The sequence below is a fragment of the Macrotis lagotis genome, chromosome X (assembly GCF_037893015.1).
Source record: "Macrotis lagotis isolate mMagLag1 chromosome X, bilby.v1.9.chrom.fasta, whole genome shotgun sequence".
Lineage (NCBI taxonomy): Eukaryota > Metazoa > Chordata > Mammalia > Peramelemorphia > Peramelidae > Macrotis > Macrotis lagotis.
In genome coordinates, this window is record NC_133666.1 from 600,080,982 (window position 1) to 600,225,160 (window position 144,179).

General features: G+C 39.0%; 1 protein-coding gene across 7 annotated transcripts; it reads right to left on the reverse strand.

The window, feature by feature from the left end:
• Positions 1–850: 850 nt before the first annotated feature.
• On the reverse strand, positions 851–77,448 carry NDRG1 (N-myc downstream regulated 1). 7 transcript variants are annotated; one of them, XM_074202486.1, is made up of 17 exons: positions 77,351–77,448; positions 55,765–55,843; positions 53,336–53,371; positions 49,739–49,906; positions 34,635–34,740; positions 30,178–30,298; positions 24,901–24,963; positions 23,700–23,760; positions 22,256–22,342; positions 20,587–20,643; positions 18,126–18,229; positions 16,760–16,816; positions 15,626–15,677; positions 12,230–12,277; positions 9,626–9,661; positions 7,719–7,770; positions 851–3,188 (listed from the first exon to the last, which is right to left on the reverse strand). In XM_074202486.1, exons 2-17 carry the CDS (start codon positions 55,825–55,827, stop codon positions 2,953–2,955), a joined length of 1,347 nt encoding a protein of 448 aa, XP_074058587.1. In that variant the 5' UTR covers positions 55,828–55,843; positions 77,351–77,448; the 3' UTR covers positions 851–2,952. The 7 variants fall into 7 exon arrangements, with proteins under 7 accessions (XP_074058587.1, XP_074058588.1, XP_074058585.1 ...); XM_074202487.1 differs by lacking the exon at positions 77,351–77,448 and adding an exon at positions 77,151–77,280; XM_074202484.1 differs by lacking the exon at positions 77,351–77,448 and adding an exon at positions 76,500–76,604.
• Between the last annotated feature and the right edge of the window lie 66,731 nt (positions 77,449–144,179).

Sequence of the window (144,179 nt, forward strand, 5' to 3'; positions counted from 1 at the left end):
TTTTGAACCCCCAAATCTGATTCCTTATTCCCTACTTTTCTTCATGGTTTTCCTTTCAAGCATCCAGAGTTGTTTTCCCCTAATTGTAACAAAAGACTTATACCATATTGATTCTATTCCTCAACCCAATCTGATTTTATAATCTGGGGAAAATTTATTTTTTCAATCTAATATATAAATTGTTCTGGTTTTATATGCATATTCACATCTATGCATGTGGTTCTTTTATATTCATACATATATAAGCATACATACATACACACACACACACACATGTCTGCCCTTCATTCTCGAAGACCACCACATCAAGGAGATGATGCTATGACAAGCAGTGAACAGAGTGAGGGGGTGCTGTGCTAAGTCACCAGTCTCACTTTCTCCCCCCCCCCCCCCCAGTAGCCAGATATGAATCAGGACTGGAGTTGGCCCTGCATACAGGGTAATGAGGGTTAAGTGATTGCCCAAGGTCACACAGCTAGTAAAGCAAGTGTCTGTGGTCATATTTGAACTCAGGTCCTCCTGATTTCAGGACTGGCTCTGTCCATTGCACCACCTAACTTATGTCTAAGGAGAGGGATGGGGAAAAGTAAGGAAATATTTTATTCAAGAACAGTAAATATGATCTGGGGCTGCCTGGAGAACCTCACTAAGCCCCACTTTCCTCATCCAATAAGTAGAAACAAACCACCACCTTTACTTCTGTAATTCCAAAAAGAAGTTATTTTTGCGGATCAAAAAAAAGTGTTAACTCTAAACTGTCAATTACTATAAAATATACACTATTATTAATAGCCCAGCACCTGTGGTCTATGTATAAAGTCGATGTATAAAGCAAAGATAAAGACACAAGGAACTGCAAAGTTACAAATTTATTGGTCTGGAAATAAATACAAATATCTCATTAGGAAACCTTTTTTGGCAAGACTTGATAGCACACTGTCCACCTCTGCTTCTCAGCCACTTCTGCCTCCCTCACCAACTCTTCTGACACAAGAACTGGGAGAAGCCTCTGACCATGGAGACTCCCAGGAAGTCAAGTGACATCACCCCAAGCCTGCTATCCTCCCTAAAAAAACATACTTTCTACCAACTCTGAAAGCGTCTGGTGTCATCAGGCCCCAAAAGCTGATTTGCAATTAACATCCTTTCAATAGGAAAATTCATTAATTAGCCAAAGCACAGATCCAAAAGCCAGCAGTCCATGAAAAACCATTATAATTGGTTGCTTTGACAATGCTTTCTTCAAAATGGTGAGTTCATTGAAAAAATGCAAGAATTCCAGAATCCTTACATCTTAACAGCCCCCACCATTTCCACCCCCAACCCCCTCCCAAGAATTCTCTCTCTACTGATCACAACCAAAACCCTTCTTTTCAGAAAATAGTTCTAAGCAAATAACATTATGCCAAAGTCAAAATTTACAGCTGTCTTTTTAAAAGTCATGGATATCATTCTAAGATGTATTCTTTACAAGAGAATTGAGAGGCAAATTAATTTCAGGACACAAGATTCCAGTTATTTTTTGGAGGGGGGGAGAACAAGGTATGAGAATGGGGGTACTATTTTCTTTAGTCAAGCTGATGTTAGAATACATACTCCCTTCAAAGAACTACAAAGGTTTGCCTTCTGTTTGATATAGAAAACACAAGTCATCCTCCTCCTCCACTTTTTAAATAATCTATACCCCAACTTTTGGTTATGATTAGAAAACAAGCCCCTCTGCCCCAGACAGATTGATACTACTGCAACTCTCTTCCTCAATATTCACATAAATGAAATTATAATCTTAGAATCAGTGATATTCAAGACGTAAGGGCTGTTAGATGGGAAGGCATGGAACAGACCATCAAGAGAGTTAGAAAATGTCTTAAAATATAGTTTTAAGCTGGAAGGGGCAGAGAGAAGCATGGGACATTGAGCATCAGAGTTGGAAGGAAATTTAGAGATCATTTTAAGGATGAGCAAACTAGGACCAGGGAGGAGAAATAGAGCTTTCAGGTTATGTCATGAAACTGTTCCTTGTGAAATCAATAAAGAATGAAAATTCCTTTTAAAAAAGATAGGAATCAAAGGGAAAAAAAAGTTCCTCACCACATTTTAAGGAGAGGTACAGCCAAGCTTGAAATCTCTCCAACATGAAGTACCAGAAGCCTGTCAATCACTTTTGTTATGTTTAAAGCCTTATGCTTACTTACCCTGGCTATTTTAATTGAATGTTAATGCTCTAGAAGAAAATGGGTTTTTATGCTTCAAAATTAAAAGGCTTATAAATGTACAATGTAATTTTAAAGTAACTACAATTATGATAGCTTGAGTTTGAAAAAAAAACCCAACCCCCAAAATCCACCAGCATAAATGTGAGCTTCACGGTTTTCCCTCATTAAAAAAAAAAAAAAGCCACCCACAGTATGCACTGGACTCTCCCTTCTTACAACCAAATAGTGTTGCTTGTATTTCAAACTAGGTCAGTTTTTCCTTTTGCTGCAAAGAAAAAAGTTAGCAGATAGGCTGTACCTATCTGACTTTCCTTTAGCAGGCCAGCCTAAGTTTGACTTTTTTTTAAATCAGGTTTTTCTTTTTTTTGGAGGGGGGGGCAAAATGCTTCTTTCAAGTCTGATGTGGGTGAGAGAAGACAGCAGCAACCAGAATTTTGTGAACAATTTAATCAAGAAGAGACCCATCTCTGGATGCTTGCTTTAGATTGGTCCCCGTATCTTTCCACACTCCATCCCCACCAACATCAAAGTAACTCTCCCTCAATCCACCTCACTTTGTTCTCACCAGAGCTCACTCTTAAAAAATAAGCTTTGGATTAATATTGAGTTATGTGCAGTGTGATATAGGAGGGGTGGGATGTGGGGCTGGGGGAGGAGGGAAAGGAGGCAGCTACTTAAAATAGAGTTCAAATCAGAGCCAGGAAGGAGCTACTGGGCTCCGAAGAGCGTCCTTGTCTTAACAGGAGACTTCCATGGACTTGAGGCCGCTATTGTCCCCGGTGCTCCCAGAATTGGGAGTGATATCGAGGCGGGTGTCTGTGTGGGAGCGGCTACGGGTGCCCTCACTGGTGTGGGAGCGGCTGCGGGTGCCCTCGCTGGTGTGCGAGCGGCTGCGATTGCCTTCCAAGGAGGTGACGCTGGAGCCAGAGGCTGTACGGGACCTCATGAGGCGAGTCATGCTGGCGGAAGGCACTGCAAGAAGCAAGAAGGGGATGGGAGACAGTCATGAGTCCTCTCTAGCCCAACTCTCCCATCATCCAAAGGGCATTTAAAAAACTTACCTGCCCAAGGGGACATAGCTATTTAACTATATAGCCAGACTACTGACCCTCTCAGATTTGTTGTCATCTTTCCTTTAAGCCAATCTAGGTTTGAAAAGTTATCCCAATTACAAAGAATCCTAAGACCATAGAACTGAAACTCAACCATAGCTCAGAAACCATGGAACTCATGATCTTCATTTTATAGATGGGATATCTGAGGCTCAGAGAAAGCTAAATAACTTTCCTACTATTCTCAATTACTGGTTAAATCTCTCGGGAGTCATCTTTTTTTTTTTTTGCAAGGCAAATGGGGTTAAGTGGCTTGCCCAAGGCCACACAGCTAGGTAATTATTAAGTGTCTGAGACTGGATTTGAACCCAGGTACTTCTGGGAGTCATCTTAATCCATCTACTCTTCCCTTCCACTCCCCTCCATTTTACTCCTAACATTCTGTGTTCCCAGGTCCTTTATGTTATTTTTTTTTTAAAAAAAGAAAAGAATTCCACATTGTAAAGCCATGCTATAAATTCTTTGGTGTGCAAAATTTGAAAGTTGGAAAGGTCTTCCTGTGGGCAAGAGCCATTTTGAAATGAAATCTCCACAATAAAATAAGATATTCAGTGTCTGCTTGAAAACCTCTAAGGAAGAGAACCAACATCTTATAAGACAGACTATTCACTTTTGGACAACTCTAAAGGTTAACAAGATTTTTTTCAACATTGTTTCTATGCAGCTTCCACTGTTCTCCACCCTTCACCCCGCCCCCATTTCTGGTTCTGACAAACAAAACAAGTCTAAATCCCACCTCCTGTTCAATATTTGAACAAAGTTCTCACAGTCCTCCTGAACTTTTCTTCACCAAAGCCAACCATAACCTAGTTCTTTTCAATGAACTCATAGAAAATGAATTCAAATGACTTTCCACCATCTTCAACATTTTCCCACTTATGGATGTTTTTCTGAAAACCATGGCTCCCAGAAACCTGATGATCTCATCAACTCTCATGGATTTAATTATCTCTAATCTTCTCATCCAGTTCTTCTCTGATGATCTCCAGCTTCCCATCTGTACATGACTACAAGCCGTCTTGAGTGGAATGTTTTTAGATTAAGCAGGTCCAAACTTTTCCCCATCAAAGGTTCTCTTTTCCTCAAACTCAACATGTAGGTGTCATACTCACTTTCTCCTGCCCCATATCCAAGACCCATTGAGTTTACTTTTGGGACATCTCTCATCTCATGCCCTAAACTACTTTAATAGCCTGCAAGTACCTGCCAAGTGTCTATCCACTACAATCCATCCATTCAGTCATTTAAAAGGGATTTTCCTAAAGAACAAGTATGTTCCGGTCACCTACCTACTCAATAAAGTTCAATGGCTCCTTATTGCTTCCAAAATTAATTATAAAAACCTGTTTAGTGTGTAAAGCCCTTCATAACCCACCTCCACTATTTCCTCCAACTTTTCCAATCTTTTAAAATCACATCCTCCCCCTACCTTCCCCCCGCCCAAGCATACTCTGATTTTTTGCAATTTCCCAAACAAGACACAGAATATTTCTTGTCTCTGGACAGTTTCTCTGGCTATCTCAAATGCTCTTCTTCCTCGCTTCCTTCAAGTCCCAGGTAAAATTTCACCTTCTACAGGAAGCCTTTCTCATTGCTCTTACTTCTAATATCTTTTCTGTTATTTCCTATTTACACTGTGCATAGCTTATTTGTAGATATTTGTTTACATATCTTCTCCTTTAGATTGTAAGCTCCTAGTATTTTCTGCCTATTTCAACCACACATAGTAGGCTCTTAACCCAGACTTTTTTGCATCTTTCCTATTCTACTGGTAATTTTACCTCACTGTGACTAACAGTCAAACAGTCTGAGCACATGATGGGTAAGTGGTGTTTGTTGAAAAATAGACAAATCAATGTGATTACAGGCATCTGACAGCATCATCCATTGGGCCACCTGCAGCCATACTTGTGTGCAAACCATCGTGATTCACCAGTGCTGGGGTTTGTGCCCTGGCCCCACACTCTCTTCCCTCTCTTAGGAATAAAAAAATGTCTGAGTAAGTAGTTTCCAGGGGTCCTGTCTTTCCTCTCCTTCCACAAATTGGACTCCTGAGAAAAAGCACAGGTGCTTTCTGAGGAAAATAAGTGTCTGCTTTCCCTACTGCTCCCCCAACCAAGAGCATACATTTGGAGGGCAGAGGGGGAAGGAAAGCCTACACACAGTCCAGTTCCAAGACAAATCAGTCCCAACTCACACCTTGCCAGTAAACATATGTGAAAGGCTCTGTGGGTCTCCCTGGTTTCCTCATTTGCCACCAGGTGTTAGTTGGAGTTTCCACTCTTAGCTCATCAGGTTGGGGGGGGGGGGGGTGACAGGAGAGCAGAGAGACATGCACTACCAGAAGATGACAAAGAGCCTGGGTCACACAGAGCAGAACAAATGATACCCGGGCAAGCTTTAGGGGATGGGGGGGAGACCCATTACATAATGGAGATATTCATTTTGTGGGTCATGTTCTCTAGAATCTTTTCATGAAAAAGACTCTATAGGTCAACTTGTCTAGCCCCCTGAGAGATAGTACCTTCGCATTTTGTGATTCATTTAGGATATAAAGTTGAAATAAGGGAATCTGTTCTAAGTGCCCAAATATCTTCTAGTCACACACAAAATTTAAAGAAAAAAAAAATCACACCTTGCCTTAATTCTCTTACTCTGCTCAACAAGTTTTCTTCTCTTTCCCAACAAAATCCAACAGGAAGAGTCCCAGAGTGTCAGAAAGTTTGTGGCAATGAACCACAAAATGAAAGGTACTATCTTCTCATCTCAGAGAAGGTAGGGGACCGGATGAAGTTGACCTATGGAGTCCCTCTCATGAAAAGATTCTAGAGAATGTGGCCCATGACCAGCTACCATTGCCACGGCCCTCAACAGAGAGCACAGGAAATCACAGCATCTGTCTTGGGCACAAGCCCACATTTCAGAACTGGGCCATATGTGTGTTTGTACTGGCTGAAGAACAAACTTTAGACTCAGGGAGGACGACAGAGGGGGCAAACTCATGCATTGTGCTTCTGCTTAAATTTTTCCTTTAAAATGAAATAGTTCAACTAAGGCCTTCTGCCTGATTATAGGTCAGAAATAAGTAATCAGAGATGCTAATTGTACAGGGCTTGACAGCTTTCAAAGCCCTTTTATGTTCTTTCCGGCATTTTACACCAGAAAGCTAAACATTTTTGTGAAGCCAGGGCTTGAAGCCAGGCAGTCAATCTGAAACACTTATCCCCAAGAGGAGAAACATAAGCCAACATATAATTCATGAGTCTGACACTTCCCTCCTGGAGAGGTCAGCCAGTGTTTTAAGGCTTTTGTTGTTTGAAGGAGTTGGTCATTTCCTTCTCCAGTTCATTTTACAGATGGGGAAACTGAGGCAAACAGGGATAAGGATTTGCTCAGGTCACACAACTAGCAAATGTCTGAGACCAGATTTAAACTCAAGAAAGTGAGTCTCTTCTTGACTCTAGAGCAACTATGGACCACCATGGACCACAGGATGCTAAATAGGCACTGTATGGCAATGAGATGTGTTAGAATGGGCAACTGGAAGCAGAAACAGGAGAAGTAGATTCAAGGCCTGGCTCTCAGATCACAGACAAATTCCTATCATGTCCTCAACCTCCAAGAGATAATATTTGTATTATTTACCTCATAAGATTGTTGGGAAAACCAACTTTTTTTCACAAACAGTAAAAAATGCTATAGAAACGTGAGTTATCCAGGTATAATCTATACCAAAACTGCCTCCCTTCTCAAGGAGGGGAAGGAAGGATGGAGAGAATTTTGAACTCGGCATTTTAAAAATGAAATGCTCAAAATTATACACATTAATTAAAAAAATTAAGTATTTAAAAATAGAAAAGATGAGTTGTCACTGAAAGTAAATTGATGGATTGATTCACTTAGAAAAGGAAAAAACAAACCAGACCAGTCTTTGCCCCTGTTATCTGTGTAACCTTGGATGTCTGTCAAGTAGATCTCATCAGTTAGATGGAGACAATATTTGTTCTACATACTACACAAGACTGTTGGAAACTATAATATGCTCTATATAAGTGTAAGCTACTAATATTCACTTAATTGTGCTCCATCTGCTCCCCAGTGACTGAGTGGGTCCTATGGGACCCATAAATGGTATATATGGGCACTTGAAGTGAGCATATCAAGTCCATCTATTTGGGGGCATTTTGGACTTTGACTCCCCCAATCCTGGATAAGGCCTACAGGGACTGGGGGCCTTCATTCTCATCAGAAATGTCTCAGAGAGGAAACAGCATGCACACTCAATAGGGTATAGACATCTAGATGAAAAAGGAGAGAAGGGGGACAGGGGGAGGAAGGGGGGATATGGGACCCCCCTGTGTGTTGGGAGACAAGCATAGCATATACTTACTGTATCCCATTCCTTGGACAAAATATTTGAAAGCCTCTGCAAGTTTGGCAGGCTACAAGAGAAAGAAAAAAAGGGAAAGTTTTGTTCAATCAAGGTCATCTCTCCCCTGAATATCCTGTGGCCTCTACTGAGAACTTGGGTTCACATTCAAGTGCCCAGAGCTTGGCAGTATAGGACATAGAAATGGGACAAATGAAAGGAAATGGGTCTTATAGCCTCTGAAAACTCTCTTCTCAATCCCAAGGAATGAGATCTTATCAGAGGTTATGTGCCTGGAAAGTTTATGCTCCAGGGTTTGGTTAGTCTAGGTTAAACAGAAAACTAAGAAGAATCTGAGAAGCAGATGGACATGGTGAATAAGGAAATGGACCTGGATTTTGGAAGATCTGTGTTCAAATTCTGCCTGAATCACAGACTAGTTGGGCAAAGCATATAATATAAACTGCCTCAGCCTTAGATTCCTCTTGGGTAGAAGCTGGACTGCCTCTAAGATTCTTCTACAACACTATATACTCTATGTTTAGGGCTCTTACTAATTCAATCACTGGCTTTGTGGTCTTGGCTACATCATTTCCCAGTTTCTCCAAATGGGCAGATCTATTCAAGCAAGATAGGGATCATCTAAGGGCTGTTCCAGCTCTGAGATCTCTCTGGGAACTCTGTCCCCAGTTACTCTAAACATTTCAACACAAGGATTTCAAGAGGGTGAGGCAAATGTGATTTCTGGAGCAAATCCATTCCCTTATACCCCGCCCCCCCCCACTCTCTGGCCTTCATTGCCTCCAAAACACTAGTACAGCTATTTAGGGAAATTACACCATAAGTAATTGTTTCTTACAAAATAAAATGCTATGAAGAAATATTGGTTAGAGACTATATAATAAAATATTGACTTAAATCGCTTTAATAGCAGGTCTGGTTATACTAGGCCAATGAGAGCTTATGTCCGGTCAACTCTTCGGCAGAGAGGGCAGGCTGCATTAGAAACTTGCCAACATGTCTAACTAGCAGGTATTAACATGTCTGGCTGCTTAGGACTAAGCGGGTTTATGTTTACAAAGGCCATCTGTTCCTGCTGGGGCTTGGCAAGAAAAACGTCTTCTAGGTACTACCAAAGCCCAAAATGAGAAGATGAATTATATAAAGGGTTTGACAGTTGGTTGTTTTGGGGTGGGTTTTTTGGGGCAGTGACAAACCAAACTAATAATGGGATAGAGGATATAGGAAATGCAGAACACGGGTTAGAAGGGACCTCAATTTTTATGGGGCTGTTTCCTTATCTTTGGAATGAGAGTATCAAAATAGATTTCTGAAGGGAAAGAAGGGAGCTTCATCTGGTCAACAAGCATTAAAACAACAAAAAACTAAAACAAAAAGAAAAAAATGAATAAAAAGAGGAGGGGAAGGATGGGGATCGAAAGAAATTAAAGAAGAGATGAAAGCAGATGGGGAGGAAATAAGAGGAGGATGGAAAAAGGAGAAAGCGGGGAAAGGAGAGAAGGAGGAGGATAAGGGGAAAAGAAAAGGAATGTTGAAACGGGATGGACTTATTGAAAAAAAGATTGACTAAATGAGTTAAAAAAAGATATTTCTGCCAGTGGGAATCCTTGTGTATTGTGTGGGAGCATTTATCATGGTCAGGGTTTGGTTTTATGTATGTCATCCAAGTGCTGGACAACAAACTGTGAGAGATGATGAGGTGGGGAACAGTTAGAAAGGAGAGGGGAAAATGTGGGTTGAACGGTTGTTGCAAAACTATTCTGCAGAAAAGGGTCTGATGATTTCCTAAAGCCAGAGCTGTGAGCTTTTGTCTCTGTTTTGAGGAGTAAAAACCCACTTCCTAGTTTTGCAATATTCATTAAAGATATTAAGTACTGTTTGGAAAGTCAACTGTAATCAAATGTTACCTGCGAAATTTGTGGCAGGCCTCCACAGTCTGCCATCTAAAAGGAAAAGAAAAATCAGGTTATGAGGGAAAACAGCATGAAAACATACACCTATGCCACATGTGGGTGTGCTTGCTTAATTTTTTCAGGTAGCAAGGACCATCATGAATGTCCCGGTTTTTAAATTAGGTGGCTTCCAATCATATCACTGGAGTTTATCTCCATATTCTCTCTTCATTGACTTGACTGTCCAGCCAAACCAGCCTTCTATGCTTTTTATATGCACAGTATTCCAATTATATACATGTTAGCTCTGGGTCTTTGCAACCTTTGCAACCTGAAATAGTTTTTTCTTCAAATCTGTCTTCAAATCTAATTTTCTCTCAAAAACCTTCTCCTTTCTAAGGTTTTTCCTGATTTCTCTCAATTTTATTGGTTTCTTCTTTACTGCTTGAAAATTTCCTCATAATGATTAACATGCAAGCTATTTTTCTGGTTTCTTTTCCACCTCCTGGAAATTACCTTATAATTATTTGCATGATTATTAATATGTATGTTATTTTTCTGGTTTCTTCTCTCCTCATGGAAATTATCTTATAATTACTTTGTATATACTTATTAACATGTATGTTATTTTTCTGGTTTCTTTTTGCTGTTTTCTTTCCCACCTCCTGGAAATTATACCTTATAATTACTTTGCGTATAATCATTAATATGAATTGACAGTAGGTTTTAAATTGTTTCCTTAGTGCCCAACACAGTAGATACTTATTAATAACTGCTTATTAATCTGGATAGTGAGGCAGCAAAGTAGACTTGGAAGGATCTTGTCATTTGGGGTTAAAACCATTTTGGGGAAGTAGCTGCATTTTAAAAGTATAGGAGGCCTTGGCCCTTCCCTCCTTGCTCAAACTCAAAGGCTTCTTGGAAGGGGAAGGTGACCTGTAGTGACTCCTTTTCCTTCCTCCCATGGAGCTGCTAGCCCCTTCCCATGTTCAGGCAAGGAAGAGTTTGGTGACTTCCTCTGTCCCCCAGCAAGGGACCCACCAGAAATTCCAAGCACATGGGCTATTTTTTACCAATTTATTATGTCACATCTGTTGTAAAGTAATAGCAACATAAATCCACAAACCAGTAGCTTACTGGACTCCCCTTCAGGCTAGCTTTAAAAATCCATTTTAGAATACATTCCCAAACAGACAGTCAGCAGAGCCCTTGGCTAGACTCCAGTGCCTCGGTCTGCCCTTCAATAGCCTTGAGAGCCAAGGTCTCCGTTTCTATCTCTCTCCTCTCTCTCTCTCTCTCTTTTGCTGGGCTAGCAGCTGTCCTCCTTTATGGAAAGGGCACTGAATAAAAAGCAGCCTTCTCTGAAATCTGCTGCACTGTTAGGGACAAGTCATGGACCCTCTGTGAGCATCCCTCTCATCTGAAAATGGAGATAAACATCATAGGGCTATTTTGAGGAGATATCTAGTAAGCCTTAAGGAACTTACAGGGGCAAATATTTTCTCTCCTATCATCAAAGATATGTGGGCTTGAAAAAAGGTTATGCATCCAGACTGAAGGCTGAGATGATCTATTATCCAAAAAAGGATAACAAATGGAAAATTACATTTTTATTGGGCAGCTAAATGTGTCTAGCACTATACTAAACCCTGGAGATAAGGTCTATAAGTGATCAAGGTAGTCCTTGCCCTCTGAGAGCTTATATTCTAATTTGAAACAGTTAGGATGGAGCACTGGGTCTAGAGCCAAGAAAAGCTTGGTTCTAATCCAGTCTCAGACACTAGCTTTGTGAACCTGGGCAAGCCCGTGAACCCATTTGCTTCAGTTTTACCATCTGGATCCAAAGTTGAGGATCAAATGAATTAATAATTGTAAAGCATCTTCTTAGCATAGTGTCTGGCAGAGAGTAGGTGCTATCAAAATGTTGGCTATTCTATAAACATGCCATCATAAAATGTTCTTTATATGGAAATTTTATGGAAGAACACGAGACACAGTAGTGATCAGTACTAGTATATTAATGAACACTCGTGCTGACAGGTTCCTTCAAAATAAAAAATGTTTGAGATTTATCTTTCTAACCTCATTACTTAGTATAGTATTTGGCATAATGTTTATGGGCTGAGGAACCTTCCCCCTCCTATTATTCTTTGATCTAGACTTGGGCTCAGTTGCCTTTGGATTCCCCGAGAGGTTGTACTTATCCAATAAATAAACCCAGTACCTTTCTCACACTCCTCTGCAAGTCCCTGACCCCGACCCAGACTCCACAGGCATTACCAGCATGATTAGAAATTCTCCATTTTCACCCTGAAACATTCATCCACCATGTTGGTCCTCTTCCTTCCGGTAAGTTCCTTCCAGCAGCCTCCATTTTGGAGGCAGTCCAAGCTGACCAAGTTTCATCCTCTTGTGTGTTTCTGATTCTGTCTAGCCCTGTTTTCCCACCCCTTCACCCCCACTTTATCAACTCCCTTTTATATGTGATCTTTCATTAGAATGAAGCTCCTTATATAGGTACAATATAAGTAGTTAATCAGTAAATGTTTCTTACTTGTCTTTCCCTCTCTTCCCCTACCTTCCCCTCATCCAACAGTGCCCATTCATTTGCTATTTTACCTTTAGGAGTGTGGTCTTGGTTGGATCCAGTTTAGAGTTGCACTCCACCTATGTAAGAGAAAGATTTGCACATTTTATCTTTGCTTTCAAAATCCCCTAACTACAACTAGGGTTAAAAAAAAAAACCTTCCTAATTTATGGCCTCAGTTTCTTTCTAAAATTATTGGGCAACCATTACCATCTTCAGGACCTCAGTCCATGCATAAAATGGAGGGAATTACCTTTAGAGGCCCTTCTATTTCTAAAATTCTACAGATTAACAGGCTTAAAGAGATGGAAAAGAACTCCCACCCCAACTCAGTGCTGGGACCCTTCCTATGAGAGCCCCTACAAATAGTTATTCAGTCTCTATATAAACAGAATCACTACCTCTCCTAAGCAGCCCACTCTATTCCTGGTCCTAATTATGATGAAACTCTTCCATCCACTGAAGCAAAATCTGTCTCCTTCCAACACCCACCCACTGGTCTTGGTTTGGGCTCAGGAACCACACAGAAACAAACCTAGTCTGTTTTCTTTTTCTACATGATAACTCTACACCATTTCACAAATTTTCAGAATTGAAAGAGACCTAAAAAGCTATTTCCCTTTTGACATCCTCATTAAGTGGTTGGCCAGGACTCATTTCCCATCTACTCTTTGCCTTTTCTCCTCTCGGTTCAACATCCCCAGGCCTTTAACTGTTCCAAATGGTACCACCCTGTGGATAACACATAGTTTGTCAGTCTTTTCCTAAAATGTGTGGGACCCAGAACTCAAAATTATGCTTCCCCATTATCTGAGCAGCAAAAAGACTTATCACATCTCTCATTGTAGTACTAAGTGAGGCCACACTAGCTTCTGGAGTAGTTGCATGATAATCAAAAAGCACTTATGTGGCTTCTTTCCCTCCCTATTCCACGCCCCCCCCCCCCAGAAGCCTAGTAAAAACCCAAAAGGTTGAACCCACCTGTTGAGCATTGAGCATAATCATTGTTTCCTTGGGTTTCCCCTCAACTGCCCTGACAAGAGGGTCAAGCACCCCTAGCTTTGGCTGTGGGACCCAAAAGCTCAGCAAACCACCTGGAAGCCCAAGAATGAAGTAACAAAAATGCCCATTAAAAAACCAACTGATGAATAGCATCCAGGAAGATGTAGAGAAAGATGATGTGGGGTCCTGTTGCCAGGCAACAGAAGCCTCAAGAGGATGGGTTTCCCAGCAGCAGACAAAAATGCCAGCTGGTTTTCTGAGTTAAGACTGAGACTAGTGGGGAGAGGTCAAGGGAAGAGTGGATGAGCAGCCCCAGATGGATAGTTGAAAGAAGTTAAATACTTTAATAGCCAATTTCAAGATCTTGACTCTTTCTCCATTCTGAATAGGAGGTGGCTGGCAGTCCTGCCACTGTGACTTCTGCCATAAGATGATACACTGTGTGGACCCACCTTGGAGTCATTAAAAAACAACCAAACTCCCAAATAACCTTAGAAAGGAACAGAGGACCTGGGCACAGTTGCCTAGAAGAGGGTCAAGAATTGGCTCTTTCCTAGAGAATGGCCAAAACCCTGATAGACAACAAATATTCATCAAATGCTGTCTAAGATTAAGGTGCCAGGCAAGAAAGAGCCAATATTTCAATTCAGAGAAGCTGTGTTTCAAATCTCAGTTCTGCTACCTCATATAATTCTAGAATCTAAGAAATAGGATAAGTGGGCATCCTAAGCTTTAACCTCCAAAGTGTGTGTTGGGGGGGGGGGGGAAGGCGGGGAGAACCCTGGCCTGAGACAGCACCAGTTCATTTTTTCCTGGTTGTCCCCTAATATTTGGAATGTTCACCCCTCCTCTCATCTCTTCTGCTGGTTTCAAGTCCAGTTAAATTCCCACCTTCCACAGAAGAGCTTTCCTTGGATTGATTATCTCCTTTTAACTAGTTTATATCATATTGGCATGCTGTTCTATGCATAATGTTTCCCCCATTGCAAAATAAGACCCCTCCTTTGACTCTGAATCCACAATATTTAGCAAGTGCTGACCCATAGAATTTACTAAATAAATTGTAGTTGATACACTGGCACAAAATAGATGCTTTACAAATATTTATTTACTGCATTCCTTCAACCATCTTTCATATGGGGTCCATTGAAGAGGCATTTCTTACAAGGACTAAGCAAGATAATCTCATTGTTTATATTCTGACTCTAGGCCTCAAATTTCCTCATCTATAAAAATAGGAAGATAAACTCAAACTTCTCAAAGAATTCCTCCAACTTTAGAATCTATGATCTTGCAAAAGAGACACAAAGCCAGGGGGAAAGATGATCTTTAGAATTCTTTATCATAAAGGGAAGAAAGAGGAAGGACTTCTATACTTCCCAGGGCTTAGGTAAGCAATAGTGAGTTGTATGTGTTATTCAAAGTATCTAAAGGATTGTCAAGGGCCAGAGACCAGCCATCTGATATACCATCCCTTACACACCTTTCTTAACAGTTGGCTACCCAGCCTGCCCCTACTTAAAGCACTTTCAGTGACACACAAATTCTCCCAGAGCCAGCCAATTTTATTTGGAGTTGTTTCAGTCACTAGAAAGTACTGCTTCAAGCTGAGTCCAAATCTGCCTACCTGAAACTTCCAACCCCAATGCAGAGCAAAATAAACATCACCAGGAGAACAATTTACATAATAATCACAATTATATAAAGAAAAACAAGATTGAGAGACCTCAATGCAATGATCTAGGGTGATTTGGGAGGATGGCTGGCTGTTTGCTGCCTCTTGGCAGGGGTATAATGAAGCATAGTTTATCATTCATGGACAAGTGTTGATTTGTTTTCTTATTCCCTTATTACAAAGGAGAGTAATGGCTTTATGGAGGAAAGAGGGGGGAGATTATCAATGGGAAGTGACAAGGGTTATTTTTTTTAAATCAATAAAATATTTTTAAAATTCTATCCAATAATCTAGTTTGCCTTCAGAAATTAAGATTATTCTCTCTTCTACCCAACCCTTCTTCAAATACAAGAAGGGTGAAGATCACATTCCTTCTAGGTATTATTTTTCTCCTCTAGGTTAAGCAGCCTTTGTTTCTTATACTTCTCATCACTAAGTATAATTTCTAATTCCTTCACTTTCCTGATGACCCTCCTCTTATCCATGCCCTCCCTAAAAACTGGTACCCAGAAATCACAGTGCACCAGGTGTGGTCTAATGAGAGCAGACTGCCATCAAATTCTCACCTCCCTGTGAGAGACTGAAACAGAAAAAATACTTCAGACAGTAACTTGAGGTAAGGGGATTACTTTGTAAATTAGCTGGCATAATTGCACCTACTTTTCACATTCTGGGCCTTTTCAACACACCAGATGACAAAGTTCTTACTTTATAATAAAGCTATAATTATGAAAAACTGAATGGTACATACCACAGCATCCACTGCAGGTGAATTGTCTCCAACCACTAACAAAGCAGGGCATCTAGTCATGGTCAGAGAAAGGAAACATGTCAATACTAAATAAACACCTCATCATCTCTTTCTATTTCTTCAAATATTGTTTGTCCTATCTTTCTCCTCACCCTCTTCTGCTCATCAAAATCCATGAACATGTTAGCATCTTAGTATGAATATAAATTAGATGGACCTTACCAAGGACCCCTTCATTTTGAGTTTTCTAATAATTGAATACAAAGTTCTGCCTTAATATGAAGTGGATTTCAATCATAGATGGATTTAATGTTTCTGAGTCTAGAGTTGGGCTTCTGGTCAACCTACCAAGTGGGCAACTATATATAAGAATAGACCAATATCTCTGAGTGCATAAAGAATTAATACTACCTTGGTAAAAACTGTACTTAATTAGGAAAAATTCCAGAAAAAACAATTAGCTTTATTCTAGAAGGTTGGAACTTGGGGGGAATATGTGAACTATAGCTCATTCTCCATCTATCTGATATGGTTTGCAGGGAGGCACCACCGTCTCCAGTACTAGTCCCAAGAAAACCAAATGGCAATTATAGCAAAAAAAAAGGACCCAAGATATTCATTAAAGAGAAAACTGCTTATGACTTCCATGATATTTGGCTAATCCTTTACATCTCCACATTGGGAAGAAAACTGGACTACAAATCTGAAAACCTAATAATAGCATTAACCCTTAGCCTATCTATCCATCATTCTATTTCTTTCCATTCATCCTCCATCCATCCATCCATCCATCCATCCTATTTTACTTTAAGGTTTTTAATCTTCATAACAATCCTATGGAATTGATGCTATTGTTACCCCCCAATTAATAGATGGGGAAACCACAACCCAGGTCACAGTGTATTGAGGCATAATCTCTTCCTCTTCACCACCTAGAGTTGATTCAGCTCCATTACTAATTTGACCATAAGGGGTGATTTCTCTCCTCTGGGCTAGTTTTGGAATGGAGAGAACATCAACCTCATAGAATGGTAAGAGCTAAATGAGATAATTTAAAAGTCACTTTGGAAGGAATCATGGGAATTCTAAGCAAGACTCAGTCTGCAGAGAGATATATGGAAGATAATCACTTACTGTAGGGTGACAGCATTGGTTCCTGGGAGGGGACGCTCGATTTCTAGATCCCGGCGACTGGGGAAATAAGCCAAAATAATTAGCAGATGCTGCCTCCCCAGAGGCAGTACAGAAAGATCAATAACAGATTGAGAGCAGACCTCCTCCTCCCTCACCCTTTGGGATGACCCCCTCCCCTGACTCAACTCAATGTCCCACAAAACCAATCACTATCAGTTAAGGTGCTAGGCTACTGAGCCTTCTTGGTTCCACTGAGTCATGAGGAAACATTTCTGATGGAAGCCTGGCTCTGCCAAATTGTGGTCACTTCTTAGGAAACAAGTAGAATTAATAGCTATTTCACATATAGACTTTCTCATGGTCCTTAGAACAACCTCTCACAAAGAGCAAATACCTCCCCCTCATTCTTAAAGTTGTGACAGTCCTGAGTGGGGGAATGATTGAACATGGTGAAGTTCTATACATGAGGAAGAGGAGGGTGCTGCCCATGATGCTCTTTCCCTTCCTATTGCAAGCAGCAAAGCCACTGGAGATCAAAAGGATGAGGAGAGGGAAGTAATAAATATTTGGAAGATTTGCCAAGCAAATTTTAGATCAGTTTCCTCAACTTAAGATGACCTCTAAAGATACTTTAACAAATCTCAAATTCATATTTTTTAAGGTCCCTTCTGGCTCTGACATTATTATTATTTTTTAAGGTTTTTGCAAGGCAAATGGGGTTAAGTGGCTTGCCCAAGGCCACACAGCTAGGTAATTATTAAGTGTCTGAGGCTGGATTTGAACTCAGGTACTCCTGACTCCAGGGCTGGTGCTCTATCCACTGCACCGCCTAGCCACCCTCTGACATCATTTTCAAAACATTCTAAGGTTCATACTATCTCTAATATTCTATGTCCCATTAAGTCTCTTAAAAGCACTAATATTCTAGGTTCTATCATTCTAGGTCCTATTAGGTCTCTTTCTAGCTAAGTTTTCAGATATCTTCCAGCTCCAACACTGTAATATTCCAACATCCACAGTTCTCCTCTAGTTCTAACATTCTAGGTTCTAACATTTCAATGTTCCACAGACCCTTCTATCTATTATCACTCCATGGTTCAAAAATTCACTAATAAATCTATTTTTCACATAGGGGTATGAAGAGTTTACCTTCAAAGTCTTTTGTATCCTGAACTCTGCCCTGAGAGCATTAAAAGTATTGAATGACTAACCTACAAACAAGAGACCAATATAGACATGACAGATAAGCCTACACACCTCTAGTTGTTGGGAACCCTGGAGCATATCTAGCCCTGCCTCCTCATTTTCTAATAATAGAAGGTTAGTGAGAGGAAGTGACTTGATCCAGGGTCATGAAGACAGTTACCTGTTGTAGGCATTAATGAAGAGATGGAGATTGCTTGGGTTCATGTCATTGATGATATGATGGCGGTAGGTATGCACCACCTCTATGTTGTTCTGCATTTCTTCCTGTAATTAAAAAAAAGGAGTGAGGAGGGAAGAAAATTATCAATGACCAACAGACCATACCAGGAGGAAAAAGGAATGGAAAGTCACTGTCAAGTTGTCCAATGAGGAAAAGTATCAGGGAAGGGTTTACCTGGCTTATAAAATGGTAGTCACAGCAGAATGGGCTCTAGATTTGAAGTCAGGAGTCCTGAATTCAAAGTCTAGCTCTGATATTTACTAACAAACCAGTTGACCTTAGACAATTATTATCTCTCTGAGCCTCAGTTTCCTCATCTGTAAAATGGGTATAATACTCATAGCACTGGCCAGTCCAGGGGACTATGGTAAAGAAAGAATTCTGTAAACATTAAAGGCATTATAAATATGTGACCTTTAGGGAAGGAAGGGACCTTAGCAATCATCCAATCCAAATTCCAGGCCCAGAAAGGGAAAGTGATGCAATTACAGACAGACTCAGGGGTAGCCTTCAGAATTCTTGGCTCCAGGCTCAGTCCTCTCTCCACTCTACCATCTACCCTTGAAGTTTACAGTACCATGACATTTTTAAGTCACAAAGCAGGAGGTGGGGGAGGAGCATTTCAATCTACAAGAAGCTTCACCCCAAGTTGGCCGAAACCCAGTTTCTTTTTCCTTTCTTGATTTTCGGGAAGGGCCAATTGTTGGCCAAACAACAGTTCAAAACAAGAATCCCCTTTTGGCTTGGGAGGCCTAGGGATGGGAATGGTCTTGGAAGTGTTGCCTAATCAGTAACATCCTGGGCTAGAGAAGGAGGAGGCGGAGACCCTAGTCATGTTGTGCTGTTGTCAAAACAGAGTCTGGGATTATTTAAGGAGGAAAAAGGTCAAACAGCTACAAACACCACTAGAAGAATTAGCCTATGAGTAACCCTGCTGTTATTTCAGATTAAAACCAAGTGGCAGAAATTGGCGGCCAAGAAGCAAGCTGTCCTGCCACATGAATGCTCCTGCAGAGACAAAAAGGCTCAATATCATAACTATGGGCAAAGCAAGGGGTTCCTAGTCTGAGAAAATTCTAAGGGGTTTGTGAATGCAAATTTTCATTAGCCTCTCACTGAAACCGAAATTTACCCTTTTCATCAATAAGAATATAGACTGTTACTCTTCTGAGAAGGGGTTCATAGGCTTCACCAGATTGCTAATGGGACCCAAGACCCACAAAATGGGACCCAGAACCCAATTGTACCTTGGACTTAAATGAGACCTGCCTGAAAAATATTTAGCCCTGAAAAGATGTAAAGGGGCTGAGGAATGATGACTTCTGTAAGGGCTCTTGTGAGGGAATGGGATGTGAGACTCCAGAAGGAAAAATCCAGAAGCTTTGGATGAAGTTACAGGGAGACAGATTTGAGCTCAGTATATGTTAAATCCACCCAAAAATCACAAGGGCCCCAAAAGAGAATGGGTTGCTTCATAAAGAAGTGAGTTGCCTGTCAGTGAAGGATCTCGATGACCACTAAGTGATACAGGATGTTAAACCTGAAGATATGCAGAAGATCACATGTGATGGTCAAGGAATGAATGCTTGGGGCAAAGATGACTCTTCCAAATGAAATCTTATAATTCTATTTCAGATGAAATTTCTAAGATTTTATAGAACCTAAAAAAATGTTTCAGCTCTGCAAGGGTCAGAGATGAGTTGCTGCCAATGAGCTATTACTACAGCCACCAGTGTTAGGACTGAAGAAAGGAGATGGAGAGGGTTATGGGGGAGAAAGCTCCTTTTCCTCCTCTTCCCCAACGGCCAAATTAAACTTGAGTAAGGTCTCAACAACAACTAAAAGTCAAAATGTAAAAATGCAACTGTCACTTACTAACAGTACTTTGAAGCATCTGTATTAAAAAATGAGTGAGGAGGCAGGGGTCTACAGGAGTGGAATGGTATGTATAATGTCAAGTTTTTCATGCTATTTGCTTTGAAGGAATCTTGTCTTAAAAAAAAATCTTCATTATGTAAGAGATAGTTTCACTAAGAGAATCAAAGAAGAAAGATATAAGGGCAAAATTTAGGTGATTAAAGAGTAATAAAAACAAATAAAAATGGGTATGAGAAGGCTTCAGTATAGGACACATACCATGGATAAGGTCATACTGATGGAGCCAGCTTCCACAAGTGTTAACTTGTGGTATACAAAGGTGTTACTTATAAAACTAGATACAGGGGAATGATCAACATTCTCCTTAGATACCACATTGCATGGGCTGATGCCATGATTTCTTTGTATGGAGCTGATGGGTACTGAGAGGTGTGGTCTGACATGTGGTAGAGCTGAATCTAGTGGGTTAGGGTTAATTGGGGGGCTGGGTCCTACGATTGTAGGATTTTACCAAATGACTCACCTTCCCAAACAGATGAGACACCACCATATCAGGAAGAGCTTGGGTCCACCCGGAGATCTAAACCAGATAAAACAAAAACATTAACAACAAAATGAAATAGAGCCAAGTGACTGAACTGTCTGTCCCCTTGGAATCGGGGTTCCTACTTTTGAGCATATGACCTCAAGGAGGTCTGTGACAGAAAGAAAAGTTATTCTCAGCAAAATATTCAGAGCAATACTCCCTATGGCAGTAAAAAAGAGAAAAATAAAGGGAGGACCTGAACAAACAGTGGAATGTGAATGTAATAAAATACTTTTATTCTGTTAAAAAAAAAAAACAAATGACTAAATGGAATTCCGGGAAGCACAGATGCTCTGATACAGAACGACAGAGATCAAGAGAACTGTAAACAATGATAATACAAACAAAAACCACACTAAAAGACAGCCAAACTCAGATCAATTGCAATAAACAATCTTGGTCTCCTCTCTTGGATCTATAAGTGTCATAGATGTTATTTAACTTTTCACACATGGCCACTGTCAGTTGGGTTTTGCCTAACTTTTCTTTATTACAAAAGCAGAATGACTCCAAAGGGAAGGGAGTGGGAGATTGGGAAATGATCTTGTGTAAAAAGAAGTCAAAATATAACTTTTTAAAGCCCCCACCCCCCAGCAAACAAAATGGGGAGAAGTGATTATTGAAAAACAGAGAAAAGATTAGGGGAAAAATTGTGAAATTCAAAATAAATAAAATCTTTCACAAAAAAGAGAAAAATGTGACAAGATCACTCTCAGTATAATACTCTGAACTAAGACCCCTGGTTTTTCTCTCAAACCTCCTGAGAGAGTGGGGTCCCAATCTTACCTGATTTTAGGCACTATTTTGTCCAACCCCATGAGGGAGGAAATGGGCCCTGAGGTCCTATGAAGCTTGGTAGGGCTCTTTCCACTACACCTACTGTTGAACTGGGATTTATAGAAGTCTGAGCCATTGAAAGGTCTTAGGCTGATACAGAGCTCAAGGCTGTAATACAATCACAATTCTAGAGACCACATAATCCAAGCCCTTCCTGAACACTAAACCTCTCCATAATATCTCCAGTCACACTGATGACCTCCAGTGAAGGAGGGGTACAGGGAACCCCCCCTACCCCCCACCCATGCTAGAAGAGGGAAAGAGCATAGATGAACTCAATGTACCAGTAGTATTAAACCTTCAGCTGTGAGATGACTTCACTGTCTCCATGTCACTTGATAGCCACCCCAAGTTTGGCAAAAACACATTTTCAAAATGAAAAGTCAGAACTGCTCCCAGACTGAAAGGTTATGTATCTCATTTCATCTGGAACAATTTATTCTCTCCTTGGCAAAGATGTGAGATCCTTCGAAAAAAATTATTATTTTTTTAAAAACCAATCAATATGTGGCTAAGAATTGCATGGCTGCAAGGGACCCTTGCTGCCTCAGGAAGACGCAAGCTTCAGAGACCAGTGCTGTTTGAAGCTATTTCCACCCACATTTACAGAGAGCTCCCAGCTGAGGGGTGGCACAAGCCAAGGAAAATGCTTTTTTGCAGAATAAGACAGAGCTCAAGGTACTGCTTCCTATCTGGGCAGATTGTGGCTCCCTGCCTGCAGATCTCCTTACAGAAAATAATGCATGTTTCCAAAGCAGCGATTCTTTACCTTGGTCGCTGCCCAGTCCATCCACCCTTCAGCACAAGGGTTCACATTGATGAGGACAAGTCCCTCCACCATCTCAGGGTGATTCAGCTGCAAAGAAAGACAATTAAGTCAGAGAGAGATAGATAGAGAGAGAGAGAGAGAGAGAGAGAGAGAGAGAGAGAGAGGAGAGAGAGAGAGAGAGAGAGAGAGAGAGAGAGAGAGAGGAGAGAGAGAGAGAGAAGAGAGATTGTATGTGTGCATGTACGTACACACACACACATATATATTTATATAGATATAGATATATAGACTATAGAGATAGCTATGTATATCTCTATAGAGATTAGATATAGATATATAGATTATAGATATACAGATATAACTCTCTCTATGGAAAGAGATAGAGATAGATATAACAGGCAAGTAGAAATATCAAATTGCAGCTGGGAAGGATCACTGGAAGCTAAAAGAGGGTCAAGGACCTTATTCAAATCCTTGCTTTGCTAGCTAATAATTACTTGTGTGACCTTGAAGTTACCTCTCAGGGACTATTTCCTCATCTGAAAAATCTGGATAGATCATCTCTGATGCTCCTTCTAGTTATAAAGTCAATGATCCAATTTACCATAAGCTACCAAGTGTCAGAGCTGGTATATGGACCCAAGAGTAGGCATTATTTTCTCCTCACTATAGGTGGAAGTTGGAGGACGATTTCAGTGGCCATCTGAACCAACCCATACCAAAAGCAACCCTCATTCCAACACAGCTAGTCAGCTTTTGCAGGCTTTAAGGAACTGTTAGGGAAGCTTCATATGGACACTTGGCAGGTTCCTCCTATTACTGTTCTTGAGCAACTAGGACTGCAAGGGAGAGGTTCTATTATTGTGGTTTAGGGCTTTTCAGTTGTGTTCTATTCTTCATGACCTTATTTGGGGTATTCTTGGCAAAGATACTGGAGGGTTTTCCATTTCCTTCTCCAGTTCATTTTATGGATTAGGAAACTGAGGCAAACAGGGTGAACATGATTCGCCCAAGGTCAAACAACTAGTATCTGAGACTGGATTTGAACTTGGGAAGACACTCAGGATTGGCACTCTATCCACCAAATCCTCAGGAGAGGTCCTAGATACAGGATCTTCTCTTTCATCTTCTCTACTTCAGCCTGCATTCCCAATTCATACAAAAGGGTCATTTAGCTCAAGTTGAGACTTATTAGACTTAGATTCTTTTTAAAAAATTCTGGAAATTGAGCAGAAAATGCAGCTACCTTGCTTGCCAATGCCAAGAGGAATGTGTTTCCCTTTATGGATGTATTTCATCTTTAAACAAGATCCATTTGTTACAGAAAAAAGCCACCCCCAACCACCCACTGGAAGTGGGGCATGACAGGATAACGGTCTATCTGGTTGGAGTCTTGTGTCTACTGAAATGAGCTCAAATGTTTCAGAGAGGCTAGGAGACTTACAGCAAATCGAGTCAGGATGTAGGCACCAGCTCCGGTTCCCATTCCAATCACGCTTTTCAGTCTGTAGGAAGAAAAGAAGGGCCCCCCAAAGAGAGCAAGAGGACCTCCTGTTAAATGAGACTGAAAAACCCACAAATAACAAAAGCCCAGTTTCTGCTCTAGTTACCTGCCCCCTTCTGATGAGGTCAGATTTATTTTGAGTTGACAGTTAGCTCAACAGTCACAATAGTGTGCTATCAAAGTAGCAAAACACTCTCCTCTCCCCAAAACAAATCACTGCTTTGTAACTAGACAAGAGACCATGACCTCTCCACTGCTATGGTTCCAAGCCCGCCCTTCCTTCCCTGCCTCCCGAGTATCTGAAAGTAGATTCTGTGACATTTCCTGGAATGACTATTACAACACAGCATCTTCCTGCTCAGGAAGCACTTGATGGCTATTGTCAGTGGGTAAAAGGAACATGGCCCTATGATCTGGAAGGTCTGGAGACAGGCAAATGGATGAAAGGAGGAGACAAACATCAAGGGACCATTTCTACTCAAAAGGGTGAAGGTTGGAGGTAAGGGATCTACTCAAAAGGCAAGACGCTGATGGATCCAAGGTGAAGGATGGAAGTAAGGGAGGCTACCCTACTAGCTGCTGCCCTTTAAGCCCTCCGTGTTCTTCCACACTTATCAGTCCTGTAATAACATCCCAATTTCCTTCCATTCTGGGTCTTAAATCTCTATAGTCAGATTTTCAATAAATGCCATCTCTTCTACACTAGGCTCCTCTGCCCACTTCCCCTTCTATCTCTGCTACCCTGGTATGTCTCAGTGGTGAACATTTCAGAAGCTAAATCTTAATTTTGGTTTATTGATTAAACACCTCCTACCATCTACAAACTATCCTACACTCCCCATGATTGGACACGATGGAAGAAAATTAAGGTGACTGAAATATAAGGAAACAACTTTTTTTTGTGGTAGCATTTGCCAGTCCTTTTTAATTTATGGAATAAACCAAGCATTTCCAAAACATAGTACAATAAAGATTACTGCACATGAAACTAAAGAGGTACACTTTTCAAAAAGTCTTACAAACACACATATGCACACCAGTTCTTCAAACAGACCAAATCCTAGCTCTACTTTCATGTGCATTTAGCCAAAAAAGAGACACCCTTTAAAAAGACAAGAACTAATACATTTGATTTTCTTACCCAAACTGGTGGAGAATTCCAGGAATCATTTCAGCCAGTTGATCCATAGAAGGATACATGTACCTATGGAAAGTAAGAGTTAGTGTCATCTAACAAATGTTCAGTCTCCCAGAGCAAGTCACATTAACCCTAATTCGACTCAGTTTCTTATCTGTAAAATAAGCAGGTTATTCTGGATGCTTTCTCTGGTCCCCTCTATACCAAAGTCTGTGTTGCTGATCTTTCTCTTTGTAGCAGAGCAGGAAATAAGAAATTGAAGCCTTTCCTAGCAAGCTAGAGGTAGAGTTAGCAAGGACCTCGACCATATGGGTCCAGAATACAAGGCCTAGTTAGCTATGATGATGATGATGATGGATAGTGGTGGTGATGTTTGCTTAGGGCACCATATTTTCAAAAGAACACTGACAAAAATGGAACACATTCAGAGCTGGGAAACTAGGATGATGAGAAGCCAGAAGACCAAGCATCCAAGAAATAGTTAAAGGAGCTGGCAGTTTTTTCACATATTTGAAGAGGGAGTAGTCTTTTTGTATTTGGCCATGGTAGGCAGAATTAGTATGAAGCTGCAGAGAGGTAAATTTTAGCCTAATAGAAAGGAAAAACCTAAATAACAGGAGGACTCAGTACAGTACAGTAAGCCAGCCTTCAGCATCAGAGACCTCCTTCCTGGAGGTTTTAAAAAGCAGAGGTTTGGATGATCATTCTTGAGACTCTTGAAGTCAGCATCTGGTTGGCACAGTGGATAGATCACAGGGCTAGGAGTTGGAAAGGTCAAATCTGACTTCAGATACTATTGAATCTGGGCAAGTCACTTATCTGCCTCAGTTTCCTCAACTGTAAAATAAGAATAATATTAGTAATATTCATAGGGTTGTTGTGAGGATCAAATAAGATATTTATGAAATGCTCGGTTAGTATTATACTTGGCAAATAATTGGCAATTAATGTTTGTTTCTTCTCTCCCTCTATATCATATGCCTCAGTTTCCTCAAGTATAAAATGGAAATGTTACTACTAATCTCACAGGACCATTCTAAGAACCAAGTGAAATAATGGGCATAAAGTGCTTACTTAGCATAATGTATGACAAACAGTTGGTACTTAATATCTCCCTCCTTAATTTCTATTTGCCTAAGTTTCTGTAAAAAGCAGATATTACTACTATCTCATAAGATTGTTAGGAGAATCAAATGAAATAATAGTTATAATAAAGTGCTTACTTAGCATGTCTGGAAAACAGTTGGTGCTTAATAGTTTCCTTCCCTAATGTCTATCTACTTCAGTTTCCTGAACTGTATAAAAGAAATATTATTACTACTATTTCACAGGGCTGCTGTAAGAAACAAGTGAGATAATATTTATAAAGTGCTTGCTTAGTTGGCATAATGCCTTGCAAATAGTTGGCTGTCTGTTCCCTTACTCCCTTCCTTCCTAAACAAACCACAACTAGAAGCAGCCTGGAACCTTCCAGCAGACTGCAGCCTCTTAAATAGGAGGTTGTCTCATACACATACATACACATACACACACACACATACATACACACACACAAACACACATGCAAAAACATGCAAATACTAGTCCTAATGCAACCTTCTTCCCCTTTAAACCTAACCCTAAAATAAATGGAAACTTTCTCCATTTGTGAGAAATGGCCGTTCTCCATTCTGTAGGTGATTTGGTCTGTCTTTCACTAGCTCTAGGACATGATGGTCTGAGAGTATAAGGTTCAAATCCCAACTCTGATTCTTCTCCCACTTCCAAACTATTTGACAAAAGTTACCTCACTTCACTAGCCTCAAGTTTCTTGTTCTGAACAACAGAATAATGTTTACACTACCTAGCTCTGAGAGGTGCTGCTATAAACCACAAGGTAAATAAAAGTTATTATGGATAATCACTTTGTGAAAAGGAGCTTTCTTCCTAGACTTGGAGATGGAGCCATCACTATACTCACATAGTATCCAGTGAAAATTAAGTATTTCCTCAAGTCCTCAACAAGATAAAAACAAGAGGCTGAAGATGAGAGGAAATTTAGTAGGAATTCCTGTGAAGATTTGCACATGGGTTCAAAAAAATCAATTATCTAAGTATGATGGCAGAATAGAAACAAAGCTAGATAAGAGTTTTTTGGATAGGATGGAAATGAGGGTTTTTATTATATGACATTTCATTCAAGTCACCAGGATGATGTGACTATCAAAAAGATCATCTTTGGCTGTTGAATCCCTAGAAGAGTAGTTCTCAAATTTTTTGCTCTTGGGTTGCATTTACACACTTAAAAATTGAGGACCCCTCCAAAGACGTTCTAAATGATGTTAGAAATCAAAATCTCTTAGTATTATCATGATAAGTGTTGACCTTCTGAAAGACTTTCATAAATTCCCAGGGATCCAAAGTTCACATTTGAAGAACCACTGGTCTAAAGAAAGGGAGAGGATAGTCTTGTTTAGTCACCTTGGTCATGGATATTGGTCTTGGGTACTTACTATGTTTTGGCAGGACAGAAAAATGAATCAATTTAGAACAACATAGAATTATCAGTTGAAAGAATTAAGGGAATTAAACTATATCTTAATATTTTAAATACCCTCATTTGGTAAGAGGGATTAAATTTGTTCCTTTGTTGTTGTTCAATTGTTTCAGTCATGTCTGACTCTTCATGAACCCCTTTGGGGTTTTCTTGGCAAAGACACTTGGAGTGGTTTGCCATTTCCTTCTGCAGTTTATTAGAGATGAGAAAACTAAGATAAATGGAAGTTAATTGACTTGACTGAAGAGTCACACAATTAAGTCTCTGAAGGCACATTTGAACTCAGGAAGATGAGTCTTCCTGATTTCAGTCCCAGCACTCTATCCACTGTGTCACCCGGCTGTCATAACCTTGATAGGCAGTGCAAATAGTGTCACCCCCATTTTCTAGCTAGATATAACTAGAGACCATACAAGTCAAGTTGATCTGCTCCACTATTACAGTCAGTACATAGATGTACTGAGATTGAAACCAAATTCTTCTGTCTCATATATTCTTATATGATATACTTAGGTATATTACACACACACACACACACACACACACACACACACACACACACACATACTTATTATCTCATACAGATGAAGATAAATGATTTATCCAAGAAATGAAGTCAGGTCTCAATATTCCTGGACCTCAGACCATGAAAAAAATAAAAAATGTGTTCTTTAAAGTAGTCCAAGTAGGGCAGCTAGATGGCACAGTGGATAGAGCACTGGCCTTGGAGTCAGGAGTACCTGAGTTCAAATCTGACCTCAGACACTTAATAATTACCTAGCCGTGTGGCCTTGGACAAGCCACTTAACCCCATTGCCTTGAAAAATCTAAAAAATAAATAAATAAACAGACAAATAGATAGACAGATAGATAGATGGATAGATAGATAAATGAGTAGGCCAAGGAAATGAATGCCTGAATTCCATGAAACAGTAGAGTATAGCCCCCAAATTTTCATTAAAAGGCTTTTTAAGTCAAACCCACTGTCCAAGGTGGTTCTAATCTCCCTAACCCACTGTCCAAGGTGGTTCTAATCTCCCTAAGGCAAATTTAGTGACCACTCATTTCTTTAACTGGTTGATAATTCACCAAGTCAATAGGCTTTTCATTTCAATTACTTGGCCAGTGTGGGTCCATCTATTTATGTCCATTTCTAATAATATCACAAACTCATTCTAAATCTCTTAGGCACTTATCTGCTCCTCTCCACCCCAGCACTGTCTCATTATTTGATCATATATAATCAGAAGGGGGCTAAGAAAAGAGTTGCCCTCCAAAAGTGGGCACAGCCTCCAACAATGCAAATCCCCCAAGTACATTTTCCATTTGCCTAAAAAATTGAAAGGGTAATACAATACTGTAATGGAGAAAGATCATGTTGTTTTAAGTCCCAAGGACTCTAATAATAATTAAACACACAGGCATGGCCCATTCAGTGTTTCCACTGAAAAGAATCTCATTCTACTGAAAGGGTCAGGAAGTTGGCATTAGGTAAGTCACCTTCCTTCTTTGGGCTTTAATTTCCTCATTCAAATTCAAAGAGCTTTCACTAAGCATTAAGGTCCTAGGTTGAGATACAGTCCTGGCCCTCCAGAAGCTTATATTCTATTCCAGAAGAAGATAAGACAACAGATCAGGAAGTACAAAATATATTCAAAAGGCAAAAGAAATCTCAGGGAAATAGAAAAATAAAAATAGGAAAAGTCCCAAGTTGTGGAGGACCTAAGGTAGAAGGGACTTCAGGAATCTTTAAGATGACTTCTTGAGGGGAACGGTCTAGGGGACAGGTACAGTAGTCAATAAATTATGTTAAAACGAGACCCCTGGCTTAGAGCAGCTGCCAGGATCCTTTCTTACCACATCCTCCTGATCCAACCCACATTTCACACAATCACCAACTGCTGGAACTGAAACCTGAGAAATAGCTGTAAAATAGTCACTTTTCCTTACTAGAAAAGCAGTTCCAACTCATTATCAACAAATTTTGTATCTTGGACAAGTCACTGCTCTATTTGAGTCTCAGTTTTTTTCCAAGTATCCATGGGGAAAAGGAAAGATGAACTTCAAGGACTCCTCCAATCTAAACTTATAAAAGCTACCTCTTGCATTTTACAAATTATGGAAATAATGGATAATATTTATAATATAGTGCCTTTTATGTAAAGGTACTGTGTGAAGTTCTATGCAATTATTAACTTGATCTTCCTAGCAACCCTGGAGGTTAAGAAAGCTATTATTATTATTCACATTTTATGAAAAAAAAAACAAGGCAGTGATATACCCAGGGTCATACAGTTAACAAATGTCTGAGGCCACACATCTTTCTGACTCCAGCTCTCTATCCACTGTACCATCAAGATGGCCCAAATGAAAAGCTAACCCAAAGAGGACTTGCAGACATTCACTCTCCTTCCATCTGTCCTCCTTTCCTCACATCTTCAGACAAGTTTCTTTTATTTCTCTCTTGTGTCTTTGTCCTGTCTAACACAGTGCATAAGAAAGGACCTCTTCATTCATGAGTCACTTTGACCAGGTTCCTTCATTAGTCTTGCATCATTTTCCCCATTAGGCAAGTGGAGGGCAGAGGGAATGTGTGAACTGGAGGGTCAGATGTCTACTGATGTCCTTTCTAAGATATAAATTTATGACTCAAGATTCTATAAGATCCCCATCCTCATCAGACCATTCTCCCAAAACTCTAACATTAGCTAAAGATAAAGGACATCCATCCTTCAAATGCTTACCCCACAGGAAAGGATGCTGCTCCATCCTGCTGACCAGGAGCATCCACATGGCAGACGGCAAAATGCTGGGTGATCTCCTGCATATCCTCTGAATTGAAGAGAGGATTGTAGCAGGTTTTGTCTGTAGAAAGGAAAGGGATTGGGGGGGAGATAAATTAATTTTATGTGATCTGATCCAAGGGCTGCTTCTCTTCTTACTCACACCAAGCAGGAGGAGTCTAGGATACAAACTTTTCTCCACCTACAATCACTGAATCATGGATTTGAAGCTTGGAAATCATCTGACCCAGCCCCTCTACCCGAAGAAGTATGAATCCCTGACTGTGCAGGTCCTCCTCGAACATAGTAGTGATTGCTATTTTTATATATTCTTCGAATGCCTCTATCTGGAAAACAACCCATTCAAATGCTGGACAGCTCCAATTTTTAGGAAACACTTCCTTGGATTAAGTCCAAACCTCCTATAGCTTCCACTAGTCCTAGGTCTGCCCTCAGGGTCAATGCTTAATCACCTTCAAAAATGCACTACTCAGATATATATAACAGCAAATGATAATAATAATAATTATAGAGCATCAGCCCTGGAGTCAGGAGGACCTGAGTTCAAATCTGGCCTCCAATATTTGTTGCTATCTGTGTGACCTTGGGCAAATCACTTTAACCCCCTTGCCTTCCAAAAAAATTTAATAAATAATAATAATGTCTCTCTTTGTTCACATACATGTATACACTCACACTATGTATAAACAAAGTCTATCTCATTTAATCCTCACAATAACCCTGGAAAATAGATACTATTTTATAGGAGATTGAAGCTGAGAAAAGTTTTAAGTGACTAGTCTAGGGTCACACAGCTAGTATCTGAAATGGGATTCAGAGTCAGGTCCCCCAAATCTAGTGTTTGATCTACTGCCTCGTTTAGATGCTTCATACCAGAAGGTCAGGTCCCTGTGTTTCCCTGTCTTTGAGCTCACCATGCAACAGAGTACAGTCAGAACATAAGATTTGGAAACAAGGTTCAAATTCCACTTCTGTCACTTATACAAAGGACCACTGTCCTTAGACACTCATTGTAATGCGCCCTATAGTGGGGAAGTTCAAGGCTCTCATTGCAAAGGGTGCTGGCTCTCAGGTCCTGAGTCTAACTATCACTTCTAATGTCAACCACACACCTGACCTTTACCACCACCCAAGGCCTCAGTTTCTTCATCTGAGGGGGCTGACCCAATTACCTCCCAGGTCCCTCTCAGTCCTGCCTCTCTGCTAACATCCTAGGATAAAGTTAACCCTCTTCCTACTCAAGGTCTCTATAGATGTCTCCTGACTCCTCCAGGCAAGATGGCAATGAATCATTTAAAAAGGCATGTTAGAGAGGAGCAAACAAAGAGATGGAAAGGTTTTGAAAAGGGTCCCAACCACAGACTGTGCTTCTATGTTTGGAGGAATCAGCCTAGATGAGGAAAAGCTCACTCATTAGAATGAACAGTCAGAGAATGAGGGGTTTTGGTTCCTCCACCACACTAAAGCTTATAAGGGTCGTAGCTGAACTGATTTAAGAAGCCCCCTCATATGGGGGCAGCTAGGTGGCATAGTGGATAGATCATGGCCCTGGAGTCAGGAGGACTGAGTTCAAATCCAGCCTCAGACACTTAACAATTACCTAGCTGTATGACCTTGAGCAAGTCACTTAACCCCATTACCTTAAATAAATAAAATTTTTAAAAAACGGAAGTGACCTCATAGATAAAACTAATTATCAAATGAGAATATTAGACTAATACAGAATTATGTCAAACATGATTGTACATGTACAACTTTTACCAGGTTTGTTTGCTGTCAAAGAGAGGGGAAGGGAAGGGATAGTGGTAGAAAAAAGAACTCAAACTTGCAAATGGATGAATGTTGAAAACTAACTTTGCATATATTTGAAAAAATTAAATAAAATTTCAATATAGAGAATATTTGTCTTTTTATGGCCCATCAAATTAGGGTGCATGCCATGCTCTCTAGTCTGGCAATCAGGGCTTTCACACCATGGCTCTAAATTACCTTTCTAACACTTGTCATACTACCTTTCTTACACTATTTCCCAACCAAACCTCTCCTGCCACCATGACTTCTCCCCTTCCCACCACTCCCATCATCTCTGCCTTTTAAAAGATAACCAATCGGGGCAGCTAGGTAGCGCAGTGTATAGAGTACCGGCCCTGGAGCCAGGAGTACCTGAGTTCAAATCTGACCTCAGACACTTTATAATTACCTAGCTGTGTGGCCTTGGGCAAGCTACTTAACCCCATTGCCTTGCAAAAAAAAAAAAAACAATAGATAAGCAATCCTGTAAAATCCATTTCAAATTGTCAGTTGTGCCATGAAGCCATCTCTGAATCCCTAGCCCAAGGGACCACCCTAAACCAGCCCCAAAAGGTCTATAGCAAAACGTTTCACAGCATCTGTGAACTTGGATGGGAAAACAATCAGTTTAGTTTTACTAAATCCAACTGAAATTCTGCACTTATTTTAAGTGTTACTTTTTAATGGGGACAGAGGTGTGTTAAGCTTTATCAGACCACATTCTATGGCATAAAAAGGGTCAAGAACCCCCTGTCTATCCCTGCCTTCTAATTTCCCTTGATGCTTATTGGATTCCCCTTTAATATCAATTACTTGTATAGATGAGTCTTCTCTCACTTATTAGACTAAAAGCTCCTTAAGGGTTAAGTCTTATAAAGTATGATATGCTATATATGGGGACAGCAAGATGGCATAGTGGAAGAGAGTTTGAAGCTTGGAGTCATGAAGACTCATCTTCCAAAGTGATCTCAGACGTTTACTAGCTGTGTGACCCTAGGCAAGTCACTTCATCCTATTTGCCTCAGTTTCCTCACCTGTAAAATGTTCTGGAGAAAGAAATAGCAAACCACTCCAATATCTTTGCCAAGAAAACCCCAAATGTGGCCACAAAGAGTCAGACACGACTGAAATGATTGAACAATAATCCTAGTTTCAATTCATCATCCCAGCTCTGAATCAGGCTTGCTTTATGACCTAAGAAGTCACTTAAATATAAATTTTCTTTTGACTTCATTTTCTCATTTCTTAAACAGGGATAGTGATACTGCCCCAATAGGATGATTGTGTTGGTTATTATCTTATTATTAATAATATATCTATAGAACTGCATTTGAATCCCAGCAAAAGACAGAGAGCTTACTGTACTCCCATACAGTAGGAAGCAGACAATTCAATACACAATACCGGGAACTCTAAGCCACGCCATCTGGAGGACTGCTATTCTAAGAAGATCAGATTTAGAAGTGGGACTTCCTCTTATAGTCTCTCCTTACTGGGGAGTGAGAGTCCATGGATTCCCAGAATCACAGAATCTCAGTTGGAAGGACCTTAGAGGTCATCTCCTCCATCCCCATAGGAACATAAAACCCCTGGACCAGACCCCTAAGCAAGGGTCACACAGCACCTACTTGGAAGACCTTCAGGAGGGGAAACCCACACCCTCTGAAGCAGCCCATTTGTGACCAGCACCAGTTAGAAGAATGTTGGTCTTGGTATCAAGTCAAAACCTGCCTCTCTGAATCCACTGCTGCCAAGAGCAACAAGGTTGAATCTCTCTTTCTCAAAACAGCCCTTTAAGAAACTGAAAAACAGCTGTCTATGCTTAGTCGATCTCCTCTTCCCCACACTAAATAATCTCAGTTTCTTCTAGTGATCCCCATGACAGGATCACCAGTCTGTTCTCATTGCCCTCCTCTGGATTTTTTGTTGATGAAATGATGAGATGGTTGCTCTGTGTTATTTTTCAGTCATTTTATGCCCAACCCTTCATGATCCCAATTTGTGCTTTCATGGTAGTTGTTGGAGCAGTTTGATATTTCCTCCAGCTCATTTTACAGATGAGGAAACTGAGGCAAGCAGGGTTAAGTAACTTTCCCAGGATCACACATCTAATGAGTGAGGTTGGATTTTTGAACTCAGATTTTCCTGACCCTAGAGTCCAGCACACTATCCATTGACCCACCTAACTGCCTCTTCCTCTGGATCCTCTTTAGTTTATCAGCCTTCCTTGGTGGCCAGAGAAGAACACACACTCAAAAGGGTCATAAGGTTTAGAATCAGAATAACCATAAGCGATAGTTAGTCCACTCCAATAAATGAGAAAATGAAGACCCAAAGTTAAGTGCCTCACCCAAAGGGACACAAGTAGCAAGTAGCCTAAGCTAGAACTCTTTTTTTTTGATTATTTATTTTTCCAACCAGTGCAACGGTAGTTTTCAACAATCTATTTTTTAAACTATGAGTTTTAATTCAAATGGTTCCCCCTTAATACAGCATCTTGGTAGGGCAGCCTACAAGGAGTCCATCCCTTCTGTAGCTTGGGACTATAACTCTCAAGTAGGTTAACATTTTTCCTTGATCCCCAAGAGATTTGGGAGGCAACTTACGGTTCATGCCAATGTCATGATATGTGAGGATGACAGGACGGTTCCCTTTTGGGGTTCCACATACGGTGACGTGAACTGAACCATGCAAAGTCTCAATGTCCTGCTCCTGTGGAAAGAAGAATATAGAAAATACTTTTCACAAAGAACTCCCATGTCTCTAGTTATTCCTGGACCAGAGCTTTGGCTGCTGGCAATCCTATCTCCAGACTGGCTGAGCCCTAAGAATTACCTCTGTAATTCTTCATTTACACTACAGCTAAAGTCAAGTCATCAGAAGGAATGAAGGAGAATTATTTATTTATTTATTAGCAGCTTTCTCTTACCGTGTGCAAAAGAGCAACAAATGTGATCCATTCAGCATCTAAAAAAAAAATTTACCACACTCTATAGAGTCATTCTCCAGATACCAAACATGACCAGGTCAAGGGTTTATCTCAGCACTTTCCAGTTTTACTATAATCTTAAGATTATACATGTAGAATTGGAAAATATCCTAGGGTGATCCAATCAAGCCTCCTCATTTTACAGACTAGGACACAGGTCCAGAAAGATGAATTTACTTCTTTGTCACCTCTTCTCACACATGAAGTCTTTGCCTTCTTCCAAACCCAATTTCTTTATGTTTATAGGTAGTTCTCAATTTATATAAATTCACATTTTACAAAGAATTCTGGAAGAAATTCACATTCCAAGGGGGGGGGGTTATATTAACTTTCCTATATAGTATTTCCTCTGCTCCTGCTTCTCAGGTTGGAGCTCTGCAGACTCCCCCCACCACTGCTGCCCCCTTCCCACCACAGCCCAAAAGTCTTTTAAAAATTCCAGGAACAAAAAAAAAAAACAACCACCCCCCCAAAATCCCTTCAAATGCAAGGAGAACAGACTCCCCAAGAGTCTGCAGACCAGGGGACTTTGCAGAGAGTAAGGAGATCTCCACCCACCACCCATGTGTATCTCCCACCATCCAGGTCTGAGGAATGATCTATTTATATAAAGTGAGAATAGTCTGTATTTGATATACTATTATCTGTATATGTTGCTTCCCCTGGTAGAATGTGAGCTCTCTGAAGACAAAGATTTTCTTTTTTTAATCTATAAATGTCATTAGCCAACACAAGACCTGGCAGACAGTAGGTGCATAAAAAATGCTTACTGAATGATTCATTCAAAGTCCCAAAGGTAGAGCACTGCATGAATAGAAAGTGAGTCTAAGTCCTTTGATTCCAAATCCAACACTCTTCACTGTACCAGGATTCTTGTCAAATTAATCCATTGTTCTTCTCACCATATCATATACTGCCTTGCAGACAGGATCATCATCATCATCATCATCATCATCACTACCACCAATAACCAGTTTTTATTAGGCACTTATTGTTTAAGATAAGTACTGAGCATGAGAATACAAAGACTGGCCAAAACAGGGTCCCTGCCCTCAAGGAGCTTACATTCTTAAAGTGGAGGCAACATGCAAACAACATAGTATGGATAGTGCACCAGCCCTGGAGACAAGAGGACCTGAGCTCAAATCTGGCCTCAGACAATAATTGCCAATCTGTGTGACCTTGGGCAAGTCACTCAACCCCAAGGCCTTAAATAAATCTAAAAAAAAAAAGAAAGAAAAGATATGCAGAATAAAATGGAGGCCACTTAAAAGGATCCTGGCTTGACTGGACCAGTCATCCAACTCACACTATAGATTTCTAGGCTAGGCCCAGCATCCCCTCATCATGGTTCTGAGCCAGAGACTAGCACAATGTCCCAGTGTTGGACCATGATAGTCTTCATTGTCTCCTGACTTCCCAGAACCCTCCCTCTTGCAGATGTGTATATCTCTATCCAAAAATAGAACAGAAAGTCAAACAGAAGGAGACTGTTAACTCTCGAGGGCATGCATGGTCCAAGTCTTTGGAAGAAGAAGCAAAGTGGCTTAGTCTCTTTACCTTTACAATGGGGGTGACAGATTATATCAGAGGTGCCCAATTTTTAACTCTTCTGGGCTGCATCACCCAACAAAAAGCAATCCATCAAGGGCCCATTCATCAATTCAGTGCAACCCATACCACCAATGAGCATCACAACAAATGCAACCAGAGGAAGTGTGAATGAGTTATGCTCCTATGCCCCAAGTTGGACACACCTGTACTAGTTGATCATTAAGTTCCCTTCTGGTTTTAACCCAATTAAATTAAATATTAAGTGCATTCTAAGAGTAAGGAATGTCCTGGGGTAGGAATTTGAAATGTCCTTGTTTTAAAGAAAGGTTAGAGGTGGGGTTCGAGTGACCAGTCAATTGTCACTAATAAGTTGTTTTTGGTTTTTCTAAAGGAGGAAGGTGGCTCAGGATTCGAATGGAGGTCTTCCTGGGCCCATGACACCATACTGCTTCTCTGCAGTAAGATATTCAACCAGTAATAAATATTCAGCCAATTTATCAACCACATGCTCTCTGAGGGTTTGTTTTTTTCTTGTTTCCCAAGCAAAATGTCTTACTCTGTTGGTGTTCAATAAAGATTTGAGGAACTGAATCAAATCATGTTTTATCCTCATTGCTGACGGTCCCCTGCCCCATATTCTCTCCTTTACATCATGGATGGCTATGATAACATTCCTCATGTTACATCTCAGAAGGACATCATGAAAGATAGCTAGGTCAATATCTGGACATGAATCAGGATGTTGTTCGAGACCTTATTTGGAAGTCAATATGGCCTGATTCCAAATCCTAATTCAGATTGTTAATAGGTACATAACCCTGAGTAAGTGTCTGTCTGCCTCAGTCTCCTCCTCTGTAAAATGGGGATGATAGCAGTACCTAAGATCCCAGGGCTGTTGTGAGGATCAATATTTGTAACGTGCTTTGAAAACTTTAAAGCATTAAATAAATGCTAATCTGCTCTGTGCTTGCCCTCTTAGGAATATTCAAAGCCACAAAAGAAGGCTTCTGGTGTGTTAAGTGTATCTCCTATGAAAGACATTCAAAAACACAAACAAAAATGTCACAGGATGAGAAGCAGCAATACTCTCCCATACCCAAAATAAAAAATTAGAGCAATTTTCAAGACCTATTTTTTTTTTGCCTCAATCACTGAAGGCAACTGACTTAGGTTCTCAAAGGTAATACCAATGGAATACAAGTAGTCTTGGAAAGGTTACCAACCTGGAACCAGCTTTGAGGATGGGACACACTAGTGCCAGTCCTGTTAAGGAGCATAACAGCTTAGGGCCACCTAGAAGGTTGGAGCCATACCATCTCAAAAACTGTTTAGGAAAGCTTGATCAAGGTTGGTGAAGAAAATTTTACTCATTCAGATGAAATCATAAATCCTAGAAGTATTCAAAAGTAAGAGGATCTGAAGCTCCAGGTAATTGTCTTACTAAAAAACCTTCAAGTGTTACCCATTGCCCACCCAATAACATCCAGACTCAGTTTCCTCCTCTGAAAAACAGAGATCATACTACCACCCACTTCCCAGGGTTGGTTTAGGGGCAAGATAATATTTATAAATGATTGCAAATTTTAAAACACATGGATATCAGAGAAACTATGGCTATTTTTTAATTTTCTCAACAGTATGACTCTTCCACAACACTTTGCATTCTTAACTCACATTATTGCCTTCTCCACAGACTATGTTCTGGTCAAATTAGAAATAATTTGGGCCTATTTGTCTGAGATATTCTGTGATCTCCCATCCTCTAACTTTTATTCATTATGCTTTTCTCTAAGAAGCAACTATTTATTAAATGTTCATTATGTAAGAAGCACAGAGATAGGTACTGGGTAATATAACCACACAAAATAGTAGAAAGCCCTCTCTTTTTTCAGGCTGAATCCTGGATTTACTTACACAGCTAGGTAATTATTAAGTGTCTGAGGCCAGATTTGAACTCTGGTCCTCCTGCCTCCAGGGCCAGTGCTCTATCCACTGTGCCACTTAGTTGCCCCTAGATTTACTTTTAAAAAAAATCATTTCCAAATTCACTTTATAAGGAAGGGGGGCTGTTCATGAACAATTCAATTTCCTTTCCTAAGGTAGTCTAATGAAAACCATGAACCTCTTCTCAAAAATCACATTTTTAAATGCATGGTTTTTACAAATAAAATATATGGTTTTGTAAAAAAAATCATACACAAATCAACTTTTTTTAAATAAGAGTACAGACCTTTGGTTTAGAACCCCTGTCTTAAGAGAAGCCTTCCTAGATCCTGAGAAATAAAAATAATCTTTTTTCCTTTTACCAATGGCACTTTGTATCTCACTAATGTGCTTAGTTTTATTTTGTTTTAGAATTTTTTTAAAGATAACAGTCACTTGTTAATTTGATTTAGAAAAAAAGAAAATCAACTATCCAGTATCAAAACTGAAAAGGGGGAAAACATCAATGAAAAAATTAAAGCAATTATCAAGAAAATTTTGCCCAAGTATAAGCTAATATATCTGACAATTTGAATGAAATCTATGATTATTACAAATATATATTACCTAGATGAACAGATCAAGAAATAGGATAGCATAACCTTAGAAAAAAGAAGTCATTAATGAACTAACTGCAAGAAAAAAATTCCCAGGGTCAGATGAATTCTATCCATCATTTAGAAAACAATTCCAATACTATACAAGCTAATTAGAAAACTAAGCAAAGGAGTCCCACACTAAATTGCTTTTATGACAAAATATAGTGCTGGTAATTAAACCAGGAAGAGTTAAAAACAGAAAAAAAACTATGGACTAATTTCCCTAATCAATATTGATGAAAAAATGTTGATCAAAATACTAGCAAAGTAATTACAGCAATATATTTATACACTATGACCATATGGGATTTATCTCAGGAATTCAAAGTGGTTCATATTAGGAAAACTATCAACATCACTGACCATATATCAATAACATAACAAACAGAAATCATATGATTATCTCAATAGAATCTGAAAAAGTTTGTGACAAAATACAGCACCCATTCATATTAGAAACACTAGAGAGCATAGGAATAAAGGGATCATTCCTTAAAATGATAAGCAGTACCTATCTAAAACCACTAGCAAGCATTATCTATAATGCTGATAAGCTAGTAGCCTATCCAATAAGATCAGGGTTGTAAAGGATGCCCATTATCATCACTAAAAAGCTTTTGAACAAACAAAACCAATGCAACCAATATTAGTAGAAATAGCAAATATCTCTAATAAAGGTCTAATTTTTCCCAGACTTTATTTTTTCATGTTTTTTTCTTTCAATCTGTTTCTTCTCTCACAATTATTATTAATATGGAAATATGGTTTAAATACTAATATATGTATAACCCATATGAAACTACCTACCATTTTAGAAAGAGGGGAGGGAAGGAAGGAGAAAATTTAGAACTCAAAATCTTGTAAAAATGAATGCTAAAAATTGTCTTGACATGTAACTGAGGGAAAATTATTTTAAAAAAGAATTTTTGTTTTTATTGTCTTAGAATTATGTCTTGTTCCTTCAGTTTACATAGAATTCTATACACAGAGAAGGACCTGGTGCTTAGGACAATGGTTTCATACTTATTATAGACTTAATAAATTCCCACAAAATGATAAATGGCAGAGCAACTTGGCATGATGTAGTTGGTTTCCCCAATACTAGATCACTAAATGGCCTAGGAATTTTGTAGAGAGGTTCCTGTTTGTCACACTCTCATATTCTGTGGTTCTCTGATGTGTGAAGTATAATTTTTGTGGCAACCTCACATCCATTACCACAATGAAAGCCTCACAAGAGATGGATAGTCCTAAAAACCAACATCTCCTCCCATCTTCCAAAGAAAAAAAAAACAACCCAAGTGACCAAATGCATTCCATCCCAACCCCCATGAAGGACTCCTGCTTTTTTCCCCAAAATTATCTGCACTAGGCCCTTTCAGAGATGCTTCCCAAACTTCAGATGACCTCTAATCTCACACATTCATCCAATTCCCAAAGCAACTGCCTTTTTCTGGCCAGAAGGCCTGTCTGCTTCTAGGCTACTGTGAGGATGACTGAGATGGAATTTCCTTTTCTGTCTTCTCAGCCCATGGTCCCAACAAAGTCCTAACGGTCTCTTGGGAAAACTGACCAAGAAAACCCCACAAAATCTGTGGTTGACTGGAGCACTTGAAAACATTGGTTATTTGGTTACATTTGTGTGGGGATGGGGATTGGGAAGAAGGAGGGAGGATGTGGAATGAAGAATGAGGCCCAGAGCAAAATTCCCCTTTTTTTCAAAATGAGTCCCAAAAAAAGAAAACCTTTAAAAAAATCCCACTCTCAAGATTCTAAATCAGCCTCTCTTTTACCATCCTTGCTTGCTAACTTCTTCACTCTATGGGATCTCTCTCCTACAACCTCTGTACAACCATACCTAGGGTACCTGGACAAGGTCCACTCCCTGGGAAGTAATTCTTAGATCAATTCTAATACAAGAAGGATCCCTTTGACTCAACTAAAGGACCCCTGGCTTCCAGGAAGGCTGCATTCCTACCTTATTATAGACTTTATAGTGCCGTGCCAAATAAATAACATTCCCTTGGACTTTTTACACTGCAAATAACTTCCACTTTTGCAGCTGCTTCCTCTGTCTCTCTGGTTCTTCTCAGAACCTCCATTTCAAGGCAGACACCCAGGCCCTCCATCTCTACTTCTCTCCAGACTTTCTCTACCATGTCTTCTCTCCTGAAATTTTTAGATTCCTTTTTTTTGTGCTGTCTTCTATTAGAATGTTAGCTCCTTGAGGGTAAGTACTGATCATCTTTCTATTTGTATTCCCAACACTTAGCATGAATACAGTAAGCGCTTAATACTTGCTCAATGACTTCACTTGTGAGCCTTGATAGAATAGACAGATCTTTTTTAGGACAGTTGAGGTCATTTCAAGTAAGCTCCCTATCACTCACTGATACACAATTGGGAAAATTCAAAGATGGCAACCTTACTCAACAGGTTCTTAATATGTAGGATTAAAAAAAAAAGTCATCACTTCCCTCTCCCCATCTCATTATTGGCAAAACTAATCACTTTTGGAATAAATAGGTGTTGCCTCAAAGAATGGTAGATGGCAAATGTATGGGAAAATGGATAAAATGGGGACCCAACCAACCTGGGTGCCCAAATTAATTATTTTCCTTGCCTTACATTTTTAAAAGCCAACAAAACAACAGAAAATAGGCTTTTCTGGGGATTATTTGATAAACACCCAAAGGATGATTACATAGGAGTACTATATTCAGTCTTCTACACTTTTCCTAATGGTATACACTGTTCTAGGTAATACTTATCCTTTATTAATGGGCAGCTAGATAGGGCAGTGGAGAGAGTCCTAGACCTGAAGTCAGGCCCACTCATCTCGGTGAGTTCAAATCTGGCCTCTGATACTTATTAGTTGTGTGATCCTGAGTTAGTCACTTAATAATGTTTACCTCATCCCACCTCACTCCTATCAGACTGGCTAAAATGACAAAAAGGAAAACTGAATGATCAGTGGTGGAGGGGATACAGGATACTAAAGCATTATTGGTGGAGTTGTGAACTGCTCCAATCATTCTGGAGAGCAATTTGGAGGACAAGAAAACTATATACCCTTTGATCCAGCAAAATCACTATCATAGAGATCATAAAAAAAGGGAAAAGGCCCACATGTACAAAAATATTCATAACAACTCTTTTTTTAGGCAAAGAATTAGAATGTGAGGAATGTTCATCATATGGGGAGTGGCTAAACAAATTATGAGATATGAACGTGATGGCATACTACTGATCTATAAGAAACTCATGAGCAGGTGGACTTCAGAAAAACTTGGAAAAGTCTGTATGAATTGATAATGAACCAAGTGAGCAGAATCAGGCGAACACTGTTCAAATTAAGAGCACCAATGTGAGACAATCATCTATGTTGGACTTTGCTTCTCTCAGCAGTGCAGTGAGCAAAGACAATCCTAAAAGACTGTTGATGGAAAATGACATATATATCCAGAGGAAAACTATGGACTCTGAATGCAGAGCAAAGCAATGTTCACTTTTTTAATTTATTGTTATTATTTTTATTTCTTTTTTCATTTTTTTACCCCTTTAGTTCTAGTTCTTTGATTAATATGAAAATAAGTTAAACACACTTATACATGTACAACCTATACCAGACTACTTGCTGCCATGAGAAGGGGAAAGGAAGGGAGATGGTAGAAAATAAGGGGAACTCAAAAACTTATAAATATATATATGTGTATATATATATATATATATATATATATATATATATATATATATATTGAAAACTATCTTTGCATGTGATTGGAAAAAATAAATTTTAAAAAAATCTGGGGTGTTTGCTTCAGTTTTCTCATCTGTAGAAGGAAATGGCAAACCATTTCCTGCAAGAAAACCCCAAACAGGGTAGGAAACAAATGAATAAACAACAAAAACAAGATCTTTTTCTAATTGTGTGTGCCATTATTTCTATGACCATAATTTTATCTATCTGGGTTCACTCCATCAACAACACAGAACATTTCCCTTCTACTTCCATTAAGATATACCTACTCTCCCATTCCTGAGTAGTAAAGATTTCTGACTTGTCATTAAAATTTTGTCATTGTTCTTACAATAAATTTTTCCAAACTTTGCTAGTCTGGTCTCTGGATGACATACTAACAACCCATCATTCACACCCAAATCCAATGCTGGCCCAGCTTGGAAGGGTTCTCCTGATGTAATCTTAAGAACCCAAGCCCACCTCCATATCAATATGAGGCATTGGGGTGGTAGTCTTCCTACTGGATAATAATTTCTTTCCTCAAAGTTTTAACATTTTTATTTAAAGTTTTGAGTTACAAATTCGATTCCTCTCCCACTGATGAGAAGCAATCAGATATAGGTTATGCATGTGTAATTATGTAAAACATTTCCATGCTAGTCATTTTGCACAAGAATTGAATTAAAGCAAAAAATAAAATAAAGTGAAAAATAGCATGCTTCAGTTTGTATTCACTTTATCAGTTCTCTCTAGACTTCAATATTGCTGTTACTGTCTACAATGTTCTCCTGATTCTGTTCACTTCACTATGCATCACAATGAAAATAAATATTTTAATGAAGCAATTAACAGAATGGTTACCCAGAAAGTCAGGAGACCCAGATTAAGTTCCAATTTTTAGTTTTGTTTTATTTTTTTAAGGCAATGAAGTTAAGTGACTTTCCCCAGTTCACACAGCTAGGTTATTATTGTCTGAGGCCAGATTTGAACTCAGGTACTCCTGACTCCAGGGCCAGTGCTCTATCCACTGTGCCACCTAGATGTCCCAAGTTCCAATTTTTAGACAAGTCAGAGAAAACTATCTCTATTAGACAACATAAGGTATAAGTCTCCTTATTGTTGGAATTCAATCCATCCAACATAGTCTTAGCTTGGCACTTTTTAGGAAGGGTGGGTAGGTGGCACAGTGGATTGAACTGTCAGAGTTGGAGTAAGGAAGACTCATCTTTCTGAGTTCAAATCTACCCCTAGACACTTCCTAGCAGCATGACTTTGGAAAAGTCACAACCTTATTTGCCTCAGTTTCCTCATCTATAAAATGAGTCAGAAAAAACAGCAAACCAAGAAACCACTTGCCTGAACAATTCTGTAATAGGTCTTAGGAATCAATTATTGAGTGCTTTTATATCAGAAAGTTTCTTAGTCCATTTCTTCATTTAATAGGAAACTTCAACCCTAACCAAAGAAACAACTTGCCCAAGTTATTATCCAGGTAATCAACCAAGAAGCCAAGGGAGGGAAAAAGTAACTTTTGGTCAGATCTCTGTCCCAGTCTTTTTCTAAGATGTCAGAAGCTCCAAGTTGGTCCTGGACAATCAGACACTGCACAATAGTCAAACAGTTGACTTTAATATGTTGTTCTTGGAAACAATCTAATTAAATAACTTCTGGTCTATTTGATTTCATCATTTTGTTGACTCTCTTGATAGGACAGCAGTCCCTCTCTAGCTTTGTGGATAAATGATGTCCAAAAATTCAGAAGCCATGCTAAACTGATGTTAAGTTTCTCTAAACAGACTGGCCTCCTATGACAGACACCCAGGATATTACTGGATCCAAACATAAGGCCTTTCCAACCTTAGGAGGTCCGTGCCCCATTAGCATAGTCACTGAGAACCCAGGCTCATATCCTTGTTACAAAAGAGGCAACAGAAGATGTCAAAGCATTACTCGTTTTTGTCCACAGAGGCTAAAGATTTTGCTAAGAAAAGTAAGCTCTGAAGCAATGTGAAGCAGGCCAGACAGAAAAAGCCTTTGTGATCAAATTTTAATTAAATAAAATATGTGCTCTTTTAAAAGGTTCATAGAAGGGACAAGTCAAGATGATCTTTTTATGAAGAGATTAGGACAGTTTGTATTTAGCTACCAATTACTTAGAAGTACCAAAAGTTTGTTTTCAAGATTTAGGGATAAATGACTCCTTGTAATGTTTACCCTTTTCAGTTGCCTATGTTTTTTTGTTGGGTTTTTTTTTTTTATGGACAGTGGGAAGGTCAGCCTCAGCCCAGCCTTGTCCCAATTTTCAAATACCATTCTGATTGTTTTAGAGATTAGGAGATGTCAAGGATCCCTGGAAGAGTACAATAGAATCAAAATTACCTAAATGGAAATGGAAAAGTCTTGAGTCTAAATGGGCTGCAGCTTATTACTAAAGATTAATCATGAAGTGGAAGTATGAGAATCTCAAAGCTATGTAATATAAATGGGAAAGAGATAGATTAGAATGAATAGACATCATTCCTTATGGTAAAATAACCAAAGGTAGGCCCCTATGCATTAGCTGGATCATAAGGTAATTGAATAGCTCAGTACATGAGGCAGAAAGATCTAAGTTCAAATCTTGGGTGAAAGGTCTACCCACAAATGGGATCATAGCCTCTATCCAATTTTGATTTCCAAGGTTTGCTCAAGCTGACAACTTCAAAGAACTTCTCTCTACAAACCTTCCCTGAAGGTGAAATGACTTGGTAAGCTCCAAGCAACCTCTTATATGGAGTCTTCATTCCTTTGAAAGCACCCTGTTTCCTGACTCATACCCCAGGTGATCCTTGAAGAGCTCAAGTCGGCTGCTGAACAAGAGACAGATACTCATTTACTTGAAAGGGATTCAGTGGGGTCTGTATGGGATGGGGGAAAGAGGGAGCAGGAATAATAGGCTTCAAAGATATAATTAACCTTCTCATACCCATGACTAAGGGAACCCACAAATATCAGTATATCCTACCACAAGCCTATTTTCCACATCTCACCTGCCCAGTCATCAGGTTATGTGCTCACTACTCATTCAAATTATCCAGTTTAACCTCAGCAAAAGCTTCTGAATGAAGGGGCTTGAGATGGACTTTAGTGGCTTCGCTATCTAATACATGGTCATTCATGTCCCTAATAGGCTCTTAGGAAATGATTTTTTGATTTGATTATATCCCAAGCACTGTCCTATCACCTAACTCCAGACATTTTAATCTTGGAGTCACAAATCGATTCATGATTTAGATTTCTAGGGCATGTTAAGCTGAATTGGAAAAGAATCTATTTTCACTAAGCTCTAACAAAATTTAGTATTTCCTTCGATTAAGAATGTGAGCTACAGGGGCAGCTAGGCAGAGCAATGAATAGAGCACCAACCCTGGAGTCAGGAGGCCCTGAGTTCAAATCCAGCCTCAGACACACAATAATTACCTGTGTGAACTTGGGCAAGTTACTTACCCTCACTGTCTTGTAAAAACTAATTAATTAATAGATAGATAGATAGATTAAATGAATAAATAAATAAATAAATAAGAATGTGAGCTCCAAATATCCTGAGTGGAGGTCTAAAGACCAGGTCTACAACACAAAAAAAGATAAGCAATCCCTAGTCTAATCCCATTATCTCCCCCCATCTAACTCTAGTAATCCATACCTAGGATTCCCTAATTTTGAAAGTATCCCCTTTGGGGGTATTTCCCCTGACTTCTCCATCCTATGTGGAGATTGATTCATTGTAAACAAAGTCAACCAAGTTATTAAATGCCCATTAAGGGCAGAGGATCTTATGTTGAGTACTCTTTGCTAATATGTCTAATGCCAAAGAGAAAAAGGCAAATAAGTAAAAATAAGCTATGTACAGGACAAGAGAGACAAGGTATTAGAATGAAGAGGGGTAGAGAAAGGTTATATATTTATTGTCTAAGACCTAAACTAGCTAGGTTGGTCACCCTAAAACTTTATTTTTTCTTGTGGCTTCAGCAACACCATTGTTCTATTTATTAAGATACAAGATCTTGAAATTTGTTTTGAAGGGATGCCTACAATGATGAAACAACAGATCTTAATAGAGTGAACTGGGCAGTGGACTTAGGATCACTAAATTCAAATACTATCCCTTCTTAATTGCAATGGAAATGACAGCATAGGGTTGGAAAAGATAATATGTAAAGTTTGGGAAGACTTAAACAGTCTACATAAATATTAGGCAGATGAGAGCATTTTCTGGACCTGAATTCAAATCTGATCTCAGAGACTGAGACTATCTCAGTCTAACGTGCATGCCTCATCTTCCTCATTTGAAAAATAAAGAGTAATAATAGTATCTACTTCCCAGAGTTGTTGTAGGATAAAATATCTGTAAAGTGCTATAGGAATGCTAGCTATTATAATTATCATTATTCTTTGATGGATTGAAGAAAGGACATGAAAACAGAATGGTTCAATTTTAACTTGCATGGCTGTGTATTTTGTATGAAGAAAAAAGAAAGGGGATTAATTAAATAATATCTCCAGGCAAGAGTCCATGAAATTCTTTGATCTTTAGTCTCTGAGTCAACCTTATCAAAGAAAAAGGAACACATAAGATGTCCTTCCTAGATTTTTCTGAAAAAAGATTAAAAATCTAATACTTGATTACAGTCAGAGGGCCTTCCTCCTACACTGTGAAGTCTGGGACAAGATCCTTTAAGGCAGAAATGAAAACCTTTTTTCTGCCAAGGGCCAGAGGCCATTTGGATATTTATAACATCTTTTGAGGGTTATATCTGGTCAAACATTTAATTAACTCACCCCTCAAAAGCCACTAGATTTATTGAATTTTGAGTCCTGCTTACATTGACCTTGGCAATGCAGGTCAAAAGATTTCATGGATCTTATATTGCCCCTGGGTCTCATGCTCTCTGCCCCTTGGAACCACAGTTGAAACAACTAGTCCAGGGTTTGCGACTGGCATCAGTTGAGGGTCCAGTTTGGAGAAAAGAATCAAGAGGTCTGAGTCCTGGTCCCAGTTCCCTTGTTCCTGAATGTTGTTTATTCTAAGGCACATCATTGATCTGCTGGTGACTGGCTTAAATAATCTGTGGTCCTAACTCCAAAACAAAGCTGCAAGGGTGATGCCCTACCCTCTGTATCACACAAATGTCATTATTAAAGAGAGTCTGAGAAGGCCCAGACTACAAAGTGTCCTAAAAGGCTTAGTGAAGTTTTGGGACACTATGTTTGATTAGGACAATGAAATAATCTCAAACTTTTTTGTTCTAGGAAGTGGGTCAGGGAGAAGAGAAGAGTAGCACCATAAGTGAGAGCTGCATTCTAATTATTCATTAATTTCTTTTGTTTTAGAGATGAGTGAAGAAAAAACTAAAGTGTCCAGACAGGCTGTATGGTGGTATAGTGTAAAAAATATTGCATTCAGAGTTAAGAGACTTATAAGTATAAAGAAAGCTCTGTTTCCCATGTTAACTAGTTGGAGACAATCTATGCCTCAGTTTCCTCATCTGTAAAATGGGGGTAATAAGCAACACTTATCTCCCAGAGTTGTTATGAGGTTCCAATGAGATTATAATTGTAAAGTGCTTAGGTACAGTATTAGCTGGAAGCATCTCTTATCTTCCTAGAGAAGGTCCTCAGGAGAGTAGGTGGGAGGAAGAGAAGGTTGATTATGTAGGATTTTTTGGCTCCAGTGCTGATGGACTAGTGAGGGGCTGTCACACAGAAGAAATCATCAACAGAGAGAAGGATGAACTGTAGGCTGAACTACCTACCTCCTTAACAGCCCAAGGCTATGCCAGCTGCTACTGAACACAGGGTCCAGGGTCCCGGGGAACTTGCCAATTTGCAGTTATGTTCAGTTGAAAGATTCAATCACATAAATGTTCCAGGCAGGGCTGGAACAACTCTCACTGTACTTGCCGCCCTACCCTAATGACCGCAATCAAACCCAGTGACGCAGGGGCCACTTTAATGACCAATTTATTGTCAAAGTCCAGTGACTTTCCTTTGAGTAGGGTGGGAAAAAGGAAGGTAGGCAAGATGTGCAGAAGATAGAACTGAGAGAGAAGGCTGGCTGGGAAAAAGGACAGAAGGAACCCCACCATCTTTACCCTCATCAGCTCAGAGTTGGATTTGGAATGATCAAGTTTCCAAGTTCAAATCTCACCTCTGACACACTTCCAAGCTATATGAACATGGACAGGTGATGCACTGGATAGAGCTGAGACTTCAAATCTGATTTCAGACACTTACTAGCTTTGTGTGACCCTAGGTGGGTCACTTTACTTCCTTCTGCCTCAGTTTCCTTAACTGTGAAATGGGGATAATAACACCTTCACAGGAATGTTTTGAACTTAAATGAATATAATAATAATAAAATTGATAAATTTAAGTTTCTTCTTTCCTTCATGTGAATCTCAAAGGATAAGAATCCCATGTATTTCTGTAGGTTGCCCAGGTAACCTCCCAATACTTCCTTTTCTCACTGTCTTTGTAAAATGAAGGGGGTAGATTAGATAATCCCTAGAGCATCCTTCCCAGTCTAACACCTCACCCCCCACCCCAGAATCCCAGGCACTAGAGGCTGCTACCTAGAAAAAGGCCCTGGAAACCAATCATGACGGCTGAGGGTTCATCTCTGCCTCTCCACAAAGAGGAGGTAAACTCCAGGTTGGGGGGGGGGGGTAAGGTTTCCAGACCCAGACAATAAACTGATTTGTTTTGTTGAACTATATTTGCTACAAGAAAGGAATCTTATAGGGGGACAAGGAAATGGGGACAATTGGAAGCACACGTTCTAAAAGATTAAACAATAAAACTTACTTTTAAGGAACTGGAAAGAGAGTTAGCAAATTCAAGCCCTATTAATTCAGGCACTAAATAGCTGTGTAATCGATCTTGAGAAAGGCAATGTGGAAAGAGGCCTGGATTTTTTCTGCCATATGTTACCGGTGTAGACTGGGGCAAGACTGTTAGCCTCAGTTTCTTCATCTGAAAAAAAGTGAAGGCGCTATGCTAGAAACTCTGAAGTCTCTTCTAGCTTTAAATCTAAGCTCCTAAGTGGTTATGACAAAGCTCTGTGTTTGAAATTTTCTGCCCAAATGAATCCGGGGCCCATTTGTTTTTTCACATTTCTAGCCCCCATCCCCATAGGCCTCCCCCTCTCTGAGCCTCTATTCCCTCAACTATAAAATAAGGAAGGGGAGGGGGCACATTAGAAGCTCCCTAAGGATCTTCCTGGAACTACTATTAAAAATGAGTTCCTGTAAGTATATGTTCAGCAGGATTCATCAATTTAATCAAAGCTGACAAAAACAGAAAGAGGAACTATGGATGGGTCTGTGCTGTCCCTGCGTTATGATGGAAAGGAAGTAAGAAAAGATCTATAAAATAAAAACTCACAATTCTAGGGGAAAAGAAACAAGAAATTGCTTCCTTCATATGAGTCTCAATCAAAGACTAAGAATCCCTTCTATCTCGGGAGGTTGTCCAAGTAACCTCCCTCTTTGTTGTCACCATTTTATTTCCCAAGAGATGGGCAGAGACCACTGGGAGATCTTGCTATTTCCTTAAAGTGAGGTGGGGAGTAGAAACAAACTAAAACCATTCTGAAAGATGGTAGATCTCGTTCTTCACTCTTCTGAATTCCACCATCCACCCCCAAGGAAAGTGTTCTACATTTGAATAAGATTACAGCCTTTTCCCCTGCTTTTCAGGTCTAGCTGCATTCCTCTAAGGCCATTCCAGGGCCTTTATTGGAAGCAAGATCATAGACAAGCATCCCATTGTCCTAGAGTTGCCCCCTATCACTAATGGACCCAGGTCCACTACCAAGTTCAAGGCAGTCACTTATTTTGACCTAGCTATTCTACAGAATATCTTTGTTATATATTAAAAAATTGTGATATATAAAAAAATTAAAATAAAGTTTTAAAATATTTATATTAATATTTTAATTAAAAAATAAAGAAAAAAATCACAGCTCAAGGCTACTGCCCTCCTCCTGACAAAGGGGTGATGGCTTTAATATGCAAAGTTAAGACACAGATTTTAAGATACTAATTTCTTCCAAGGGCTTTTTCTTTTATTTTTCCCCAAAGGAAGAAGGGTTGTAAAGAAGGCATGAAAGAGGGGCGGCTAGGTGGCACAGAGGATAAAGCACCGGCCCTGGAGTCAGGAGTACTTGGGTTCAAATCTGGTCTCAGACACTTAGTAATAACCTAGCTGTGTGACCTTGGGCAAGCCACTTAACCCCATCTGCCTTGCAAAAAAAAAACTAAAAAAAAAAAAGAAGGCATGAAAGAGAAGCAAAAAAGGTCACTGAGTCATCTGTTTTAAAAAGGATGAAAAAACAATTGAGTCATTTTTAAATGAACAAAAGGGAACCTGAAAGAAGCACAGTCACGCAGGATAGTTTTGAAAACTATACACTGAATTTAATATATATTTATAATATATATAATCATTATTATATAATAATTAAATATATATAATATATATATGATGAAAGTATTTTTTTTTTGCAAGGCAAATGGGGTTAAGTGGCTTGCCCAAGGCCACACAGCTAGGTAATAATTAAGTGTCTGAGGCCGGATTTGAACTCAGGTACACCTGACTCCAGGACCAGTGCACCACCTAGCTGCCCCAAAAGTATTTTTTTTTAACTCAGAAAGATGACTTCCTGACTACCTGGCACTATAGTCTTGTTTTACAAATGAGAATACTAAGGCAGTAGCTTGCCCCGAATCAGAGTCTGAGTATTTGAGGCTAGATTTGAATACTAATTTTACTGATTAAAGGGAGCTCCCAGGTGAGGAAATTCCTACCAATGTAAGTCTATACCTTCTCTCTCAGGTCAGTAGGTGGCAGAAAATAGGGCCTGGAGCCCTGAGTTCAAATTTGACCTCAGACACATTATTCTATTTAAAATTTTTGTCACGTAGTAGGCACTTATTCAATGTTTGCTGATTAAAATATTCTCTGCTAAGAATACAGAGGCTGAGAAATTCTGATTATGTGACAACATTTAATCTCTTTTAAGTGTTTTCATTTGTGAAACAGGTAAGATGTCATAGGCTTTCCTTGTCTCCAAAGGCTGAGAAAAGGTAGGATTATAGATACTGTGAGAACCCTCTGGATAATCTGCATAATACAAGGTGGTCATTATACTCATCATCAGGGCTCAAGGTCTGGGTCTCCCACTATCTCAATCAGAGTACAGTGAATCATAGAATTAAGTTTTCATGTTAACTATGCTTAAAGAATCACTTCAGGAATTTGTAAAGGAGAAGGCAGCTAGGTGGTGGCACCAGAGTCAAGAAGACTCATCTTCACAAGTTCAAATCTGACCTCAGACACTAGCTGTGTGACCCTGGTCAAGGCACTTGACTCTGTCTCAATTTCCTCATCTGTAAAATGAACTGGAAAAGGAAATAGAAAATCATTCCAGTATCTTTACCAAAAAAAAACCCAATTGAAACAAGTCACGTATGTGTAAATGACTTAACACTTTCAGAACTAGAAAAAATTGAAGATGCTATCTACCACTTCAAGTCCCTTTACTCCTTTTTTTTTTGAGATAAAGCTGAAGCCCCAAGAGGAAAGGTCAGGCTAAATAAAGAATTGGCCAACCAGGGTTACAAAATATTGAGTGCTGCTGTTTAAAATCCTTCCAATTTTGCTTCCAGTCTAGAGAGGGAGGGAGAGAGCGAGCTAGTCCCTCTGGAAAATTCCTTTGTGGCAGAGATTGTCTGCTCTTCTTTGTATTCCCATATGACATATATATATGTATATATATATATATATATATATATATATATATATATATATATATATCCCTAGAGTCAAGCACAACATCATGTGCATATGTTGAAATGAATGAATAAGAAAATCTGAAATCTGTGTCTTCTCTTCACTGGCCCTGTACATCCATCACCTTCTGCTGACCTTTTCTTATAAACAGGGGGATGAATGCCATTTCTATATCCAGCTGTTCCTGGAGGCGAGTCCTAGAGGACTATCCCAGCAGAGGGGAAAATAGATTTTTTTCCTCAAGACCAAACAAACCCAAAAAGATGTTTCACTTTCATGCAGAGCTGACAAAGCCTGAAGACCCTCCCAGTCATGTTCCCTTGCTAGGAAAAAACCCTGAATTGAAGTGTTTCTGTGCCCTTTCTTCGGTATTTGCCAGAACTTAAAAGTTATCCCCAAGTTAGGATGTTTCCCCCATTTTGCTTCAAGGGTTAAAGAAGGACTTCAATTTCTTTGGACAATATTCAAAACATTTGACACTTTTCTGCCCTGGGTGGGGATGTAAGCTCAGTTTGATTTCTCCCCTCCCTGAAGGGATTTTGAATAGTGTTCAATTCCAAAGCAAGGGGAGGGAAGGAGAGAGAAGGGGCGGGAGCTATTTCTACTTGCCTGAACGTCGAATTCTTGCAGGAGGCCAGTGATGGTCTGAAAAGAGAGGGTCACAAGTCAGTTTCCTGTGGGGAAATGTGCAGGATTGGGGTCTGAACCTCCCAGAGGGAAGGGGCCGAGTCTGGGACAGTCATGCCTTCAGAAGCTCTTCTACCACACCCTCTGGGGAATATCAACTATTCATTTCAGGTGGGACTTGTGGCCTGGCTTTGATTTAAAAAAACTCACTGATCCCCTTCCACAGGTACCAGAAGAGTGAACACTAAGGACCAAAGAGTCAGGATACATACACTCTCACTACACCTTGGAGGGGGACATCTACCCATTCGATTCAGATGAGATTTGTGGGAACCACTACGATTGCATCAACCACTGGGGCTGTATGAATGGGTTGGGTAAATATGACTTCTCCAGAGTCACTGTTCTTTCTCTTCTTGCTGCAGCATAATTTGAGGATTATTTCCCCAATGAAGATCAGGGAAAGAAACACCAGAGAGGGTGGCTATATCTGATGCTAGCAGATACAGCATTCCTTCTTTTCTTTGTGTTTCTAAACAGAGGAAGGTTCTGGGGACACAAATGTTTTATCGGGCAGAGGAAGCAATCATTGATTTTTTTTTTCAATTAGTGCTCCAGTAGAGCATGGCCATTCCTGGAATTATCCCAATAAGCAATGCCTGTTGGATGTATTGTTTTCAGGAAACAGAAAAGATTAGCATGTATGTGCTAATTAGTATTTTTTTTACAAATATTATCTCATATGATCATGGCTAAGTGATGTCATATACTCCGCTAACTGCTCAGCTATGGTTTCAAAATCCACACAACTTTGAAAAAAGGCCCCTACCACATACCACATCAGCAGAATTGTTTCTCTGGGAATGATTCTTACAAAGCCCTCAGGGAAGTGACTGTTTGGAGGAAATAACACAATCCACACATTCTGGCAATGCGGACTCAGTTGGGAGAGCCAGGGGCAAAAAAAAAAATTGATTTTTTTTCAAAATTCAATTTCTGTCAAAAAAAATGAAAATAGTTTGACACCACAAAAAAAGCATAATTTGGGAAATTAAGTAAGTGACAAAGGTTATTACCTTCAAGTCACTGCTTTGTGATTTGAAGGAATGAACAGGGGCTTTGCCTAAAGACAGGCAGCCACCCCTTTTAGAATGTTGGGCACAATGAGGTGGGGAAGGAACCATATTAAGCATAGCAATGAATTACTATGACCAATCTGAAAAAGCAGCTCCTCCTTTCAATCAATTGGGAGAAAATCAATTTCTCCCAGACCAAGAAAGTACAACTGTAACCAAACTGGACAAGATTGTGAGGTTTATTTATTTCATCTCCAACAACATTCATTTTGAATTGTAGCATAAGACCCTTCACAGTTGCCAGGACATAACTTCTGATTATGTACTTAATAAATGATAAATGGCAAGGATGAAGTTGCTGTGAACCATCATACTCTGTATCTCTTGTGATTAGTGGCATGTGACTATAAGAAACTAAGCTGGGATCAAAGGCTTGGGGTTGAGTGAATTATTGGTTCCAACAGAGATGGTCTACTCTAATAAGCAGACAAAGCCAGGACACAAAAAATTTCAACAAACTACAAGAGGGATTGAAACCAGAAAAAGAAAATTTACTTGGGCTGGGGTAGAGTGGGTGGTAGAGTGGGTGAGGGATACATCAATACAAAAACCTGCACCTGAGTTTAAAACATCAACTGGGGAAATGATCCCTGGATGCTACACTTCTAAAAACAGACATTGATGAGTTGGTTTCCCAGAGGAGAGCAAGAAAATGGTGAGGGGTCTCGAGACCTCATGAGGATGGGCTAAAGGACTAAAGGGTGTTCAGTCTAATGAAAGGAAGACTTTTGGAAGTGAGAGGCATGAGGCTATTTCTAAATATCCAAAGGGCCATCATATGGAAGAAGGATGAGTCTTGATCTCCTTTCCACCGAAGAGAAGAAAAAGCTCTTTGAAATTGTCCAACCAATGGAGTAAGGTAAAGTTGAACAATTACTTGGTATTGGAGATGTTGCTGTGGTAAAGACATTGAATTAGATACTAGTTCAATAGTATACCAGCTCAACAATTCTTAATACCATGTGGCCTGTTATTAATTAGTACTGTCCTATGCACAAGGAAAGGAATTATTTAAAAATGCTATCCTTAGAGACTCTGCCAAATTAAAAATGGCAAACTCTAAGCAGTTTTTCTACAGAATTTGCTAATTTAAAAAAAAAATTTACTCCAAAAATAAAGAGTAATTAACAAACACTGGTATACCAGGTTCTCTGGACTTCCATTTTAAAAATTTATCACTTTACAATTTTTCACACAGCACATCTCTGAAGCTTTCTAAAACCTAATAAGAGTTTTAGATGAATGATCTCGAAAAGTCACATTTGCTCCCCTTACCTCTTCTCTCTCCACCAGAGGTTTGACCTCTGCAAGGTCCACATCCTGGAGGTCCCTCGACATGGTCCCAGACTGTTACCTGAAAAAAATGAAAACCGAGGGCAAGAGGGTCAGCACTTGTCCTAGATTTTTATTCTCCCTCCCCAATAGAAAATTGTTCTGAAATAAGAGCTCAAAGACTCCTAAATGAAGACTTGTAATGAAGCCTTCAAATCAAAGCCCTATTCCTGAACCTCAGTAGATGTAGACAGGATTTGGGTCAACTCCCAATCATGCTACTTGCTAAATGTGTGACTTGAGGCCAAGCCACTGAAGCTCTTTGGGTTCCCTCATTTATAAAATTAGAAGGGTGGACCAGAAGGGTCTCTAAAATTTCCTTCCAGCTCAAAAGCTTTGCTTCTATCACCTGCAAAATGAAAGGTCTGGACTAAATGACCTTGGGGCCCTCCAACTCTAACATTCTGTGACTGTATAATGCCCTCAAGGTGCCCATTGTTAACTCATAAATTAGAGAGTTTTGTGGATGAAAGGCGGGGGAAGGGAGAGTAGGTAAAGGCAGTTCAGGAAAGAAAGATCTCCCACTGGCATTACCTCTCAGTTTGGAGTACTTTGTATTTATCCCAAAAAGGTTTTCACTCAAGTTCTTTCAACTGAACTTTAAACTATTCAATGAGAAATCCGAAGGCCTGGCTTAAATAAAGTCAACCAATAAGTCTAGAAACCAGATCCTTCTACTCCAAATGTAGGAACTCTGTCCTCTTAACTCATAGTTTCGATAGCCATCTAACTTCTCATGGAACTTAAAACAGCGTGTCTTATAGCAAAGGTATTCCTCTAAACACCCTCTCTGTCTGCTAGACCATAACCTTCTTGGAGGCCAGGTATGTTTCGTACACCTTTTTAAGTCTCCCAGTCCTTTACAAAGAGTAGGTTTTAGAACTCAGTGAGTGTTTGTTCGATCCTAACTTTACAAGTGGAAAGGTCAAGCATCCTTATTTTATAAAAAAAAGAACCTGAGGCTCAGAAAGCCTAAAGCCTTTTGCCTCATTTCATATACCTTTCTGTACTTAACACCAGTAACCTGGAGATCCAAATCTAATACTTTGTCCACTGGACCATGAATGACTGGTACAGGTACCTACACTGAGACCTCAATATAGTTATAAATTTTATTAAAACATTAAACCAAAATCCTTAAATTTTCCCTGCTTCTTCCCCACCTCCTTCCAGTTTCTTTTCTGCTCAACTTTGTTTCTAGGGAATTAAATAGACCTCGATAACACTGTTTCATGCTTACCTATTAGTTAGTCCCAAATATGGCAATACAGACTAAATGTTACAGAGAAGAGAAAGAAAGAGATTGAGAATTGGATCCTTGAGGATGTGTAAGTCTTAAGAGGTTCTTAAACATTTATTTGTCATTGAACTCCTTGAGCAATCTGGTGATGCCTATGAATGCCTTCCCATTTTGCAACAGAAGTCAGTGAAAACAAAAACTTTTCAAATTTTACATATACATATATGTATATATATATATATATATATATAATATATTTTATATATGTGTTTGTTTTATTTGTAGATTTATTGCTGTTTTTGTCCTTCGTTTTTGAAAAGGACCATGACATCAGGGAGGCAATGAATTGAATTGAATCTGAGTGGAGGGGTGGAGAGGGCTGTTCAGAGTTATCAGTCTCACTTTCTCCTCCAGAGGCATCTGGGTCCAGAAACCAGATGTAGATTGGAAAGATGACCCCTGATGCAGTAGGCAACCTTGATCTTTTCAGCTAAGGTCTTTAACAGGTCTCAGTTTGATTTAGGCAATGCCTATTCGGGGATTAAAAACCAGACTATAAATGTAAATGCATAGAGACAGAGACAAAGAGAGAAAAACAAAGTGACAGAACAGGAGAAAGAGAAAGATAGAGTGTATTTCCCATTCTAGTTCATGTATCCCATGAAATCTATGCATAGACCTTAAGGAACTTAAGACTCCAGGTTATGTTTTGTTTTGATTTTAGTTTTTTGGCAAGGCAAATGGGGTTAAAGTGGCTTGTCCAAGTCCACAGAGCTAGGTAATTATTAAGTGTCTGAGACCGGATTTGAACCCAGGTACTCCTGACTCCAAGGCCGGTGCTTTATCCACTATGCCACCTAGCCACCCCAGACTCCAGGTTATGAACCACACTACCTTAGTTAAAAAACAAAAGAGGAAGAAGCTATTCCAAGGTGCAAGTCCATGACGGAAGTCTAAATATGGTTTCTACTGCACATTGGGGAGCCAAGGATACAAGCTGTGAAACAGGAGATATTTCCAGTATTTATGGCCATAGGTCTTTTGGTTGGGATATCTAACAGAGAGGATTAAGCAGTGTGAGACAGAGACAAACACTGAAAAACTTAAGATTGACTTTCCACTTCCTCCTCATCATGAGCCATCATCAGATTAGAACCCAGCAATACTGAAGGGTCAATGCTGAAAGGGTCTCATTGATCTTATGCTAAAAATGAAAAAATGCTAACAAAAAACCCAAGGTAAGCAAGAGAAGAGTGCTCAGAGTCATATAGCTTAGCAAGTAGACAGAGGCCTCCTGTGCCCCAAGAGCAAGGGCTCTTGCTACCAGACCACCACTGATGCCCATAAAGGCTGGGGGAAAGGGCTGCATGAGGAAAAAGGAAAACATTTTTGCTGTCAATTGTTGTGAATTTTTTCCTGCCTACTCTCATCCTCTCCCCACCCCCAGAAAAACAGGATTCCTTACACAGTGGGACAAATGAATGTGTTGTTATTCTTTTTCCTCTGAAAAATGGCAAGTGTTCAAGCTGGAAGTCAACAGACTATATAGAAGGTTAGGAGATATAAGTAATGTCCCCATTTCATAGGAGAGAAAGAGACCCAAGAAAATGGGGTTGTGTCTACTTAGAATCCCATAGCTAATAAATGACTAATCGAATCTTCAGATGTTCCACAAGGACCTCCCTAATGTTGAACTGCATGTAACCTTAGCACTACCCTCTTCCATATCTCCCCTTCTAGACTCTTATGCTTCTCACTCTGTCGACTTTACCTCTATCACCTTCCACTACCTTCTAACCCTGGAACTTCCCTCCTCATTTGGCTTTCTCCCATTGATCAAGTTCCATTCTGGGACCTCCATTTTGGAGATAAGTCCAGATCAGTCATATTTCATGACTGGCTATGCTTCTAACTTTCTGGAACTTGCTGCCATGTTTCTAGACCTTGTTACCATCTCCTATTAGTTCCTCTTTCTATAATGTCTCTCCTATTAGATGAGAGAAGAGGGCATCTTTTTTTTTTCCTTGTATTTATAACCCCAGTGCTTAACATAGTTAACAAAAATATATTTAATAGTTAATAATTAAAAATATATTTATAATTGTTAATTATTAACAATATAGTATATACACATTTATAAAGTATAGACTATACTAGTTTGCTAAAAGTTAACATTAATAAACATGGTGATCTTAATATAAAAATAAACAATTATTAGTTTATTATTGGTGTTATTTTTGTTATTTCCCTGATTTCCCTAGTTTCCTGGGCTTTCTCCTACCCTTGGAATTTTTTTATTTATTCTATATAAACTTTGTATACATTTATGTACAAGGATTAAAAGCAGTATCTACATGTTTTCCATTAGTCTCCAGGGCCCATCAAATGTGCCTGGGATACATTTCAGACCTAATAAATAAATAATAAATGTTTGTTGATTGATTAGCCTCCAAGCTGCTTCAGGTGGGGATTTTAAAGTTTGAGTTTTAAAATAGGCTAAGTCACTTCTCTAATAAATTGTTTCTCAAGGTACAAAATTGAAAAGAATAAACTATCATCTAAGGGTTCCTTCCAGCTCCATCACTCTCCATTCTAAGTAATGTCCCTTCTAACTTGAACTTTTTGTCAGTTTCTCTTAATGGCACCCCAACTCCATGAAAATCCTCAGATAAATAAAGCCATCTCAGGCAACTCCGGGCAGAAGAAGTTGATTTCCATCTAACCCCTGAAAAGTAAACTTATGCCAAAGTGGACACTCATGCTCTCTTCAACTACCTCCTTTGCCCTCCAAATAAACAACCTCTAGGTCCTCCACACTGATGTGGCAACAGCGCCACTTCCCCAGGAAGACAACCCCACTGACTCTTCATGATTCATCTCTCAGACACTGTTCTCCAGGGCCATTTCAAAGACAAAGTTTGCACTAGATCAGCAAGTTTATCTATTAAAAGAGGGAGGGGAAGGTACTAAATTAGAAGGGAGATGGAGAGACATAGAAAGGGAATGAGAAAAAAATCCAAAGATTTTTTTTTCTCTTTGACCTTTGCAAAGTCAGCGTACCCGTGGTCATGAGAGCCCAGCCAGCAGAATATCTCGCCTACATAGTCACAGGGACATTCCAAAACTTGGGGGCCTGGCAGAATTCCCCTTCACCACTTGTGAGTAAAAAAAAAAAGTCCTTGTGATCCACACTGCTTGGAATGATTGGATAAATCATATGCAAGACTTGGATTTTAGCTAGTCCTGGTTCAGCTGTGTTTCTAGGGACATGCCACTTGTGTCTCTTTGGCATCTTTTTATTGAGTTGATTGCAAGTCATGTTACTGCCACAATCCCTAAAGAATTAAAATTGTAGGTCACCCCACAAATGATGAAAAGCTTCATTCATGGTGGTGGTAAGTGGAATGCTACAAGTTATAAGCAAAGATGTTCAGGAGAAGCAGCATAAAAAAGATATGAGGGACAGCTAGGTGGCACAGTGGATAGAACACCAGCCCTGGGGTGAAGAGGAGCTGAGTTCAAATGTAGCCTCAGACACTTGATACTTACTAGATGTATGACCTTGGGCAAGTTACCTGTTCTGCAAAAAACAGGAATTAAAAAAAAAGAAAGGAAAATTCAGAGCTGTATGATCACAAGAGGACTGGCTAGGCTTTGCCTGTGTGGCAGTGGTATCCAGATTTTAAAAGATCTAGGGACAAGTGTTCAATCTACACATGTTGGGTCCTTGTTTATTGATTGATTAGCTATTAAATGCCTACTATGTGCCAAGCTTCCTGTAACCCCAGAGTTTAAAAGATAGTCCCTACCCAAAAGGAGCTTACAATTTAAACAATGAAGAACTTATGAAAAGATTGAACAAGGTTAAGAAATCAAGCACAAGTTTCTAAATCATCCAAGTGGGAAGATTAGGAATGAGAAACCCTGGCATAAATGAGTCCCAGTTTCTTTGTTGGTAAAATACAATGATATAATAAAGTACTGCCAAAAGTTTTTTTCTAGGTGGTTCTTCTTAGCTCCCTCCTAAAATGGATAATCTTGGGAAAGGAATCAAGAAATGATGTCCAAGAAGTGAGAAGTATGACTTCCAAAAGAGCAAATTTCTTTATCTTTCAAATTTCTGCCTACAAGATTAAGGCCATCTGCCCCACTCCACAATTCTTGGGAGTCTCTACATCTCCAAAAACCCTTCCAGTTTGAAAGCCTACAAAAATTTGGCTTCTTCCCTTGTCTTCTAATTTTGCATTAGGCCTGCTTGACTTTACAGGAATGGTATAAGAAATCTAGAACTGAACAATACAGAGAGAACCCAGTATATTTCTCTGAGATTCATATCATTTTCAATGTATGTCTCATCCCCATCCTCATTTCTACTAGGTTGTAAACTTGTAAAACCCACATACCCTATTTTATTACTGCACACTACATACTCAATGTTTGCATCTCATCCTATTAGGTCTAAGCAGCATTAGGGTAGGAACTTGGAGCTGAGAAGTGTACAGTGGATAAGGTGGGTAGTGAACATCTAAGGAAAGGATTTATTCCCCCAGGGTCTAGTCAAGTTAGCCCAGCACACTACACATAGAAGGTATTCTATTAAAGACCTGTTGAATGAAAATATGCAATTATTAATGGTGTTGAGACTAAAGGAAGTTCCCTTCCATCTTAAAAATTGATGGAACTAAGGGTGGCTAGGTGGCACAGTGGATAAAGCACCGGCCCTGGAGTCAGGAGTACCTGGGTTCAAATTTGATCTCAGACACTTAATAATCACCTAGCTGTGTGGCCTTGGGCAAGCCACTTAACCCCATTTGCCTTGCAAAAAAAAAACCTAAAAAAAATTGATGGAACTACTTCCGAAAGTATGCAGTAGGTGCAGAATATTAGATATTCCAGGGATCTATCACAGATTCATTAGAATTTCTCACCTATAGGAAGAGAGTCAATTGAGTCAGATTGCAGAAGTTAAGGAAGGGGACCTTTCAGCTTTATTAAAGACTGAAAAGATAGGAAAAGGACAGGCTATTAAAGGCTTTAAAAGTCAAATAGAAAAGTTTATTTTCTTTAAACCTTGAACCAATAGGGAGCTACTCAAGTTTACAGAGGAAGAGATCTGACTGCAGGAGAATGTCCCAGAATGAGAAGTCTTGAGTCACTTTTCTTAATTAACATTACATCAGCCAACCAATTACCACTGACTTAAGTGCCTATCAGGGATAGGAGTCTAAAGAAGGTGACCTTGAGTGTCCTTCCAATTCAGAGTATGGTATATATTCAAAGGCCATGGTAATAAGTGATAAAGATCTTAACAAAGATGGTGATTATGTGAGGTCAGTCACATACAATGTTGTGAAATGGAATAAGATTTGTCAACCAGATGAATATGCAGGGTGAAGGACTACAAATAAGAATTATTTTTGTATTAAGTGATAGACACTTTTTTAAATTATTGTTAATATTATTAATTGATGAAGACTTTGTTGTTGCTTATTAATGTTAGTAAGTAAGGGAGATTTGTTTATTAATATTACTAAGAGACTTAATACAACTAAATTTAGCAGAGAAGCATAAACTAAAGAGTTTGGTGAAGTCTCAGGTGAAAGATTATTACAGCCACTGATGGGAGAGATGGAGGGGTGGAAAGACAAGAAACCTTGAGGCAAAGAAAGGAACAGAAGATACCTGAGGCATAAGCAGCAACAAAAACAAAGACATGGAAGTAGAAAAATACTAGCTAAAGCACAGAGCACACAGAAATTGTCAGGGTGGAAAGGTATAGTAGTGGAAAGTCAAATCCTGATTGGACTCTTACTTACCTTGAAATAAAAGGCAAGTCCCTTAATCTTTCTTGAGCTTCAACTTCCCCATCTTTAACCATGGGTAGTAAATACTTCATGGAGTTTTTGTCTTTGTTTTTTTGTACAAACATACAAACACACCCATATGCCTGTTGTCTTTTTTTTTTTTTTTTGCCAGGGCTTGGCATGTGAGAACTCTTGTTGACTGAATAAAAATTGACTAAAGATTGGAGGAAGGGACACCCTTTAGGAGGTTAGATCTCAAAAGTCTAGGTAGGGCCTTGAGAATGAAGAGACTCCAAAGGAAAAGAAGTCCTTTAATGAACAGAACTCAACAGTCAACTCAGAGAGGAAAGGGAAGAGTTAAAAGACAAATGGATGGTATTCAGCACAGAAGACTGGGCAAGTAAACAGCTGGTGGTTTTGACTGACAGAAACAGGGAAGTGAGAGAAAAAGGAGCGGGAGAGAACAGTAACTATTATTATAATAGAGACAGCTAGTGGACAGAACACTGGGTCTGGAATCAGAAAGACTGGCCTAGCTATGTGTCCTTAGGCAGGTCACTTAATCTGTCTCAGTTTCCTCATCTGAAAAATGGGGACAAATAATAAAACAACACTTTCACCTTGCACACTGTGAGGATAGTTGCTTTTCAGTAAAATCACACTGAATGATTTCTAATTAAGCTGTCATTTCTCTAAATCAGCAACCTGGAACATATCACAGACTCAAGGGGGTCCAGGAAGTACATATACTCAAGGCTTCCCAGAAGATTAACCACCACCAGGAAGACTGTGCTAACAGTCACCTGGAAGGTTCTGTGCTTGCCATCCTCAGAGCTGTCAGGGACCCAACAATGAGGGGAGCAAACTCCAGGTTAATGAATGTTGGTTCTCAAAGGTCGCTGAGTCCAATAAGACCTGGACAAGGAACATGATTTGAGCTGCTCTGAAAACCTCAATAGTTTATTCATTCAACTAGAAAACCTGTGTCAAATTCCTTTAGGCTTCATATCAGCCAACCAATTACCAAAGTGCCAGGCAGGGGATAAAAGACTAAAGGAGATGACCTTGAGCATCCTTCCAATTCTGAATATTTGATATTCCAGGAGTCTAAGAAATCCTGAAATAGCTAGGTGACACCAATAAATAAGAGTGCTGGGCCTGGAGTCCAAGAGTCAAATTCAAATTTCGACTCAAGACACTAGTTGTGTGACCCTGGTCAAGTATTTTCACCTGTAAAACAGGGATCATCATAGAGTCTATCAACCAGATTTGTTGAGGATCAAATGAGAGAATTAATTTGTACAGTGCTAAACACAGAGCTTGGCACATAGTGGGTGCTTCATAATAATAAATGTTTTTGTTTCCTTCCTTCCTATGATTCAAGATCTGTGATTTGCAAATCACAATTTTTTTGCAACTTTTTGCAATTTTTGCAAAGTTTACAAAAAAATTGCAAAAGCAGGAAAAGATCTTAGCCTAATCTGTGTTTTCCTGGATTTCAGATCCAGAAGGGATTATATAGTTTTCTAGTCTAACCCCACCTCACTAACCCAAATTTTACATAGGTCACTGAGTTCAGATAAATTGGGTTCCAAAACTTTCTCAAGACTACATGGTGCAGCTAGGTGGCATAGTGGATAAAGCACCGGCCTTGGAGTCAGGAGTACCTGGGTTCAAATTCAGTCTCAGACACTTAATAATTACCCAGCTGTGTGGCCTTGGGCAAGCCACTTAACCCCATTTGCCTTGCAAAAACCTTTAAAAAAAGACTACCTAGTACAGACCTGGGATTTCATTGAGTCACAATATGCCACCCTGGCAAAAAACAGTCTTTTGGATGCTTTTTGACAACAACTAGTTATCCTTGATTCAGGTGGCTGAGCTGGGCTGGGTTGGGTATTTTCAAGTTTATTCCAACCTTAAATGATTCTTTCAGCTAAGGATGCTAAGAGAGATCCCAGTTCTCAAATGTTAGTTTGGTCTAGACCTCATAAAATAATGTCAGAGAATCAAGTCCAACCCTTTTTACCTGAAAACCATGAGTTCTGTCTACAATATCTCTAATAGTTGGTTTATCTACCTGCTAACCAGTTTTCAGTGCCAGGGAACTCACCCCATTCCATTTTTATTCAAGTGAAACTATTATTATTATTATTATTATTATTATTATTATTATTATTATTATTATTATTATTATTATTATGGCATTTTCCCCCTATAGTAGTATGAGGCTATCAGGATCATAGGATTTTAGTCTCAGAAGGGAACAAATAAAGGAGTTTCAAGACTATCTCTACCCCAAATTTTATATAGGAGTAAACTGAGTCCAGAAAAATTAAAATAACTTTTCCAAGGTCACACAAGGCATGCCAGAGAGAAAGAGGGAAGATTCTAATTCAGAATTTCACTATCATTATTCATTCCAGGGTAGAAGAGATTAAGGTCCCAAAGGATGTGTTCTCTAAATCTTGATGCTGCTGGCTGTTGACTTCCATGTGAGTGTAGGGAAGAAATCCAGACAAACCTAGTCATGACTTTGGGAGAACCCAGGCACTGCACAAAATGGAAAAACCAGAAGAAATGATGACTACAACTCAGAGAAGGGTGCTGATCAATCCCTTATATTTTTTAGCACTTTCAGGATTATTATCCCCCATTTCACAGCTGGGGGAAACTGAGGCAAACAGATAACTTTATCAGAGTCAAAAAGATATTAAGTGTCTAAAGGCTAAATTTGAACACATGTTCAAGGCTCTATTCTCTAGATGGTTATCATTCCAAATTCTTTGATTTATGAGAACTATTCTAGCTTCCCTGTTACCCTCCATTTCTCAGACAGGAAAACTGTATGACTTGTGTGACACTGCATAATTAAAGAAATGGCCATAAGCCTCATCTAGTTCCTTCCAGCAGTGTGTGCCTGCATTCTTCGCCCATAGGACACATGACATCTTGTAGACAACCCTTAGAGTCTAAGGACCTTGAGAAGGGACTATTTAGTAATATTATTATTGATTATATCATAATATAATTTAAATTATTTATATAGCACCAATGTATCAGATGCTATACTAAGCATTTTACAAACACCACCTCATTTGATGCTCAAAACAACTCTGGAGCTATTGTGATTCTGATTTTACAGAAGAAGAAACTGAAGCAAAAGGTTAAGTGACTTGTCCAGGGTCAGACAGCTACTAAGTGTCCAAGTCTTGACTTGAACTCAGGTCTTCCTCACTCCAGGCCCAGTACTCCCTCATCCACTGCCCATACAGCTGCTTATCTTCCTTTGGATCCCCAAGGCTTAGCACAATATATACATTAGGCACCTACTATATGCTGAAATGAGAAAGAGAAATTTTCTGATGTTTTAATAGTTGGTTAGTACCACAGGCCTAACCCTAAATCTATCTTATTCAAAATGACTCCAAATTCAGTCATCTTTTTGCTAAATAAGCCCCAAATCTCCCAGGAAGAGTAGAATAAGGGTTAGGGGCTTCACTGTCTAGTACTTTCAACTTTCAAACCCCACCACCATGCATTCATTGCTTCAATTGCCCCTCACAATCTCCTAGGAATATAGGGAAGACAGGAAAAAAATCAGATGCATTTAAAATTTTTAAATTTACAAAGTCTTTTATTTATATTCTAATCTGTTCTGCTAGAAGGCACATACAATTAGTTTATCTCCACTGTAGAGATGCTGGAACCAAAGCTGGCAGGGGTCAGATATCTAGTATCAGAATCAGAATTCAAACACAGGTCTTCCCAACTTCCGAGACCACAAGACTAGCCCTCCAACCTTGGAAGTCGAGAACATCTTAATAATCTGGTATTGTGTGATCCTGAGAGTTACTTAACCTAGGTGTCCCAGAGCACACAAAAAATATAGCAAGCAATTTCCACACCTGAAAAAGCTCACTCCCCCTACCTCATAATAAAATCACAGGTCTCAACATGCATGATGCAAGGAATGTTATTTTATCATTACTGCTTCTCACTTTCTGCCCTTTGTTTTCTTTCACAATGTCCTACCATCTTTTAACTTCTTTTTTAAACTAACACACGTGAAGAAGAGCTATTAAACTCCGCTTGAGCTATTAAGATACATAGATTTGGCAGGGGAGTGAAGGGTTGGCAAAGCTATAGGGGTTTGGGGCAGGGCAAGGGACCCATTGAACAGGAAGTTTCCCATTGATCAACATTGGGTTCTTTCACCATGGCCACAAGACCAGGAGTTCCTTATTCCTAGTGTAACTATGTATGTATTTCCTAGTGGTTGGCTTCAAAATGGTACATGAAGGCTGAATATTCTTTCCAGAGTCAATGGGCTCTTCAGAAGATGGATCTTCAAATTTATTACATCTTATTTGAACTTAACCCTCTTCTCTTCTTCCTTCCCCCCAAAGAGGAAGCCAAAGCCTAGGGTTAATATTAACTGGAGATCCTCAGATCTCCTGCTTCACTTTGAGGAGAGCAGTCTTTACTTTTCTATCCAGGGCTAGCCAATAGAGACCGCATCAAACTGCAGCTTCTTGGACATTTTCTTGGCCCTTCTTCAGCCTTATGTCCAGAAAAATGCTGGCAATTTGAATTTAAAAACTTTCTTCCCTAAACAGATGGAGTGGGTCCATTATCTGTTAGGTGAAAATGATTTCATTTTATAAAAAAATTAGGAGATATTTAAAGTATCAAGATAATTCAGGAGTTGAGTGAAGTTTGCTAAAGGTAATAAAAATACCCAAAGCAAATTTCATTGCAAAAAAATATCCACTGCTACCCCCCCAAGTGTTTTTTTCCCTGTATTGAAATTTATATCTCATTCATTATAAAATGGAATTAAGAGTACTTAAATCATAGTCATAACAACCAGCATTGTTTATTACTGAATTAGTTTATTATTGAATTTGTTCGCAGAGCCTTGTGGTTAGGTCATGGGTTCAAACAGCATAGATTCATAGCTGAAAGATCTTAGAATGGGATCATCTCATCCAACCTCATTTTAAGGATGAGATCCAGATAAGTTAAAGGAACTGACTTAGGTTCAGGCAAGTAGTGGTAGTAGGTCCAGGATTCAAACTCTAGTGGAATGTCCTTTCCACTAAGATAGTGAGTATGCCTTGGCAACAGGGATCCCCTATGTGCCAGACCCCTGAACCAACATGAATGTAACCAAATGCCTGCTCTTTAAGAAGCTTATGAATCTATTGGAGGGTTGGGGGAAGAAAAGTTCCTTATAATTTTTATGTATCTAGACCCCTTCTCAGAATGATGTTTTTAAATAATTGAGATGAAAATGCTAAAATCTGTGAAAACAGATGCCATTTATTTCCCATATGAAATTTACCTGGTGAGTATTGATGAACCTCACATTAAAAATGTCTAATAAGGAAACACAATATGGATTAGAAGCATCTTTGGGCAAAGATCCAAGAATTTTTAACCATAATGTGATATAAAATGCCCTGAAGTTCAAGGACTTCTGAAACATGTTTTAACATGCATAAAATAAAATGCAATGAATTATAAAGGAAATCAATTATACTGAAATATAGTTATTGAGTTGCTTTTTTAAAACCAGTACATAGGCCTCAGGTTAAGGCCTAGTCAGGCAGAGGGATTGGGAGCTGACCCATGCACTAGGTTGGACATGACCTTTCCATCAACAATGCCAATTCTGATTGCAAAAAATGAAGGGAGAAGGGTAGAGAAGAGAGAGCCAGGCTGGCCAGGTCCTGGTCTCCTGGCCAACACCTGGACTGGAAAAAGCATAGGTCTGGTGCCAGAGTTTATGGTCTAGTAAAATCAGATTATAATTTTTAGTAGTCGGATATTACGTTTAATCCGATAACTACAAGAGCATTTGATTGAGGAGGAAAGGAACACCTAACTACTAGGGACATTAGGAAAGGCTCTCATGAATCAAACTGATTGCCTTTTGAAAGAAGTTAGAGGCATAAAATGCTATTATCTGAAGGGGATAGGGAGACCTTAAAGATTTTGTGGCTTGCTAATCTTTAATGAGGGAAGAGGATGAATAATAATGATAATGATGATGATAACAACTTTTATAGTGCTTACTATGTAACAGACACTGTCCTGAATACTTTGCAAATATTCTAACATTTGATCTTCACAATAACCCTATCCCCATTTCTCTGCTGAGGAAACTGAGGCATAGAGTTAAGTGACTTGCTCAGTCATTCAGCCTGCAACTATCTAAAGCTGGATTTGAACTCAGAACTTCCAAACTCCAGATCTAGAACCCTAACTAGCTGTCCCTGTAAAAGTCCTCCTATTCAATCTCCACATTTTATATTTAAAAAAAAAAAACCAAAGTCTAGGGCATCAACTTTCCCCAACTGATAACCAGAGAAGATTAGGATTCCAGGCTGAGTTTTTAAGTAAATTTGATATTTTGCATGGCAAGTGTGCATGTATCTGGCAAACTTCTACTAACTAAGATCTCAATTCCTTAAAGGTTTAACTGACCACCTCTCAAAAAATAGCCCCTCTCCTCTGGGGTTACTGGGAGGTTACTGAGGATGGAGGATGTCAGGTCCACAGCCATACAGCAATGTGTCCAGGGAATGCACATTCCCAGTCTATGGAGGCTGGGAGACAGACCCTCTTGCTCTAAATGTGACCCAGAATCAAGCAAGGGGAAAATAACTAGCTCTGCTCCCAGCAGGGGCCAGAGGGAAGGGCCCTGCACCCCACCCACCTTTTCCCCTCTGCTGAGTTCCTGGATCTTGGAGCAGGTCTCTTTGTCTAGAATGATATTTTGGCAGGCTGGAGGTTTTTCCTGGCATGGAAACACTGGAGCAGGGAAGGACTAGAAGGATAACCACCAGGGGCAACGAAGAGCTTTTTAGGCTATTCCCCGAACTGGAGACCTGGGCAACCACTTTAATCCTATGAACAATGCCAGTGTCACCGCTCTAGGGCATGGAAAAAACAAACTTATTTGGAACCTGTGACTGCCCCTGGGCTATGGTGGCAATCACTGGAACAGAAGGCTTTCTTTTAAAGGTATAATTGTTTGCATTAAAAGGAAGAGACTATTTGGAAAAGGATCCAATATATACAAACAGATTATAGAGCTTAGAGAAGATTTATTCCAAATCCCTCATTTTACAGATGAGGAAACTAAGGCTCTTGAAAGGTTAGGTCACAGTGGTAATAAGTGTCAGAGGCAAAATCTGAACCCAGGGCCTTAGCACCAGATATTCCACAATATTATCATGGCTCTGTTTTGTATTAGTTATTTGTATAAGTGGTTTTATATTATCTGTATATATTTTATATAGAGAAAGAAATGTGTAAGTGTGTATATATATATATATATATATGTGTGTGTGTGTGTGTGTGTATAGACATCTACATACATACTCATGCATGTGTATGTGTGCAAATGTCTACATATATACAAATACATATTTATACATATCTATTTATACACAAAAACACATATAGAACTTATCTGACAGAAAATATTGACTATCCATTTATAGGTTTAGCATGATCTTGACCATTCGTCATCCACTTGATTTTTCCCATGTGGATAGTTTGACCATACTCTTTTGAATAATTATGTATCCCTTCCAAGAATCTCTACAATGTTCTAGTAGGTTTGAAACAGCTAGCATCTGGGTGAGCTCACCATCCACAGGGAATAATTCCTCTTTAACTTGGACTCTGACAATCTCCTTTTAATAGCAAATACCTTTGGGGAGAAACTGAATAGAAGGTCAGGCTGGATGACCTTCAGGAGGAAATCACTAAGTTTCTCTGAATGACCCCAAGCTTTAGCCAGTAACAAAAGTTCACCTTTTAAAATATTAATATTCTCCTGCTGTTGGGATTGCTGTGAGTCATGGAATCTGAACAAAACAGAACATGACCGTGTAGGCAATGAAGAAATGCAGAGTGGGTGTGGGCAAGCTGCAATGTATAAGAAAGAAATATAAAAAAGGAGGAAAGACCCAAATGGGCAGACCTTAGGTCAGGCTGGGAGTCAGGGAAACAAGAAGAGGAGGAGTTAGAGGAATCCCTAAAACTGACTTCTCAGATAAAGAGAAGTGGCTTACTGGGAGGCCTCTCAAAGCAGATTATCCACAAGCATCTTTCCGTTGAATATCATTTTGAAAGAGATTTAGGTCATTTTTACATTTAAATACCCAAAACATTTCTCAAGTTCTTTAGAGCCACTGAGTCATTGCTACTGTCCAAACAATGAAAACATAAGCTGTAGGTCTGGCTAGTCTCCAAGAGTTAAATTTCAAGTGAAGCTGGTACCAAACAGTGTCAGATTTTAGAGTCAAGAAGACTTGGGGTGCAATCCCATCTATTGATTATACAGGTTACAAGTTTCCCTTAAAAGGCAGTCCATTCTATTTTTGAATAGCTCGAGTTATTAGAAAGTTTGGTGTTTGGGTTTTTTGATATTTTTTTTAACCTAATCTAGACTAATCCGCTCTTATACAACTTTCACCCTGGCTCTGGGCTCTGCCCCTCAATAAAGCCAAACTAAAAATGTCTAATCTACCTTTCACACTATAGCCCTTAAAAGACAAGTAACATTTCTCCCTGAGTCACTAATGAGGAATATAGATAATGGAAAGGATTACTGGTCAGGTTGCTGTGTAGATCATCCCAACTGCTAGAGTCTAAGATTCTCTTAGCATTCAAATATCCTTCCTTTTTTTGTGTTTTTTTTTTTTGCAAGGCAAATGGAGTTAAGTGGCTTGCCCAAGGCAGCTAAGTAATTATTAAGTATTTGAGGCAGAATTTGAACTCAGGTACTCTTGACTCCAGGGCCAGTGCTCCATCCACTGTGCCACCAAGGCGCCCCCCCAAATATCCTTTCTAATCCCAACATTCAATGTTACAAATGGTAACATTTTATGTTCCAACAGTTTTAAGATTAAGATTCCTTTCCAGTTCCATTCTCTGTTCTAAGCTCCGCCCCCAATTCCAGCAACAAAGGCAAGGATTTCCAATGTTGAGTCATCTTGGGTGTCTAGAAGGTACAAGATCTTTTGATTCATGCCTCTGTGGTTCTTTTCTGCCCAAGGGCCATTATCAGACAATACAATCTTTCTTTGCCAGTGGGTGTGCAGTTCAGATCACATTTTTTTTTTTCCAAAAAGCAAAGGGGCAAAAAAGCCCTTCCTATCACAAGGGCAATTGGAATCCTACCCTCCAAGTCCAGTCTCTCCCACAGACACCCAATTTTTCAGTCTGTCATGAATATATGACTTAGATTATTCTTTTCCAACCCCCCACCCCCATCTCTTGGGAGCCTCCCAAAAAATTAGATTTGCATCCTTTTGAACAGCTACACACTCACTCTGCAAAACAAAAGAAAAATTATCATGAAAAAGATGTATTAGCCTTCCATCCCAAGTGATCAATGACAACTGGCAAAGGTTTTAATGCCAGCTCGGACCTTGGATAATTCAGAAAACCTAGATTCTAGCTATCCTTCCATCTCTCCCCACTCCTGCTTAGGATAACTTCTTTATTGAAAGGCAGTGATCTGGGTCAGATTCTATTCATGAATCTCGTGGGTACCACAGGTATGTCTTTCATATGCTCCACCATCTTTTCTTATTGATTTTCATCCTCAACTCTGGAATGCCCTCATCCTCATCTCTGCCTCATAGAATCCTTAGAGGTTCTCAGAGCTCTGCCCAAACACTACAGTTCTCCATAAAAACCTTCCTGATCCTTTCAGCTGGATGGTAAATAGCTTCAATAGTGTCGGGCTCTTTTTTTTTCTGGCAAAATGACTTAAGTGGTTTGCCATTTCCTTCTCCAGAGGATTAGGCAAATTGGGATTAGTTGACTTGTCCAGGATGACACAGCTAGAGAGTGTCTGAGGCCAAATTTTAATTCAGGTCTTCCTAACTCCAGGTCTAGTGCCCTAGCCACTGAGCCACCTGTCTACAAGGTAAGCAGAGGTTAGTTATTTGCCCAGGATCGCTGGTAAGTGTCTGAAGTCAAATTTGAACTCACTCAATTATCTTGTAATTATTCTTCTCCTGAAAGAACAAGCTTCTTAAGAAAAGGGACCATTTTTGGGGTCTTCATTTGCCTAACACTACTTTGATGCTTTTGTTGTTAATACCATTCATTTGCCTCCAAAAGAACGAAAAACAGATATTATCTGGTCTAGTACAGGAATTGTTCATCTAGAATCTATAAATTTATTAAAATATATTCAAAAAACTACTTATCATGTTTTATAACTATTTTATTTCAACATAATTGGCTGCACTTATAATATTATGAACTTAAAAACATTATTCTAAGAATAATGGCTTCAACAGCCTGGCATTAAAAAGGATCCTGATGTGTTCCAACCTCTTCATCTTTCTAGGAAGCAGCTAGATGGAGCAGTTGAGAAAGCTCTGGGCCTGAAGACCAGACTCAAATCTAGTCCAAGACACCTGTTATTTTGTCTTTCATTCTTGAATAAGACCAGGACATCAGGGAAGTGATGCTGTGACAAGAAAGTGAATTAGATTTGAGTGAGGGGGTGCGGTGCTAAGTTACCAGTCTCACTTTCTCTTCTTTAAGCCATCTGGTCCAGTGGTCAGATATGGAGAAGACATCTGGAAATGGTCCTGGATTTGAGGCAATTAATATTATGTAAATGACCCAAGGTCACTGAACAAGGGGTAGTAAATATCTGAGGCCAAATCTGAACTCAGATCCTGAGTTCCTCTCTCCACTTCACCACCTATCTGCTCAGACATTTAGCTAGCTAGACCAGACCCTAAGCAAGTCATTTGACCTTTGCCTGCCTCTGTTTTCTCATCTGTAAAGTGAGGATAACAGCATATACCTCCAAGGACTGTATTAAGGATTCAATGAATAACTGTAAAGGTTAAAGCAGTATATAAATATTAACTATTTTTAATAGTACGGAGCATACTTGTTCTAACATTCTAAATTCTAAGAGTTTCTTCTAGTTCCACCATCTCAAATCCTACGTTCTGACATTCAATTAATTTATTATATACTCAGAGTCAAAAAGTCTTACTTTTAACTGTCCTTTGCAACTCAAAGAGTTCATTAAGCCAGGTCATCCTAGAGGTCATCCAAGCTAGCCCCTGCCCAGAAAAACAGGAATCAAGCCAGGTAGGCAGAGGGTTATGGTATTGTGATAAGACTGTTGAACTTAGTAATCAGAAAAACTGGCTAAGAGTCCTAGCTCGTGGAGTCCCTTGCTGTGTCACCCTAGGCAAGTTGCTCTAATATAGTGTTTCCCTATCTGTGAAATGGGAATGGTAACCCTGAGCAAAGCCTTCACAGAGCCTAATAAGGTTTGTGGCAAATATGATTAACACTCAATAAAGACAGAGGAAATGTCATGTACTCCACACAAACTCCAACTCTGCCGAGGAGGAAGTACTTATGGTCTTCTTTAAGGGTAGAGGGGAAATGACCCTGGTTCCACACACACACACAAACACACATGAATCTACTTAAATGGACTAAAAAATGCAACCCCTAAAATCACAGGGCTCTTTAGATAAAGATGTTCAAGAAAGAACAAGCCAAAAAACTATAGGTTGCTTTTCATTTATAAGAAAGAAAAGGATAGCAAACCAAAGCTCCACCTACCATAGCCTCCAAGAGCCCTGAGTCAGCCCCAGGAAAATAAAGGGAAAAAAAAACAAACAAAAAAACTTAGCCACCTAACCAGAGTTCTCTAGAGTGCCATTTTTCTACAGGTCTTCCCATAACTTAACACAGCAGCACACAAATTTAGAATTTATAGTTGAAAGGAATTTGAAGCCATCATCAGAGGTTCTTCACTTTATCAGTAATCATGGACCACCCAGTCCCTGTAACTTGACCCGGACTAGAATAAAGTGGTTTTTTTAAACTTCTTTTTAAATATTGTAATTCAGGTAAGGGTTAGTGAAAATAAAAATGTAATTTATTTTTCCCTTCCAAAGTTCACAAACTCCCAGAAATCTACCCATTAACCAAACCTCAGAGGTTGGTGGAGAAAGTCTGAACTAGTCCAAATGCCTCACTTTAATCAATTAAACATTTATTAGCCATGCTAAGCAAATGTGGATATAAAAATAGTGCTTGCCCTCAAGAAGCTCACAGTCTAATGGGGTTGGGGGGGGAGAAGGATTTGCAAATAAATACAGTTATGTTAAATGTAGGATAAATAGGGATAAATAGGAAACACAGCAGGGAGTGGACTGGTAGAAAGCTTCTTGAGAAGTAGAGTAAGCAGGGCATTTCCACAGCCCTCCCATGCCAATCTCAAAAGCAAGAGGGCAGAATTGCATCTTCGCAAGGCGAGCTCCCTTCTCCCAAACAGCCCATGCACACAGGAGACAAAATGGGGAAGGAAGACTGGGTGGGATCACAAAGGGAGATCAGGCATCCGTGGCCCTCGGCGTCTTGTTCAGAACCGGTCCGGCCGGGCCACCTTGGTCCAGGGAGGGGGCAGCGTCCCTGTGCCCACCTAGTCCCTAGGCCCACCTAGGCTGCGCTCTCCTCCGGAGAGGCGAAATCACAGTCCGACTACAAGAAGCCAGAGTCGCAAGCTACTTGCAGAAGAGATTTCTGCGCGGTTCCGGCTGTTTCCAGGGATTGGCCGGACTAAGGGTGAGAAAGGAAGGTCGGCCAGGGGTGGCAGTGGAGGGAAGGGGGTGGTCAAGGCTCCTTCTCCCAGCGTGCCCCCCCCCCCGCCCAGTCCAGAAAGTACAAGATGCAACGGATAACAGATCGCCTCTCCCAAAGCAAGTCCCGTCACCCCACCATCACCCGGGTCCTAGGACCGCGAGACACGCCCACCGCCCACCCTCGCCCCTAGGCAGGGGCTCGCTCCCTCTTCTTTCCTCCCCCTCCCAGTCCGGGGCCAGAGAGGCAGCCCAGGGTGCGACCCCTAGTCGGAGGGCGCTCACTCGCCTCCCTTTTTCCCCAACATCTCTGACACACACACACACACACACACACACACACACACACGCACACACACACGAACACGAGCACACCCATGCCCACACACTGCCTCAGAGGAGAGACAAGAGAAAGGAGAGGGGGGCCCCTTCGCCCAAGCGCCCTACCCCGGGCTCCTGTCTGCCGTGACCCGCCTCCTGGTCCAAACCAGGGAAGCGCCCGAGTCGCGTTAGATCCCCCGGGCAGAGGCGCCAGCTGCGAAGTTGGGCACGGAAGCAGGGCAAAGCGTGCCAGGTGTTCCCAGCCCGCCCCCCGGAGTGCGCGCACACACACACACGTAAACACATGCACAGTCTCCTGTATCCAAGTCCACCGCCATCCATCAGGAGGGATCCCCGCCGCCCCCTCCCTCCGTGGGGTCATCCTGGGGGGCTGGGGGAGCCCGCCCTTCCCTTCTGGAGCCCTCTCCTCGCACCTCCATCCCGCGGCTGACCCAAAGCCGAGCCTCCTGCTCAAGCCCCGGCACCCCTTCACTCCTCCCTTCACACAACCCCAAGTTTTGCAGCAGGCGCGCCCCGAGGGCCCCCCCCCGGCGGACTCCCGGGGCCCCGGCCGGCCGCGGACAGGCAAAGCCCGGGACCCCGGAGCTCCCCATCGGGGCCCACGTGGAGGAGCCGGGGGCCAGGGGCCGGCCTTACCTGGGGGGCGGGGGGCAGGCTCGGGAGATGAGGGGCGCAGAGCCCAAGGGGCCGCTCCACCAAGGGGCCACTCAACCGCGCCCTGGGCTCGCGTGGCGCCGCGGGGGAGCTCGAGCACGGACGCGCGGGGAGCGGGCGAGGCGCAGCGCAGAGGCCAGGATTGTTTATGTCCGGCGCGGGCGGCCCCGGGCGCTTTATAGCCGCCGCGGCCCCGCCCTCCTCTCCGGGGCCGGCCCCGCAGCCCCCCGCCCGCCCGCCTTCCTCCTCCTCCTCCTCCCGGGCCAGCCGCCTGTTGCGCAACGCCCCGTCAGCCGCAGCCCGGGGCTCGGGCGGCCCGGCCTGGGGGCTCCAGCCCCCCGCCCCCCATCTTTGTGCCGGGGGCTGGCGGCTGCGTGGTGTGCGTGTACTCGGGTGTGTGGGTCCGGCTCAGCGCGCTGGGGTCATTTCCTTTCCACCATTCGGGAGCGGAGGACGTGCACGCCTCCACACCCTCCGTGGCTGCCCGGCGGCCGCCCGCCCCCGGCCCGGCCAGCCGCGCTTCCCCAGCCTCCGGCCCTGCTGCCCCCTGTGCCTCCCCGTTCGCGATTCCCCAGGCCCCCTCCATCTGCCCCGCGCTCCATTCGTCCCTCCTCCCAGCCAGCTCCCGGTGACCTCGAACTTTCTCTCCAGTCTCCTTTCCTCCTGCGGCCACCCAGTCCGACTGGCTTGCACGCTCCTCTGTACTGGGAGAGAGGCGAGGCAGTGTCACAGTCGCTGAGACAGATGGCTTTCGCGGCTTTGCACATCTTCAGGAAGGGCACAATCCTTAGAACCTGCCACTTTGGGACGATAAACATTTTTCTTGTACATGCCTTATTTTTTCTCAGTTGTCTGCATCGCCTTGTCTTCCCCCATTGGACTCTGGGGAGCCGGGATCTTCTTTTGTCTTAGTAAACCACCTGACTTAGCACGCAGTAGAAATTGTCAGCTTCAGTGCTTAAATACTTGGACTTCGAATCGACCCATAGTTTTGTTGTCTGCTAGTTACCAAACCTTCTCAATCTACCTCTAAAAGATCTTTGACATCTAGCAACTTCTCTGAGCTCAGTCCCTCCAAGACTGAGGCTTGGATTTCCCATTTATCATCTCTCCCCTCCCATCCATCCTTCACCCAGATAGATGGATATTCCTAAAGCACAACTGCAATCTGGTCACCCACCCTTCCTCATATATATATATATATATATATATATATGTGTGTGTGTGTGTGTGTGTGTGTATGTATGTATATATACATATACATATACATATACACATACATATATTTGTATGTATGTATGTAGTTATTTATTATAAACATATATATATGGTTTTGCAAGGCAATAAAGGTTAAGTGGCTTGCCCAAGGCCACACAGCTAGGAAATTCTTAAGTGTCTGAGGTCGGATTTGAACTCAGGTGCTCTGTCTGAGCTTCCTCATCTGTAAATCTGTAAATATGTGGGAGTTGGGAGTCCTGCTCTCAAGAAGCCCATGCTCTAATGGGGAAAGACAACCTGACACAGAGACCAGTGACCCCTGAGTCACTTATAGCTCACAATCTAGGAGACTAGGAGATCTACCTTTCCAGCCTTGTTTCAAATTATGCTCCATTATATGGTCTGCTCCAATCAAACTAAGCTGCTGGCTGTTTCCAGACAGGAAATTCCATTTCCTCCCTTGCTATCCTTGCCCACAGGATGCCTTCCCTCCTCATTTCTGATACCTAGTGTCACTGGTTTCCTTCTAATTCACCTTGGGTGCCACTTCAGACCTACATGAGACCTTTCCTGACTGGTTCCCTACCCCTGTAACCCCCCAATTGATAACTCTTTTTTTACTTCTTTACAAATTTACATATGCAAATATATACTTATATATGCTACATTTGATTGTATAGCTACTTTATCTTTTCATAATATACGTGCTATATTTAATTAGATATGCTTTATCTTTCCATAACATCCATGTGCTATATTTAAGTGTGTATATATGCCTTATCTTTTCATTATATATATGAATTATATTTAATTGTGTACATGCTTTGTCTTTCCATAGGAATGTAAGTTCTGTTATGATAGAGACTTCATTTTTTCATCCAAATCTCTTTATAGCCTGGTATACAGTAGATCTTAATAAATGCTTATTGATTGATGGTCTCAAGTCCTTTTGCCATTGTCCCTCAAGGCAGTAGAGATAATAGAGTCCAAAGTCATTTTATTAGTCGAGGAAAAAAAGTAAAACAAAGAGAAGCAGGTTAATATTCAAACCCAGGTGCAAATCAGACACTCCTTTTTCTGTACTATTCTGATGGCCCTCTTCCAGGGACATTTCATCTGGTCTGTCTTTCCTAAAATGTGGCACTGGGTGTGAATACAGTGTTCCAGATGTTTCCTTCCCTGAAGTCCAACAAAGTCCCACCCCTAGATCTTCCTTTACTTATTTTACCCATCCTTTCTCCCATTGTCTGTACCATCTATCTAGAAGGCATGAATCACCTGCTCCTCCATTGCCTACATCTCTTTATAGCTCCATCACTCTTTTAAGTACTTAAGCATGAACTGCTTGGTGTGGCTACTTCAGGAAAGTTAGTCTTTTTTAGACAAACTTGGCTTAAAAACTTATTTGTGAGTGATTGACTTAATGATTAATTTGGGGGTGAGTGAATTTCCCCTTGCATACAATTTCTCTTTAATCTATGTTTCACAGAACATTAGCACTGAAAAAGTGCCAATTAAGTTGTCCCTATTTGAATTATCTACTACTTGCTATTGAACTGGGCTACAGTTGTTCCTCAAACTTACATTCCCCTCTCCAGACTTGGTTCATTCACACAGACCATTTCCCAAATCTGAACTACTCTCCTTCCTCATCTCCATCTTTCAGAACCTTTCTTTCCCCTTCAGTTCTCAGCTCTGATTCTCCAAGAAGCTTTCATTCTGCTTCTCCTCCCTACTCCACACCCCATCTGTTTATGGCCCCACCCTTCTAAAGCACTTTGATCCCTCCTTGGGCTCTAGGCCTAGCATTATATTTATTCAAAAGCCTGACTTCAATTTCTTTGTTCCAATTATCCTCCATCTAGCAATGGGATATCCCAAAGCATAGTTCTTGCCCTGTCATTTCCTTCTTCATTGGGTCCCTATATCTAGGATAGACTATAAGCATTGTTTAACATACAAAACCATTTATAATCTGACTCTTTCCTATATTTTCAGGTTTATTAAACATTCCCCTTCTTTATATATATACTATATAACAATCAAAATGGTGCCCTTGCTATTTTTCCCATACATATAACATTTCCCATTTCCATGTCTGCATAGTCTATCATCCTTATAGGTATAAGGATGGGATTTCTAACTCTATCCTCATTAACATAATCACTTATTATTATTATTATTATTAAAGCTAGCATTTATATAGTGTCAGACTCTGCTAAACATTTTGCAAATTTTATTTCACTTGATCTTTACAAGGGAGGTAGGTGCTATTATGACTCCCATTTTACAGTAGTAAACACTGAGGCAAACAAGTTAAGTGATTTTCCCAAGATCACACAACTAGATAATATCTGAGGTCATATTTGAACTTGAGTCTTCTTGATTCCAGGTCCATTACTCTAGCTACTGAACTACCCAGCAGTCTCTAGAAGGCTTGGATTGCAGGACTGGGGCAATCAAAAGAGGAAACAAGAGTCAAGGACATCCTTAATTACTTTCAGAATCATCCTGAAGAAAATTCCAGAAGTTTAGGAATGAGGCAAGAGAACTCATATATATATATATATATATATATGAGAACTCATGCCAGATCACTTCCAGACCACTGATGGCTCCTAGACACTTGGGGCTAATACCAAAAGTTGAAAAGTGTTAAAGTCATTAAAAAAAAAAGAAATGAGAAAGTTCTGGAATAGACTGAGACTTTGTATTTTAAGTCTGGTTAAAGTGAGGTAGCATACCATCATGTACTCATTGAACTTAGAAACAGGCAAAACTTGGATTCAAATTCTTGAATTTCCCATTTTGTATTTCTCACTTCCAATTTATCCCTCAAACAAGTGGAAGGATATTCCTAAAACAGAAATCTAATCTGGTCACCCACCCTCTCCTTAATGTCAAAAATATTCAAAGGTTCCTTAATGCTTCTAATTTAAAATACAAGCTCTCCAGTTTAGCATTTAAAGTCTTTCACTAACTGACTCTTGCCAGGACTCAGCCTCTCCTGTCTGAGCTTCCTCATCTGTAAAATGTGGGAGTTAGATAAACCAATTCAGAATCTCAAATGTCCAGAAAGTAGTCTAGAAGATGTGGAAGGAGAAGGAAAGAATTTCTCCCTCCCACCACTTTTCCTTTTCTAGTAATCCAGAGATGCCAATAGAGAGGAAACACCTATAAACAGATGTTGACAATCCCCAAGGACAAATCACAACATCAGGAAGTTCAGTGGCAGAAAGTGATTTGTGAACCCATAGAGAAACCAACTGATAGAGCCAACAGAGCCCTTTTTCCAAGGGGAAACTCATGCAGACCCTACAAAGACAGCTTCTGTATTTCCCCATCATTTTCATCAAACCAATCTTGGTGTTTGAAAGCTGCCCATTCTTTTTCTGCTCCTCTGTTGCCAACTGTTGTGTTGACTCAGTTTTCCCTCCAAGTTAGTAACAAACTGTTCCCACTCAGAGAGACAGTCTAATCTCTTGATATTAATTCTTCTAGTATTCATTTTGTCTTGGGGCTTCCATTTTGGTTGAATGTGAATATTTTGCTTAGAGAGGATAAGTCTACGATCAGTCCAGCACTCTGCACCACACATTGCCTTTGTCACTCTCACATCCTGTCTGCCTCTTCTTACAATCACATAGTCTAATAGATGTCACTGTCTGCCAAAAGGGTGTATCCAGGAAGTTTTATTGCATTTAGATAAATGGAAGATAGCATTTGTGATGAAAAGGTCATGAAATGCACAAGTCTTTAGTAGAAGGTGACCAATGTGTGGGAGAGAAGACGTTTTATTAGACTGACTACTAAACTGAAGATCTACAAAGTCATTGTGAAGACCTCATTTCTATATGCTTGTGAAACCTGAATAGTCTACCATGTCAGGAAATTGAATCACTTCCATTTAAATTGTCTTAGGAAGATTCTGAAGATCACCTGGCAAGAGAAGATACTAGACACTGAGGTCCTTTCTCATGCTAAACTGCCTAGCATTCCAACAGACAGTGCACCTATGATAAGCTGGACAAATTGTTAGAATGCCGGACATAAGCTTGCCATAAAAACCTATTTGATGGAAAACTCACTTGTGAGAGCAAGCACTCACAAGAGGGTCAGAAAAAGTTATATTGAAACATCTTGAAGGTCTCATTGAAGAACTTTAGAATTAATTGGACAGCATGGGAGATACCAGCACAAGACTGCCCAGCATGGCTGCCCTCATCAGTGAGAGCATTGCATTTTATGAGGAAGGCAGAATTGAAGTAGCTCAAAGGAAACGTGACATCTGTTAAATCTAAGATACCCACCCCAGGTGGTCACATGGACTATTTGTACCCAACCTGTGGTAGAGCTCATATTGGTCTTCCCAGTCACAGTCAGACACACTATAATTTGTCTCAGAGTGATGTCATTTTGGTCTTTTTCGATAACAAAGGACAAGAACCAACCAACCAACCTTTCTCTAGAGGCTAATTCAGGCTACTACCTTATTGTTAATGGAAGCACACTGGTAGAGACCCTTGGGTAATAATAGAATTAGAAATGCCAACTTCTTTGAGTTACTTGGAAATACTATAGTAAGCTGGCTTCTGGGAATACAACCTATGAATATGAGTCTTCAGTGGGAAAATAACTCTCAAGGGGGTGGAGAAAGGAGTTGGATTTCATCTGAATTACTTTTCCTTAGACTAGTTAATGTGAGCCCAGGCAAGTCATTTAAACTGAATTGCCTCCAAAAGTGGGGAGAGGAGTCCTTCTACTTCAGAGGGTTGAGAACCTCTGGTCTAGTGCTCTTGCCACTGTACCTCAACTGAAAATAGAATGCCTTGCCATGGGCTGAATAGACAACAATGGTTCTTATGACCAATGACATCTCTTCTCAAGATATGTAAAGATATTATAGCTGATTTGCAGTTCTTTCTCTGAAGACTGGCCCTACTGGATTTCCTTCTTTTCTCTTCACACCTACTGTTGCTTGAGCAGAAAGAATAGAAGACTTGAGAAACCAAGGGCAAAAACAGGTCACATGCCATGGAGAAGACAGGACAAATTAAGATTTTTAATCTAGAAGCTTTAAACATCAAATTCAACATGCTCAGCACTAAACCAGAAACCCATCTCCTACAAATGTTAGGAGGAAGCTGTGAGCATTTATTATGTGTACTGGATATTGGGTTAATTGATTAAAGATATCCCCTTTGATCTCACAGAAACTCTGGAAGGTTTTTTCCATTTTATAGGTGAAAAAACTGAGCAAGAAACAGGTTAAGTGTCTTGCCCAGAATCACACAACCAGATTTTAAACTCTAGACATCCTGGCTTCAACCTCAGCCCTCCCCTGACCCCAGGCCATCTTTCTTCCTTCTGCTTTCTTCTTTCTTTTCATTCTTTTAAATCTTTTCCCTCCTCTTTCTCCTTTGCTTTGTAGAACCTGAAGGAAATTCCAGAAGTTTAGGATAACATCACAAGGCAAAAGAACTCATGCCAGACCACTACCAGACCATTGCTGGCTCCTAGACACTTGGGGCCAATACCAAAAGCTGGAAAGTTGGAGAATCATTTAAAAAAAAGAAAGGAGAAAGTTCTGGAATAGATCTCAACCTGAGACTTTGTATTTTAAGTCTGATTAAAGTGAGGTAGCATACCATCATGTACTCATTGTACTTGAAAACAGGCAAAACTTGGATTCAAATTCTGTCACTGACTATGACTCCATCTCTTCACCTCTTTGAACCCCAGCTTAAATAGAAATGATAATAACTATCATACAAGGTTATTATTTTGACCTCTGACTCCATATCATGGGCATAAAAATTCATCAATACATTCATTGTCTGTCGAGATGGAATATAAATTCCTTGGGAGGAGGGATGACTTCATTTTTTTTCATCCTCAAAGCCCTACCTAGAACCTTTGTTTATACCAAAGGTTCTTAAATAATGCTTGTTGTTTGAATAAGCAATTGATCCAACATACTTGCCTTGTGCACAGCATCACTTAATAAATTCTTATTGACTTGAACTGTGAGAACCAAATGAGATAATGTCAATATAGCATTTTGTACGTCTTATAAATTGTATCTGCAGCTGTCAGTTATGATTATGCGTCATATCAGGATACATTGGCTTATGTTACATTTGCAATACTTTCTGTCAGGGTTGTCTAGCTATCTAAATAATTGCTATTGTTAATCTTATAATTATCATTATGTTATATATAATTAAAATATGTAATTATGTAACATAATTATAATACATAATATACTTCCTATATATTATTCTATATAATGTAATTATTATATATGAGTATTATTATTAATCCTACATTTTCAGCTGAGAAAACTGAAGTCTACAGATTTAGTACCTGAGATCATAGCCCTGGTCCTTCAAGCTGGTTTTTTATATTGAATGATTAGTGGTTGTCCAAGGTTGGGGTGTGCTAAGAGGTAATGAGTTCCCTGTTATTGAAAATTTTTAGCCAGAAACTGGAAAACTGCCTGTCAGAGATGCTGTTATAGGGAGGATTCTTACTCAGATGATGGCTGAACTTTTTGACCTATGAAATTTCTTTCCCTGTCTGGGATTCTATGATTACATGATCTTTGTTTAAAAAAAAAAAGAAAAAAAGCCCTCAGTGTTCTCTTGCCTAGATGACTTCGATTCTTTGAACCAGATTCTTTTCTCTGCAAAAAGATTAAGAAGGTCTTTGGAGTCTCTTCCAACTATATCATTCTTTTCTCATTTATTGTTTCTCTAACAATCTGATGTTTGTCCTTCATTTCCCTGGAGTCAGGAGGATGGGAGTTGGAACCCAGCCTCAGACACTTACTAGCTGTGTGACCTTGGGCAAGTCACTTTAATCCTCTCATCCAAGATCATCTCTAATTGTCCTGATTCATATCTGCCCACAGGACTCAGATAATTCCAGAGAAGAAAGTGAGACTCATGACTTAGCATGACTTTCCCTCACTCAAATCCAGTTCATTTGTTGGTCACGGCATCACCTCCCCTAATGTCCTGATCTTCTTCCAGAATGAAGGATTTCCCCCCACCAAAAAAAACACCTGGATGCCCCTTTAACATTTCTTTAAATTTTGAATTTATATTCATATATATATATATGTGTGTGTGTGTGTGTGTGTATGTGTGTGTGTGTATGTATATATATATATATATATATATATATATATACATACATATATATATTTAATGTAGGCAACAAATATGGTAGTCATATTAAGCTCCCCCCAGGCTTGCCATAGGGGTCCATTACATACACACAGGTCAAGACCGCTTCCATTTCAGATGTTCTGTGATCAATGTTTTTTCACATTCTCTTTTCAAATCTCTTCTCAAAGATATTCCCAAGTTTTCTCTGCTATGTGCATTTAAATGCCATCACTTATTTCAACTAATTTTTGTATGCTAAGAACTAATCAGGTATTTCATTGATATTTTATTCTCTGCTCAAAGATATAAAGTTTTGTGGCACTTAAAACTTCCTTACATTAGTCTTCTGACCCTTTGACTCCTCTCCACACTCTGAACCAGGTCACCTGGACATCTTGCTTTCCTCAGATCGGATACTATTCCCCCAATCTCTAGTCTTTGTCTTGGCTAAAATGCCTTCTTTCTAGCTCAAAGGCTACTTTCTGTGAAAGAACTTTCTTTAAAAGAACTTCTTTCAGATTTCCTTCCAATTAAACCTATAATTTCCTCATTAGAATATAAACTCCTTGAGAGCAAGGATTTCTTTTTTAACTTTCTTTGCACCTTGGAACTTTTAGCAGAGAGACTGGAATAGAGGAAGCATTTAATAAAATACCTATTTACTAACTGACTGAAAGATCCCTCCCATCTCTAATGTTCCATTATTTGGAAACATCAACTTCTATTTTTGTTTTTATTTTTGCAAGGCAAAATGGGGTTAAGTGACTTGCCCAAAGTCACATAGCTAAGTAAGTATTCAGTGTCTAAGGTCAAATTTGAACTCAGGTCCTCTTGACTCCAGGAATAGTACTCTATCCATTGCACCACCTAGCAGCCCCTAACATTAACTTCTAATCTAAATGCAGGGAGAAAAACCCTAGAGCTAGTCTAAAATTCCAGAAATTTTGAAATGTTGAACAAGAAAACGAATATTTTTAGAAGAATGAACTGGACAATTTGCTTCTGAATGTCATTGACCATTAAACTCCTATAGGTGGGTGCCATATTTTATGCTCTTTGGAATCCTGTATGAACCTAGTGTAATACCAAAGAAACATTTGAATTGCCCTTGGCCTACAGGGATTAGTCAAAACAAGGAGTAACAATGAACACAAAGGAGAGAAAACTTTAAGAAGAATATTATGCTTCCCTTCAAATATCTGAAAGACATTTATGGAAAAAGTATCTGACATTCTGTCTCCCAAATGGAAAACAAAAAACAGTGATGATAGAATAAATAGAATTCAATAGAATAAATCTCAAGCCAATGTAAAGAATTTCCTAACAAAGTTTATAGTCATAAAATTAGATTTGAAGGAACCTCAGAGAATCTTAAAACTAGAAGCAGCTAGGCAGTATAACAGAGCATTGGAGAAAGAAGACCTGAGTCTTCTCTGCTTCTGGTACTTCCTAGCAGAAGTTGCACAATTATATTGATTTTATTGAGGTATATTCTGTGCAAAGCATCCTTCTCATTGCCTTTTCCAGAATCATTTCACTCCTTTGCTTGATTTATAAGAAACAGGACTATTGGAGATGGATGTTGAAGGAGTCTCTTGGCCTTAAATTGGTTTTGATTCCTCCCATATCAGAGAGATACCTCTTCGTTTCAGTAACTTGAGCAAGCAGTAACATGTGCAATTACAAGATGTAATAACCAAGTATATCCTAACCTGTCTTTTGATGGCCTAATCATCAGTACAATCTTTTCTCTCAAACCCTCCATCTTTGACTTGTGAGCTACTCATGATATAATTGGCAAGGTCATACAGTTAGAAAATAGCAGAGACTATATTGGAATCCAGGTCCTCTGAGCTGAGTGTGTCTGTATTGATTGACCCATGGTTATCCAACAGTGGACTATACTGCTAAGAAGTAATGAGTTTCTGTTATTAAAAGTTTTGGAAGACTGCTTTTTTAGAGATATTCGAAAGGTAGAGGTTGAATAGGTCCCTTGCAACTCTGGGGTTCTATGATATTATGATCTTAGGAAAATAAAAAAGGAAAGAAAGGGAGGAGGAAAAAAGGAAAGAAAGAAGGAAAGAAAGAGGGAAGGAAAGAAAGAAGGAAGGAAGGAAGGAAGGAAGGAAGGAAGGAAGGAAGGAAGGAAGGAAGGAAGGAAGGGAGGGAGGGAGGAAGGGAGGGAGGGAGGGAGGGAGGGAAGAAGGGAAAGAAAGGGGAAGAAAAAGAGAGAGAGAGAGAGAGAGAGAGAGAGAGAGAAAGTGAGAGAGAAAGGAGGAAAGAAGCCCAGGGGTTTTCTCTCTGCTTTCATCCCCCAATCTCTCTAAAAATAAACTTACACCTAAAATTCTGGGTTAGTCTCTATCACTGTTATTAGAAGTGGCACCTTTCAGAAGTCTTGAACAGGAGGGAATTTTCATCTCCTCTGCCTGTAAGTGGGTCAGGGCCAACATACTTTCCTCTAGTGAGATAACTCTGGGGTAGGTACTGGCCTTGAGCCCTCTAAAGACACACCCACCCACACCCAATCGACCCAATGGCCAAATGTTAAAATCACAGTCACGAGGATGGACACACCTTTCTATAATGAGCTTGCTTGGCAGTGGGGCCAACTCCTCAAGGAAAAGTGACATCTGCCTACTTTCCCCTGGAGAAGTCTAAACTTCCCTGGCTTTCTTTGCAATACCTACAACCCTGCCCAATTTTGTGAACCTTGAACTTGGGAGCTGGAAGAGACCTTAGAGGTAATAAGATCACTCATGAGTTGGAAGGGACACACTGGAGACCACCCAGTCCAATTACCTCATTTTACAGATGAGGAAACTGAGGCACAGAAAAGCTAAGTGACCTGTCCACAGTCACATCTACAACTTTCCCCTTTCTTTCCCCCAACATTTTGCAGATAAGGAAAATAAAACTTTAGATAAGTTATTTATTTGACTAAGGACACAGAGGTAGTAAAGAGCAGAGCCTGAATTCAAACTGAGATCTTCTGAGAGCAGTCCTATTTCTTCCCACTGTAGAGAACATGGTCCTAGACCTAGCTATAACTCAACATAGAACCTTGGGTTCACCACTCTGACCTCTGTTTCCCTCTTTGTAAAATAAGGTTAAATTAGTTGATCTCTAAGCACTTTTTCCAGCTGTTAAATTCTTCAGATTCAAGGCCCTTCCAACTCTAGCCTTGTGCTTTCTTTTCCTACTTCCCTCAGTCTACTTTCATAACTCTGTCTTTTTCCTTTGTTCCCATGAGAAAGATTTCACTGACCTTTTCCTGGAAGAAGTAAAAGAGAATCCAGAATCAATAGTGCAGTCCCAGCTGAAGGCCTACATCTCTCATCTGGACAACATCTGCAGCAAGACTGGATTGCTGATTATCTTCATCATTCAGGACATGTTCCTTGGGACAGTTGGTGGTGGTTTTTCCTTCATTCATTCTGGAAGATCAGGGAGGTAATACCACAACAAGCAGATAAATTGGATTTGAATGGGGGTGGGGGTGGGGGCTGTGCTAAGTCACCAAATCTCACTTTTTCTTCCAGAGCCATCTGAGTCCAGTGGCCAGGTATGAATCAAGATGACTAGAGATGTGAGGTCAGTGTCTGAAGTCAAATTTGAACTCAGGTCTTCCTGGCTCCAGGACAGGTGCTCTTTTCACTGCCCCACTTAACTGCCCAAAGCAAAGCATGTTCCTCCACCAATTTTATCTGATTTGGTGGGAAGAACACTAGCTTGAGAGAAAGCCAAGTTGAGTTCTGGGCCTGGCTGAATCATTAACTCTCTCTGTCTTAGGCACAACTCTTTCCTTCCCTTTTCCTCAGGCAGTTAGCTATCATTTATTAAGCAAAGAGTTCAAATCTGGCCTCAGACACTTACTAGCTAAACAACCTTGGCCAAGTCACCTAACCATGATTGCTTCTCATCCAGGGCCATCTCCAGTCATCCTGATACATGTCTGGCCAAATGGCTCTGGAGGAGAAAGTGAGGTTGGTGACTTAGCAAAAGCTCCCAAGAATGAAGGACAAACAACACTGTGTGCTTAGTACTGGACAGAGGTCTGGAGTTAAGATGAAAATATGAAAAAAAATTTCCATTTTTCAAGAACCTGACAATTAGCAGACAACTCTGTACAAACCATATATAACTAGTTAAAACAGAAATAATTAACAGACTGAAGATGCTAAAATGAAGGAGGACCAGGAAAGGCTCTTTTGTTGTTGTTAGAAAATGGGATTTTATCTGAGACTTAAAGGCAGCCAGGGAAGCTAGGAGGAAGAAGGAGAAATTTCCAAGTGTGGGGAACAACCAGTGAAAATACTACCAGGGACCAAGATAGTGTGCCCTGTGTGAGGGAGAGCAAGGGGCTCAACCATCAGTGGATCAGAGTAGATATGTGGAGAGTGGGGATGTAAATTGGAAAGGGGTGGGGGCATGAGATAAAAAGGATCCATTGTTGAATGACTACAAGATCCCAACCAATTCTAACATTCTATGGGTTGAAAATATCAACTTCTAATAGCAGAGTTAAAAAATCCTAGAGTAAGTCTAGCCCAGAATTTTGGGATCCTTGAGCAATAAAATTTGCTTCTAAAAAAAAATCAAAGCTTTGCAAAAACGTTGGAGTTCAAACACAGGTGTTAAAATGATCATAAAAAAGTAAACACCAATGAAAGGTGGCAAAGGTCTTAATAAAGATGAAGTGTTTATATCCAGCTGTACTTATTTTAGATTTCTTTGAATTCTTTAACATGTTTTAGGTCAAAGAATGTCTTTTTTGTGTTTTTATTCCCAGCACTTAACTTGCCCAAAGTTGGTGCTTAATAAATATTTATTGACTGCTAAAAAAAAAAAAGGAAAGAAAATTTGCTTCTGAAAATTATCTGTCATTACATTCTCAGGAGCTTTATTAGTTAAAGTAAGGTTCTTATATTTAATCCCAGAGATAATAGGGAGTCATTGGAGTTGATTAACCAGTCAGTTTGTCAATAAGTATTTATAAAACACCTCCCAGATACTATGCTAATCTCTGGAGTTAAAAAGAAAAGCTAAAGATAGTCACTGCTGGGACAGCTAGGTGGCACAGAGGATAGAGCACCTGCCCTGGAGTCAGGAGGGCCTGAATTCAAATCCAACTTCAGACACTTAATTACCTAGCTGTGTGACCTTGGGCAAGCCACTTAACCCCATTGGCTTGCAAAAAAAAAAAAAAGATAGTCACTGCCCTCAAGGAGCTTACAGCATTTTAGGAAGCTACTTTAATAGCAAAGTGGAGTTTAGACTAGGCTATGTATGAGGTGATGATGGCCTGCATCCATGTAGTGGTGGTGTCAAAGCAGAGAATGAAGTCTATCCAAGAGGTATTTCAAAAGTAGAATCCACTGGCGTTGGCAGTTGATTGTTATATATAGGCAATGAGAGAGAAAGGACAGCTAGATGGTATAGTGGATAGGTTCTAGAATCAAGAGAGCTTAGTTCAAATACAGACTCAGACACTCATTAACTATGTGACCCTGGGCAAATCACTTTACCCTCTTTGCCTCAATTTCCTTATCTGTAAAATGAGTTGGAAAAGGAAATGACAAACTACTCCAGTATCTTGCCAAGAAAATCCCAAATGAGGTGATGAAGGGTCAAAAACTGAATAATATCAAGGGAGAGAGAGACTGAGGAGTCAAAAACAACTCCCAGATTAAGCCTGGATTATTAAGAAGATGATCCAGAATACCAGAAAAATTAAGAAAAGGGGTGGATTTGTCTACCTGGAGTTTTCACCTTTATCATAAGACAATGGAATTGCACCAGATGATTTTTATGGTTGTTTCCATTTCTGACATCCATTTAAATTATTTTTTTCATCCATTCAACACTCATTAAGCATTTATCTTCTCTATTACTATTAAGAGTATCACGATCCTTCAAGTCACCCAGCTCACAACCTAGGTGATATCAAGTTTAAGAAGTTACCAAAAGGCTAGAATAACAGGTTGTATTGAAATAGCATGGAATTCAATGAAAATTTACACTTAACATTAATTAGTTATAAAGGATTCCACCCATTAGGACATCATAACATCAAGATCTGAGTACAAAAAAGCTTTGTCCATTTTCTTGCATTATTAAGCTGTATCTGGTATTCCTATCAGTTTTATAGATTCAGTTGTCATCTCAGCAGATGATTCCCCTAACCTCTCTTAACTTTTAGTCTTGAATCTCTCCTTTTCTTATTGGACTCTTCAAACTGAATGTGCCACAGATAGCTTAAACTCAACATGTCCTAAACCAAACTCATTCTGTCTCCCCCCCCCCCCAAACTTCCCTTTTCCTAACTTCCCTACTTCTCTACTCTGGGAAGGGTACCACCATTCCCCCAGCCACTTAGTTCATCTTCAACTCCTCACTCTCTCACCCCACCCCCATGCCTGTATCCAATCTATTGCCAAATCCTATGGATTGTACTTTTGAAACAACTCTTATATAGACCCTCTTCTATCCCCTGATATTGCCTGCACACTGGTGTAAGCCCTTATCATTCCACGTCCTTATCACCCCACACTTGGACTATTGCAATAGCCTTCTGGAAGATATCACTGCCTCAAGTCTCCTCCCATTTCTTTTTTTTTTTTTTTTTTTAGTTTTTGCAAGGCAATGGGGTTGAGTGCTTGCCCAAGGCCGCACAGTTAGGTAATTATTGTGTCTGAGGTCAGATTTGAACTCAGGTACTCCTGACTAGGGCCAGTGCTCTTATCCACTGCGCCACCTTGAAAATAAGTGAAAGACAGAGGGGGATGTTTACTGAAGAAAACGGGATCTTGATTGCTCGATTGTACATACAATGTATCTTTCAGGTCATGTTCTCTTTAAATGAACAACTAAATTTGAGAAGCCAGATCTGTCTGTAAAGTACAAGGAAGAGAGTCAAAGAAATGTTATACCCTTTTCCTCCAGAAAGAGAAGTGAAATGATGTGGTAAAAGTCAATTAGTCATCTTCTGTATGCAGAATCCAGTGCAAAAAAGGAAGAATACATAGGGAGATTTCTTTTATAGCTGACATTTCTGAAATACTTTTAGCTTTTTAAAATGATTTCATATGCATTACTTCAATTAGTCCCCAAAATACCCTCAGTGAGGGAGAAAGTAGGTGTTATTATGCCCATTTGACAGGTAAGTTAACTGAAGCCCAGAAAGAAGAAGTGATTTAGGGGCAGCTAGGTGGCACAGTGGATAAAGTACTGGCCCTGAAGTCAGGAGTACCAGAGTTCAAATCTGGTCTCAGACACCTAATAATTACCTAGCTGTGCGGCCTTGGGCAAGCTACTTAACCCCATTTGCCTTGCAAAAACCTAAAAAATAAAAAAAAGGAAGTGACTTGTTCAAGGTCACACAGCTAGGTAATTATTAAGTGTCTGAGTTCAAATCTGACCTCAGAAAAATTTGAACTCAGGTCCTTCTGACTCCAGGGCTGGTGCTTTATCCATTGTGCCACCTAGCTGCCCCAAATCTCTCTCTGTCTCTCTGTCTCTCTCTCTCTCTCTCTCTCTCTCTCTCTCTCTGTCTGTCTGTCTGTCTCTCTCTCTCTCTCTTCTCCATCAAGCTCTTTCTTCCCCCTCATTTCTCTCTCCCTGTCTCTTTTTCACACATTCTTTCTCTCATCTTTCTCCTCCATCTGTCTCTCTCTCTCTCTCTCCCCCATTTATTGTTCTCTTCCCATCATCTGTCTCTCTCTCCCTCTCCACCTATGTCTTTCTTTTCCTCCTGCCCCTCTCCACCACCCATCAAATGCCAGGACAATACTCTTCCTCCAACCATTTGTTGTTGTTATTCTTGTCTTTGTTTTTACAAGGCAATGGGAGGTTAAGTGATTACTTGAGGTTACACAGCTAGGTAATTATTAAGTGTCTCGATAGGGTTTGAACTCAGGAAGAGGAGTCTTTCTGACTCCAGACCTAGCTCTCTATTCACTGAACCACCTAATTACTAGACCCTAACCATTAGGCTCCACTCTACAGTATAGAATAATTAAGAAGGATAACCCTAAGTCTTCAAACAGAAGGTGATAAGTCACAGGTTCATTGCTCTTAGTCCTGAAAAGATTCTTAGAAAGATTTTAGTCCCCCACCCACCCATCCATCTCTAACCCCCTTATGTGACAGATGAAGAAACAATGGTGGTGGGAGAGACAACTTGTCCAGGGTCTTGTACATGGGAAGTAAGTGGAAGAGTCAGAATTTTAACCCAAAGCTTCTCACTCTAAATTAAATGATTTTTTCACAAGGCCAGATAGTCTCCTTTTGAAAGATTCCTAGGACTTCAGTTGGGGGGAAAGTCCATTCCTGGGTGAAAGGATTCTCACCCAGTTGGAGAACAAAGGAAAGGGCTACCATCAGAAGAATATGGTTCCTCATTACCCTACTTGTTCATGTTCTCCTCAACATATGAAATTATTTTCCGTCTACTTTGTATATTTTTTATTTTTATTTATCTTTGTATGTATTGTTTTCCTTTGGTAAAATGGAAGCTTCTTGAGGATGGGGACATTTTCATTTTTATCTCTGTATTTATAGTACTAGTATAGTGCCTGGAACGTAATAGGTAGTTGCCTGCCATTTTGATTTCTATTTTATGATTGAAGAAACTGAAGTTTAATGAGATTGAATGGATGCCTATCACTTGGAAAATTTTAAACAAGTTTTAAGCACGTATATGATTGCAACAGAATAGTACTGTGATTTAAGAATGATGAACACAATGATCTTAGAAAAACTTGAAAAGAATTGCATGAAATAATGAAGGAAATAAGCAAAACCAAGAGAATTTTGTATATAGAAACAGTAACATTGTTCATAGAATAACTGTGAATGATTAAATTATAATATATTTCATATAAATATATAATATATAAATATATATTTATTTTCATAAATATATATGATATAGGAATTATAAATAGTCAAATCAATTACAAAAGACCTGTGATGGAAAAAATGTTATCTACCTCCACAGAAAGAATTGATAAATAGAAATATGCATTGTATAGTTTTGTATCTCTATCTGTCTCTTTAGCTATCTTTGTTAAATGGTGGTCTTCTCTAATGCAGGATGGAAAGGGAGATAGTTTGGAACTTAAAACAATAAAAAATAACATTTTGAAAAAATATATATTATGTTGAGTTCCCAAAGGATTGTACAGTTATTTAGAATATGTCCTTAAACCAAAACTTGAATCCATGACTTCTGCTCCTACCTCTAGCTCTCTTTCCAATATATGATATTTTCAAAGGAGAACACTAAACATAAATTCTTTCCTCACTCTAACTTCTTCCCAAAGGGAAAAATGGTGTTATTCACTAGTTCAGCCTACATCACTCCAACCCCAGCCACAAAAGGTGTTACATCCGTTGGGATAGTAATAGTGTGATTCATGATTAAATGAGTAACCAGGAGTGTTGCTGGGGGATGTCAGGGTGGAGGGGAGGGGCAGATGTTTCCCTATTGCCTATTATTAATAGAATCCTGGGAAGGTGTGGATGCTGAGCCACCTACATAGGCTCTAGCATGATCGACTGACTGTATTATCTTCCTCTCCTGAGACATCAGAATGATGTCATTTCTGGGTTGCCCCATGTCTCAATGTCTGTGAGTACTGATGTTTCCCCAGTTACCCAGGACTCAAAGCTTTCAACAGGCTTTCTCACCACCCACTTTGCTCCTGTTTTGCATCATTCAGTCCAATGTTGGTTGATAAATGAAATGTCTTCCATACAATCATGTCTTTCAACACAACCCAACAGGAAAACTCTCCGGATCTTTTCTTTTTTATTGATATTTTATTCTTTCAATTACATGCCATGGTAGTTTTTCAACATTCATTCATTTGCAAATTTATAAGTTACACATTTTTCTATCACCCTCCCTTCCCTCCCTTCTCCCATTGTAGGTGAACAGTCTGGTAGAAATTGTACATGTACATTTGTTTCTAATATATTTATGTATTAGTCATTTTGTGTAAGAGGAATGAGGATTAAAGGAAAAGAAAGAAAACCATGAGATAGGAAGGAAAAACATAAGAGAAATTTTTAAAAAAGTGAACATAGTATATATTCAGATTCTGTGATTTCCACCCCCCCTCCCCTGCCTGTGATTTAGGGATGGCCTTGCCATAACAGGTCTCCCTATTCATAACAGGGTTGTTCTTGATCTCTGAACTGCTGAGAGAAGCTGTATCCATCATAGTTGATGAACTCATGACATTATTATTAAGTTATACAATGTTCTCTTGGTTCTGCTCTCTCCTGATCTTTTTCTACACAAAAATTTTCCTAATAACCATATTTAGTAAGTGTGATTTGATAAGGGGCAAATTAATATCATAAAATTTTATAACTAGGAAAGACCTTAGAAAAAAGGACATTAGAACCAAAAGCGATTTAGAAAATAAAATGTTAGAATAGGGAAAAATGGAGACAGTTAGGAGGGACCTTAGAACAAAATAGCAGAACAGAGAGCAGCATTAGAACAATTTATTAGAACACAGAATGGTAGATATGGAAAGGACCTTAGAATATAGTGTAAGAACTAAGCAGGACCTTAAAACATAGTCTTGGAAACAAAACACAGGATGTTAAAACTGAAAAGGACCTTAGGGATTACCTAATCCAACCTCCTCATTTAACAATTGAAGAGAATGAAGCTGAGAAAAGGGAAGTGAAAGAGTTAGTAATTGTACCCAGGATTCCTGACTCCCAATAGTATACACCTCTGCACCTTTTCTATTATCACATTTTTTGGATATTATCTTCATGTTAGTATATAAGTCATAGTTAATGTGATCTTATAGAAATTCATGTTGCCAAGATAAAAAGTAAGGATTCAATTAGGACTGGATGGATTGGGGCAACTAGGTGGTACAGTGGATAGAGCACCTGGAGTCAAGAGAACCTGAGTTCAAAGCCAGCCTCAGACACATGATAATTGCTTAGCTGTGTGACCTTAGGTAAGTCACCTAACTCCATTGCCTTAATAAAATAATTTTTTTTAAGAAAAAGAACTTAATTTCATTCAGTAAATATTGATACAGCTACTCTGTACAAGGTAATGTACTAGGTGTTGGGGGTGAAGCAAAAGATAAGACAAACAAGGAGCTCATAGTCTTATCTTTCCTTCTGCCACTTTCCCCATTCTGAACTTCTCTATTGTTGATTTGGGCACTACCATCCTTCCAGTCACTCATGCTCACTACCTTGGCGCCACTAACTTGTTGATTCCTCACCCCAAATATCCAATCCATTGCCAAATCTCATCATTTTTAAGTACAGAGCATTTCTTATGTACCTCCTTTTCACTTCATTTTTATTAACCTTTCTTCACCTCTCACCTGGGCCAGTCTTCTAAAACTCTCCCTTCTCCAGTCTCACCTGACAAAGTGATTTTCCCCAAGAAAATCTCATCATGTCACCCTCTTGCTAACTGAGCAATCCATTGACTCCCTAGTATCCCCAGGATCAAATCCAAGTCCTGCTGTTTGATTTTCAAAGTCCTTTTAAGATCTGAATCCCTTCTACCTTTCTTATCGTGTTCTGTGTTACACCCTTCCATTCACTCTACTGTTCCAACATACCAGCTTATTTCCTGTTCTTCCCACCTGAAATTCCACCTTTCAAATCTGTGCCTTTGCACTCATGGTGCCCCATGCTAGGATTGCTCTCCTTACTCCCCTTACCAATGATTCCTGACTTTCTTGATTTCCTTGGCATCTTTCAGGAATCAACTGTAATCTCACCTTCTACAGGAGACCTCTGCCAAAGCTAGCTCATCCCCTTTAATCTACTTTGAATATGTGTGTGTGTGTGTGTGTGTGTGTGTGTATGTCTATGTTCTATATGTACATTCAAATATATTCATAGGTGTGCAAATATATATGCTTATATATGTAGTATTTTCATAATTATTTATATACTGTCTTTCTTCCTATTAGAATGTGATTTCCTTGAGATAGGAACTATTTTTCCTTTTCCTCCATAGCACCTCACCTGTTCCCCAGTAAGCACTTATTAAATGAGTTTTTTTAATTGAGTGTACTGTAAACCTCTTGAGGACAGGGACTATCTTTTTCCTCTTTTTGAATCTTCATCAACTAACACAGCACTTATATATATTTATAGTAGGTTGATTACTTAATAATGTTGATTGCACTAAATTGGTTGTTTGAATGTGAAGCTAGAAGCATAGATTTGAGTCCCAGTTCCCTTTATGCTGGCAGGACCTTTATCTTTTTGGACTTCAGTTCTCTGTAAAATGAGGGAGATTTACCAGATGGTCTGGAATGCCACCTTTAAGCTCCAAATCCTAAGATGTTATCTTTATAAATAATAATTGGTACAAAGAAGAGTGGCAAAAGGCCACCAGCTATCATTAGGTAAAGTTGGAAGATCATTTTTCTTGGGGTGTGTGGTAGAGGTAGGATTAGGAAACTCTCCCACCACAAGGATCTACTCTTATCTTTTCCCTTTTTTACTATGTCATTCATTTCAACATTTAACAATTAAAAAAACAACAACCTCCTACTTTGTGTAAGGGCCCCTGAACCTTAGGTCATTATGATATATGTTAGCTTTCTAGAAGCAAGGAGTTCTTAGAATGGCTCCCTGGTTCTATCTAGTTCTAGACCCTAAGGTTTTTCCCTTTCCTTTGTATGACTTTATAGGCTTTTGCAGTTATCTGAAATCCAGCCTTAGGCCATGAACATCTCTGCTTTTTGATCCCTTATTTAGCTTGCTCCCAAGACTCTAGAGGTCTGCTGCCCTGAACCAGGGTTACCTTTTCCCCTTCTACTATTGTTCTGTCTTTCATCTGCTCTGTCTTTCCATTTTCCTGCCTGACAATAAGAGGATTTCCAAGGGTTCAATTACATTTGCTTCAGAATTTATTTATCTATAAAGTGCCCCACCCCCCATATTCAGGTACTAGGCCAGTCCCTGAGAATTCAAATTTTAAAAAAGGATTATTTTCCTTAAGGGCTAGTCTAATCATTCATCTGTTAGTCTCCATTGACTATAGGACAAAATATAAGCACCTTCCTTTGGTTTCTAAAACCCTTGAAAACTTGGGCCCAACTTACCTTTCCAGTTTTCTTGTATGTTATTCCGCACCAAACTGACATTTTTACTTTTCCTCACATCTCTCTCCCATTTCAGACTTTTATATTGGCCATCTTCTAAGTCCACCACACATATTCCCTTCTCTTCTGTACTTGGGAGAATTCCATATTTCTTTTAAGTCCTAGCTCAAGCTTGAACTTCTATTTGAATGAAGGCTGTCCTTATCTCTGTGACTTTTTATTGGCCTGCTCATATTATTAAGAATTCTTCCTTTATATCGAGTCAAAATTTTCCTCCCTGTATCTTTCTCCCCTATGGTCCTAGTTACTAGTGATGGCCAATGGTAGTGGTGATGCTGATAATAGTCAGTCGGTATTTACTAAGTCCATGCTGCGTAGTGGAAACACCAAAAAAGACAACAGTATAGTCCCTTGCCCACAAGGAGCTCACATGGTAAATGGGGAGATAGATGCATATAACTGGGTACATAAAAGATATAGATAGATAGATAGATAGATAGATAGATAGATAGATAGATAGATAGATAGATAGATAGATATAGATACAGTATAAAGAGAAAACTCTTGGGTAGCAAGGTTTGGGTGCTAGAAACAATCTCCCTAAGTGCTTGCAATAAGGGGGTACATTATCTGTCTTTTGTTGAGTTGTTTTTCAGTTGAATCTGACTCCTTCAAGATTCTATCCCTTTGGCAGAGATACTGGAGTGATTTATCATTTTCTACTCCAGCTCATTTTACAGAGAAAACTGAGACAAACAGGTTTAATTGACTTGCCCAGGATTACATAGCTAGTAAGTGTCTGAGGTCAGATATGAACTCAGAAAGATGAATCTTCCTGTCTTCTGGCTTAGCACTTTTATCAACTGCATTATCTGCAGAAATTTTTAAAACAACAATAAACCAACTAAAAATGAGTCTGCTTTTTTAATGATCATTATACTGAGGCATTTCTAATCAATACTGATGAAAAACTACTCTGTCTTAAAAAAATCTTTTTCTTCTAAGTTCTAATTGCTATTTAAATCTAAATAATTGCTGCATGATCTCTGACATGCAGACCCAATTATACTCATACTAAACAAAACAAGTTTATTTCAAGAGTAAATTTATAGTAGATAGAGCATGAGCCCTGGAGTCAGGAGGACCTGGGTTCAGATCTGACCTCAGAGACTTGATATTTACTTGACTGGGTGACCTCGGGCAAGTCATTTAGCCCCATTGCCTTGCCAAAAAAAAAAAGTAAATTTATAATTTGGAATGGCTTGGGCTCAAAAATTTGTGTCTCCAACCTTTGCATTTAAACTGCAAATTTGACATTAACAATGATAATACAATAATTGGAAAACTGAAGAAATAACCTGATTATCATTATATCTGGTCACTTAGAATTTGTATTTGTATTTGAAATTTAAAACAGTGAAACAGTGTGAACTGCAAGGCGTATTTTTTTAAGTATGAACTTTACTCATATATGAAATACTTTTACTGAATTTGAATAATATTTTTAAATTTGAAATACATTCTTTTTTAAATTGTTAATTGTTTTAAACTTAAAGAACAAGTCAAGAAAACAAAATGTTCCAACAATTATACCTTTTGCAGATGTTTTGGTTTTATCAAAATTCACTTGTGGAATGGGATTTTATGAATCTCTGCCAAACTTATCTTTATGTTTAACACTTTTTCTATTTTATATCTTCATAGTTTCATATGGTACTTTTTGAAATTAAAGCTAATAAAATATGTTTCTCCATCAGCTAGAGCAAAGGTAGTTTGAAAAATCTGGCAATAGTTAATTGGACATGAATATAAACAAATCAATTTTTGACAAAATCATTGACAAATTGCAGAAGTTAAGGTTTGAAAACAAACTATAATGTTGTTATTCTTTACTGTGACAGTTCAATATTAGGTAAAAGTTTTCCTTCCCTTTTAAAAATACATTAATATAGTTTAAAAAGTATTAATCTGTTGCTTCCCCTCCCTATTTTGTAACATCTATTTTATTTTAAATTTTTTTACTGGAATGTATGTGAAATTCATTATAGGACAGTTTTCACTGTCAGAATTTCTTTTCTCTGTGTGAATATTACTTGTTTCATTTCGGGATAATTACTTAAACTATTTTCATCCTATAGAGGAGGAAAGTATTAAAAAATTATTCTCTCTAGATGCCAAATATACTAGATTTGCTCCTGATGGAAAATAATCTGAGGAAAACCACTAATAAGGATAGGAGAAGGGGGGACAGCAAAGACCTGTAGAAAGTAGGATTTGAACTGAGTCCTGAAGGAAGTCAGGGAAACTAGAAGGCAGAGTTAAGGTGGGGAGAAAAATCCAGGTATTGGGGACAGCCAGTGTCTAGGCAGAGGGTGGAGAGATAGAGTGTTATGAGCAAGGAACATAGTATCTACATCATAGAATACATTTATGTATTATAGATATTCTATATAATACATATATGTATTATATATTATTTATATCCTGAAAAGATATGAAGAAGGAAAAATTGTGAAGGGCTTTAAATGGGCAAAGAAAGAGCTTTCTATTTGATCCTGGATGTAATGTAACTGGGGTTTACTGAGTAGAGAAGTGATATAGTCACCAATATATCAAGAAAGCCAATCTAGTTAGATGCTAGAATGTGTAAAGGGGAATAAAGTGTAAGAAGACTGAAAAGGAAGGAAAGAGTTCAGTGGTCTGGAACTTGAATGCCTTTTAAGATGAGGGTTTCATATTTGGTCTTGGAGGCAAAAGAGAGTCACTGGGGTCCATGAAGAAAGAAGGTGGCATATTGTCCTCTTTGCCTAATTCATCCTCCATTTAGTTACCTAAGTGTTTTTTCCAAAAGCATAGGTATAACTATGGCACTTCTCTACTCAGTAAACCCCAGTGACCCCATTACCTCCAGGATCAAGTATAAACCCCTTTCATTTAAAGCCTTCACAATATTTCCCCTTCCTATCTTTTCAGTCTTATTATATTTATTCACTTCCATTTTTGTATTCTATGATGCAGGTAGCCTGTCCTTGGCTGTTTCTCAATATAACACTGTATTTTCTCACTTTCTATTTCTTGATTGCCCCCAGGTCATGCTTCACCTCCTGGCCTCCATGACTTCTTTCAAGATTTAGCTCCAATCCTAACTTCTATAACCCTTTCCCTGACCTTTCCCTCCTTCAATGCTTCCCTTCTGAAATTACTTTCCCTTTAATATGTAGATATCCTGTATGTTCATAGTTTTTTTGCATTAGAATGTAAGATCATTGACGTTTGGGACTGTCTTTTTGCCTTATTTGTTTCTCTAGCACTGAATCATAGAAAGTACTTCATAAATACTTGGTGCTGACTAATTAAAAATATAAGATAGCAAAGAACTGTGCTATAGGAAAATCACTTTAGAGGAAAATTGGTCAGAAGGCTTTTACAATAATCTAGGAGAATGAGAGCCTGTATTAGGTTGGTAACAATGCCAGAGGAGAGAAGACTATGTGTCTGACAGGTATTGTCAAGGTAGAAAAGACAAGATTGATAATAGATTGGACAATGCAACAGAGGGGGTAAGGATACAACAAGGTTGTAAGCCCGAATGACCACAAAGATGGTGGTATCCTCTGCAACAATGAGGAAGTTTGGAAGACGGAAGGATTTGGAAGGGTGGAATGAGGAGTTGTATTTTGGATGTGTTGAGTTGGAGAAGGTTACCTGATATCCTGTTTAGTAGGTCCAAAAAGAAGTTGGAGCTTAGGAGAGATGTTAAGGAATTAACTACTTAGAGGTGATAATTGAATCCATGGGGGATGATGAGATCACCAAGTGTGATAGAATAAAAGGGAGCTAGAAGGTCTAGAATCAGAGAAGTTGGATTCAAATCCCAGTTCTGATTCTGAGAAACTACATGACCTTGGGTGATCACCTGGACTGTTACCTCATCTAAAATGAGAAGGTTATGGTCAATGGACTCTGAAATTCAAAATCTATCATCCTGTGACTTCTAAGAGTAGTAATAAATGACTTGCTTGGGAATTGGATGAATCGTATCACTTATAAATATCAAATATCACTTATATTTGGGTCTTTAAGGAAAAGAGAGGTCTTCAGCAGGTTTCTGGAACTGTGAGAGAAATGTAATCCAAGTACAGGGAATAACCTGAATGAGAACTGGACAAGAGTAAGATAAAAGTGAATAGTGATGAAGAATTTTTTTTATTTCTGATTCAAGTTACTATGAATCAGCTGGGATTATGAGAAAATGAATAAGCAAGAGCCCTCCTGATCACACAGCCAGGAAGTAGACTCTTCGGGGAAATGCTTTTGTCTTTCTAGTTGCTAAGTGTGGGTCCTGGAAAAACATCTAGTAGGAAGGAAGAACACTAATGAAATAATTTTCACTTTGGTGAATAGAAAGAGGATAGGAGAATATGATGTAATGCAAAGGATTCTGGAGCCTATGTGGAGACTATCAACAAGTAGTCTCTAAATTACATTAACCTCTCATTTTTACAAAGAATTTTACAAAACATTTTCCTCTTCATCATTCTTTGAGTTTGGAAGTACAAGAATTGTGATAAGCTTTTTAATAGGTGAAAAGATTGTGATCCAGAGGGATAAGTAATAATTCAAGGTTCAACTGCACTTTAAATATATTAATTACTTTCTTCACAACTACCCTAAAAGTAGATCATTCAGGTACTATTATCCCAATTTTACAAGTGCGAAAAGGAAGTGTTAATGATATTTTTATTAAAATCACAGAATTTCAGGTTTGGAAGGGGCTTCATCTACTCCATTCTGAAAGGGCCTTTCAACTTTTGCTTAAATACTTCCAAAGAGGGAGAATTCATTATCTGTTGAAGAAGTTCATCCACTTTGGGACAGATCTATTGTTAGGAAGTTTTTCCTCAGTTTGTCAGCTAATGAGGGTATAGGAATAGATAACCTCAAAGATCCATCCCTTTGAGTGCTGGCATTCAGTCAAGCCTCTGATATCTCATCCATGGTGCCTTGGAGCAGATGGTGAGCTAACTTTTAAACCATGAAGACCCAGGTCTCTGACATATATACTGGTAGCATGATCCTTGCCAAGTCACTCTCTCTTCCCGTTACTGAAGTCTGGGGGCAGAACAAAAGTCAAGATGGCTCTTGATGGTCCAGAATGCAGTGGCTAACCTTGGTGTCTTCTTAGTCTGACCAAACTCTAAGCATTCCACAATACCTGCTTCAGCTGCTTCAGGCCCTTGTAAGACTTGTTCTCATCTGCCCATTCCACCAAGGGAAATCTTTACTTGCTTAAGTAGACATCCCCTAACTCACTGATGGGTTGGAGGCCCACTGATACGGTTTTACTGGGGTGTGTTCTCTGCTCATGCTACAGCTTCTTGGAGATACAGGTGACAGTTGGGTGACAGGTAGACACTAAAGATGGATAAACAGCCTTCACACCAGAGAGGCTAATCTTCCCAAGTATCTTATAAATGCTTACTAATTGTGAGGCTGTAGGTAAGTGATTTAATTTCTTTGTGGATCATTTTCCTCATTTGTGAAATAGATACAATAAATTGCCACCTGGCCCCTATTATTTCACCAGGTTGTGAGAATCAGGGGGGATGATGGATAAGAAAGTGAATTGTAAATTGTTTAGTGCTAAACACATATATTATTGGTTTATAAATTTATCTGGCAGGCACTGTTTCTTGTTCATTTTTATACCTCCTAAACAAGTTAGCTTAGGCTAACTTACGTAGAGTGAGAATCATGGAGCAGCTCAGATGCCATCATAGAGAATAGCTTAGACTCTGAGTTGGTTAAGATCTCAGGGGTCATCTAGTTCAAATACTTCAGTTTACAGATAAAGAAATAATCATATTAATAGCTATCATTTATAAAGTGCTTACTTACAACTATTCTCATTTGATCTTCACAATGACCCTGGGAAGTAGGCGCTGTTCTTATCTCATTCTCAAATGAGGAAACTGAGGCAGAGAGACATTAAGTGATTTGCCTAGGGTCACAGAAGTAGTAAGATATTGAGATAGGGTTAGAATCAAGTTTCTCTGTCCACTGCAGAGAGCTCTTTCTCATTAGATTGTGAAGAGACTTTCAAAAGCAGGGACAGTCTCTTGCCATTTCTTGTAGCAAAGTGACTGACCCACAGTAGCTTAACTCTTCCCAGTGGAGGGAGGGAGGAAGGGGGCCAGTTAAGAGGCTATTTCAGCAAGAACAAAAAGGAAAAATAGAATGGGGATGAGTGAGAATGATAGGAATTCTTTTCATCTATTCTTTTGTTACTTTCAGACAACAAATATTAACATAGAGCCTATTTACACATAATAGAATTCAGGACCCAAAGAACCCTAGAGCTAGAAGGGAACTTATAAAATGTTAGAGCTGAACTGTCTTATAGAGGTATTCAACTGAGAATCACGTTCTCCACGTCCTCTCCTCAATGATTACAGGTAGATGATCATCCAAACTTTGTGGCCAACTCCCTGGGTTTTCTCCAGACAGCACTGTTGAGGCCTACCTGATGCTGGCCACGTCCTAACTTCAGAAAGGCAGCTCTCTACATGTAGAGGCAGACTCTGCTGACTCAGAATCCTGCTAGGGGCTTTCAGAGGGCGCTTGTCTGTGAGACTGGGAGTTAGGAGATTTGCAATCTGTCCCTAAAGCCAGAAAATCCCTGATCCCTCTGTCAGAGATCTGATCCAGGAGCTACTTCAGCCTCCCATAGTTTTGTAGCATTGAAATAAAGGGCTGTCCTGTAAAGTCTGGGATATGTAGTTGCTATCAAAGATACATTTAGATAAATTGAGGGAAATATGTAGGTGCCAGGGGGCTTCTAGGGGGATTGGGGATAGTGGGAGTTTGAATTGGGGGTTGTTTTTCTCTTGTTTGCTTTTGAGATTGCTGTTTTCTCCTCTTCTACATTCCTCATGATATCTGAATGAATTTCCTGGAATGAATGTTTTGGTTTTTTCAGGGTTAATCCAATGGATCCTTCTCTCCTGCCCCAGATCATCTTGGCTGACTCTCCTTTCAGGTCCTCTTTGCAACCCAATTCAAAGACTTTAGGAAATAAGCAGCTCTTTCCCTTCTCTTTCCTCTTATTCTCTGCTTCTCTAATCCTTCTGGAATCAACTTCATCCTTTTCTCGATTCTAGCTAGCATCTTGATCTGAAAAGGAAATTTAGGAGATTCTCTTAGTCCAGGGCTTCTTAACCATTTTTGCATTGTGAATCCCTTTGTCAGGCTGATGAAGTCTCCGGACCCCTCCTCAGTCTAGTATTTTTAAATGCCTAAAGTGATATATACATGATTATAAAGGAATCCAATTATATTTAAATAGTTATTAAAATATTTAAAAAAATAAGTACATTAGGGGCGGCTAGGTGGCGTAGTGGATAAAGCACCGGCCTTGGAGTCAGGAGTACCTGGGTTCAAATCCCATCTCAGACACTTAATAATTACCTAGCTGTGTGGCCTTGGGCAAGCCACTTAACCCCATTTGCAAGGTAAATGAATTCTCCAAAGTCACACAGAGGCAGGAAAAAGAATTCAAACAAGTCCTAAGACTCCTAACCCAGACTTCTTTCTCCTAGACAGTTGAGCTCCTCTGGTTATTATGCAGAGGGCGAGGTCACTCTGGCCCCAGTCCAGGCATAATGTGTATATAGGTGGAGATAGAGGTGGGAAGTGTAGGGAATGATGGGTGGGGCTCTATGCTGCGTGTGTGTGTGTGTGTGTGTGTGTGTGTGTGTGTAAGAGTGGGAAGGGGAAAAAGAGGGGAGGGAAAACCATCTAGTTCGACAGACAGACAGACAGACAAAGACAGAAACAGAAACAGGGAGAGATATGGACAAAAGAGATAAGAGGCAGACAAGGAATCAAAGAGAATTTGTGTGTATTAGAGACAGAATAAGAGTCAAAAAAAGACAAAGACAGAAAGACAGAGATTGAGGCCCAAAGGAGTAGAAAGACAGAGAGAGAGAGAGAGAGAGAGAGAGAGAGAGAGTGTAAGAGAGAAACAGAAAGACAGAGTCTAGACAGACAGAATACTCTGATAGCCAGTCCAGCTCTCCTAGTCCAACAAATCCCTCTTTCTGCCTCTAGGGAAGGAATCCATGAGAATCTCCAATGAACTTCCTCCTTGAGAACAAGGAATTAAATCAAGGCTAGGAAATTCTCAGAGCTCAAAAACTCTGAAACACAAGAAGTTATCTAATTATTGGGTCCCAGAATTCACAGATTCCATTAGGCAATCACAGAATCCAGAGTTATAAGGGACCTCAGTGACTATTTGTCTTTTCTACTGCTTCCCAGCTGCCAGCCTATAGCCAAATTTTATAGTCAGACAACTTTTACCACCAAAGATCCTGATTTCTCAAAAGTAATAAAACACCTTGCCTCCAAGGCCCATGTTATCATACTGTTCCCTCCATTTCCTTGACTTTTAATTCCTACAGTCTGAGCAAATGAGAGCACACTGTGAGGTTTGTTCTTTTCTCTGGTTAGAGAATTTATATTTTTAAAGATCCATAAGGTAATTTTGTGTTGGGAAGCATAGATTTAATTCAATTTCAGTAACAGAAGTAGAGGACTCAGAATTAGAATCAGAACAATCTGAGTTTTAAGTTCTGTCTCATTAGCTGTATAATCTTGGATAGGTCATTTAACATCTTTCAGCCTGAGTTTACTCATTTGTAAAAGAGCAATAGTAATACCACCTATTTCAGAGTTGCTGTGAGGATCAAATGACTTTAACATATTTAAAGTGCTTTGAAAACCTCAAAGCACTCTATACATACATACATACATACATACATATATATATAAATATAAACTAGCATCACAATCAATAAATGGTCAATTAATAAATATTTATTAAGTACCCATTCTGTGCTAGGCATTATGTTAAACTTTGAATCACTGTAAATAGCACTGTATAGTGTAAATAGCACTTTACATATAAAGATGATCCCAAAAATTTCAGTGGAGTTGTAAAACCTTGTATTAAGACATCTGATCCTCAAACAATCTCTTGAGGCAGGTGAGGTTATTGTGATCCCTTTTCAGTTGAGGGAACTGAAATAGAAAGAGCTAAGATAAACTGACCAGGACCACAAAGCTTGGAAGTATCTGAGACAGGATATGAACCTCAATCTTTTTGTCTCTAAGGCAATCATTCTATCCATTATACTGTTTAGCTACCTCATCTGAGACATGAAAATCCATTCTCCAGTATCCCCAGTAAATGACTAGCCAATCTCTGTTGATCCTTTAACTCTTTACTACCTGAAACAGCCCATTTCCCTTTGAGAGGCTCTGATTGTTAGAAAGCTCTTCCTCTATTGAGCCAAAACCTGCTTCATTATCATACTACCTCCATTTTCTGGTCCCAAATAGAACAAATCTAATCCCTCCTCCATAGAACTTCAACAATTTGAAGATGGCCATTTTCTTTCCCCTCAAGCTTTCTCTTTCCAGGACAAAAGTCTCAGTTATTTCTGTGGGTGTTTATATATGATAAAGATCATGTCTACTCCAAATTGCCTTTCCTTGAGACTTAACATATCCACTTTATTTAGTCGGTCTTCAACTGACTAGTTCTCCAGGATGTCCTTCACTAGACGTGTCCTTAACTGTCATGTTAATGATCTTCCTAAAATATGATGCCCAGAAACAAACAAAAAAAAAATAAAAACAAAAACAGACTAGATTCTGCACTCTATGCCTTTCCATGAATTATAAGATTAAATTCACTTTTTATATCATGTCATTTGGATGTCTCATATGGAACTTTCACTAAGACTTATGGATTTTTTCCCCCCATGCAAAATATTGTCTAGTCTAGTCTCTCCTGTTCTGTAATTATGCAGGTGACATTTTGAACCCAAGAGGACCTTTTTATTTATTTAAGTTCTATCTTATTCAATTCAACTTATCATTCTAGCTGAATTAGACCAAACACACACATACACACACATATATATGTGTGTGTGTGTGTGTATATATATATATATATATATATATGTCTTCTGAGCTAGAGAGGAGATAATATTGACATCATTAAAGAATTGATTCAAAAGTATTTGATGGAGGAAAAGATTTTAAATACAAAAAAAATCCAGAGTTTATTAATACTAAAAAGGGGGGAGGGGGAAATTGAAATGATGGCGATAACTACAAAGCTATAGGTTTCTTTTTGGGGGTGCAAAGGTGACATTGTAGATGAAGTGTCAGACCTGCAGTCAGGAAGACTCATCTTTCTAGGTTCAAATCTGTCCTCAGACACTTAACAGCTAGGTGAGTCACTTGGCAAGTCATGGGCAAGTCACTTCATCCTGATTGCCTCAGTTTCCCCACCTTTCAAAATAAACTAGAGGAGGAAATAGCAAACCACTCCAGTATACTTGCCAAGAAAACCCCAAAGGATATCTTAAAGCAAAACAACTGAATAACAAATTATGCCTCTTTTCTTATTTACAAACTATTTTAAAGAGAGTCATCTCTACATTTAGAGCATGCTCACTGAGGGCATGGATGGGAAACAGGTTTTTGCAAATGATATTCCATAGAAAAACACATCTTTACTATCACTCAGTTAACTTAAAAATGTAGAGAACTCAGTGGTGGTAAACTGAAATAGAAAGAATCTCGGCTGGCAGCATATTGATTTAGAAAATCACAAATTAACATTATGTTGTTATTTTTAATCTATTTTGCTAAACATTTTCCCAGCACATTTAAATCTGAGAGCTTCACAGAGCTTCAAAAAGGGCCCATTTGACACTTCTGGTCTAGAGGATATAAGATTCCAATGTGCCTCTCTTTGTTGGCTATTTTTAAACATTTGATTCAGTAAAACAAAATACTGCCTTAATGGTTCCTTTCTAAAAAAAATAATTTCTTGCCCATAAATCAAAATCATGCAATATTTTTTCCATATATGATAGCAGAGATAACTCCATTCAACCATTCTCTGATAGGTATGAAACAAGATATAAAACAGGGAGGCATCAAATGCTTTTGACAAGTATGAAGAAGTTGTAGCCACAAGGATCAAGGAATCCCTGCAAAAGAAGAAGTCTTCCAGGTGTTTCTATTTGTAGACACATACTGGTTACATCAAGCTTCAGAATATTTCAGAGCCCCCTGGCAACTATCTGTGACCATACAAAACTGACACTTAACCAGCTCCATGGGAAAAGCTGAGTAACAATGAAGAATGTCTACATTACGGATTATGATATGGAGTTGGATAAACAACCCATAGCCTTTCTTCATTAAGTTAATTGTCTGGGACCAATGGACAGGAATTGAGTTCAAAATTAAACAGAAAGATGAAGGGAAGCTAGGCTACCTTCAAAGAACTGCAAAGCTTGGGGCAGGTAGGTGGTTCCATGAGTCTGGAGGACCTAAGTTCAAATCTGACCTTAGATACTTACTTCATTGTGGGATGCTGGGCAAGTCACAACTCTTATTGTCTTCAAAAAAAAAAAAAGAAATTTCAAGAAATGTTTTATTAACTCTAAATTTATCTTAAAACAAAGATCTAGGTTTTTTTAGGGGTTTGCAAGGCAAATGGGGTTAAGTGGCTTGCCCAAGGCCACACAGCTAGGCAATTATTGTCTGAGGTCGAATTTGAACTCAGGTACTCCTGACTCCAGGGCCGGTGCTTTATCCACTGCACCACCTAGCCGCACTAAAGATCTATTTTTAAAAAATATTTTATTTTATTTTATTCTTATGGAATAAAACAAGCATTTCCATAACATAGTATAATAATAAAAAGATGACTGCACATGAAACTGCAAATCTATTATATACAACTTTCTATTCCTTTTTCTATTTTTTAAATACCTTTGTATAATAGTTATTACATAAACTTATTTTTCCCTTTATTTTCCTGCTCCACCTTCCTCATCCTAGATGGCTACCATTAAATGGTCTAACTTTTTTTGGGGGGTGGGGAGCAATCAGGGTTAAGTGACTTATCCAGAATCACATAACTAGTAAGTATCTGAAACCAGATCTGAACTCAGGTCCTCCTGGCTCTATCCATTGCACCCTCTAGCTGCCCCAATAGTCTATCATTTTAATACCTATTCTCATATGGCTAGAAGTCATGACACACAACTTCCAATGAACTAAAAATGAGAATCTTACAAAGCTATGAGAAAAGGAATAGGGTGAGCAGCTTGGGTGAACAGGCTGCATCCTATATAAATAAGGAAGCTTTGAGGGAACTCTGAAATAAAGGATATTATCAGGGAAATGCTGATAATTGTGATCCAGAGGACAACAGAAAGACATGGTGGACATCAGCTGGTTTTGAACTGTTACTAATAAAACTTTAATGTGTGAAAAAGTGATGAGAAAAGTCATTATTAAAGACCTGAATGATCATTAATAAAGATGAGAAGATTGGTCCTGTAGTGATAGAAGAGAATAAATGATTAGCAGACTCAGAAGGAATCAGAGGAAAACCTCTACCTTATTGGAATTACTTTAGAGAATTTACATGACTAAAATATCATAGCCAAGGAAGTATGGATGAATTCCATGTAGTCATGGAAGAAGTACATATATTAATGAGATCACACATCCCTCTAATCATTTAAATAAGCGGTTCTTAAACTTCTGTTTGTAACATGATTCCCTTTAGCACCTGGTGAAAATATGGACCCTTTCTTAGAATGTTTTAAAATGCCTAAAATAAAATACAAAGGATTACAAAGGAAACCAATTAAACTGAAATATTTTTTAAAAATTTAAATTTAATTCAAATTAATTAATCAAATTAAACTGAAATTTATTCAAATTCAAATTCAAAAATTTAAATAGTAATTAAATAAGTCATGGACCCCAGGTGAGGAAGCCTTAGTTGATCTGCCTGGGTGGCACCCTGAGTAGTAGATGCTTACTTTGGCTACTACTAGTCCCTATTATGTTAGGTACGTTAGTGATCTGGCAGATGGGGTTTGTCTGCCTTCTGCTCTAGGGTGTGTCTAGTTCTGTGTGTTTACATAGTTTATGATCTGTCACTGGTTTAGTTGTGATAGAGGAAATCAAACTAGCTCAAGGCAGGGCCTTGCAAGATGCCTCTGGCGAGAGGTTGTGCTTCTCCTGTGCAGATCACTAACAGTCTGGCCAAAGTCCATTACTGGCCAGCCATTGCTCAAAGTTTCTTCAGTCAGGATGGTCAGGGTCCTGGGCATAGAAACTTTTTGCAATGACAATTGAGAACATTTCTTGCTTAGGGGAATTTATTCAGACCCTGCCAGGGAACCCAAATGCAGTTTTGTGTGGTTTAATGGAAGCAGGATGAAAGATCTATGGATTTATTAGGACAAAGGAAATGTGATGGAATAGTCCATTTTGATAGATCCTGTCCCCATCAGATGGATTCTTTTTTTGTTGTGTTATAGGTTACACTTGAGCCTCTACACATCTACACAAATGAGAGCAAGCAATGAGGTAATGTGAAAGGTCTCTTTCAGCTCTTTCATTTACAGAATCAAAGTGGCCTAGCTTGATTTGGGAAAGTCCTCAGAGGCACTCAAGTCTAGTTTGTATCTTTAGAACAAGTATTCCTAACCTGGGGTCAGGGAATTTATTCTTTTTAACATTTTGATAACTAAATTAATTTCCTCTGTAAATCCCAAGTTTTTATTTTATGCATTTAAAAGTATTAATTCTTTGAAGGGGATTCATAGACTTTATCAGTCCCACCAAGGGGACTTTGGGCTCAAACATTGAGATAATTAGGTAGGAATATCAAAAGGAAGGCCAAGAAGACCAGAATTCAAATCTCAGCCTCAGATACTTATTAGCTGTGTGACCCTGAGCAAGTCACTTAATCTCTGCCTGCCTCGGTTTCCTCATCCGTAAAATGGAAATAATCACATCTGCCTCATTAGAGTGGTTGTGAGGCTAACGTATTTGTAACATAACAAAACAAACCTTCAAGGGTGTTACAAATGCTGCCTATTGTTATTAAGAACTTCTGCTATCCTCCAACTAGTGTTTCATTTACCCTTTGCTTAGAGCCCTAGAGTTGGACTTCTGCTCCCTACAAAGTTAGCTCCTTCCACTTCGGGATGCCTCTCACAGGTTGATAGTTTTTTCTCAAATCTGTTTCTTTTGTAACTTTTACTCATTGTTCCAGTTTTGCCTCCTGGGGTTAAAATACCAAGATTATCTTCTTTTCAATAACAGTCTTTCAGAAATTTGAAAACACTTATTCTATCTCTCTCCCTTCCCTTTGTCCCCCACCAAGTTTTCTCTTATCTAGGCTAAACATACCGGTTCCCTCAGCCACTAATGGAATGATATCCTGGTTGGCCTCCTCTGGGTATACACCAGCCCTTCCTAATATACCGGTAATAATGATGATGGTATTAAAAAAAATTAATGATGATAATGATAACATATATTATTTTAAGGTTTGCAGATAATATTTATTTTACAAATATTATCAAATTTAGTCTCAGACTAAACTTGAAATGCTATTTTTATCCTCATTTTACAGTTGAGAAAACTTAAGGAAAACATAAATTAAATGACTTACCCAGTTTCACAGATAGAAAGTATCTGAGGTTACATTTGAACTCAGGACTTCTTGATTTTAAAGATTCTTAAGGACCATTTAACACAACTAGTGAACCCTTTATAGTTGATAATATTGACAATAACTCATAATTCTTCAAAATATTCATATGAAAGAAATTATTAATGTAAAACAGAAAACTGAGGCTCAGAGAGGTGATTTAATTTGCCAAAAGTCAACACAGCCAATAAATAACTGGATTAGGTCTAAAACTAATTCCTGGTAGGTCCAAATCCAGTCTCCTTTCCTTTAGCCCAAAATTCCCTTAGTCTTTTCTAGTTATAGGCTTTGCATTTTGTTTAATATTAATTTTTACAAGAGTCATGTGAGAGAGACAGAACAAATTTTGATAATAATTCAGTTAAATTCAGTTAAGCTTCTACTCTGTGCTGAGCACAAGTGATATATACAAAAAAAGACAAAAAAGTCAATGGGGGAGACAATATACAAATGAATATATATATATATATATATATATATATATATATATATACACACACACAAAGCAAGCTGAATACAGGTTAAATAGGATATAAATAACCAAAAGAAGACATTGGAATTAAGAGGGGTTGGAGAAGGTTTTCTAAAGGAAGTAGAATTTTAGTTGGGACTTAAAGGAAGTCAGGGAGGTCAGTAGGTGAAATGGATAAGGGAGACCAGAGAGAATCCCAAGAAATGGAATGTTTTATTTGTGGAACAGCCAGTTCCACATACCAGTTTCACTGAATCACAAGGACAGTAAGGTGTAGGAAGACAAGAAAGATATAGTTGGGGTCTGGTAGGGAAAAGGTAGAAAGTCATGAAAGGCTTTGAATGCTAGAGGGAGAATTTTTATTTGATCTTGGAAGCAATAGGGAGCCAATGGAGTTTATTGAGTATAGGAGGAATGATGAGGTCAGACTTGAAATTTAAGAAAATCACTTTGGTGGCTGAACGGAGGCCAGGTGGAAATGGGGCAAGACTTGAGGAAGTCAAATTACATCAGCTGGCTATTGAATAATATGAGTAAGGTCTTCTAGAATGGTGACAGTGTTAGAGGAGAGGAGGCATATTTAAGAGATGTTGCAAAGGGGAAATCAACAGGTTTAAGCAAAATTTTGGATAAGGGGAATGATGATGATCATCATCTTCTTCATCCTCTTCCTCCTCCATCATCATCATCATCATCACTTTCATCATCATAAAGGGAGTGAGAGATAGTGTGGAATCCAGGATGACTCCTATGTTTGAAAGCCAGATGGGGAGGATGTTCTTACCCTCTCCTGTAATAGGGAAGGTGATGAGAAGGGGGAGGCCTTAGGGGAAAGAGTTCTGTTTTGTGCATACTGAGTTTAAGAGGTCTTCTGAACATCCAGTTTGAGAAGTCTGAAGGGCAGTTGAGAGATATGTGATTGAAGTTCAGTAGAGAGATTGGGTAAGATAGGTAGATTTAAGAATCATTAGCAAAAAGATAATCATTAAATCCATTGGAGCTGATGAGATCACCAAGTGAAATAGTTTAGAAGAGAAGATGACCAAGGACAGAAATTTGATGGACATGTATGATTAGAGGGAACAATCTGGAGGAAGATCCAGCAAAAGAGACAGAGATGATGCAATTAGGTAGGTCAGAGGAGAGCTGGACTGGTGCATGAATGAAACTGGGATTTGTAGCACTTGTAACAATAGCATCTATCACCCAGGGTTGTTCTAAAGATAAAATCTAAACAGAATGAAGTCACTAGAGTCAACAACAGTCATCTTTTAGTTATTTGGAGATACTAAAACTCCATTTCTTCCTGACTCACATAGGCTAATGGTCTTTAAATTCAATTCAGTATTTTCCAAGTACCTTTTATATGAGAAATACATTGCTAACTAGAGTCTTTCTACTGCTCTACATTGCCTTGGAGGATAATAAAAAGAAAAATGGACTTTTCAGAAAACTTGAGTTGTAAGATATTCTACTTTCTTTCAGTCAGTGAACCTCAGTTTTTTCATCTATTAAAAAGGTCTAATATTACTAGATTCTTATAATACCCATTTCAGTGTATCATTTTATGGCCAAGTGCCTTGAGAACTTTCAGCATTCATAAAAGAGGGAGCTGTTTTTCTATGATCCTATGGCAGGAAATCACAAAAACAATTTACCTTCAGGACTCCTCAATTTTAAAAATAAACTCAAGTCAGAGTTTCTTCCCTTTATCTGTGGAATTATGGGAGGCTTCATTATGCCTTAGGCCTTCAGTGTATTTTAAAAAATGATACTAGGGAGATTGGGAAATATGCTCTGCTCTTTTTTTTTTATACTTGGACCACCCAAACTCTGCCTCTGAGAACCTGCCTTGAAAGATGGGTGGGGCCCATTCACTTCATTCTTTAGTCTAATCATTCTTTGGAAGCTAAGGGCAATTCTGGTTGGGGGAAAAAGTATATCTAAACAAACCATATACTAATCTGATACTTGAAGTCTGTAGAGCCATAAGGTGGAGGGGTGGGTGGAGGAAAGGGTGTTGGGTGACACAAATTATGAAGAACAATCCATTTTTTGCTATGTGACCTGGGACAAGTTTCAGCTTCTCTGAAAGGTCATGGAAACATAGTGTGGTTAATTAAAGTAACAGTTTTTTTCAGAAAGACTTGGGTTTGATTCTTCCCTCAGTCATCTGCTAGCTGTGGACCTCTGAGAAGTAACTTCATCTCACTTGATCTCTCTTTCTATAACTAACTAACTAAGTAAATAAACAAATAAGTAAACAAACAAACAAACAAACAAATGAATAAATGAATAAAAGAGCAGGGGATTGGGCTCAATTCTAGCTATGGCCCTATGATGTTCTCCAGGGTAAATGCCTGATCCTTCAACTTCATGATGTGGTCAGAGTGATCTCACCAGCGCTTTCAGATCTTTTAACTAATATTAAATACATATTAAATACTAAATATTGGGGGATAGAAAAAAGGGCAGTTATTTAGAGGCACTAAAACTCCATTTCTTCTGACTCACATAGTTTAATGCTCTTTAAATTCAATTCAGTAAACATTTCCTAAGAATTTTCTATATGAAAAATGTGATGCTAGAGTCTTTCTATTACTCTGCACTACCTTGAAACATAACAAAAAGAGAGGAGGGGGCAGACATCATGCAAGTTATATACAAACAAATAGGAAATAAGAAGAAAAGCATTAAAATAAAGAAGAATTAAGAAAGGCTTCCTGTAGAAAGTGGAATTGGAGCTGGGATGTGAAGGAAACCAGGAGAGCTAAGAGACTGAGATGAGGAGGAAGAGCTTTCCAAGAAATGGGGAACACAGCCACCAAAAATACCCAGAACTAGGAGACTGAATGTTTTGTTCTCCCCCATAAAGTGTAAATTCATTGAGGGCAGGAGTTGTCTTTTGCCTCTAATTGTATTTCCAGTGCTTAGTATAGTGCCTTGCACATGTGTTTGTTCAAACATTTTTTTTAGTTGCATCTGACTCTTCATGACCCCATTTTTGAGTTTTCTTGACAATATTACCATGATGGCTTGTCATTTCTTTCTCCAGCTCATTTTACAGATGAGGAAATTAAGGCAAACAGGGTGAAGTAACTTGCCCAAGATCATATAATTATTAAGTCTGTAAAGTCAGATTTGAACTTTGGAAGATGAATCCTGAAGGGAGCCGGGTGTAAGACTCGAAGAAGTGAGGGGAGAGTGGTTGGGAATTAGAGTATGAAGGACTGTAACACCAGAGGATTATATTTGATTCTTGAAGTGATAGGGAACCACTGGAATTTGATTAAGGAAGTGACATGGTGATACCTGTACATTAGGATGATCATTTAAACAACTGAATGGAGGGTGGAATGAAATAAAGAGGTAGGTAGGCTTTTATAATATTGATGTTTACAGTACCAGAGAAGGGGATATGTGAGAGATGTTAAGAAGAAAATCTACAGATCTAGGCTAGAGTTTGAATATGGAGGGTGGAGAGGGTGACTGGGAAGGTAATGAAGCCCTCAATAGTAAGAGGGAATTTAGGAAGAGAGGAAGATTTTAATGGGAAAGATGAATTCAATTAGGCATTGTTCAAGAATTTTTTTTTGTTTGTTTTTTGAGTGGCATTGTTTAAAATGGCTTCTGGTTCAAGTTATGTAATAAGTAGTTGGGAGATGAGATTGGAAGTCAGCTGAGAGATTAGGGCTAGATAGATTTGAGAACCACTACTATAGAAATAATTAAACCTAAGGAACCAATAATATCACCAAGTGAAACAGTTTTGAGGAAGGAGAGAAGGGAGCCCAGGACAGACTCCTGTGAGATACCCATAGTTAGCAAGTATGATCTAGATGAGGTGGAGGGTATGGCTCAGATAAGAGGAAACCTGGAGAGAATGGTGTCCTAAAAAGGTAGAGATAAGAGAGTGTCAAGGAAAAGAGCGTGATTGATAGGCCAAAGGATACTGAGGTCAAGTCTATTGAGAAAAGCTCCCCAGCCCTATTTTCCTGGTATATAACATTGTTAGGTACTCAAAAGAGGGAGAGCAGCACATCACTCCCTGGAGATCTTTCATTAATGCATGCAAGTTAATTTTACTCAAATGGCTACCTATAATTATAAATATATTCTTATCATAGGTATGTTTTCAAGATGGGTTGAAGCATATTCTGTTGCCAAAGAAGGTTCCATGACTGTTATTAAAACATTGTTGAACTTTCTACTATAATTTGAATGACTACAATCTCTCTCCTATAATGACTTCAGGGATTCATTATATGGACCAGATAATGAAATGTCTGTGTCTGTTACTCTCCAAAATCAAAAGTGCCTCCCACTGCCATGATAGTATAGGGGTAGTTAGGTGGCAGTGGATAGAGTACCTGCCCTAGAGTCAGGAGGACCTGAGTTCAAATCCAGCCTCAGACACTTGATAATTTACTTAGCTGTGTGACATTGGGTAAACCACTTAATCCCACTGCCTTGAAAAAAACAAACAAAAAAGATATTACAGTATGCTAAAAACTAAACCGATCAAAATTTATGCTAACATTGGTCTGAAATAGATAGAAACTTCTGAGAACAAGATCCACCTGAGGCAATCCATTGCCTTCTCTTCAGTGAAGTATTTATAAGAAGAACCCATGGGAACTCAAAAATCCACAACCCTTATTGTCTCATGTAATTCTTCATTTGATGGTGGATAATTTATTAGATTATTGCTGGATATTGCTAAAACATATTATGGCCTTCCATTCACAGAACCTAGGGGTTCTACTCAAAATACCTGATGGACTGGACCCCTTCCTAGTCTCTGGTAGTTGAGTCTATCAAAGAACAGCTTCCGAATCCTACCGAAATCCTACTGAAATCCACACTGAAAGTGTGAAGGTATTTAATCTTGGACCAAAGTAGGGCTATAAAGACTTCTTCTGTCCTTCAGAAATTGGAGTTGTATTAAAACAGGGAGGGGAAGACCAGAGGCGAGAATGTATCTTGCCATTAATGTGGCCTACAACTTCAGGGACAAAAGAGTGAGCTTTTATCTTCTAGGATTGTTGTTTGTTATTTGTCCTTCACTTTTTAAGAGGGACAAGGTTATCATTGGATGATGTCTTGACACATGGGTGATCTGGATTTAAATAAGGCAGAATTGCAAAAAGTTATCATCATCATTTTCTTTTTCAGAGTCTTTGAAATCCAGTAGTAAGACCAAAATCAAGATGACTGGTGATGACCTGGAATGCAAGGGATGATGTTGATGGCTTGATGTTTCACCAAGATCTAAGCACTCTGTGACGTGTGCTTCAGTCATTTTCATGGCTACTGGAACAAAATTTTTTCATCCATGCATTCCACCTTTGGAAGTCTTCATATGCTTGGGGTAGACACCCTCTAACTCACCAATGGGTTTGCAACTCATCAGTTGCTTCTTTTCTTGGCTGGGTAAATTAGATTGAACTATTTTATCTTTGGGATGGAGCCAACATTGACTTCAGTGTAGAAGATGAACAAAAGTCCAGAAAGAGACCATTGGTTGAGACAATAAGAACAAACTACTGGCCTCATGACAAAAGCACAATTGATTAAACTCCCCGTGAGTCTGGGAGAACTCCACATCATTTCTTGGCAACCTCCAGATCTCTGTATCTCTTGTGGTTTGTTAGTGTCCCTTCTAAAATGTGTGACCCAGAAGTGGGAACAGTATGTACTCTACTAGGGGGCTTGATTAGAGTGGAGATCTGCAGGATGGGATCATCTATTCCTTGGTTGTCCTCAGAGGTGAATTGGATATGAATATACTTCCCTGGGCTCTCCAGAAGATCAAAGGAATTAATGTTTGCAGAACTTTGCAGCCTATTTAAATGCAAAGACTGCAGGAATATTACCTACTTGGAAATTCTCAGTTCCAACCCTATCCCATCACTAAGACCCAAACCCAAGTTATATCCGTGTCCTTATATAATAAATTTTATTATTAAGTATTTTCAAATTAATCTAACATATTCCTCATGAAAGCCATTTTGTTGGTTTTATTCTATATCCAGATTTCACTGGTCTCAGCTGATTCCCCCAAAGCATCACCCAGTTAGGAGGACCATTGTGGAAAGAATCTCAGACTTGAAATTGGGAGTTTGAGGCCTATCTTGTGGGAGAGGTGTTTGGCTCATTTGGCCTGACTCCAGGGAGCAGAACTAGAAAAGGGAAGTTGAGAGGAAGTTTTCATCTAGAACTATTCAAAAGTGGAATGGATTGGGATGCCTTAGGAGGGAGTGGGTCCCCTCTCATTGAAAGCTTTTAATTCAAGACTGAATGACCATCTACCTAACAGGGGTGTGAAGAAGGTAGGTTGGATTTGGTGACATCTAAATTTCCTTTCAACTTTTGAATTTTTATGCTTTTGTAAAATCCAACTCTGATCCTTATTAGCCACTCAACCATAAGAGATAAATTCTCTGGGTCTCAATTTTCTATTATCCTGTGCACAGAGACTGCATTTTATTTAAACTTTTTTGTGGCCATCTGCTCACCTTTCAAATGACCAGTGTGTTCATTTTTTTTACAATGAAAATAAATTTAATATTCCTTTATAATATATTTCTACACAATAATCTCCCTCATGATGAAATAAGTGAATGAAGTCTGAAATGCTATTTTAATCAAAGCATGAAATTCTTTTACTATTTCCTTATTGTAAATCTCCCAGAAAGTCTGCCTTAAGCTTATTAAGTTCTGCTAGATGCCTCAGCTTGTAGATACTCACTTTTTCATCTTTGGCTTCCTCATTATCTGAAAAATAATTCTCCTGAGCATTTGATCCGCTTGGTGAAGAATATTGGTTGAACAAATAATTTGCTCAGTTATCTTTTGTTCCATATTTTCCTCAAAGCATTTTATTAGATTTTTCACAGCATAATTAGTATATCAGTCCCTTCTAAGTTGTACTTGATAGTATTTGTTGGTAAATGATCAACAATTGTATCTCTAGAGAAAATATGCACAGGACATTTAATTTCTATTATTAAAATTGCCTCTATCATATCTCAACAATAAATTGGTATCTATTTAGAGTATTTGCCATAAATATTCACACTGAAAATTTAACAATTGAATCTTGAAAGCTTGTTATGAGGCAGTTCAGTACTGCTCATACAATAAATGTTTATTTTTGGAGAGGGGGATAAGTGGGATAGTAGATACAGGGTCTGAGAAGAACTGAGTTCAAATCTCTCCTCTCACATCAGGTGATTTGTTTAACTTTGCAAAACCATTGGACAACTTTGGAAACTGAGCGGCAGAACATGAAGATCTACTTTGCTAGAGGGAGTTCCTTTACCAGTAGTTCCCCCAGAAAAAAATCATGGATCCAGACCTCCCCACCTCAAACAGATCCAATTTCTATTAACTACCCATCTTTTTTTTTAAAAGACTTTATTTTGTTTTACAATTTTCCCCCCTCCCACCCCCATTAATTACCCCATCTTTATTGCAATACAACAACATTGCTGAGGACTTGCTCTGTATTTCACTCTAGCCTATTGACTTGAGGTGGGGAGGAAAGAAAATGGGCAGATGGAGATAGAAAGTAGTTGACTTGGCTTAGAGTCAAGGAAGACCTGGGTTCAAAGTCAACCTCAGGTACTTCCTAATTATGAGACCCTGAACAAGTCACTACCTTGATTTCCTCATCTGTATAATGGATAAGAATAGGACCCACCTCTCAGGGTTTGCTGACAGAATGAAATGAGATAATGATTGTAACACTCATAATGCTTATCACAAAGTACATGTTATTTTATATATTATTTGACCCAGGATTTGAACCCAGTTCTTTTGACTCCAAATGTAGATCCACTTCCCCTTCTCCACTGTATTTTTGGGGGGTTTTTTTGCTTTTAAATTAATAAACATTACTTTTTTTTTTTTTTTTTTTTTTTTTTTAGGATTTTGCAAGGCAATGGGGTTAAGTGGCTTGCCCAAGGCCACACAGCTAGGTAATTATTAAGTGTCTGAGGTCAGATTTGAACTCAGGTACTCCTGACTCCAGGGACTGTGCTTTATCCACTGCACCACCTAGCTGCCCCCTAAACATTACTTTCAACATGCAAATATACTGTAATTGATTATGTCATTTATCTTTCAGTCCTGAGTGTGAATTAGTGCTTTCTTCTTTATCCACCGATTCTTTAATATTGTTGTATTTTCTTCCCTTGCGATTCAAATTGATTTGAGGGGCAGAAAAATACAGTGGAAAAGGTGATTCCATTTGTAGACACTCCAGGAAAGAATTTGTATTCTTTTCCTAGTTCATCTTTTTTGCATTCTTTTTGAAGTTTGAAATTTCATCTAGTCTGATAATAGTGTTTTAGACAGTGGGACCAGAGACTGGGAGAGGGTACTGGAGGTGGGAGACCTTTCAGGAAACCTTAAAATCACACTGAATACCTCTCTGGGTAAGGTTGAATCATTCTGAACAGTAAAAATCAAGGTCAGTTCCTGGTAAAATGAGGTTGATATCTGTTATTTACCTAACGAGTATATTGGAAAACCTGATCAAAGAATTAGGTTCAAGTCCTGAGGCTTGTCACTATATCCTCTTCATCCTCATTATCATAACAACAATATTTATTTATTCATTTATCCATTTGTTTATTTATTTATTCATATATTCATTTCCTTATTCCCTTGTTTATTTTACTTTATTTTCCCAATTACATGTTTTTCAACATTCTTTTGCAAATTTATAAGTTACATATTTTTCTACCACCCTTTCTTCCCTCCTCCTTCCCCTTGGTAGTGAAAAATCAATAAAAGTTGAATGCGTACATTTGTGTTTAACATATTTATGTATTGATCATTTTGTATATTTCTATATTTATTTTCTATTATGTCTCAGGCATTGTCTTTTACATTTATTATCTCATTTGATCCTCACAACAATCTTGGGAGGCTAAGTGTTTTTATTTTTCCCATTTCACAGTTGAGGAATTTAAAGCAGAAAAAGATTAAATGAATTGATCATGGCTATGCAGCTAACAAGTGTCTGTTGCAGCATTTGAACTCTGGTCTTCCTTACCCAAGATCTAGCACCTGCCCACTTTGTCATCTACCTATGAGACTTTGGGAAAAGCCTCTCTGGGCCTCTTTTTCTTCCTCATAAAATTTGAGATTTGAACTAGATTTCCAGAATTTCAGAGTTACATGGTGTTTGTTTCAGCCAGACCAAGACTAAATTTTTCTATTTGGCCCACCTGAGGAGCCTGGTCATCTAGGCTCTTGAAGATCTCAATCAATAAGATAGAGTTCATCATCTTGCAAAACAGCCCCTTTCCATTTTGGGCCAGCTTAGTTGCTTAGAAAAGTTCTCCATATATCTACCTAGATAGAAAGTAGTGCACTTGGCTTAGAGTCAAGGAAGACATGAGTTCAAAGTCAACCTCAGACACTTCCTAATTATGAGACCCTGAACAAGTCCCTTAACCTCTACCTTGGTTTCCTTATCTGTATAATGGATAATAATAGGACCCACCTCTCAAGGTTTGTTGACAGAATGAAATGAGATTGTAACACTCATAAAAGGGGATTTAAAATACCCAAACTTGAATCTTTTTGATGATCTCTTCTAGCATTAATAATCTGTGATTCTGTTGTTTCACATGAATAAGTTGAGATTTATGACCAGGCAGATTGATTCTTAAAGAATTAGTGACCTTGGTGTAGGTGCTGACTGGAAGAAAATCCCTAGGGAGATAGCTTGAAACACAAACAATGAATATCTGGGAGGGAACAATCTTGAAAGTCTACAGGCTCCAGAGCTTTAGGTGATAGAGAACTGTAATTTAGATTACACATTTTCCATATAATATGGGAATGAGGCCTTTGCTCTTTGGAATGTCAGAGATTTTGTGTCTGTTGCTTCTGCAAGAGTTTGCACTATTGGGTTACCTCTCTGGGAAAGTTAGAGCTCCACAACCATAAAATGGAAGATTTAGAGGGGGATCTTGGAAATCTTTCATTTTACAGGTGGGGAAACTGAGGTACAGAGTTGCTATGCCTTGGCTAAAGTGTAAGGTAGGGAGCCTTCTCTCAATAGAGTTTAGGGAATATTGAGGTACTTGCCAGAAATCACAGAGCTGGTTAGCAAGAGATCAAGGATGAGAACCCAGACCTCCTGATGCCCACTATATTTTCCCCTATTAGAATGCTAGCTCCTTGAGAGTAGAGACCCATCTTACTTTTTTCTTTGTGTCTTCACAGCCAGGCCAGTATCTGACCATAGTAGGAACTTAGTAAATGATTGATGATTGAGTGATTGATTGCATTATGTCTTTACTGCATTCCTCACATTCAATAATATTTTTGGTCAATAGACTAAAGTCAACGTGACCTCTGATCATGCTTGGTCCTCCAAGAACTATCTTCTGATGGACAATACTTAGCTTCACAGATTGTTGACTGGAAGAGGGTGGAAAAGCATGTATACGTGAGCAGGATGTTGATAAGAGGATTTGAAACTAGTCAAAGAATCAGATTCTTCCAAAGCAGAAGTGGGTTTTGCATCATATGCCTTTTCCTTCTCATCTCTGGATTGGCCCTAGTCTAAGAAACAATTAGCAATCTCTTCCCATAGCCTGGGATATGACAGCCTGCTGGTGGCCTCCCCTGGTTCCTTCTATTCTATGTCCTCTGACTGCTTTGTAGAGGAAGCCACTAATTTCTCTTGATTTTGGGACTGAGGATGATGTTATCCTTTTTTCTTAAAGAAGACCATGACATGCAGGTAATTGAATTTGAGTGAGGGGGGTCCTGTACTCTTAGGTGGCTAGGTGGTTTGGGGTTGATCGACAGCTGGATTTGGAGTTGGAAGACCTGAGTCTGATAGTGCTAGCAAGTCATTGAACTTGTCTGTATTAGTTTCCTTATCTGTAACATGATAATGATAATAACTGTCTTCCAGGATTGTTGTGACAATTAAGTGAAATAAGAAATGTAACACTGAAAAATTTATAGTGCTAAGGAAAAGCTAACTTATCCTCCTATAATTTTTATTTTGTATATGCTTATGGGGCAGAAGTGACCTGTGGAACCCCATGATGTTTTGTCTCCCTTGATAGAATCTATGTTCTTTGAAAGCAGGTACTTGTTAATTTTGGATTTGGAGCCCCAGCTCCTGGGACATAGCAGACGCCTAAAAAATGCTTGTTGAAGCTTCAGTGTCTTCCTCCTTCCATCCTTACCCAGTACAACCAGAAAGCCCTCTTAATTCTCACATCATTCATCTAGAAGCCTATTGATCTTAAAAGTGACTTAAAAGTGACAATGAGTTTTTAGGACCCAAGCAGAAGGGCAACCTAACTCTCTTGTCTATGGCCAGACTTAAACTTGAGCCACCAAGCGGCAACTTGGATTGTAGAGGTCTGGGTTCAAATCCTACCTCAGACAGTTACTAGGAAGTTAGTTGGTACAGTGCACAGAGAGCCAGTTCTGTGGTTGGGAAATTGTATCTGTTCAGTCATTTCAGTCCTGTTCTATTCTTTGTGACCCTCATTTGAGGTTTTCTTGGCAAAGATACTAGAATGATTCATCATTTCCTTTTTCTTCATTTTTTTTACAGATGAGGAAACTGAAGTAAACAGACTAAAATGACTTGTGAAGGGTCACTATTAGTAAGTATCTGAGATAGATTTGAACTCAGGTCTTCCTGACTCTATCCACTGTGCTACGTTCAAATATAGATTCAGACACTTAGCTGCTGTATTCAATTTCCCCATCTGTAAAATGGGAATAATAATAGCCCTGACCTCCCAAGATTGTTATTAGGATTAAATGAGAAAGTAATGGTGCAGTTTTATCCCAATGCTGGCAATAGTAAGTGCTCTATCAATGCTAGGTTTTCTTATTCTTATTATTAGCTGTGTCAATATGGCCAAGCCATTTCAAGTCAATAAATATTTATTATTAAGGGGCAGATAGGTGAGGGGTGGTTAGAGTCAGGAAATCCTGAAGTCAGGAAGTCCTGAATTAGGAAGTCCTGAGTTCAAATCCTGCTTCACACATTTGATACTTATTAGCATTATCCCACAAAAACAAAACAAAACAAAAAGTATTTATTATAAAGGTCTTATTCTGGGTCCAATATGCTGACCTTTCAGGCTTGGTTTCCTCATTTATAAATTAGTGCTCAGAGCATTTGTGCATCTACTCCACTAAACTCTTATGAGAAAAGTGCTTTGTCAGCCTTCAATGTAAATTGTTTTTAAGTCAAGTAGGCATGATTTTAGAGCTTCTAGGTGAGACTTCCCCTACCCCAAATATCTCCATTACTGACCCCATCCAAAGTTAGGCAACCCAACATTGGTGAGATCTTTGGGTTAAGACACTGAAAATCTCCCTTTCAAACTTGCATTTAGAAAGAGAGGGAGGCTGTTGAAAGGTGGAAGGGTTAGAGGGTGTGGATTGCTTCAATGCTTGCTATTCAATAGTGGAGTAACCCCAGGTAAGACTTTTACTTCCCTTATCTTTTTATCTTTCCAGTGGAGATAACAATATTTGGACCTCCTACCTGTCCAAGTGTTATAAGAGTGAAATGAGATGAGGCAATCCCAATCAGAGTAGAAACGTCCCCCATTATAGTGACTGCCTACGAAGGACTGAACAGTAAGTCACCACTAGCTTTTAGACTATCAGGGTTGGCAGAATGAAGAGATTAAAAGATGAATTCATTGGGGTGAAGGGAGAATGGGAGAGGACAGTGTGTGTGTGTGTGTGTGTGTGTGTGTGTGTGTTGTTGTGTGTGTGTGTGAGAGACAAACCAACAGTCAGAGACAGACACACACACACAGAGACTGAGAGAGAGAGAGAGACAGACAGAGACTCAGAGACACAGAGAGGCAGAGAGAAAGACCAAGAGACAGAGAGAGAGAGGAGAGAGACAGACAGACAGAGACAGACAGAGACAGAGAGACACACACGGACACAAAGAAGAAACAGAGACAGAGACAGTCAGAGATGGAGACGGAGAAGGAGATACAGAGACTGAGAGAAACAGAGAGAGAGAGAGAGAAGGGGACTGAAGATTCTAGTTACAGAAGAGTTTCTGCCTAATGATTCCTAACCCTGCAACCTTATCATGTCAGGACAAAGTACTTTGATTCTCAGGAACCATTTCTTAAGTTGGATTTACAACTTCAGGGCCTTGAAAAGCTGCCAACAGGACACTGAAATCACATATTTAATATCATAAATATAATTGACCTGTTATCAGCAAGGTCAGACAAGGGACTTCATTGAGAGCTTAGCTCCAGCTTCTCTGAGTGAACTTGAATAATTGACTGTTGCCTCTGTGTTTCTGGCTTCCAGTGTAGAGTAGGCACTGGGAAGACTTGTTCAAAGCATTTCTGACTTGGTGCTCTCAATCTAATGGTTAGAGGAGGGGGGAGGAGCTGTGGTCAGTCTGTCAATCAAAAAGCATTTATTATGGGTCCATTATGTACCATTCTGTACCTGGCAGACAGTGGATGGGGCACTGGTCTGGAGTCAGGAAGACTCCTTTTCCCGAGTTCAAATTTAACTTCCAACACTAACCCTGTGACCCTGGGCAAGTCACTTGTCTCTGCTTGCCTCAGTTTCCTCATCCGTAAAATGAACTGGAGAAGGAATTGGCAAACTTAATCCAGCATCTTGCCAGTGAAAGTTAGGAGATTTTAAGACTGGCCAAGATGGGACAGACTTGGAGTAGCTCCTTCAAACTGGGAAGGATTTGAGAATATGGAATGTTAAAGGTGAAAGGCTCCTTAGAACATAGAAAGTTACAATTAGGAGAAGTCTGAGTATTTAGGGTGCTGGAGGTGGAGGGGACCTCGTAACACTGAATGTCCAAACTGGAAATAACCTTAGAGGATCTTCATTTGGAAAAAATTTGAAAATAAAAAAAAAATTAGAAAGTTTCTTCATCTGTAAAATAAAGGGGCTACACTAGATTACCTCTAAGGCCCTTCCTAATTCTAAATTTATGATCCAAGAACATAGGAGTTTGGGACTAGAAGAGGTCTTAAGCTATAGAATGTTATAATAGAAAATATTAGAGGAAGGGACCACTTTAGTCATTATAGCCTTCAATGTATTTATTTCTTTTTTTTTTAAGTTTTGAATTTGGAGGGACAACATAAAATATCTACTCCTTTAAGTGCTTACAAATTAGATATAAATAAATGAGACAATTTGGAGTAGAAAGGAGTCCCTAGTACATAGATGACTTCAGAAAAGAGGAGATGGTGCTTGAAATGAGCTTTGAAAGAAATGAGGAGAGGTTTAACAAGTAAAGCCTAGGCCAAGGCTTAGAGATAGGAGACAGATTGCTGTGTGGAGGGAACAGCAAGAAAGTTAGACTAATTGGACAATAGAATATGTGGAGGGGAGTCCTCTGCAGCATCTCACAATGGAACAGTATATTGCAAGTTTACAAATGACAAACAGAGGATTTATATTTGATCCCAGAAGCAATAAAGAAATTCTTGGAGCAGAAGCTGAGTTTACTATTCCTAGGGAAACGGAAGAGGGGATTTATTCTTTAGAGAGGAGTTGGATTATATAGCCTTTAATATGTCTTATTATCATTAGCACATCCAACTCTTCATGAAACCATTTAGAACTTTCTTGGCAACAACACTGGAGTAATTTACCATTTCCTTCTTCAGTTCCTTTTTATACATGAGGTAACTGAGGCAAACAAATTTAATTGAAGTGCCCAGGGTCAGACAGCTAGTTAGTATCCTCCTCCTGATTTTGAATTTCTAACTCCAGGCCTGGTATTCTAACCATTTTTACATACCACTTCAAGGTTTACCACATGCTTTAAATATGTAATCTCAATTTGTCCTCATGGTAGCCCTGGGAGGTAAGTGCTATTGTTATCTTTTATTTTATGTATGAGGGAGCTGAGATGTTATTTGTTCTTCATTCTCAAAGAGAACCATGACATCAGGTAGGTGATGCCATGACTTGCAAGTGAATTGGATTTAAGTGAGAACTGTGCAAAGTCACCAGTCTCACTTTCTCCTTTAGAGTCATCTGGGTCCATTGGCAAGATATGGATCAGGATAACTGGAGATGGCCCTAGATGCAATGGGAGATCCTGACCCTTTTTACTTAAGGTCTTAGTTTGACTGAGGCAATGCCATTCAGTGATTAAGGTAAGGTAAGACATGAGGCCAAAAATAAAAAAAATCAAATCTGGGAGGGGAAGACCCTCAGGGTTTCTGACCAAAACATATACTGATTTGCCCAAGGTCTCACAGCTAGAAAGTGCCTAAGGTTAGTTTTAAACTTAGATCTTCTCAAATCCATTTTTAATGCTCTATGAATTGGGCCTAGCTGTCTTTCAGAATTGAATTTCTCTGGTCCCATAAATGAAAGGGCTATATCTAATTTAACCATGGACCAGCATAGTGGATATTACTCCTTTGTTGTTAGACCCTTCCTTTGCTATTGTTTGCTAATGATCCTGTAGATGAAGCTAATTGAGAGAGACCCTGGCCTGGACTCTTTCTTGCTGGGAAGTCAGTATCAGATAAGGAAAGGGGAACATATTCAATTTCCATGAAGAATCCAAGCCTTGAAGTAGATAGACTGAATTATTCCTATATCTAAAATACCCTGCCTTTTGATATGGCAGGCCCCATCTAGCCCGAGTGTTTATTATTACAACCTATATCACCTCATTTCATAAGCTCTGAATGACCAGAGTCCTACCCTCAGAGGACATCTTGTACTTGAATAAGAATTCCTTCTATGTTACTTCTGATAAGTGGATATCTAGTCCTGACCTGTAGGAAACTGAAGTCGAGAGAGGTTAAGTGATTTGTGCAAGAACTTACATTGCAAGGTAGTTTTGAGGATCAAAGGAGATATTATTTGTAAAGTATTGTATAATTGTTGATTGATATGGTAGAAAGAAGAGACTGGAAATAAGGAGACCAAGTAGAAGGTAATGATAATGTTGATGATGATGATGATAATGATAATGGTACTGATAATAAAAATTATAAATCCAGGTGAGAGATGACAAAAGGCTGAGCCAACATGGTAGCTGGATAAGAGGAGAGAAGGGAAAGGATGTGGAGGTAAATAAAATCAAAAAGTCTTGGCATCTGGTCAATTCCAGGGATGGTGAAGGAGAGAGAGGTCAAAACTGACTCCGATGTTGTGAACGTGGGTGACTGGAAAGATGTTGACCTCTTCAGGGAAAGATAATGAGTTGTGTTCTAGATACACTGAGTTTGAAGTTGAGCCAGTGAGGTAGAATTATCCAGGTGGTAACTGATAAAGAAATCAGAACCTGGATGGGAAGATTTAGTCGTCATCTATATGATTAAATACTTTGCCAAGATTATCACAGTGGAAGAACTGGGACTAGCAGTCAGGTCTCCTGACTTACAACCCAGAAGTCTTTTCATTGTGCTAATAAAAAGTAAGAGTCAAGGTAGAATGAGTAGAATGAGATCAGGTTGCAGTGGATCTTGATAGGAATCCAAAACCCATAAATAACTCACTCTTCTCTCCTTCTCTGTTGTTCTGATCTATGGAATCATTTCCTGGTTCTTGGGTTGAGATGACTTCTTATGACATGGTGGCCTGCCTGATCCTTGCTCCATGGCTTTTTCAATGACCTCAGCAGGCTCTTTGTTTCTTCAAAGTTCCCCCCTGGTGCCAAGTTTTTAATCTCTGATCAGGAGGTGGTGGCCTTAATTCATTTCTACCTTTAAAGGGAATGAGGTCAAGGGCAATGTCCCTTAAGAAATAAAACAAGCCATACCTACTGATCAGAGCAGAGAGAAGCACAAACTTGAACCAAGAAGATGGGCAGTAGAAAAACTAACAGCTTGTAATATGTGGTTCCTAGCCTGGCTACAGAACTAGATTCTTCCATGTGAGATTTTTGAGAAAGTTGATTTTTTAATTGTAAATAACAAGCAATAGCATCAGTTAGGAAGAGCCTACCTACTGCTTCTAGACTGTTCTTGGTACTTGAATCCTGGCCCCATTTTCTGTCATTTTGGGGAATCCTCCATTGTTTTCTTCCTAACTTAGCTTATCTCATTTCAGCTTCTCCTAGCCTTCAAGGACTCAGAGATCATGAGCTACCATCATCATCTCTAGCACCTGGTTCAATGTTATGTGTATTGTATGTGCTAAATAAATGCTTACTATGGCACTCAGACTTCTCACTAAAGAAAGTCTTGTACTCATCTCTACAGCCCTTTCTCTAACATTCTTAGTCCCATATCATTTATTTTAAATATATTACATTTTGCCCAAGGTTTTATTTATTTCCTTTCAGCTCTAAATCTATGATCTATAATTTCAATAGTGTAGATTTTCTCTCATGAGCCTAGATTGCTCCTCTGAATTGTTTTTATTGATTGTTATCCTCAGAATTGTTTTTATTGATTGTTACCCTAAGACAAAAAAATTTAAAAATTAAAAAGACAACAGCAAAAACCAATCATCTGGTGATCATCTGGTAGTGAGCCTTTCTGCATGTGGATAGGTTGGTACTTACATGCTAGTCAACAAATATTTATAAGCATTTATTTTGTGACATGCTAAGTCCTTGAGATATAAAGAAAGGTAAAATCTTCCCTTCCCTCAGAAAGCTCACATTCTAACTAGGGAGACAACATGTAAATAACCAAATACATACAAGATATAATGGGGGGGGAGATGGGAAGTAATCTTAAAGGTAAGGATATTAGGAGACAGCTAGATTGTTCAGGGGATAGTGTGCTGGATTTGGAATTGGAAAGACCTGAGTTCAGATCCAGGATCAGACACTTACTAGCTGAGTGACTGTAGGCAAGTCACTTAACCTCTGTTTACCTTAGTTTATGAGAGAAAGCAAAACCACTCCAGTATTTTTGCCAAGAAAACGCTATGTATAGTATTGGCATGCGATAGCTCATGAGAAAATGAAGAGTCGGACACAACTGAACAACAATAACTGGCATCAGGGAATGGCCGGACAGAATGTGAGTCCAGATTTGAAGGTTCTAAAGTCAAGAGTTTAGACTCCAATTGTTCCAGGCAAGGGAGACAATCAATGGAGAAGTAAGATAAGGTAAGTAAAGCCAACAATCATTATATATGGGAGAGTGTGAGAAGATTCTGATTCTTGGGGCATATTTGAAATAGTTCCATCTTACAGTCTACCAGAGTTTGTGTTCTACTAGTCTTTGAGACCCCCGGTTCATCTCTGACCTATGATAAAATATCAGAATAAGACAAGAAACAAAAATTGGTTTAATGACTTGCCCAGTGTCACACTGCTATTAAGTATATATGGGACGCTATTGTACTTCACAGCTAGCCACCCCTAATATTTACTACCATATGATAACCTCCTTGGGTTCCATTTTCCTCAGCTGTAAAATGAAGACTTTTGGTCAAGCTAGTCTCTAGGGGAAGGGACTGGAGGCTTTTATCAATTCAGAATCCATGATCCTCTGATGCTTTCTTTTGTACCCATTAAGCCAATCTTTTACATTGAATACCTATATATTACCAAGTCTATAACCATTCAACATATTTTTTTAAATCTCAAACTTTCTTTTTTAAATTTTATTTTATTTAAGACAATGGGGTTAAGAGTGACTTGCCCAAGGTCACACAGCTAGGCAATTATTTAGTGTCTGAGGTTGGATTTGAACTCAGGTCCTCCTGACTCCAAAACCAGTGCTCTATCCACTTTGTTTTTATTTTATTTTTTTATTTTAGGCTTTATTATTATTTTTTTTGCAAGGCAAATGGGGTTAAGTGGCTTGCCCAAGGCCACACAACTAGGTAATTTTTAAGTGTCTGAGGCCACATTTGAACTCAGGTAATCCTGACTCCAGGGCAGGTGCTCTATCTACTGCACCACCTAGCTGCCTCCACCCTATCCACTTTGACACCTAGCTGGCCTTATATCATCCAATATTAATAGGTTGATAACCTTCCATGTTCCTTACCCTATGAAATATTCAGAATTATCTGGAGATCTTGCATGATGAAGTAATGTTTAATTATATTCACTATGTTATACTTACTAAATCCAAAGAATGGGTTCATGCATTTAAGGAAGACAGTCATTGACATCATGGATAGATGTAGAAATAATAATAATAATAATAATAATAATAATAATAATTTTTTGTTCTTGTTCATCTTATTCAGTTGTATATGTGACATTGTATTCTTGTGACATTTTTTGTTTTCTTGGCAAAGATACTGTAGTAGTTTGCCATTTCCTTCTCCAGTTCATTTCACAGATGAAGAAACCAAGAGAAAAAAGGGAGAAGACTTGTCCAGGGTCATACAACTGAATCTGGATTTGAACTCACATCTTCCTGACTTCAAACTCTGTGCTCTGTTCACTGTGCCACATGATTGACCCAATTAATAATAATAGCTAACATTTATATAGCATTTAATATGTGTCAGACACAGAGCTAATTGCTTTACAATTATTATCATCCTCATTGTAGTTTTATGGTACAACATTGTACTGGGTGGCAAAACATTATGGTTCAACTCTGCTATCTTTGAGCCTTAGTTTCTTCATCTGCAAAAGGAGAGGATTGAATTAGATGATCACTACAATTCTTTTTAGGATTGACATTTTAAAATTCTATTTGGTCCCCAAAAGGATTAAAACTTCATTCACCAGAGAATTCTGTGAATCAAAGCTAATTAAGCATGCCTTTGCTTAATAGTAATATAATCACTGAGCTAGGTAGCTCAGTGAACAGAATGCCAGGCTTGTAGTCAGAAAGACCTGAATTCAAATTTGACCTTGGATAACTTACAAACTGTGTGACCCTGGTAGTTACCCTTCCATCTCGATGAAGACCATGACATGTATTTAATTCCGATTAAGGGGGTGTTGTGCAAAGACACTAGTCTCATTGTCTCTTCCAAAAGAGCTGTATTGTCAGTTTTGAGAGAGTTTTGACTTAGTGACATTTAATCAAAGCTCCACAAATGGTAGTTATGCCCCTTTGACTCGTTAGCCAAGCAGATATATCCAAGGTATGGAACTATGGTTCCACTAGTACTAGGTGACAGACTTTCATCAGTCAGATAAAACCTGAAGGTCTATTCTAATCAGTTCTGCAGCCATACTTCCCTTGGAACCCCCTAAATATTTTGAGAACCTTCCAGTACCTAACCCTGTGAAGTACTCAGAATAATCTGGAGGTCCTGCATGATGCTATACTTACTACTTTCAAAGAATGGGTTCATACATTTAAGGAAGATTTTCACTGACATGGCAGATGGGTTTACTTTTCAGGAAGCTGCCCAGGAGGTCATGAGAATAAATTGCCAGATTGCTAGTTGGCATCATTTATGATTGGAACTACTATGGTATCTGATCATCTTTGAACCTCCGACTTTCATTCTTAATTAATGGAAACATTCTTGGCAACCCTAGGCAATTTATTTAATTTCTTTTTGCCTTAATCCTCTAGAGAAGAAAATGGCAAACCACTCCTCAATAGATGGTATTGATGCTTGAGATTTCCATGCTTTATGGTTTCATTGGAATGTGTATGCAGTACTTAGTAAGTACTTTTGTCATGGCTTGCTGTGACTGTCTACCTTCTGGCAAAGAGTCTCTAAATCTAGTAAGTTTGTTTTTAGGTCTTAGAACTCTGGGATAGTACCTGAAGTCTTTCTGTTGAAGTAGGACCTGTTGGACTTTGCTCTCTCTGACAGAGCCTTTACATGGTCACTTGTTCACCATTATGAGAACAATCTTTGTAGAGAGATAGAAATAAGTCACATTTCTAGCTTGTTCAATAATCTATTTAAAATTCTATATTCTAAGGTTTCAAAGCAATGCCTTTCACAATCAACCATGTGAAAAAAATAAATAAATTATTTTACCCATATTTTCTAAATTATGAAATTGGGAAACATCATAGACAAATTGAGAATTACTCTGGAAGGCAGATATTATTATTTTTCTCATTTTTCAGTTGAGGAAACTGAGGCAAATAGTGATTAAGTGACTTGCCCAGGGTCACACAACTATTAGTGTCTGAGAATGAATTTAAACTCAAGTCTTTCTGACTCCAGATCTAGCATCTCTTCCATTAAATCACCTAAGTTCCCCTGCACTACCTACTTTTCTAAACAAATTTAATAAAATGCTCCTTTACTTCATTCCTTCCATTTTGTTTACAAATACAGCTATTATTTCTCCTCTGGGTGTGTTTGTTGGTGTATGTGTTCTTGAGAGAGAGATAAGTGACAAAGGGCTAAGGAGAAACAAACAGGAATGGTCTTCTTGTCCTGCATTTTCTAATGCTGTCTGTCTCTTTATTTTGTGGGTGTACAGTCATGCCAACTGTGGAAAAAAAGATTCTGGGAGGGGGGTTAAGAGCCTTTCTGTTAGGTGGACTGGCTCCCTGAGGCTCCGGAGAGTGGGTTGGTTTCAGGCTGCTCCTGGAGGTATGAGGCCAGGGTGGACTTGGAGCAATTCTGGAACATTCCAGAATTAGAACATTCAGATCTTCATGTCCCTGGATAATTAAGGAGGTCAGTTGGTGAGATGAAGAATGACTCTACAGAAGACTAAAGGACCTCATGCTGACCACAAACCTATGATGATTATTCTGGTAGACCCTAGGAAAAACTTAAACCCTAATATTTTTTTTTTTGTGTGTGGGGAAATCCAGTTTTCCCAAAACCATTGATGACTTGGAACCAAGCCAGTTATTCAACCTTACCCTTCCTGTCTTTTAGCCCAGGCTAAAATCTATAGATGGGGCTAGCTTAGACCACATTTATTGATGCCTTAAAGTCCATCATAATAGAATAATTTGCTTTCCTTAATTACAGAGCAAGTACCTCTGCTTGGGGGGTTTTCAGAGCTATGTCAGTCTCATCTAACTTTGTTTGAATGACAGGGTTCATTTTCTTCTCCAATGAGAAATGTAGAGATTAGCTGAACTAAGGTTTTTTTTTTTTTTTGGTTCTACCTGGTCCTAACATTCTACAGTCCAAGATTCCTTCTAGCTGGGGATGTGCTGGTAACTGTTTAACAGCCATATCCCTGAAAATACAGCACACTTTATAAAGTTTAGCCTGCTTTGTTAACATTTTCTCCATTACTTTTTAGACAATCAACAAAACAACTGATTTTTAGCATTTGTTGATTTCCCAGATCTAAATATGCACATTGAAAATCTGGAGTTGACCCCAACATACCCTTGTTTTCAGCTCAGATAATCCAAACTATCTTAAGACCCTCTAAAAATTTTTTTTTTATATTCTGTGAAGTTCCTGTGGCCTAAAGCTGAATGTTTGTGAATATAGACAGTTTCTTATCCTATGGACCCACAGCACAGACTGTTTTCCTACGACAAAGTCTTGTGACTGACTCAGAGAATATAGCTAATGGGGTTCTCCCAGTTATCAGTAGGTGGTTCCTGTCTTACACTGATAAGCAAACCCCAGGCCCCTTTGGTGTCCATAGGCTTCATTTACTCACTTTGCTCCTGCGTGAAAGAGAGGAAAGCAAGGGACGGCAGTTTAGTTGTAAGCTTCTTAGCTGCTCCAGCTGCTAGCAGTGCCAACCCCAGAATTATATGATATTGTTTACTTACTACATACTAATTACTAATTAATTATATTACTATACAAGTTGTAAGCACTTCAGTTGCCCCAGCTGCTAGCAGTACCAATCCCAGAATTTACCTATATTCTTTTACTTATACTAATTACTAATTAATTATATTACTATATAATTATATACTGATTAATAATTATAATTAAATACTATAATATATTAAATTTACTTTATACTAATATGTGAGACAACTGGATGATATCAAGGATAGAATTCTGGTTCTAGAGTCAGGAAGACCTGACTTCAAATGTCACCTTCCAGCCGTGTGATCCTGAACCCCTTAACCTCCTTCGACACAGTTTACTCATCTGTCAGATGGGAAAAAATAATAACTCCTACCTTACAAAATTGTTGTGTGGATCAGATGAGATCGTATTTGTAGAGTACTTTGTGATCCTTAAATAACTAGAGAAGCATTAACTCTTATTATTCTTGATGGAAAGTCAAGTCCTTGAGAACAAATGCAATTTGGGTTTTGTCTTGTATCCTTCAGTGCCTAATACTCAGGCTTGTTGATTGATGCATTAAAATGATATCTTCATCAATGGGAATGATGGCCCAATAGCCTGAATATTCTGGGACAGTAGTCCAAATAAACTTCAAGTGTCTTGATCATTAACTTTCTAAGTCATTGAATAATTTGGTAACTTGAAACAGCCCAAATTTCATCAACATGGGTACTCCCTCCACCTGTTGATGGAGGCAATAGATGGCAATCCTTATACATTTCATACTTTGCCATGATCCACCCCCCAATAATATTCCCTTCATAGTGACCATCCTTATGGTGGTGAACCTTACTGCACTTTGCCAGGCTGGTCCTAGGACAACAGAGTCAGAATGCACTGCCAGCATCCTACTGGCATCCTTTCCAACTTGGTAGGACCTATCAGATACATGAAAATTCCATACTTGCTTCTACATCACATGGAGAGATTATGCATGTGGTTGTATAGAGGAAAGCAGTTCCATATCCTGGAAATTGTATCAAGAATTGATACAATTGACAATTGTATTAAGAAAATATTATCTAGAAGTCATAAGAGAGGGAGAATCACAAAAGAAGTGAAACGGAGATCATTCCATTATGGAGTAATTCCAAATAGAGATATCAAGAAAACTTGCACATACTGACTAATTTCAAAGATATTATAGCTATATTGGTAATTTACGGCCAAAGGGCAGAATTGAAAAAATTCTTGACCTGCCAGGATTCAAATACTGATTCCAAAGCTACCCAGCTGTATGACCATGAGCAAGTTTTATTTTCTGTAAAATGGGGGGAGGGGGAGTAATATTTGTGCAGTGGGTCAAGATGGATGCGGAAGGGAAGATTGTGGAAAGAGGGTCCTGGTGTAAGAGAATCAGTCATTGAAGTATGTTCAGACATGCCCTGCCTTGTTCTTCTGAAAAAATCCCCCCCACAAAATCTTAGGAGGAGCCTGTTTTCTGCTGGGTGGGCTCCATATACTCTAAGGAGAAGAAAGATACCTGCTATTCTCAATGTTTATTTCATAGGATTGCTATGAGAGGGTCCTGGATAGGCTAATCGGTGGGATACTAGTGGCCAATAAATTAATCATGATGTTTTCAGTCATTAAACTTGCAAATTTTGCAGCTAATTAAATATAATTCAGGAATTAAAAAAAAAATTCTGTCAGACTGTGTTCCTGTGTTCCTGTGTTCATAGTAACCATGAAGAGAGAGTTATGTCCACTCCTTTGCAGAGTGACATGAGTGCATACTCTAATGTCCAAAATGCTACTGATAAGAGGATTATTCCTGCTTAAATATCAGTTTAAAAACAAAATCTATTTAATTGATGGCTGGAGCGACCATTACATTAAAATATGTTTGTTTGTTTGTTTTTTCAGATTTTTCAAGGCAACAGGGTTAAGAGGCTTGCCCAAGGCCCCGCGGCTAGGTAATTATTAAGTGTCTGAGGTCGGATTTGAACCCAGGTACTCCTGACTCCAAGGCCGGTGCTCTATCCACTGTGACACCTAGCTGCCCCACATTAAAATATGTTAACTGAAGTTAGATCACTGATGGACTTAGCTTATTTTTTTGGTCCTCAAACTTATTTTTCTTCCCACTTTCCTCAATTTCCCTTCCCCTCTCTCCTAATCAGAACCCTCTTTTTTTTTAATGATGTGCTAAGAGCTCCTGGTGAACATCCTTAGTCTTGGATCAAGTTAATGTTAAGGCACAGTGTCCAGCATGTAGTAGGCACTGAATTAATGCTTATTCCTTTTCCTTCCCTTGAAACAAAACTGTTCCTGAAAATATTTCATCCTTGTTGGCCAACAGGACACATTCTTAGGAAGGACTGTATTGAAAGACTGTATTGAAAGTAAAAACAGTTCCCAATGAAATGTACAGAAGAACAAAAGCATCATGGTCAATGGTGGAGTGGTCCTTGGGTTCAGAATCAGGGGTTTAGATTTTACCTTGGAAGTATGCTACTTATTTTACTGTTCAAAACAATTACTTGAAAACTTGGTTTGCTCCTCTGCCAAATGAGAACATTATACTTATCTAGTTCAGTGACCTTCTCATATAGATAAAAGAAACAAGAACAAAGAAATTGAACTGGTTTATTCAAAGCCATACGGAAATAATTGGGAGATTCAAACCCAGATCTCCTGGATTGTTGCTCTTTGTAAACTTTAAATTGACAGAAAAGTGTGAGCTCTTCTTAATTTGCTAATGTCCTCATTGCCATGATCTTTTCTGTAGAATCAGGAGACATTTCTCTCCCCTAGGATTGGATGGTGACTCAGCCGGAATTTGGATGCTTTAGACCATTGTGTGTGATCCTCTGCTATCCTCCAGCTGCCTCTCTTGGCCCACCAGTGATGTGGAGCTCAGGCCAAGCCCTGGCTAATCTTGACTAAGAGCTATATTCTCTCCTAGCACTTCCTTTATCCGTTCTTTCCTCATTTCCAAATGTAGCGGCCAGATTCCAACTGTTATGGAACAAACTTTGGCTCCTATGATTTTTTCTTAAATCCGCTCATTAGATCAGCCGGGTCTATGACCCGTAGCCCTTTGGGAAGGATTCTCTACTTCTTGGCTGCTTGGGTGTTCCTGTTTGTTTACCACCTCAGAGACACCCAACCCCAGCAACTTTCACAGAAACATAGAATTTCAGAGTTGCAAAGAACTAAGTCAGTCATGAATGAATGATTGAGTCCAAAAAACCTTGTTTAATATGTGCCAAACATCATTTTAAATGCTGGAGACCCAAATATAAAAGTAAGCCAGGGCTCTACATCTTAATAGGGGAAGACAACAATATATGGGAGGGATGACTAGGGAATGTTTAGGGAGAAACATTAATGGTGATTTGATCCATAGGATAGCCAAGTGGCATACCCTTTCCAGAAAGAATGGTTGTGTTGATTTGAAAACTGCACCCAGAGCAAGAGATAGGAAGTAGAGAGAGAAAGAGAGAGATAATATTGCTTTGAAGACTTCCCAAAGCAAGGGGTGGAAAGATGGGGGCTGGAGAGTAGGGTGGGGCTGAGTAGGCTCCACAGGGCAATCAGATGGCAATTTGATCTGGAGAGCTGGTTGGAAGGGATATGAAGGGGGGTCTAGTGCCAGCCAGGGAGAGTGGGCTAATTGACTTTGCTGGGGGGGGGTAGTCATAAATAAAAGGGGGAACCCTAGGACTGGAAATGAAAAGTATTTATTACCTTCGGGATTGGAGGGGGGAAGGATAGAGATCAAGAGAAATTTCTGACAGTTTAGTCAAATCTAAGGGTGTTGTTGAAATATCTAGTCCAGGGTCACCTAGGAGTCACAGGCAGTTCACATTTTTCCCAATGCCTGAACCAGGTCAAGTTTCTTTCCAATTTTAATAAGTTGAAATAGTAGTAGTGGTGGTGGTGGTGGTGGTGGTGATGGTGGTGGTGGTAGTAGTAGTAGGAGTGGTGGTAGTAAAAATGCATATATAATCTAGTCTCATGCACATAGCTTATATACACATGTACACACATATACAAATATATATATACAGTTGCGCAAATTATATGCATAAACATGAACACATACATATTTTGTATATTCATACATACATATATACATGAATTTTTATATATGTATATATAAACACCTGTGTGGTTTTCTAAGTGAATATGCAACCCACATAGATATATATTTATATATACATATATTTATATACACATTTATTTATATATATTTATATGAATATACACATATAAATGTATATATTTAAACATACATATAGTTTTCTAAGTTAATATGCAGCCCTTAAGGATATATATATGTTCATAGATTTGTATGCACATATATATATATATATATATATATATATATATATATATATATATAAACATACATGGTGGTTTTCTAAGTTAATATGCAGCCCACATACATATCCTTATATATGGCTTAATAACCCTCATTTTTATTGCACTCTGACACTATTTTAAATCATAGTTTTAATCTAGTTTAAATCATGCATGAAAAAAATAACCTTTTAGAACATATCAGACAAAGGTTCATCTGACTTCTGTATGAAGCCTTCCCTGAGAGGGAATACGCCTTCTTCCTAGATAGCCTTCTCTGCTATTGGACAGCAAATTCCTCTGTCCACACAGCAGCCCTTCAGATACGTGAAACAATTCTTCCTATATGGTCCTGATTCTTCATTTCCTTCTCAAGAATGTTTCCATCTCTGCTAATATGTGTTTGTTTATTTCTGAAGTTTGCTCCTAAGATTATAGTGTTTAAAACAGGAGCAAAGCTTAGAAGTCACCTTGTCTAATGACCTCAATTTGACAGAGAAGAAAACTAAACCCCAGAAAGGGAAATTTGATCTAATTTCTTTTTACTTTTCTTTTCTTTTTTAAATACCCCCAGATATAAAGATATATAATATTCATTTAAAAATATTTCTGTCCAAATTTTTCTCCCTCTCTTCCTTTGTTCCCCTCACTAAAACATTTAGCAACTTGTAGAAGGTTATGTATGTATAAATGTTTGTCTATACATATATGTATGCATATGGAATCATGTAAAACATATCTAGATTAGTCAGATTGTGAAAGAAGAAACAAATCAAAAGGAAACTACACACACACAAAAATGAAAATAGTATGCTGTGAAAGAAGAAATAAATCAAAAGAAGAAAACCATACACACAAAAAAGTGTAAACACTGTGCTTTGAATCTCCATTCAAAGTCTATCTATTCTTTCTTTGGACGTGGAAGGTATTTTCCATCATGAGTGCTTTGGAATTGTCTTGGATCATTGTATTGTTGAGAATAGCTAAGTCATTCTTAGTTGATCATTGCTCAATGTTGCTGTCACTGTGTACAATGTTCTGGCTCTGCTCACAAACTGACCTAGTTCATCCAAGTGATAAGTACAGATCAAGGATTTCAGCACAAAGCCATGATCTTGTCATGATACCATATTGCCGATGGATGGTCTTTGTAAAATGACAAATTGTGCTTGCCCGCGTTCTTTTTTTGCTAAAGTTAAATGCTCCCCCTACCCACCCACAAGACCCTTATATTGTAGTGAGAGCACCTGACAGACCCTTTGAATCTTCTAAGGTGGCTCAGTGAAGAAAAGACCTGAATTTTCAGACACTTACCTTAGCTCTATTATCCTAGGGAAGTCAGTTAACTTGTTTGCCTCAGTTTCCTCAATTGTAAAATGGGAATAATAATAGCTTCTCCCTCCCAGGGTTGCTGTGAAGATTAAATGAGAGGATATTTGTAAAGCACTTGACACAGTTTCTGCCACTTGTTTCTACCCTCTTCCCCCTCAATGAGGTACTCAGTATACAATACTACAAAGGCAGAAGGATAGCCTCAATTAAATGTAGTAGAAAAAGCTCAGGTTTTGGAGCTGACAGAGTTGAATTTGAGTCCCTATTATGCTTTTAGTTTCGTGATTTTAGGCTTAGCCTCAATGAACCTTAGTTTCCCCAACTGTAAGAGGGGGATAATATTTGCAACACCTACCTCCTAGAGAATCAGATGAGATGACTGCCTGGTATATTTAAAAATCTAGGTAGAATCTGTGATAATGCACCTTGCACGTAATAGTTGCTTATTAAATGGTTGACCAGTGAATAAATAATAGATGCCAAATGCTTTATAGCCATAAAGCCCCATGAAAACATAAGCAGGAATTAATCATAGTGGAAAGAACATTGTATTTAGAGTGAAAAGTCCTGGGATCAAATGATAGCCCTGCTATTGACTGTTAGTGGGACCTTGAGCAAGTCATTAACCTTGAGTCTTAATTTCCTCATCTATAAATGAGGAAGATGGGCTAGATAATCTCTAAGATCTCTTTCACTTCTAAATTGTATAGTACACTAATGTGTAAAGCTCTGGGAGACTCAAAGGAGGAATGACACAATTCTTACCCTCAGAAAGTTTACAATCTAGAAGAAGACCAAAAAACCCTGACTCACACATAAAAAAGTTAAATAAAGTTCAAGGTTAAATAGAAAAGATGAAAAATATTGGACTTGAGAATTAGGAGCCCTGGATTATTAATCTGCTTTTGACTCTATCTGCCATGCTATCATTAATGTCTTTGAGAATCAGATCTATCACTTTTAAACATTTTAAAAATTCAATCAACAACATTTTATTTTTTCTTTATTTCATCCATCTCTCCTACAAAACAAAAGTTTTGTAACAAATATAAATATTCAAGCAAAACTAACTCCTGCATTGGCCATATCAAAAAATATATCTTAATTTGAATAGTGGCTCTATCACTTCTCAGTCAGGAGGTGAGTAGCATGTTTTATCATGGATCCTTTAGAATAATGGTTGGTTAGAAGGAAAGAAGCAAGCATTTATTAAGTATCTCACAACAATCCTGGGAGGCAGGTGCTGTTATTCCCATTTTACCTTTGAGAAGATTGAGAAGTTACGTGTTTTGTTCAAGGTAACATAGCTAATAAGTATCAGAAATCATATTTGAACTTAAATTTTCTTGACTTCAGTGCTCTATCCACTGCATTATTTAGTTGGTAGGATAACTTTATAACAACTGGAGCTAACAAATAAATGGGCTGCTTCATCCAGGGGCATTTCCAAACAGTTTTAATGATTACAGCTTTTTAGGATAGTTTGAAGTCTAATACCACTTGGTCTCCTTTCTGCCTACTTTTTTATGAATTTAATCATTATTCCTTCTAACTCTGTAAAGTACATTTGGTAGTTTGATATGGCATTAAGTTAATTTAGTTTTTTTTTTATTTTACTCTTTTGGTATGGTCTAACCACAAATAATCAATTTTTTATAGTTATTTCTATAAAAATATTTTTTGTGGTCATATTTAAAGCTCTTGTGAGTATCTTGACTGGTAGACATCCAAATATTTTAATTATTCTGAAAGGAATTTCTCTTTCTAGTTCTTTTTGATGGGTTTTGTTGGCAGTATACAGAAAAACTTCTGTAAGTAATGTTGCATGTGAGTTTAATTTATATCCTAATTTATATAATTTATATTACTTTGCTGGTTATAATTAATTTTAGTTGATTCTTTTGATTTCTCTAAATAGGCCCATGTAGTTCGCAAAAGATGATATTTTGTTTCTTCTTTTCCTATGCTTATTCCCTCAATTTCTTTTTCTAGCACTATATCAGATAATAATGATGATAATGGATATCCTTACTTTAACCCTGCTCTTATTAGAAAATTATCTGATATTTTTCTATTATATATAATGCTGTCTCTTAGTTTTAAATAGATAAAGGAAAATATTATTAAGGAAAAGTTCAAATATTCTTTTTTGATGGTTTCTTATATTTTGCCTTCATTTGTGGTAAATTCTCCTTTTTTTAGTTTTTGATATCAGCAATTTGTTTTCTCTCTCTTTTTGGTTGTTGTTACAATCAGATTAGCCAATTATCTACTGGATTTTTAAAAAAAAACCAAATCCTAGCTTTATTTATTCCATAATTTTTCTTTTTTTTTAAGATTTGTTAAACTCCATGTTTGTGCAAGTATACCCTAATATGAAATTATTTGCTGTCTTAGGGAGGGGGCAAGGAAGGAAGGGAGGGAGGGAGAAAATTTTATAAAAAAATGTTGAAAACTATCTCCATATGTACTTGGAAAAATATAAAGTATTATTAAGATAAAAGAGAGTTTCATTCAAAATGCCAAAAAAATTTTGTCAAACTTTTTCCTACCCCCCCGCATCCACCTCTCTTCTGAACTTTCCTAAAATCTGTTGTAAACTCATATATATCTTCAATGTTTCACTCTAGTACTTCGTTTATTTAAATGCTACTCCCTCTCCCTAAAATTGTTAAGTTTTGCTGACTGAATGCTCACATTTCTCTTCTCTTCAAATTCTCTCCATATTTTTCACTAATTCTTTTGTTATCTATCATTCTTACTATTGTGGTA

Coding starts and splice junctions, on each gene's coding strand:
- NDRG1 (XM_074202486.1), bottom strand. CDS start 55,827: ATGTCGAGGGACCTCCAGGATGTGGACCTTGCAGAGGTCAAACCTCTG. Junction 49,907..53,335: donor TGCAAGAATTCGACGTTCAG/GCAAGTAGAAAT, acceptor ACTTTTTTTCAG/ATGAAGAAACTGAGGCTAAC. Junction 20,644..22,255: donor TGGACTGGGCAGCGACCAAG/GTAAAGAATCGC, acceptor TATCTGGTTTAG/ATCTCCGGGTGGACCCAAGC.